The 144,179-nt window shown below is 45.4% G+C and overlaps 1 protein-coding gene across 2 annotated transcripts; it reads left to right on the top strand.

Moving 5' to 3' along the window:
* Positions 1–21,457: 21,457 nt before the first annotated feature.
* LOC142317166 (serine/threonine-protein kinase PLK2-like) lies at positions 21,458–117,323 on the top strand. 2 transcript variants are annotated; one of them, XM_075353228.1, is made up of 15 exons: positions 21,458–21,624; positions 22,289–22,396; positions 22,667–22,783; positions 40,055–40,184; positions 62,386–62,473; positions 62,557–62,652; positions 66,814–67,012; positions 67,099–67,237; positions 69,703–69,788; positions 70,765–70,861; positions 86,545–86,625; positions 88,966–89,125; positions 89,207–89,336; positions 115,588–115,698; positions 115,799–117,323. In XM_075353228.1, exons 1-15 carry the CDS (start codon positions 21,484–21,486, stop codon positions 115,979–115,981), a joined length of 1,866 nt encoding a protein of 621 aa, XP_075209343.1. In that variant the 5' UTR covers positions 21,458–21,483; the 3' UTR covers positions 115,982–117,323. The 2 variants fall into 2 exon arrangements, with proteins under 2 accessions (XP_075209343.1, XP_075209351.1); XM_075353236.1 differs by having other exon boundaries at positions 21,576–21,814; positions 115,799–117,319.
* Positions 117,324–144,179: the final 26,856 nt, after the last annotated feature.

A 144,179-nucleotide genomic window follows, 5' to 3' on the forward strand; every position in this document is an offset into this window, starting at 1 on the left:
GGACCTGAGTGCACCCTACAAGGGCAGCCGGCCACTGACAACTTGGTTTACTATTGGACTTGTGTGAAATTTTTGAACTGTGAGTACACCACTGTTCCCGGTGGTCAGGCGTGCCACCTCCAGCAGTAATCACTCCCGTGTTCGACCCATGGGCCCCGGGACTACACCTCCCCTACCCGTGGAGGGGATCCCATCTTGCTGCCCCCCTGCTCCATCAGCCCCGGGCGACCCATCAAAAGGCAGCGGTGGTGCCAACATCCTTCACCACAACCCACAGGTGGCGTCACAGACAACCCGTAGCAGCAACCCGGATCCGACCAGGCCCCCCGAGAGAGAGAGAAGTGGCGGCGGCCCCCGCCCGCAACACAAAGATGGTCGAAAGACGAGAACGGAGCCAACCCTTTGACCAGGCTGCACCGTACCGATCGTTTATGTAAGTATTACAAAGTCATTTTTATGTTCTACACAGCGGCCTGGGCTCTTATATACAGCATGTTAGAATGCTGTATATAAGAGCCCACTGGTGGTGGCCGCAGCTTATAGTCACCGAATCTGGTGACGGGTTCCTTTTAATGTTTGATTTGTGAGGACGGTTTGCAGAAGTGGAGTTTTTCCAAGAACGGCAGTGAGACTGTGGAAGGTTTGAGGGGTGAAGGCGGAGCTGGGGCGGAACTTGGGCAGAGTCTCAAGGGGCCTGAAAATGTTGCCAGTATGGGGCCCTGAAATTCCTGGTGGCAGTCCTGCGTCATGCAGCGCACTGCCTGCCTACCGAAGAAGAGCGTCAAACAAGTCTGTGGGCCACACAGGAGGCAAGAAAAGTGTTGTCCTCTATCATCAAAAGTAAAAGCCCCCCCCAGTATGTGTGCATGTCTGTGTGTATAGGATTGTGGATGTCTATTTATGTATGTGTATGTTTATAGGTTTGTGATTATCTTCAAATATGTATATGCTTAATGTGAATAACTCTGTGAACCTGTCTGTACGCTGTGTAGGTGTACGTGTCTGACGCGGGCGGGGAGGGGACGCTGCGCTCACCACGCTCGGGTCCGGCGCTGCTGCTTCGCTTGCTCCTCGGTGGCTCGAGCGGTGGGCTGGATCCCGGGGACTCGAGCGGCGCTCCTCGCCCGTGAGTGAAAAGGGGAATGGTTTTGGGGATTTATTGTCCGTGACGCCACCCACGGTTGTGGTGAGGTTGTGACACCACCGCTGCTCTGGACGGGCATCCCGGGAGCGATGACAGGGAGCAGCTTGGGTGTTGTTCTTTCCCTCCGTGGGTAGGGGGGTTGGTTGTCCCGGGGCCCGGTGAGGGAGGGATGGCAGGCGGGTTACGAGGCCTGGTGAGGTGCAGGGTCGTGGGGGCAGCGCGGTGCCGCACGGCACGGTGGTAATCACTCAGCCAATGACGAATGCAAAGTCTCCGGTAAAACAAACGGCTGGATGGACGGGTCCCACGGACGGCTGCGTTTGTTCTTCTCCCGGTAGGTTGGTGGTGACTGCCTTTCCCTGCACCTGTGTTATGTTCTCGGTTCTGGTGGCTTCCCACCGGTAACCCGCTCCCCAGCTTGGATAGATGCTGAGGGAGCCCCTTTTGCCCGCAGGCTCTGGCCCTGGGAACTGTAGCCTTGGCGGTGACTGTATTTCCCTTCACGGTTTGAGCTGTTGCCTTCAATTGGGTCTTGACTGCTGGGAAACCCCGGAGGTTCCCTTCGCTAATGGATTTGACTGGTTTTACGGCGACTCCTAGCCTGGTCGGGGTCCGTAGGCCCTGCCGAATGGTGCTGGCTTCTCTTCGCTCCCCGATCCGGTACCGGCGGGCCACCGCCCGTCCCCGGTCCTTACGGTTCACGTCAATCAGCCCCTCCTGCAGATGGTCACCACCGTCTGCCAACCTTGCTGTATGTGCCCGGGCCACGCACCCGGACACGGTCAGTCTCCTCTACTACCACTTCACTTCACAACTCCTCACTTCAACTCTCCACTCAACTTCCTTTTCCCGCCTCCAGGACTGTGAACTCCTCAGTGGGTGGGGCCAACCGCCTGGCTCCACCCCCTGGTGTGGACATCAGCCCCTGGAGGGAGGCAACAAGGATTTTTGTTTGACCTAGATGTGCCTAGCCGGGGTGTGGGGTGTGTTGTTGCAGTACCTGTGACGTCCTGGCTTGCCCAGGGCGCCACATGTCCGTACTGTATGTTTCCATGTCCGTGTTTGTTGGGTTCTATGTATGTGTGTGTATGATGCGTGTATGTAAGGATACGTGACTATGATCAGGGTTCACAACATTTTGGATGCAGAGTGTTTTCACTCACAGCCCACAGCGAAAACTGACCTGTGGTGTGGATCCCCAAGCCACAGCATGTCAATTTATTGCTGCAGAGATGCGAGTGTTCTCCGCAGGGAGAACATTAAAAACAACCGCAGTGGACTGAACCCTGACTGTGGGCTCAGGCAGCTGTAGTCCCTTTGGAGAGCACTCATGGCCCCACAGGAGAGGACACACTGCCTCCAGGACACAGCATGTCTGGACCGTGGCCACATACCCTTATAGTGTTGTGGTGCAGGGCCGGACTGGCCATAGGGCAATTCTGGCAAATGCCAGAAGGGCCGGTGCCTGTAGTGGGCTGGTGCCTGTAGTGGCCGCTCAATCTTCAGTCACCGCCGCTCTCCTCCACGCTGTGCTGTTTCGACCCTGCTGTGCGATTCTGCGCCCGGCATACACACTGCTGAGGAGAGTGTTGGTGACCGCAGCTCTCTCCTTCCTGATCAAATGTATTTGCGTCTCTCAGCTGTAAATACATTTGAACAGTGTAGTGCGGCGCTCAGGTCTGGGCTCCGACATGCATCAGCGTGATGAGATCAGCACCTTGCTGACGTCATCACACTGCTGCGGACGCCACAGAGACACATTGGGCAGTGGTGAGCGCTCCATGGAGGAACGGAAGATGAACTGTACTGGAGAAGGGGGGAACAATCGTGAAAGGGACACAGCTTTCTGAGAGGTAGTGGGGTGAGTACTTTATTCAGAGTGGGCAGTGTGTGTGTGTGTGTGTGTGTGTGTGTGTGTGTGTGTGTATGGAGGATATTTTACAAAAGGGCACTGTGGGGGGGAATATTTTGCAGAGGCAGTGTGGGAGGGGTATATTAATGAGACTGGCAGCATAGGAGTATATTAATGTGAGTGGCAGCTTGGGAGGATATTAAGGAGAGCGGCGTGGGGGGTATATTAATGAGAGTGGCAGCGTGGGGTATATTAAGGAGAGTAGCACTGTGGGGGTATATTAAGGAGAGTGGCAGTGTGGGGGTATATTATGGAGGGTGGCAGTGTGGGGGTATATTAAGGAGAGCAGCAGTGTGGGAGTATATTAAGGGGAGCAGCAGTGTAGGGGTATATTAAGGAGAGCAGCAGCATGAGGGTATATTAAGGACATTGGCACTCTGGGTATATTAAGTGGGGGGTATATTAAGGAGAGTGGCAGCGTGGGGGTATATTAAGGAGAGTGGCAGCGTGAGGGTATATTAAAGAGAGTGGCAGCATGGGGGGTATATTGAGGAGAGTGGCAGCGTGGGGGGTATATTAAGGAGGTGGAGCGTGGAACCAAAACCTGCTGCCGCGAGGAGGAGCAACATGCGATCCCAAAACTGCCGCCGCGAGGAGGTGCAGCGTGCGATTCAAAAACTGCCGCCGCGAGGAGGTGCAGCATGCGATCCAAAAACTGCCGCCGCGAGGAGTGCAGCGTGCCTTTTAGAGATCATTTCATCTTCAACTTGTTTAACTGTTCTCAATAATAATTTTGACCAGGGGTGTCCAAACTTTTACATGCCACTGTATATTCTTATACATAGGGGCAGTAATATAGTAGTTATATTCTTGTACATAGGGGCAGTAATATAGTAGTTATATTCTTGTACATAGGGGGGCAGTATTATAGTAGTTATATTCATGTACATAGGAGCAGTATTATAGCAGTTATATGCTTGTACATAGGAGCAGTATTATAGTAGTTATATTTTTGTGCATAGGGGCAGTAATATAGTAGTTATATTCTTGTACATAGGAGCAGTATAATAGCAGTTATATGCTCGTACATAGGGGCAGTATTACAGCAGTTATATTCTTGTACATAGGGGCAGTATTATAGTAGTTACATTCTTGTACATAGGGGCAGTATTATAGTAGATATATTCTTGTACATAGGGGCAGTATATTTGTATATGGGGAGCAGTATTATTTTAATTATTGTCTTGTGCACTTATGCAGTAAAACAGAAGTATTTTGACTGTCCCTATGACGGCAGCCATAATGTCACCATTAATAGTGCCAGTGCACCCCCCCCACACCCCGGAACCTCGCTCGCTGAGTAAATAATGGAGCTCGCTGAGTAAATAATGAAGCTCGCTGAGTAAATAATGGAGCCTCTCTGAGTAAATAATGATGCTCGCTGAGTAAATAATGGAGCCTCTCTGAGTAAATAATGATGCTCGCTGAGTAAATAATGGAGCCTCTCTGAGTAAATAATGGAACCTCGCTGAGTAAATAATGGAACCTCGCTCGCTGAGTAAACTCGCTCGCTGAGTATGTTACAGTCACCTAGAGTCATATCACAAGGAGCTCAGATAATCTCCCCATTATACCCCAGGAGCTGAAAGAAAAATGGGATACAAACACCCCTGCAAATTACTGCAAAATAGAAAAGGTTGCTCCAATCATATTCTATATAATATAGTATAACAGGGAGAAAAGATGAGTTACTTCCCTGAGAAGCAGGAATCCAGGCCTGCCAGGCCTCAACGCGTTTCTCCTCTCCCTTCAGAGGTTCATCAGGAGGCTAAGGGGAGACGGCAGCGGGTCCTGTTCAGTAACAATCCATGGCTGTTATACTATATTATATGGAATATGATTGGAGCAACCTTTTCTATTTTGCAGTAATTTGCAGGGGTGTTTGTATCCCATTTTTCTTTCAGCTCCTGGGGTATAATGGGGAGATTATCTGAGCTCCTTGTGATATGACTCTAGGTGACTGTAATATACTTGTGGGGTATACCACCCTGTAACATATGTGGTTGTAAATAACTCTTATGGATCACTACCTTGCATAATGATAATTTATTAGGAATAGAAGTCTATACATCTTGTACACTGCTAGTATCATGAATAGGAATTCCTGGTTATAGATCAGTAAATTGATACCTTCTTGATCTAAGGAAAACAATACAGGGAGGAGTATTACCATTTGGGAACTCATATATATTGTACTGTGCAAGCACCACTATAAGGCTTTCCATCCCATCCCTATATCAGGGTAAGGGAGAGGGAGAGCCAACGTGGAACGGGGGCGCCCGGTAACTTATGGTGTCATACCCTCCATTGTCAGGTAGGGATACACTACCCTTATAGGGCTATATTAGTTTCCCTTCCCTTTCCTAAAGTGAGTGTGTATATAAAACTCCTTGGTTATTTACAAGGATAACGTGATCCATTCTCATTTATATGTTTGTGTGTCTGTTTGTGGGTACAATTTAATGAATATTAATAAAAATTGCACATTTTAAAATAGGGTTGAGATTACATGTTAGTCCCATATCTGTAAATACAAAGTGACAAATATTAAAACCACATTGTTAAACTTTTTATTAAAAAAAAAAAAACCAAATCTCCACAAAGTTGGATGGAAATATATGATTAGTGATGGGTGGGACCACAAACACCCGGAATCAGTGCATCCAACAGGGTTTGAAGAAAAAAAACCAAACAGAAACAAAAAACAAATAATTAAAGAAGTAAGAATTATAATAAAAACATCACATTCAAAAATAAGTGAATCCAACCAGGTTTAAAAAAAAACCAAACAAAAAAAACAACCCAAGAAACAAAATACAATTAAAGAGAATAAACAGAAAATAAAACAAAAACCTCACATGCACAAATATCCTGGATCAGTGAATGCAACCCAGTTTTAACGAAAAGAAAACAAACCTAAAAATTAAAAATTAAAATTTTTTTAAAAAAATAAATAAAAACCTCACTCACATGCACAAATATCTGGCATGAGTGGATCCAACTGGGTTTAAAAAAAAAAACAAAAAAAAAACAAATAGAAAGTTAAAAATAAAAAAACCAGAGACTGCACATGCACAAATATCTAAGATCAGTGGATCCAACCGGGTTTAAAGAACAAAAAAAAACCTTATAAACAAAATACAATCACAGAAAATAAACTGAACATTTAAAAAATAATAAAATCATCACATGCAAAAATACCTGGGATCAGTGAATACAACTGGGTTTAAAAAAACCAAAAGATAAAAACAGAAAATTAACAAAATTAAAAAAAATAAATAAAAACCTCACAGTATATCCAGGATGATTGGATTCAACTGGGTTTAAAAAAAAACAAAACAATTTTTGCTTTCATTACCACTTTGCACACTCTTGGCATTCTCTTGAGCTTCAAGAGGTAGTCACGGGAAATGGTTTTCCAACAGTCTTGAAGGAGTTCCTAGAGATCCTTAGCACTTGTTGGCCCTTTTGCCTTCACTCTGCGGTCCAGCTCACCCCAAACCATCTTGATTGGGTTCAGGTCTGGTGACTGTGAAGACCAGGTCATTTGGCGTAGCACCCCATCACTCTCCTTCTTAGTCAAATAGCCCTTACACAGCCTGGAGGTGTGTTTGGGGTCATTGTCCTGTTGAAAAATAAGTGATGGTCTAACTAAACGCAAACCGGATGGAATAGCACGCCGCTGCAAGATGCTGTGGTAGCCATGGTGGTTCTGTATGCCTTCAATTTTGAATAAATTACCAACAGTGTCACCAGCAAAGCACCCCCACACCATCACACCTCCTCCTCCATGCTTCACGGTGGGAACCAGCCATGTAGAGTCCATCCGTTCATCTTTTCTACAAAGACAGGGTGGTTGGATCCAAAGATCTCAAATTTGGACTCCTCAGACCAAAGCACAGATTTTCACTGGTATAATGTCCATTCCTTGTGTTCTTTAACCGGAACAAGTCTCTTCTGTTTGTTGCCTGTCCTTAGAAGGGGTTTCCTAGCAGCTATTTTACCATGAAGGCCTGCTGCACAAAGTCTTCACTTAACAGTTGTTCTAGAGATGAGAAGGTGTGTCCAAACTTTTGGTCTGAACCGTATGTCTCATTGTAGATAACAAGAGAAGAAAGGGAGATGCGCTGGGTGATACCCGGTGATAAGGGAGATTAGTAATGCCCGGAGGCTGCTTACCTTGGAGGGTTGCGCACCCGTGCACAACCCTGGTTGATGCAGTCAGAGGAAAAACAAAGTCCCGCTGGAGGCTGGAGCTGTGTGTGATCACAGGGAGCAGCGTGGACTGACTCCTTCCGGGTGGATCATGTGACCGCGGGCACCTCAGTGTGTGTGAACATAGGTCTCCGCAGTCAGGACAACCCGGTAACCGCAACAGCCAAGGAGCGAGTAGCTGGCAGCAATTAAAGGGGATTCACTGCTCCCAGAGCTACTCCTGCCGTAGATCCCTCAGGGGGATAAGGTGAGTGGGAGTAACGAATTAGCGGTCAAATTAGGAGCGCTAGGAGGCAGGAATAAGGGATGACAAAAGAGGGTTTTTTTTAAATAAACTTTTTATTGAACTAAAATACCCTCTAATGGCCACAACGCGTTTCGACAGCTATTTTGCTGTCTTCATCAGGTGATTAGAGGGAATGGACTATGGGGGTAACATATATAGCTAAAAAACAAAGACGATTGGGTGGTATAACTAATCATGATTAAAGCCAAAATTTAACCATTAAGGTCCTGGTCAGCATTTCATAAAAAAACACAATTAAAACAAGCTGAGATGACAAAACACAAGGCGAAAAGATTTTGCCGCCCCAGAAAAGTCATCCAAGAATTATTAAACAAATTCTGGTTCATTTTGAGAGGTGACCCCATACTCTCGAAAAGTTTACCAGATAAACCCCTGATCATCTTTAGAAAGAATAAATGTTTACGTGACATGTTGGCCCCTAGCAACATATCAAGAAGTAATATTTACAATAAAGAAGGGGATAAAGCTATCCCTGACGATTGCAATCGCGACAGAGACAGTTTGGGCTGCTACCCTTGCGGCGTGTCGAAGTGCCTCTGCTGTGATGTCATCGCTAAGGGTGAAAAATCCTTTTCCTCCCACACAACGGGCATGACTTACTCCATCAACCATAAATTGAATTGTCAATCCATGTATGTAATCTACCTATTGGAGTGCATGTGCGGCCTTCAATATGTGGGCCGCACGGTGCAGACAATGCATGCCCGACTCAATAAACATAGGCATAATATTCGGACAGGCTACCAGCTTCATTGCCTGTCCAAACATTATAGCAACTTCCATGGTAGAGACCCTAAATTGATGAAACTCATTGTTATAGATAGGGTAACTGATACTGACCCCGATCGGTTTAATAGTTTAATAAAAAAAGAGAGCTACTGGATCTTCAATTTGGGGACGTTGTCCCCTGAGGGGCATAACCTCACCATTGACAATGTCGTAAAACATTAGTTCAAGATCTTTGATGAATTAAATTTGACCAGATTAAATTCTAGTAATTTTGGCTCCCTCTCTCCAATTGCTTTTATGGCACTATTGGGATACCGTGTTAATAAGGTGTTTGTTAGCGGGGTGCCAATTGTATGGAATCAAATTTCACAGTAAAGCTATCTGGGCGATACGTGCTCATCCGTGTGCGGTAACCATGCGCACGCGTGGGCACGTTTTCGCCTTGTGTTTTGTCATCTCTGCTTGTTTTAATTGTGCTTTTTTTATGAAATGCTGACCAGGACCTTAATGGTTAAATTTTGGCTTTAATCATGATTAGTTATACCATCCAATCGTCTTTGCTTTTTAGATGCCGGGTATACTCTGCAGCATACGCCCCTCGACTAGTCAGGGCGTCACAGGGTACTGCACGCTGTTGATCTCTTAGTGCAGCTTTTTCCACAAAGAGAAAATGGCAGCACTCTGCGGTTGTCAAACAAATTTATTTGTTTTTTCTTGCAGACAGGTGAAACAGACATTAGGGTGCAGGGGGAGTGTAGCACAAGGACGACGGTACCGTTTCGCACCACAGGGGGTGCTTTCACGGGTCCATACCATGCTGCCATTTTCTCTTTGTGGCAAAAGAAGTATTTATCCTGGCACTTTGGCAACAGCACCACGGTCAGTCACTTCATCCTATGCACTCAGCTGTTTTGTCTGCAGCAAGTCCATGTGAGTATTAGCAGCTGAGGCTGCCTCTCAGAACACCCACGTGGCTGGCTCTAAACAGAACAGAGCCGAAAAGGAGTTTGCTACAACAGCCTTACAGAGCGGTAAGGCCGGTTTCACACATCCGGCTTTTTGCCGTTTTGCCGGATGCGGCGCTCTCCCGTACAGTTAATACAGTACAATGACAGCGCAACAAGCGCCGGTCACATGCTGTCATGTGACCGGCGCATGTGACCCGGAAGTTACAGCGCTGTCATTGTACTGTATTAACTGTACAGGAGAGCGCCACATCCGGCAAAACGGCAAAAAGCCGGATGTGTGAAACCGGCCTAAGGGGTGCAGTGCACCTTTTTCCTTTCTATCTCTTAGTGCAGAACTCAACCCCCCATGGTTCTGCATTCACAACCTATTGTACTGCCTCTATCAGCATCCAAATCCCAACCACACCTCACACCACACCCTGCCAGACACACCAGTGGGCTGCTAAGCTGGAATAGGGCCGCCCACCTAGGTGTCAGGTAGACTGATGGAAGGGAGTAGAGGAGAGGAGTCTGCTCCAGGGGAGCGAATGGAGAGGAAGCAAGAGTTGAGTGTACCCCTCGAATGGTGAGGAGCTAGGGGAGCGTGTGGCTCCCGGGGAGTTACAGGTTGGGTCGCAGACGGTGGTCTGGGACCGGAGGAGTCGGAGACCCGGTCGCAGGGTATTGAGGCTGGGTGCCTGGACCCGGTCTTGGAGGACGGGAGGCATATGAGTCTAATAACCGGTCTGGGACCAAAAGCACGGCGGGGTACTGGACCCTAGGTCGGGGAGTAGCTTCAAGCAAACCCGGCAATTAACCTGCGGAGGATAACTACTTTATGGACTGTCCCCAAGAAGCTCAGAGATCAGGGGCACTAGCGCAACTGTGACGCCCTGCCGCCGCCAGGTGGTCACAGAGAAACAATATACCCGACATAACACCATCCCACATCAGGTACCATCTGCCACAAAATCCTAGCCACCCCCCTCAGGGTAGGAAGGACACACCAGTGGGCGGGACCAGGCGGATTGGGAGCGCCCACCTAGGGGTCTGGAGGATCCGGGGGAGGGAACCAGTCAGTGAAAGTCAGAGTCTTGAAGTGACAGTTGGAGGAGAGAGTGGAAGTTGAAGTGGAAGTCGGAGCCTACTGAAGGGTAGCCAGGGTAGTGGCCCTGATCTACTGGCTAGGTGGCAAGCAGTGGACCGTGTCTAAAGGCGACGGGAGTCCGGTCACGGGAAATCCAAAGTGGACCGGGGAAGGGTTGGAGCCTGCCCGTGGAGATCCAGTCCGGAAACCGTGCACAGGCGGGGTACCTGGACCCTAGTTAGGAGACGGTTGCAAGCCCCTTCTCTAATTAATCAGGCCGGGGACAAGGTTCCAGACGTTGTTCCAAAGTGTGAGCCCAGATAGAGCGAAACGGCAGCCCACCGCGGGGGATAGGGTATCCGCAAGCACCCACTGAGATCCCAAGGGTCAGTTTTCGCGGGCACGTCTCCCAACCAGAACAGACCGGGAGTGGACTTCCCCGTTCCATACAAGGTTGTCCAGAATAGACAAAGTACAGAGTGCCGGAGGAAGGGTCATTGGTACACTAGCCGGGTGTGGGAACCAAGTACACCCGGACGCGGTGGCCGGCCACTGACACCTTGGTTTACCAGCAGATTTGTGTGCAATTATTCAACCGTGAGTATACCAAAACCCTCCGGTCTGGCCCAGCACGCCACCTCCGGCAGCCATCGTCTCCCGTGTTCTGGACACCGAGCCCCGGGGCATCCACCCCTACCCACAGAGGGGTTAAACAACCAGCTGCCACTCCATCGCCCCTGGGTGCTCTCCAACCGCAGCGGTGGTACTCCATCTTACCACACACCGTGGGTGGCGTCACGAAGAAATCACAACAATCCCCTGTACAAGCCACGACCCCTTTTTATTTGAGTATCCGCGCGACCCCTGGGTCTGGAGATCCCTCGAGCCACTGCAGGTCCGGATCCGAGTGGCTCGGCTGCTAACGTGGGGGTGGCACACAACGAGGGAGATAGGGCTTTCCAACCCAAGCAGCCCACTGAAATCCCAAGCGTGAGCCCTTGAGAGCACAGCTCCACTACAAATAGTAGGGAGCAGGACCTGGACAGCTTTATGCCAATGGGCCACCAGAACACTTCAAATTTGTGCACGGAGGCAGGCTCCGGACCACCCGGCAGTACTATAGGGGATGGATACCCAGACGGGCTCCCCCAAGAGGGCAGCGGCACCCAGAGACTTGGTTCACCTTGTCGGTCGAATCATCACCAACACTGCCTGAGTGAGTACATGGTCCTCCCCTGCTTCCAATCCGCACCCCGATCCCCAACACCACCATCCAGAGTCCCGTGGTCTCCCCTACCCGTGGAGGGAAACGTCATCTGGCTGCCCCCACTCCATCTCCCCCAGGTACTCCCATCGAAAGCGGCGGTACTCCCCTTACCGTGAACCACGGGTGGCGTCACAAACTCTTATCCCCTGTAAATACCCCCTTTACATTTGAGTGGCCGCAAGCCCCCGGGTCCGGAGACTCTTGAGCCACAGCAGACCCTGGATCCGAGCGGTTCGACTGCTGCAGGGGTAGCACAATGCCTCACAGATCCTCAACTGGCAGCTTCATAAAATAGTACCCACAAAACGCCAGTGTCAACGTCTACAGTGAAGAGGCGACTCTGGGATGCTGACCTTCAGGGCAGAGTGGCAAAGAAAAAGCCATATCTGAAACTGGCTAATAAAAGGAAAAGATTAATATGGGCAAAATAACACAGACATTGGTCAGAGGAAGATTGGAAAAAAGTGTTATGAACAGACAACTTGAAGTTTGACGTGCTTGGATCACACAGAAGAACATTTATGAGATGCAGAACAACTGAAAAGATACTGGAAGAGTGCCTGACGCCATCTGTCAGGCCCCTGCCACACTTCCGCAAAAAACACGTACGTGTCTCACGTTCCATTTTTCAGGTCCATGTTCTGTTTTTTATGGGCGTTTCTTCGGTACGTGTGACATCCGTGTGATGGCGTATGCTCGCCGTGTGTGCGTATGTAATGTCTGTGTATGTGTGAGATACGTACGTGTAATGTCCGTGTGGTGTCCATTTGAAATGATTCGTGTGTGTGGCAAAATGTCGTTGACAGCCGACACAGACAGAGATGCGCGATGAGAATGAACTCGGATGAACTTCACCCGACTTCATTGTCATACCACGGCTCTGTCTGTGTGTGGCGTCCTGAATAGCAGTCACCCATGAAGGACTCACCGGTGACCGATAATCCCCTGAGTGACTGAAGTTAGTGGCGTGATTATCGCTGCCGTCACTCAGGTTACCCACGGCTAGCTGGAGTCCTCTACCTGAGACTGCAACTCACCTGTGACTTTTTTGCAGATCGTTCAGCCCACTTCAGTCACTTGGGAGACTTGCTGTCACAGTTGGAGGATCCAGCGGTGGCCGCGAGTAACCTGAGTGATGTAATCGCTAATTGCGCGGCTTACCTCAGTTGCTGCGTGGAGCTGACAGAGAGCGGTCATGGTATGTGGCTGACATCGGCATGTGCGCTATCTCACATGCAGGGCTGGACTGGTCATAGGGCAATTCTGGCAAATCCCAGAAGGGCCGGTGCCTGTAGTGGGCTGGTGTCTGTAGTGGCCGCTCTCCTCCGCAGTGTGCGCTGTGCTGTGTCGGCCCTGCTGTGCGATTCTGCGCCCGGCATACACACTGCTGAGGAGAGTGATGGTGACCGCATCTCTCTCCTTCCTGATCAAATGTATTTGCGCCTCTCAGCCGTAAATACATTTGAACAGTGTAGCGAGCGCGGCGCTCGGGTCTGGGCTCCGACGTGCAACAGCGTGATGAGATCAGCATCTTGCTGACGTCATCACACTGCTGTGGGCGCCACAGAGACACGTCGGGAAGAGGAGAGCGCTCCATGGAGGAGCGGAAGATGAACTGTACTGGAGAAGGGGAGAACAATCGTGAAAGGGACACAGCTTTCTGAGAGGTAGTGGGGGAAGTACTTTATTCAGAGTGGGCAGTGTGTGTGTGTGTGTGGGGAGGATATTTTACAAAAAGGCACTGTGGGGGGGAAATATTTTGCAGAGGCAGTGTGGGAGGGGTATATTAATGAGACTCGCAGCATAGGGGTATATTAATGAGAGTGGCAGCTTGGGAGAATATTAAGGAGAGCGGCATGGGGGGTATATTAATGAGAGTAACACTGTGGGGGTATATTAAGGAGAGTAGCACTGTGGGGTATATTAAGGAGAGGGGCAGTCTGGGGGTTTATTAAGGAGAGTAGCACTGTGGGGGTATAATAAGGAGGGTGGTAGTGTGGGGGTATATTAAGGAGGGTGGCAGTGTGGGGGTATATTAAGGAGAGTGGCAGTGTGGGGGTATATTAAGAAGAGCGGCAGTGTAGGGGTATATTAAGGAGGGTGGTAGTGTGGGGGTATATTAAGGAGGGTGGCAGTGTGGGGGTATATTAAGGAGAGCGGCAGCATGAGGGTTTATTAATTAGAGTGACAGCATGGAGGTATATTAAGGATATTCGCAGTGTGGGTATATTAAGGAGAGCAGCAGCATGGGGGTATATTAAGGAGAGTGGCAGCGTTGGGGTATATTAAGGAGAGTGGCAGCATGGGGTTATATTAAGGAGAATGGCAGCGTGTGGGTATATTATGAAGAGGGGTAGTGTGAGGGGATATTTTGGATAAGGGCAGTGTGTATATGGGTAGAGAAGTTTTGTGAATAAAGTACAGCAATTAATTATTTAGGGTTGCAGCATGGGAAATATTCATATTAATGGATCAGAATAATGATACTTTCATATTTAAAGGCACTGTGTCAGGAAGTGCTGCTGAAAAACAAAGAGGGAGGTCTTCAGAGACGTGTTAAGGCCATGAAATCTCATGATGGTTGTGGAAACACGGGGCTCAGTGGGTGCTCTCGTCCACTAAAACCCGCCGCCTTTAGAAAGACAGCGTGGCTCAGGGCTCATCCCAACTGAACGCCGGCCTCCTTAACCGTGGGCGTAACACTACTCAGACAACGCAGGGTGAGGGAACCACAATAATTAGACTTTATTGGATCCCCAAACAATTAACGGCACATAACACATAACCAGCAAAACACACAAATGTAACAGGCAACAGAGTCTCACCCTTGCAAAAATGTATATACTAAGTACCCTGTTATTAAGCACTTGCAATTTATTTATTTATAGTCAGGGTATTTTTCCTACAATTTTTCTCCTTGGTTTTTTTCTAGTCTTGAGGCTGCAATTCACATGCTTGTAATGTTGCATGTTTATTGAACTTTTGTTACAGCTCAGTTTTTTTGTGTTTTTTGTCTGTTATCTTGCGTTAATGCAAGTTGGGGGTGCAGCCCTCCTGATACTGAGGCTGAACAATTACCTGCGTCTCACTTTTTGCTGTGTATTTAATCTGGGACCCAGCTGACCACTTTACCATTCATATTGAAGTTTGGACATGACACAAGTCAGGTACAGAATATGTTTTTAACTTTAGTAGGTTAGGGACTGTCTCAGATGGGTACACCGTGACGAGGTGAGACAGCTTCTTACCTTTTTGCAAAAATGTATATACTAAGTACCCTGTTATTAAGCACTTGCAATTTATTTATTTATAGTCAGGGTATTTTTCCTACAATTTTTCTCCTTGGTTTTTTTCTAGTCTTGAGGCTGCAATTCACATGCTTGTAATGTTGCATGTTTATTGAACTTTTGTTACAGCTCAGTTTTTTTTTGTGTTTTTTGTCTGTTATCTTGCGTTAATGCAAGTTGGGGGTGCAGCCCTCCTGATACTGAGGCTGAACAATTACCTGCGTCTCACTTTTTGCTGTGTATTTAATCTGGGACCCAGCTGACCACTTTACCATTCATATTGAAGTTTGGACATGACACAAGTCAGGTACAGAATATGTTTTTAACTTTAGTAGGTTAGGGACTGTCTCAGATGGGTACACCGTGACGAGGTGAGACAGCTTCTTACCTTTTTGCAAAAATGTATATACTAAGTACCCTGTTATTAAGCACTTGCAATTTATTTATTTATAGTCAGGGTATTTTTCCTACAATTTTTCTCCTTGGTTTTTTTTTAGAGTCTCACCCTTCCGCTGGCTCACCAGGGATTTGGAATGTCCATGCCTCAGAGCTTCCAGGGCCACTTACTCCAGTCCAGCAGCACCCCGCTTTTGGCGGGCACCCACCGAGAAAGGAATAACGCCAGATTTAGGAAGCTGTGTGAGGTCTGCAAAGTCTGTAACAGGTGACTGAACTGTCCCAACCAGAATGTCCTCCTTAGGTAGTCCTGGTATGATGTTACAATCCTGGCAGCCGGAGTCGAAATCCCTAGGCTGTGGATATGGTCGCCAACCGGATCCGGAGTCCCTAGATTGAAGCCATAAGATATCCTGATCCTCTAGTCAGCTCCAAAGAGCTTAGACTGGATCCATCAGCATCCATCAACCTTCATCCACCCTGATGGCTTAAAGAAGTCCCTTTTCTAGCCATAACCTTCCCTTAGGATACACTGCGTCCTCATCAATTGGTTGGACAAGATTGCTTCTCCCATTGGATGAATTTCAAGCTGCATGGATAATGTTAATTTAAATGATGTGCATAGAAAGACTCAGTATATCTACATGGAGTCGGCAAGTCACCGACTAGACAATGGCTACTAAGGTAATTACATTATCAATACACAACTACAATACAATGGTTACTGGAAAAGTCTGGAGAGCAATAGCTAAGCAAACATGACTTAGCACACATAAGAACAATAGTCTGGCTGAATGTTAAGAAGCTTTAACCCATGAGAGTCCATGTCGTCACAATGGTGTCTGTACTACATGGAAACAAAAGGGATGGGAACGACTCTGATCAGAGATGATGTCACTTATAAGGTACCTGGATGTAAATGTTTATTTGTGATGCTGCCTGCGTCTTATCAGTACTGTGGTTCTTGTATGGCCCGCAGTCTGATAATTGATACCAACTCTCAGCATCTCCTTACCATTGTTAAGGACAAATTGAGAGTTGTAGGTTCATACAATCCAATTGTACATGGGGCTAAGCATGATTAATGTACTGACGTTAGTTTTGACGCTGCAGTCATGTGCTGACTGTGGCTTTGGTGCTGCATTCCTGTGCTGATTATGGTTCTGGCGCTGCATTCATGTGCTGATGGTGGTTCTGATGCTGCATTCATGTGTTGATGGTGGTTCTGGTGCTGCATTCATGTTCTGGTGGTGGTTCTGGTGCTGTATTCATGTGCTGATGATGGTTCTGGTGCAACATTCATATACTGATTGTGGCCCTGGCGCTGCATTCATGTGCTGGTGGTGGTTCTGAAACTACATTCATGTGCTGATGGTGGTTCTGGTGCTGCATTCATGTGCTGATGGTGGTTCTGGTGCTGCATTCATGTGCTGATGGTGGTTCTGCTGCTGTATTCATGTGCTGATGGTGGGTCTGGTGCTGCATTCATGTGCTGATGGTGGTTCTGGTGCTGCATTCATGTGCTGATGGTGGTTCTGGTGCAGCATTCAAGTACTGATGGTGGTTCTGAAGTTTCATTGATGTGCTGATGGTGGTTCTGATGCTACACTCATGTGCTGATGGTGGTTCTGAAGCTACATTCATGTGCTGATGGTGGTTCTACACTTTAAAGCTTAAAAGTAAAAAAAAAATGTTTTGAGATTATGAGAATTTGGCAAGATTCTGCTCAGTTTCTGCTCCAAAAACAGTGTAAATTAGCATATGTTTGCACATATTTTTTTAAGCAGAATGTCTCCAAATCCTCCTTAAATCTTTGGTTCTAGTGATATATTTTTGTAAGTACCCCTTACATGAGGCTGACTGTTCACATCCTCTTGATGTCTGATGCGTCCGTTTTGTTATAAAAAGTACAAACTGCTGTTGCATCTGTGGTCTATAATTGTCTGCATCTCTGACATCACATCAGCAGCGCTGTAGCCAATCAGTTAGCTGCTGAGCTCCTTGATTGGTTGCAGCGCTGTCATTGTGATGTGACATCAGTGCTGCAGACAATAGCAGACCTGGGGAGAGTGAATAAAATAAACAAACCATGCAGGGAATGGGTTTCCAAAACCGGAAAACCTAAGGTTATGTGCACACAAGGGATTTTAAACTCAAGCAAAACCGCCATATTTCTCAAGCAGAAGATGCTGAAAACTGTTGCGTTTTTTTTCCTGACCCATCTTCTGTGTAGTTTTACAGTCGTTTCCTAGCATCTATGGTTTTCACCATCTTTGGTTTTTCTTTTAGTGTTTTCTCATTGTTTTTGTTACATATTTTTTACTGCACTTTTAAGAAAAAGCGATGGTAAACACAACAAAAAACGTCTGGGCATCATCCGAGCCTTCCCGTTGATCTGCATTGTAAAGCACAGAGTGTTTTCTAAGTGGAAAACACCAAAAGAATGGAGCGGCCACTTCTTTTAACCACTGGGTGGTTTTAGAAACCCAAAGTGGGTAAAAAATGCTGAAAAGCCTGAACCTCTGCACAGCAATAGATGCATATGGTCATTCGAGTATTTTTCATAGTAGTTTCCATGGTGGGATCTGCCCCCAAAAATGTCATTACACATTCCCTAAGTGGTATGTGTCCAAAATTATCACCAGTGATAACAACAGCTTCCCTGATCACCTATCTGTAGAATAGGTCATCAATATTAGTTCAGGGGGAGCTGATTTTGTATCCCTGCCCATCAGCTACATGACCGCAGCATTATGTGGAGAGCAGCATCCTCTTCATTATCTGCGAGACCCAGCTCTGTAGACAAAATAGCGGCTTTGCCAGGTCCTGCTACTAAGAGCAATAAATAGGCCTGAGCTGTAATACTGGATGCAGCTGTGACTACATGTTATATGGTCGTGTTACACAATCTACAAGTGCACAAAGATATTACACATTCACCACGCGAAAAGTGGGCCTGTGTACCGCCCCAGCGCCAGCAGCCGGGCTGCTGCTCGGACCCGTATCCGCGGTGGCTCGAGGGGGTCTCCGGATCCGAGAGGGGTCGCGCGGACACCCGGAATAAAAAGGGGGGGTATTTACAGGGGATTTTGTGATTAGAGTTTGTGACCCCACCCACGGTGTGTGGTAAGGTGGAGTACCACCGCTGCTGTTGGAAGCTCCCGATGGCGATGGTATGGCAGCCAGGTGTTTAACCCCTCCATGGGTAGGGGGAAGTGCCCCGGGGCTTGGTGATGGGAAGAGGGGAGTACCGTTGGGGAGGAAAGGGTCACTGCGTACTCACTCAGTCCAATAACGCTGACACCGACAACTTGTAAACCGGAATTCTTAGCACCACTGTAGCAGGGAGGGAGTACACTGAGTTCCGTACCCGATGGTGTTGATTGTTAGCCTGTGACCTTTTCCTTGGCACTGCCTCTACTTGTTGGCCCCTGTAGTTTGAAACTAGTCGGGTCCCGCTCACCCGTATGGCTAACAGAATGAGCTTGCTCTTAGGGTTCACGCTTGGGATTTTCTGGACTGTGTATTGGGAAAGTCCTATCCCCCTCGTTGCGCTAGTACCCCGATTTTGGAGCGGGTAGAGAACGAATCATGAAGTCTTCGCCCTCGTCAGGTAAATTACCAGGACGCGTGAAACTACTTACCGGCCTAGGGTCCACGTACCCCGTCGTGCCCTGGCCCCTGCTCGGAAATGGCTCAAGGCCGCTGGCTGCCCTCCTGGGCAGTTCCGTGCCCCTTGACACGATCCCCTGCGACCGGGGTTCCAGCTCCTATCAGGCCCAGACCAACATCTGCCACCTAGTACTGAGGAGCCAGCTCCCAACCTGTGACCTCTCCTCTCAAGAGTCACTCCACAACTGAGTGTCTCCTACATTCCTGACTCTCCCAAACCAACCCCCCAAGTGGGCAGCCCTATTCCCTTCAGGCTACCCATTGGTGTGTCTGGTGGGTGTGGTGCAGAGTGTTTCTAGGATTTTTGATTGGCTTGGTTCTTAGCAACACCAAAAGGTCAGGGACCCGTAACCAAGGAGGTGGACACCGTGCATAAGGGCAGACTGCACAATACCCTGTGACAACCTGATAGGTCAGGGCATCACACCTGTGTACCCCCAAATGCCAGGGCTGAATTTTAGTCCCAGTCCGGCCCTGTTGTGGTGTATGTGTAAAACATTTGTATCTTATATCTTATCTTTAAGGGTGAGTGCCCAGCATCAGGCTTCCTCACAGTCTGGACCCAGCATACTTTCTCTAGCGGAGACACGCTGTCTGTGTACATGATCAGGGTCACTGGCACAGTGGATTTTCGCTGTATTCTCCCACTCAGAGCACTAGCATCTCTTAGAATAAATTCACAAGCTGCAGCTCAGAAACTCGCGCCACAGGTCAATTTATGGAGAGTTTAAAAGAAGCCCAGGGGTCGGAGATTTCTATAAATCCATCCACTTTGTCTGTACTGTATAACACAGCATTTTGGATGAAGCGAAAACACTCTGCGTCCAAAACGCTGCTGTCACTGATTGTGCGCACGGGCCCTAAGCGCTTGTTCACATATGTGTTAGAGACTTTCATTTGTATTTCTGTGTTTATGAAAAGACAAGTCAAATTAAGTCCTTCCTACACTATGATCTAACTATGTCACCTTAAGGCCTCCTTCACATGTCCTTGTTTCTGGTACGTGTTGTATCCGGTTTTTTTTTAAGCACATATACCCATTATAACCTATGGTGCTGCTAGCATGTCTGTGTATTTACACAGACTGTGTGTCCATGTGGTCCACATGGAGACGTGTTTTTTTTTCCTGCAGCACAGATGACAATAGTCAATAGAAGACTATGGGGCCGTGAAAAACAGCACATGGATAGCATCAGTGTATAGTCCGTCAGTTTGCTGTACGTGTTTAACATTGAAAATATAGGAGAAGCTTTTTATTTGTTGTATATGTAGTTAGCTAGGTTATGGTACTGTATCTATGTAGTAAGCGTGGTTTTTCTCACATATCTATATAGTAAGCTCAGTTATGGTACCATGTTTAAGTAGCAAGCTTAATTATGGTACCATATTTGAGCAGTAAGCTTAGTTATGGTACTATGTGTATGCAGTAAGATTGTTCTGTTCCCGAATGTATGTAGGAGGCTTGGTTCTGTTGCTGTGTCTATGTAGATGACTGAGTAAGTACGATTTTGTTCCTGAATTGTACACTAAACTCGGTTCTGTTCCCGTATCTACTGTATGTAGTAAACTTGATTCTGCTCCCATACCTCCATAGTAAGCTCAGTTTTGATCACATATCTCTGTAGTAAGCACGGTTTTGCTCCCTTATCTCTGCAGTAAGCTCAGTTATGCTCCCATATCTCTGCAGTATGCTCAGTTTTGCTCTAATATCTATGTAGTATGTTCAATTCTGCTCCAATATCTCTGTAGTATGCTCGTCTCTGGTCCCATATCTCTGTAGTAAGCTCGGTTTTGCTTCCATATCTCTGTAGTAAGCTTGGTTCTCCTCCAATATCTCTGTAGTAACCTTGGTTCTGCTCCCATATCTCTGTAGTAAGCTTTGCTCTGCTCCCATATCTCTGTAGTAAGCTTGGTTCTGCTTTCATATCTCTGTAGTAAGCTCGGTTCTCCTTCAATATCTCTGTAGTAAGCTTAGTTCTGCTCCCATATCTCTATAGTAAGCTTGGTTCTGCTCTCTTATCTCTGTAGTAAGGTCGGTTCTGTTCCCATATCTCTGTAGTAAGGTCGGTTCTGTTCTCATATCGCTGTAGTAAGCTCGGTTCTGCTCCCATATCTCTGTAGTAGTTCGGTTCTCCTCCCATATCTCTGTAGTAAGCTCGGTTCTGCTCCCATATCTCTGTATTAAGCTTGGTTCTGTATTCATATCACTGTAGTAAGCTCGGTTCTGCTCCCATTCTGTTCCCGTATCTATGTAGTCATCTTGGTTCTGTTGCAGTATTTATGTACGCAGTAAGCTTTGCTCTGTTCCCATATATAAGCAGTGAGCTAGACTCTGTTTCCATATATATGCACCAGCCTGTTCATAAAGCCTGTTACCACAGCTGCTTTAATGCAGCGGCCAGAGATGAACAGTCCAATGGTGCACTGCCGCAACTTGAGGGCCACTGCTTTGTGATTTCCCCCCAGGCTAAATTGTGCTAGCCAGCCCCTGGCTCCTAATGTGTATATGCACAGCAGCACATGTACACAACTCAGGCGGTGCTGGTGCTGCTGCATTGTGTATCCAGTGCTTGCCCTCCCTCCTGTCCTCTGTCACCTCCTCCCTCTGCTCTTCTCCTCCCATCTCTAGAGTACTGTGTCCCAGCTGAGCTCCTCCAATGGGTAAGCTCTAGTGTTTTGGTGCTGGTTGATTGTCCTTTGCCTGTGATTTGGGAATCTGCTAGAGGATTTCTTGACTGGAAATGATCAGGACATGGAGGTACCAGGTAATGATCACCCAGAGAGATCACTCTATGTTATTGAAGATCCAGAATCTGGGAGACTGTACAAGAGAGGGAATCTATTGGGAAAGGTAAGTGTCCCTATAGTCGATCCGATAAAGATGCATACCGTCATAAGTACAATTATTGTGGATTATAAAGTTGCTGTTTTATAAATACTTATTGGAAAAGGCTCCATCTGCTGGTTTGGATGTTTGTATTGCAGGGGAATTACCGATGTATTTTTCTTTCTGTGCACAGATCTTCTCCTATCCCCCTGTGCTTCCATATAAAATTGGAACATATCTTGTGATGGTTCAGAATTATGTTGTGCATACGGTTATATTACATTACTGGGGGGGCCTGAAGGGTTAATGTGTTATAAGGTGACAGGTTGCCATAAAATGTTAATTACAGCTTTGTAAGAGCGGCTCAGCTGACAATCAGGTTCTGGAAGGAGGTTAATGGCTGGATGAGATTCCCCTGTTGTGTGTCACTTGGCTAATGTCAGGTATGAGTTGGCATGCGTCATTAATGACCACACTAATAATGTTTTGTCTTTTTAGGGTGCTTTTGGCAGGTGCTACAAATGCACAGACGTGTCCAGCAGGCAGGTCTATGCAGTGAAGATGATCTCCCACAGCAGAAAAATAGTGATACAGCAAAGAGGAGGGGTGAGGACTAATGTTTGCAGGCATTGCCTACTTTATACCCACTGATGTCTGCAGGGCATTGCAGACGTCTTGTGCTATGCTTTGCTGGCCATTGCATCCAGTCATCTACACTGCATTGTACAAGATAAGCTTACACTGTACATTTTTTACTGCTAGCTATATTTAAAAGCACAGTAAGGAGATCTCCTTGGGCAGCGTCACATGCTGTCTGCTCCATGTCTGTACGTATGTCTGCTCCTCACCACCCTTTCTTTGCATTATACTTTTCAGGTGGAAAAAGAGATTGAACTCCACAGCCAACTGAAACATAGAAACATTGTGCGATTTCACCATCATTTTCAAGACCAAAAGTATATGTACTTGATGATGGAGTACTGCCGGCACAAGGTTTGCTAGCTCATATTTGTTAGAAAAGGGTGCTGGGTGATATCATGTCAGTATATGAGGAAAACATCTACTCCAACTCATAGTAATGCTCACATTTTCGTTAAATGACTAAAGGCCCCGTTACACGCAACGACATCGATAACGAGATGTCGTTGGGAGTCACGGAATTCGTGACGCACATCTGGCCTCGTTAGCGACGTCGTTGCGTGTGACACGTATGAGCGACCGCTAACGATGTAAAATACTCACCAAATCGTTGATTGTTGACACGTCGTCCATTTCCCAAATGTCGTTGCTCGTGTAAAACGCAGGTTGTTCGTCGTTCCTGAGGCAGCACACATCGCTACGTGTGACACCCCAGGAATGACAAACAACACCGAACCTGCATCCTGCCGGCAACGAGGTGGGCGTGACTTTCTGCGGCTGCTCTCCGCCCATCCGCTTCTATTGGACGCCTGCCGTGTGACGTCGCTGTGATGCCGCACGAACCGCCCCCTTAGAAAGAAGGCTGTTCGCCGACCAGCAAACAGCCTGTTTTCTAAGGGGGCGGTTCGTGCGGTGTCACAGCGACGTCGCTAGGAAGGTAAGTCCGTTTGACGGCTCCCAGCGATATTGTGCGCCACGGGCAACAATTTGCCCGTGAATCACAAACGACGGGGGCGGGTGCTTTCATTAGCGACATCGCTAGCGATGTCGCTGCGTGTAAAGCCCCCTTTATTCTTATAAAAGAAAAAGCAATTCTGTGAGTTCTGTCTGGCTATTAGATCAAATGAAAGTCTCAGGCCCTGTGCGCACGCTGTGGATTTCCCGCGGATTTGCTGCAGAAAATGTGTCTAACATTGCTGCAGTCATTCCCCAGCAAAACCTATGGGTATAAAAAAATGCTGTGCGCAGACTGCGTTTTTTTATACCTGCGGATTTACCCGCGGAAATTATGAGCATGTCACTTCTGTTCTACAGGTACCTGCGGTTTTTGCCATAGATAATGGTAAAAATCCACAGGGACTAACCTGTGGAAAATCCGTGGCAAATCCCCGCCTAATCCGCACCAAACTGCAACAAAACTGCATGCAGATTTCGTTACGGTTTTGGGGCGGTTTTTACCACAGGTGCGGGATTCTTTCAGAGGGTCCGGATTTTCCTTACGAAAAAGTCAATTTCTAGTGCTCACATGGGCTTAAAGGTGTTTTCCACTACTAGGACAACCTCTTCTCATGACTCCGGAATGTCTGACTGAAGGCCTTTGACCTTCCCCAACAACCCCCTACCCCCTAGGGTTCTTATCTAAAATAAACACAAACACTGCGTGACGTTGGATATAAAGGCCACAGCAGCCCCATTTATTCGTAACAGAAACATAAGCCATGTAACAATACAATTCTTCATTGAAGAACCCCCCGAAAAGGAAGGGGGGGGGTACCTGAAGGTTAACCAAAATGTTCTTTGCAACATCAGCCCATCTCCTGACCCTCAGCCGCAACACACCGACTCGAGAGCCCAAGCCAGATGTTGCCCACACTATGTCCCGCTGAGACTCAACCCAGCAAGGACCCGTTTACCAAACAATTGCACCGCTAGAGGTAACCCGCTCCGGCACTGGGTTCCGTCCTCTCCTCTGTGCAAACCCCCACCTTCAGACACCCCCCTCCTTTTCGCCGCTGCGACAAATACGATCTTCCTTCTTTTCTTCATTGATGTCGAATCCACAATCAGGGCGGGCGGGCGGGAACGATTACAGTCACCGTCCAGGTAGGAATGGCCCACCCCCCCTCTGACCTGCCCTATATACTACCCCCTATAGCACCACCCCCTGACCAATCACACTGACCCCTGATCCTAACTGCCCCTTAGCACCACCCCCAAATTTCGCGCCCAAACTGACTTCTCCATTAACCCCTTATTAACCCTATGGCCTGGCATCCCTCCTAGTCATGTAGCCCTCCCTTGAGCCCCTTCGGGTCAGCAGTCCGGGCTCTTCCTTTCTCTATGTTGCCCCCATTAAAATATAAAAGCTTATACTCACTTCCGCTGCTGGTGCGATTCCAGCAGTGCCGGCACTCGCTGTTCCGGGGCTCAGCAGAGGTTGTGACATCACACGAGACCCGCACCCATTCACCACCGGCTTCTCGCTCCCCGCTTTCGACCAGCCCCTGAGCTAAACAATTTGTGGGTGCTTATTTTGGAAGAAAGAACAATTTTGAGCTTTATACTGTATAGTACCATGCTTTCTTAGAATAATAATGCCATACAGTGTTCTATAAATAGATAATGCCTAAAAAACAATATCCATATGACATTGCATGAAACACGGTACAAACATGGACTCCAATGCACAAACTGGCCAGAGGCTATAAGAGAGCTGTCCCTGGGTAGAAGGGCTTTACAAAATTTGTCCCTTGGTAGTAGAGATATATGAGAGCTGAGCCTGAGTAAAAGGGCTGTATGAGAGTTGTCCCTGGGTAGTAGAGCTATACGAGAGCTGTCCCTGGGTAGTAGGGCTATGTAAAAGCTTGTCCTTGATAGTAGGACTATACAAGAGCTATCCCTGGGTATTAGGGCTATACGAGAGATGTCCCTGGGTAGTAGGGTTATAAGAGAGCTATCCCTGGATAGTAGGGCTGTATGAGAGTTGTCCCAAGTTAGTAGGGATTAACGAAAGCTATCTTAGGGTAGTAGGGCTATAAGAGAGCTGTCCCTGAGTAGAACGGCTATTGTAAAATAGATTGTACTGCAAGATAGAAAAGGACAGGGGGCTCTTATACTGTCCCTCATGTTAGGGGACCTTAGGCTATCCCTAAACTCAGGGTTACCCCTAATGGTGGACATGCCTGAGTCTCAAGCATGGCTATAATCCTGACCAAAGATAATCTGTCCCCCCCCCTCCTCCTCCCCCCTCTCCTAAAGAAAGGAAGGGGCAGTAGTGTGATGGCAATACAGACAAAGACAGACAGGGAAAAGCTAAAACTCAGACACACTGCACGCTCACAGGAACAAACACTAAGAGAGAAAAGCAAGCAGCAACAAAAGATCAACAAGGGTTAACACCACAACCACTCACAACAATAAACTAGACTAGCTATAGCTGGCATTAAAGGAATTGTCCAGCCAGCATGTGATCAAAGAAGATTAACAAGCAGCCCATCAGAGCTTAACTCTTGCTAGTCTGCCTATGAGCTACAAGTCTGTGGGTCAACACCCGAGTCTCCCTGTGCAGCGTTCCCTGACCCGCATTGCACACACAACAAATCCCACCACAGGCATCATAGACCCCCCAAATTTAACCAAATGTCCTCCAGCATCGCACCCTCCCCCCAAATTCTGCAGCAGGCATCCCTATAACATTGCACCTCAAAAAATCCCACCACATGATACCTAACAATTGCATACACCGAAAACCCCATAGCAGACATCCCTACAGCATTCCACACACACACCCAAATCCCAACACAGGTATCTTCACAGCATTATCCTACCACCCTTTTCCCTTTTTCAACTGCAGCTTCTCATTGAATGAGGGCTAAAGATGGGGAGCGTGCATCACATCTCTCCTCAGTCTCAGCCAATACTTCGAATGGCGCACTGCGCTCCAGACTGGGAGTCACGCTAACAATACGTGAGGGAAATTACGTCGCACCTACCAGAAGCCCATACATTCTAACATTAACTGCTTGTATAGTGCATTACAGCCCCTTTAGCACATGCGTAGTACAAACTGGCAGAAAATGTAAAACATCATGGACAGTGCTCTTTTCTACTGGATGCTATGGACGGCAGAGAAAAGCACCTGGCTATTATTGGCAATCCAGCTAGCGGGCCACATAAATTATGTGGTGGGCCAAATTTGGCCCATGGGCCTTGAGATTGACACCCCTGACTTAATATAATGAAAACAACTTCGCCTCCATGGCTGGTCCTATCATAAACTCCTCATTAGTGAAATCACATGTCTCAGTAGTACTGCCCTATAATTAGCTCCAGCATACTTCCCCCACAGTAGAACTGTGAAGCCCCACAGGTGCGGTGTAGCGGTGCATTACCTTCAGGGACTGTACGTGGCGGGAACAGTCTGGTCACAGGTAGGGAACCTTCTTTTAGGATTTTCGTGACGCCACACTCGGTATTGCGGTCAGTGGAGACCGCCACTGCAGATTAAGGGGTGTCTGGGGCTGATGGTGGGTGCAGTCAGTTGTTGTGGCATCCCGAGAGTGAGGCGAGCCCCACGGCCCTGTGTAAGTGTGTGGCACCACAAGTCACAGAATGACTCACACGCACAAGCAGAATGTCTTTCAGGGTTTTTACTCACTGTTGATGGTAGGGTGAGTAACCCGGGCGTAGCTGGGATGAACCAGGCTGGAACCAGGTATCCTTCCGGCTGGCTGATGAGGGTGACTACCAACTCGCCTTCCTTAGCCCTTTGTGTTTTTGTGGTGACCCCGACTTGAAGTCCCTACGGGGGTCACCCAGGGAAGTTGCTGCTGCCTGTTCTCCCCTCGTTTCGGCCCGTTTGCTTGTAGCCTGGACTAGGTCACTCCGGCTGCTTGCCTCCTGTGAACTATGGGCCCTCTCTTTGCTATGTGGCTGCGGACTCTGTGGTGTTGTCTTGAGGGTCTGAAGTGCCCCCTCAGGCAGGTTTGGCAGAAGAAAGGTGAATCTATCTCTGCACTGGAACCTGTTACCCTTGCGGGCCTGGTACCTCCCTGGCAGTCCCCTTACTCTGCCACCCCTTTACTCTCTCTAGCCTTGGGTGGATTTCGGGCGGCTCTACCAGGTGACCGATCTCCCCCATCGGTAGTCACTGCGCGTATGCTGTCAGCTTGTGACATACTCCAAGGTCTGCTGCATGCGACTGCTCTCCCTGAGCTGCACTTACTAACTGGCTCACTTGTGGGTTCTGCACGTCCGCTCTGTCTGAGCTCCACTTCCAGACTCCTCTCTCCTCAACACTCTACTTCAGACTGCCTGTTCCTCCTTCTTCCTCTTTCCCCACTGTGCCTGCCTACGCCACCTAGCAACCAGGCTCTCCACCACACCCCTTGAGTGGACATGGAGGCCACGCCCCCTCCTGGAAGCTCTCAGGAGTCCTCCCAAAGGTACATGTATGAGACCTAATTACTATGCGCCTGGGTAGTCACACCTCAGTCAGCCTTCTGGATTACCTGTATTGTACTGCCCCCAGCATGGGTGCAGTACTCCGTGGTGCCTGACCAGGTCAGGGGCGCCACAGAACCACAAGTCCTAACAGTAGCTACTCACTCCCTGATGAAGCAGCTCTGTAGTCACACAGGGTTCCAATCTGGAGCTTCTGGTTTCAAGAGCTTTGCAATGCTGGGAATAGTTGTCATTATTCTTTTTAATGAGAAGGCAGGTGGAGTGGGCAGCTTATGATAACCTGGCTGTTCTGTGGTTATGGTATAGCTGCAGGGCTCACTGTCCTATCATATATAACTGCAAAATAGAGATGAGCAGACTCGCAGATAAATAGGACTGGTGGGTCCCTGTTAATTTTTTAAAAAATCCAGTTCCGTTCCAGAATACGGTTTCTATATAAGTCTATGGGGACCAGAACCCAGCGATTAAAAGTGGTGGAAGGGATGGGGGGATGGCAGTGCGCGCTGTACTCACCGAGGCTTCGTTACATGGCTGTATACCCTAGCCATTGTATCTGGAAATCATAGCATGAAAGAAATGTATCCTTTGTAAGGGTCATTATTTCCACTCAATCCCCAGACCACAATTCCAGATAGGGGTTGCAGGGGCACGTTAGACAAGTAATTTCAGTACCAGTTCTCAAAAAATATTGACACTTGAGATCCACTATGCAGCAATACAGTGCAAGACTGACCATTGAAACAGGCTGGTACATATGGTGCTGATCCCATGAGACCCTTACAAAATCACCCTAACTGGGCAATATTAGATGGAGCTGTGGCATACACCTTTGATTTTGAAGGGGGGCCAGTGTGGGACTGTACATCCCTGTTTTCCACCTCCCTTTTCTTAGGAAAGGAGTGTTCCGAGCGATCTTCAAACTCTACCTCTACCTCTTTGGACACTGCGAGCCATATGATGGGTGCTTCTACAGACATAACTTTTCTCTTACTGTGTATCTTCCACTTGACTCTGGTCATCGCTTGTCAATTTCAAAGACTATTTTTGCTTCTTGAAAGCTGTCTCAACAAATTCCTTTAGCTGGTCCACCTGTAATTCCTGGGCAGATAGAAGTTTGGCAGTTTGTTTCCCCTTGCTTCTCAATGACCTTCAAGAGTTCTCTCTCTCTGTGACTCAGCTAGAGATTTCCAGGGACAGCATCCACTCACTTGGTCACTTCTTCTCTGGCTGCCAGGAGGGCTTCCTCTCATCACAATTACTTAAGCAACTGAGGGAAAGAAGAGGGGATTTGCTCTTTATAACAGCACCTCAATCGTTGAGCAATGGGAGCTCAAGAGTCAGAGCTCCTCGTAGCTCTTGTTCCAGATGATATTGTTCAACTTGTCTAGGCCTAGGTCTGCCCTTGGATTCAATTCTATGCTCTAGTTTAGCTAGCCAATAAAGATAATCTGACATCTTTTCACGAGAGTCCTGGTAAGTGGTGTGGAGTCTACAAAGGAAATTGTGGCAGCCTGCATCACTTCCATAGCAGGACCCTTCAGACTATTCACAATTCTCTGTTTCTTCTCAGCATCAGTGCACTGCTAAACTTCTAGATACTGCAGAGCAACATCCCTCCTTTGTGTTATAGACTTCTTCACCACCTGGGATGGAATTGACACCCGAAAAGGTTCTCAGACGACGGATGGAGCCTTCAGGCTGTAGTTTGTCAACCTGGATGACTAACTTGTCCATGGCTGCCTCCACCACGTCAACCGTAGTGGTTGTTTCCTCAGGCTTGTCCAGTGCAAGAGTGGGAAGTAATTGTCTACTAGACCTCCTAGGCTGTGTATTTGCTTCTGGACATGATGTCCTTGCTTTAATCCTCACAGGACAGATGATCTTGCAATCCTGCCAATGTTTTAATGACGCAGCTATGACAGATGAAAGTACCCCTTTTCCAGTGTCCCTTCAGTAGTGATCAGGGCAGCTGATTGACCCTCTTCATTACTCCTTCTGTCATCCACTCTGGGACTTACAACTCCATGGACTTGGTTCATGATCTGCAGTATGTCTTCAACAGATACATTGGTGAGTTCACCACACATTGTGAAACTGTGTTCCTGAAGTATACTTCTTTCCCCACACCACAGACACTTGTGCTTTGGTTAAAGACTCCATATTAGCGATAATGTTTTGATTTATATCAGCAGTAATCTATCCATTCAGAACAACCTTGATGGGATTAGGTAGACTTGGTTAATAATGTATAATTGAGACTTTTTTTGCTCACTGAAGGGGGGATTCCAAGATCTCCTCCTAGTCCTCCCTATTAATAGTGGAAATAAGCAGCTCCCACGTGTTTTTCACCTTCAGAGAAGTAAAACCAAAATCTGTTGAGAGCATGTGTGTGAACAGGGCTGATATAAGACCTTCATAAACCGATTGCAATATCAAGGTAAAAGATATTAAATTCATTAACCGAGAGAAGCTATTTTACCTAAAAAATTCTTTTTATTTACATATATGCCACAAACAAGGTACACAAATAGAATTATTAAAAATTACTGAGAAGGAAAGGTGGGAAACAGTACACCCTACTCCTCACCCTTCCTGTCATATAGGGGTCGACGTCCTAAGGTTTATTGACGCCCCTATTCCTCGTCGACTGAGGCCCTATAACAACCCTCCACTCACACTAGTAAAGTACCGTGTGCCCTAGTTTAAAGTGGGTAAGGTGAAACACCCAAGGTCAGACCCATATAGATAGTATGTGACATCAATTTAGTCCAGATAATAATTCACTGTCAGTAAATGTCATAAATCATCTATAGGGGGATTATTTACTCAGTCGACTATCAGTCAAGAGTATCAGATCATAAGAACTGCTGTTGCATATGTCCAGGATGCACCCTACGCGTTTCGCCCTCTTATCAAAACACCAGGGCTCATCAGGGGTATAGAACATAGATCCTTGACAATTAAATCACAGCTTCAACCTAGAACAAAAAACATAAATATAATAATCAATACACTGTTACCAACTTGGAAGTCAATAGTTATGTCAAAAAATATATATAATGTAATCAAAGAGAGGAACAAGGACAGTACTGACCGGTGATAGTGAGTTACACCAGAACAGTTATAAATACTGTTAATAATTTGTCCTCCAGAATTACAGACCAGGAAAATGCATCTATCAATACAAACAATACATGATATATATACAAATACGGATACAGATATGAGGTATCTATTCACTCCAACCCTCCTAGACAAAAGAGGGCTTACATATTAGATAAAAGAAATATATACCTGTTAAAGCAGTCCCGGGTTATAGACATATCCCTCAGCCAATCTGGGAGATCTCCCGAGGTTCAGAACACACCCATATATGCACGTACTGGTCTATGAGAGATCAAGTCAGGACACACAAATCAAATCCCCTCTGTCTGCTTCAACAGTGTGAGTAAACCATACATCTCAGTACATGAATCCGTACATCCATTAGGGACGTTTTGATAGAAAAATCACCTCAAATGGCTGTCCCTGCCGATTTCACAGGACATAAACAATGTACGTACATGTATACAGGGCCAATACCCAGACAGTACCTGGTCTAGTTAAGGATAGATGTCAGCACTTTTAAAGATTCATCCCGTGCCACAGGCTCAATCACGTAATAATGGTACAAATGTCCTCAGGAAAAGCCAGTCTTCCCTTCAAAAACATATATATATACATGGCGTAAGAATGAACAGATAAACACGCCCCACAAAAGGCTATATGGACCTTAGGAGGTGCCGCACATACCTCAAAAAATCCGGGTCCCGGTCTAGGCAACACCTCTATTAGTGCCTAAATAGAAGGGGATATAACCCAACTCAGTCCCATTATACAACCACTAAAGATCATATACACCATAAGCTCACAGCATAGCAAAGAATTGTTTCAGACAAGGCAAAATGGAATTACCTGGACGAGCAGTGTCATCTGGGTAGCGATGTGTATCCAGTACGGGTGTGCTAAAACATAGCAATCTTAGCCGACTTTTAAACCCCATATTCCGCGCCAAAACACAGCTGATCCGCCGCTCCCGTAACGTCACTTCCGGGATGTGCAGCATAAAACATCATCCCACCGGGTCTGGGACTGCAGTGAATAGTTCCGTATACCCGGACGTTCCTAGCACATCGCGCATGCGCAAAAGACCCGCGCATGCGCACATTATCAACATTACCACTTAGAAAGAAGGAGCTTCGCCGCAATCGCGCATGCGTGGATTAATCACCGCACGAGCTTATTATACTCCCGAAGGTGAGACCGTCAGGTGGATCTCACACAACCGCCACAATTTTGTAATAACCAAAAGCACGAATACCCGAAATGGGGAAAATATTTGTATCCCAAAAGGACCCGATAGGTCCCGCCATGTCAAAAACAATAATGTACTGATGATACATATATGATTTAGAGAAGTTAAAAAGAAGGGGGGGGGGTGGGGGGGGTATGTCCATTCAAAACCATCCCTCACGAAAGTAACAGTGTTCACAATTAAAAGCAACATAAGGCAGTCACAGATAAAACACTGGCTACCTGATTGTGTCATATCCTAAAGCAACAATAATAATGCCCAATATCCAGGATTAATAGGTGGGCATAAATTCATGTCAGGCCCACTACAGGCCAAATTTATTTAAAGGTATGGTCGAATTCACTTTTATCAAGTCAAATAAAGCTAGTATAGCTTACGTGCTCATTTAAGCCATCCGGATACACGGACCCTAGCCAGAAAATCCACCTCGCCTCTCTTTGTAACAAAATTTTATCCCAGTCCCCTTTTCTCTCCGGTTCTGGGACAGATTCTATGGATTTGAAACTTACATCCTCATAGCGACCATTATGTTCCTCATTTATGTGCCTAGCTATTGGCGTATCCCTTTTATTCCGAATGTCACCCAGATGTTCTCCTATTCTGACTCGCAGTTGTCGTTTTGTTTTACCAACATAATTTTTAGGGCAGCTACATGTAAAGAGGTATATGACCCCTTGAGTCCGGCAGTTCGCAAAAGTACGGTTTCTATATATCCTGCCAGTCGTCACACTCTTAAACTCTTTAGATGGATCAATGTAGTTGCAAAATTTACATGCATGGCATTTAAAGGTGCCAGACTCTCTTTTCGTCAGCCAACTAGCCCCACTGGTTTCAGGAGGGACATAATGGCTTTTAACCAATCGATCCCGTATATTGCACCCCCTCCTAAAAGTAACCGATGGAAAAGAGTGAATTGATTCCTCTATGTCTTTATCCTGTCTGAGGATACCCCAATGATTCTTCAAGATCCTCATCACCTGAGAATGCTGATCATCATATGTTGCAATAAGACGAGTCTTATTCTCAGCCTCCTTACTTTTAGTTGTATTTAAGAGACTATGTCTCTCAACCTGGGCCGCCTGGGAGAAAGCCATCTCAATGGTTTTTCTGGGATAACCCCGATCAGAGAACCGTTTTCCAAGTTGCACCGCTTGTCTGTTGAATTCCTCCTCATTGGAACAATTCCTGCGTATACGCAAAAATTGTCCCTTCGGAATTCCTCTTTTTAAATTTGGGGGGTGATGGCTTTCCCATCTCAGAAAACTATTAGTGGCGCTCGGTTTCCTAAAGAGTGTAGTCTCCAATACGCCATTCGCCTCTTTCTTGACAAAAATGTCCAAAAATGACATTTTATCAATTCCAACCTCATATGTAAATTTTAATCCCAGATTGTTTAGGTTGAGTTGTCTCACAAAGCCTTCAAAGGATTGAACACTTCCAGACCAAATGATAAATACATCGTCGATGTATCTCCCCCAGAAAACTATCTGGGGGGACCACTCGGTTAATTCATCTCCAAATACTACTGTGTCCTCCCACCAGCCCAGGAGCAAGTTAGCGTATGTGGGGGCACAGGGGCTCCCCATTGCTATGCCCCTGAGCTGGTGGTAGAACTTGGATTTGAAAAGAAAGATGTTCCTAGTAAGAATAAATTCCATAAGCTCCAGTATGAACTTATTATGGGCCTCAAATTGATTCCCTCGTGTTTTCAAGAAGTATTCAATAGCGTGCAAACCAGCAGAATGAGGAATACTGGTGTATAGGGATTCAACGTCAATGGACGTAAGAATCATATCTTTATCCAATACAATCCCTTCCAATTTGGTTAGGAGATCCAAAGTGTCCCTAATATATGAGGGAAGAGAGGTTACAAATGATCTAAGTACCCGATCCACATACATACTGCAATTCTGGGTGAGAGAGTCGATGCCCGACACAATTGGTCTACCCTTAATCGGGTTCGTCCCGTTCTGGTGTAACTCACTATCACCGGTCAGTACTGTCCTTGTTCCTCTCTTTGATTACATTATATATATTTTTTGACATAACTATTGACTTCCAAGTTGGTAACAGTGTATTGATTATTATATTTATGTTTTTTGTTCTAGGTTGAAGCTGTGATTTAATTGTCAAGGATCTATGTTCTATACCCCTGATGAGCCCTGGTGTTTTGATAAGAGGGCGAAACGCGTAGGGTGCATCCTGGACATATGCAACAGCAGTTCTTATGATCTGATACTCTTGACTGATAGTCGACTGAGTAAATAATCCCCTTATAGATGATTTATGACATTTACTGACAGTGAATTATTATCTGGACTAAATTGATGTCACATACTATCTATATGGGTCTGACCTTGGGTGTTTCACCTTACCCACTTTAAACTAGGGCACACGGTACTTTACTAGTGTGAGTGGAGGGTTGTTATAGGGCCTCAGTCGACGAGGAATAGGGGCGTCAATAAACCTTAGGACGTCGACCCCTATATGACAGGAAGGGTGAGGAGTAGGGTGTACTGTTTCCCACCTTTCCTTCTCAGTAATTTTTAATAATTCTATTTGTGTACCTTGTTTGTGGCATATATGTAAATAAAAAGAATTTTTTAGGTAAAATAGCTTCTCTCGGTTACTGATATAAGACCTGGCAAGCCTGGTGACTTAAGAATACCTATCAATAGGAAGGTGGATATGGTTACTATTGCATTTTGTGAATATGATTGTGATTGGAGAGCGGACCTTAATTGAAGTTATCTAAAAAAAATTGGGATCATACTTATTTCTTAACTGATCGAAATATAACTGATCATAAAGGTCGCCAAGTAAAAGGAAATTTTAAGTGCTCCAAAATTGAGAGGATGGGTGAGATACTGGGGCTTGAAAATAAGGGTTCTGCCATTTAGGCATGTCCTTTAAAATATGAGCAAAATTTGACCCTCATCTCGCCTGTCTCCAGACTAACCATGCCATCTAGAGTATATGCAACATTTTGTGAATATCATTTTTATCAATCCTAGTAGAAACTAGTGTTTGCACCTCCTCCTAGTGACTGTCCGAATTTGTCAGTTGAGCACCTGGCACCCAACCCATTAGTGCCTTAAGCTGGCCTGCTGTATAATAAAGATAAAATCTGGCAGAGCTGTACTGAGTTTTTTAGGTGTTTAAAGAGTAGATAATTTAAATTTGGGCTGAGAACTACCAAACACAAATGATGACATTAGCACTTTAAAGGGAACCAAACATCAGGATTTTGGTATATAAAGGTAAAGCCAATGCAGTACTGGCACTATCAGGCACAGGCTGTACATACCATTAGTTGTCAGCTTGGATGTTTAGGCTGTGAAATCCAAGTTTATGAAGTTCCCCGATTAGCTGCAGCTACGATATCGTCTCCTGCAGCTAATCGGTAAGATCAGCTGTTCTCCAGTCCTGTTGTGACCGCGCGTGCTCCCGCGGTCATAATGAGATCTGAAGAAGCGAGGGCGCATGCGCTGCCCTCTCAGGCACAAAACTGGGTAATGCGGGCTTCAAAAACATGGCGCCGGAGATAAGCGCTATGTGTAGGTGCCAACTCCGGCGCCATGTTTCTGAATAGAGAAATGTGCATACAACCAGAGAGAGGGAGGAATAGGCGGCGGGGGGCGGGAATCATGTGCATAACCCGCCCGGATATTATCTGGAGAAGTGCACACGTCAATGAAAAAGTGGATGAATTTTCAAACTTCATAAACTTGGATTTCACAGCCTAAACATCCGAGCTGCCCACTAATGGTATGTACAGCCTGCGCCTGATAGTGCCAGTACTGCACTGGCTGCACCTTTTATATACCAAAATCCTGATGTTTTGTTCCCTTTAAGTGTTGTGAAAAAAGATTTAGGGATAGGCACCAGACTGTCTTGCAAAGTATAACTGAATTTCGGCAATAATGTCATCTTAATTAGGTTTATGCCTCCTGGCACTGATAAAGGTAATTTCCCCCAGAGATTCAATTTCAGTTTAGCATAGTCTAATGAAAGCAGAATGTTAGAAGAGAGATCCCTTTTGCTGTCTTGATGAATGTTCTTCCCTAAATATTTACTGTAAAATTGGTAAAAGTGACAAATAATCTAGAAGGCCTTAATGCCGATTTGCTCGTTTATAGAAAGGTCAGAAAATCTACCAAATTTATCTATAGTAGAAATAACATAAGGTAAAATGTCATAAAATGATTATATTAGTAGCATATAACCCAATGGTATCCATCCGATCAGCTATAGATATGTCTTTCATTAGTGGTGTAGAGCAAATTCTAATGTAATGCATGTAAGGAGATGTTCCTCCTCTCATTCTCGTATACAGTGCCATCCAGTCTCCAAACGTCACGTGTGTGGTTGGCACCAAAGATCTCGATCTTGGTCTCATCACACCAGAGAACCTTGAACCAGTCTGTCTCAGAGTCCTCCAAGTGATCATGAGCAAACTGTAGACGAGCCTTGACATGACACTTTGAAAGTAAAGGTACCTTACGGGCTCGTCTGGAACGGAGACCATTGCGGTGGAGTACGTTACTTATGGTATTGACTGAAACCAATGTCCCCACTGCCATGAGATCTTCCCGGAGCTCCTTCCTTGTTGTCCTTGGGTTAGCCTTGACTCTTCGGACAAGCCTGGCCTCGGCACGGGTGGAAACTTTCAAAGGCTGTCCAGGCCGTGGAAGGCTAACAGTAGTTCCATAAGCCTTCCACTTCCGGATGATGCTGTCAACAGTGGAGACAGGTAGGCCCAACTCCTTGGAAAGGGTTTTGTACCCCTTGCCAGCCTTGTGACCCTCCACGATCTTGTCTCTGATGGCCTTGGAATGCTCCTTTGTCTTTCCCATGTTGACCAAGTATGAGTGCTGTTCACAAGTTTGGGGAGGGTCTTAATTAGTCAGAAAAGGCTGGAAAAAGAGATAATTAATCCAAACATGTGAAGCTCATTGTTCTTTGTGCCTGAAATACTTCTTAATACTTTAGGGGAACCAAACAGAATTCTGGTGGATTGAGGGGTTGAATAATAAATGACCCTCTGAATAAACTTTTCACAATTTTAAAAAAAAGAACTAACATTCTTTTTTGCTGCAGTGCATTTCACACTTCCAAGCTGATCTACAGTCCAAATGTCACAATGCCAAGTTAATTCCGAATGTGTAAACCTGCTAAATCTGCAGGGGGTTGAATACTACTTGTAGGCACTGTAGTTACAGCAGTAAACATATAGGTATAATTATTGCCTTTTGCTTATTATATCCGGTTCATTAATACATCATGCAATTGTACATAAGAAATGGATTGGTCTCACCCAGTTGTAGGTACAGGTCAGTTGTTAGAAGGGGGTCATCAGGATAGATAGATCGGGTGGCTGTCCATGGCCGGGCAGGAGCTCTCTCCCTGGCAGGAACTAGCTAAACCCTCAAACCCCATTAGTTCCAGCCCTTACAAGGGCCGTCCCAAACTGAACCTGAATAGATTGGCCCTAAAAATTCATCACCATGGAACCTCCCGACGCGTTTCTTCCACCAGAATTCATCAGGGGAGATGCTGTAGGTGAAGGGCTAAAGATGCAAGTATAGAGACCCCAAAATACAAGTGGTCAGGCTCTAGGCTCTTGGATGGTTTTTTGTCAGGTTACGGCTGGCAATTTTTGTGTGTACATGTATGGTCAAAAGCCTGTTTCTTGGAGGATATATTAACCCCACATTGTATATTACATTGGTGAGTCATTTTTGGAGGTTTTGGTTCCCACTGGAATATATCCTCCTATGACCCTAACCTAACTAGCAGATAGGATTATAGGTTTATGCTCTGCTTACCCGGCTCATAGCAGTCATCATTTTACAGTGTCTATGAATTTTGGACACTAATTTGGTGTTGAAGCCCCTCGATGTCCATCTGGTGAAAACAAAATATTACTGACGGACACCATTGGGGGGGCTCCAACACTATATATGTTGGTCCTTTTGGACTTGAATGTTGTTTCATTTGTTTGCACAAAAAATTCTTTTATAAATTGCAGCACTACGCAATTTTTTTAAACGATAATTCTATTAAAAGTTATGTATTATCCCCTTTCTCACTGCTGATATTTAGATGTAATAATATTAGCAAATACCTCCAATTACAAATGTAGTATAGTTCTTCTGATTCACTATGCCGCATACCTCATGTGCAGGGCATTGCACAACTCTGCATTGTGACCACTGCTACATCTACAACAGATGAAACAGGGATTCTATGAAACTAAAGGGTGCTTTACACGCTGCGACATCGCTACCAATATATCGTCGGGGTCACGTCGTTAGTGATGCACATCCGGCGCCGGTAGCGACATCGCAGCGTGTGACACCCAGTAGCGACGATCAACGATCGCAAAATTGTGCAAAAACAGTGATCGTTGACACATCGCTCCTTTCCTTAATATCGTTGCTGCTGCAGGTACGAGGTTGTTTGTCGTTCCTGCGGCAGCACCAGACATCGCTATGTGTGACACCGCAGGAACGACGAACATCTCCTTACCTGCGTCCACCGGCAATGCGGAAGGAAGAAGGGGGGCGGGATGTTACATCCCGCTCTTCTCCGCCCATCCGCTTCTATTGGACGGCTGCTTAGTGACGTCACGGTGACATCGCTGTGACGCCGAACGCACCTCCCCCTTGAAAGAGGGATTGTTCGGTGGTCACAGCGACGTCGCTAAGCAGGTATGTGTGTGTGACACTGCTGTAGCGACAATGTTCGCTACGGCAGCGATCACCAAATGTCGCACGTTCGACGGGGGCGGGTGCTATCGCGCTCGACATCGCTAGCAATCGCTAGCGATGTCGCAGCGTGTAAAGTACCCTTAAGTGATAACTCATTGGAATAAGGCTTTCTTGCCTTATATTATGCTGCTCTCAGATTATATAGCTAAAGCCTGCTAACAATTTCCTTTTAATGGAAACCCATTACCCCCTTCCAAGAAATTGAAATAACTGTGCATCCAAATTTTAAGTGATTTTCTGAATCTCAATGTTATGTTGCATGAATAGATTGAGCTCAAAAGCTGAGTCCATGCAATTTTGAGCTGATATCAGCTCCAACAGCTGGAGTTGAAAGTAATTTTTTTAACCCTATAGATCCCTCAATCACATGGTGGCTGGGGTCATGACTTTCGGCTTACTGTGGCATTAAAATCTGCCATCCGTCTATACCTATTATGCTAAAGTTCATGACCCTGTTTCCCCATTAAAAAGATTTATCATATTAAAAATTAAAAAAGTACTGTACACATAATTGGTATCTCTGGGTTCATAACCACACTTACTATACAATTATCATTAATTATCATGTTATTTAACCTGCATAGTGTTCGCCATGAAAAATGCTGTTTTTTATCAATACTGCCTCCCTAAAAATATAATGAAAATGTAAAATTAGCATACATCCCAAAATGGAAATTTCAACTCAACATTTGATATTGACATACGGTAATAGTATTGGCATAATCATAATTATAAAAATAAAAAAAGAATATATCAGAATTTCTATTTGTTGCAGGAGTGGACACAAACAGAAGAGGTCAACTGTGCAAAAACAATATGCGGGCCCTTAGCAATCCAATAGCTCCTCAAATGCACAATTTCACCTCGTTTGGAGGTAGATGTGGACCCCTTAATTTGTAGGTCCCTGTGCAGCTGCACCAATAATATATCTGGTTTGCTGTGTATCATGTAGTATGATATCCTAGTTATCTGCTTACTATCTAATTTAATATTTTGTATTATTATGGGTAAATGATCTTTGTTCTTCTTCTGTAGTCACTTGCTCACATCTTAAGGGTACGGAAACTGTTGACAGAGCCGGAGGTGCGATACTATATGAAGCAGATCTTACAAGGGGTTCAATTCTTACATCAGCAAGGTATTATCCATCGGGACCTAAAGCTGAGTAAGTAGAGTATTACTTTAAATCACTGGTGGGACCTGTGGCCTTGTCTCCCATCTTTGTGGACAGTAGATGTTTTCAGTTCAGTGAGATTTGCATTTATTTTGTAACAGCCAAAAGGTCACAAATAATCTCTCAAGAATATTCAGTCAGTCTGGCTCCAGAAATAAGACATTCCACACCGACATAAGCCTGGCACTTCTTAACATACTTTACAAGTAATAAAACTTAAACCTGCTCACATAATCTTCATCTTTCTTCATCTTAGTGTGTACAATTGGTATGTCATACTTGTAACTGTTTTTACGTCAGCTGTGCTCACTCTCAGATTCATTCATTACTAGCTTGGCCTGATGCTTGACGCCAAGTCTAGCTCTTCCAAGATCCCTACACTACCCAAAGCTTATCACTTATATACAAATCATTGTATTATACCTCACATAATGACAAAAGTGAAAAGTAGCATGTAACTGTATATACTAAATATATACATATATATATATATATATATATATATATATAATATATATATATATATATATATGCACAAACATTATCATGTGGAAGCGAACAGTAGTCGTCACTTCTGTCTAAAGCTTGAAGGGGATTTTCCAAATAATTCCCATTTTAGACTATATTATTACTTGCTAAAAATGCACCTGCGACTAGGGAGATTCCAAAACTAGAGTCCCTCCCTTAGTGTTTCCCTACACAGTAATACTTCAAAACACTGGCAAGGAATTATAATTTAGCTCCAGTAACATGAAGATGGCATTTGCATTTTGAAAGCTGTTGTTGTGAATACACAACATGCAGTCAAAAGAGCTCTCGATGGAAGAGAAACAGAACATCATTGGGCTGAAAAAATAGAAATCTATCAGAGAGAGAGGAAAAATGTTAGGGGTGGCCAAATCAACAGTTTGGTATATTCTGAAAAAAAAAGAGGTACACTAGAGAACATGGGAACTCAAACAAGCCTGGATGTCCAAGGAAGACAATAGTGGTGGATGGACACAGAATGCTTTCCTTAGTGAAGGAAAACCCCTTCACAACATCCACCCAAGTGAAAAACACTCTAAAGAAAGTAGATGTTTTAGTATCTAAGTCTACCATAAAGAGATGACTTCCTGAGTGCAAATTCAGAAGGTTCACCTCGGGGTGCAAACCATTAATTAGCCTTAAAAATAAAAAGGCCACATTAGACTTTGTCAAAAAGCAACTAAAGAAGCCAGCCCAGTTCTGGAAAGTATTGTATGGACAGATAAAACAAAGATCAACCTATACCAGAATGATGGGAAGCAGGAAGTATGGAGAAGGCTTAGAAAGGCTCATGATCGAAGCACACCACATCCACTGTAAAACATGGTGGAGGAAGTGTGATGGCCGGGCATGCATGGCTTCCAATGACACTGGGTCACTAGTATTTATTGATGATGTGACTGAAGACAGAAGCAGCCGGATGAATTCAGAAGTGTACAGGGATATACTTTCTGCTCAGATTCAACCAAATGCAGCAAGCTTGATTGGATGGCACTTCACAGTACAGATTGACAATGACCCAAAACATACTGCGAAAGCAACCCAGGAGTTGTTTAAGGCAAAGAAGTGGAATATTCTTCAATGGCCAAGTCATCACCAGATCTCAAGTACATTGACCATGTATTTCACAGACTTAACACAAAACTTAAGGCAGAAAGTCCGACAAACAAGCAACAACTGAAATCAGCTGCAGTAAAGGCCTGGCAAAGTATCACAAAGGAGGAAACCCATCACAAAGGAGGAAACCCAGCATTTGGTGACTTCCATGGCTTCCAGACTTCAGGCAGCAATTACCTATAATTGATTCACTATGAAGAATTAAAAATGAGCATTTTATTTATGGTAAAGTTGTCTAATTACTTTTGAGTATCTGAAATGAGGAGGTTTTGTAGAAAAATGGTTTCAATTGCTAAACATTTCACAGGATATTTTTGTTCAACCCCTTTAATTAAACCTGAAAGTCTCCACATGAATTGCATCTCAGTTGTTTCATTTTAAACCAAAAATAGCGGCAAAGGACAAATCACGAAGAATCAGTCACTGTCCAAATATTTCTAGACCTAACTTTATATATACTCTGGAGATCAAAATTAGAGAACAATGTATGATCACTTGCTTTTTTTCAGAAATAATGTAATCTACATTGATCAAAATTTTGAATGTTTTTTGTAAGGGGTACACCATGCCACTAGAACAGTGTTTTACAAAAGATCCAATATTTATCAACATAAAACCTTTAGTTTGCCCAAAAGGTGAAAATTATAGAACAACAGTGACTGTAGCACATAGAAAGATAACTAAATTTTCTGAAGGTAACAGCAACCACCAATTAGTGAGAAGTGTGCAGTCTCTCACACTGTCCTGTTCTGATTTTGGTCCACTCTTCTATTAGTCTCTTCCAGAGTTCTTTGACTATTGTGGGTTTCTTCGCCATAACTTTGTCACCAAGGATTTTCCAGAGGTTTTCTATTGGGTTTAGATCAGGACTCCGGGGTGGCCATTTCATTGTTTCAATGTTTGCTGTTTCAAGGAACTGCTTTACCCATTTTGCTGTGTGACAGGGGGCATTGTCCTGCATGAAAATTGCTGGCTGATTGAGTGATGAATGTAAGTAAGGAACCACGTATTGTTGAAGAAGGTTCTGATACACACTTACATTCACTCTGCCGTGTAGTTGTATAAGAGGTCCAACTTCTGCTGCAGAAAATATTCCTCAAACCATGACACTTCCTCCACCACCTTTCACTGACTTCTTAACATATTTCGGGTTCAGTCTTTGCCCAGATTGTCGTCGAACATAATGTTTCTCATCAGACCCAGATAAATGAAACTTGCTTTCATCACTAAAATGAACTGTGGACCACTTCTATGTCCACACAACATGCTCCTCACCAAAGGTGAGTCTAGCCTTTTGATTCTTTCTTTTTATGAGAGGTTTGGTTACTGCACAGTGGGCTTTCAGTCTAAATGCTCTTAAACATTGTGACACTGTATGACGAGACAGATACTTACCCTGTTAGGTGCTGAACTGGAGAGAAATTCCAGCTGCAGTGTTGAAACAATTACCCATGGAGATTCTCCACACTATCTTGTCCTTTCTAGCATTTGTCTTTCAAGGGCGACTAGCCTTCTTGGGGGAAAAAAACAAACAAAAGGATATGCTGACGTTCCAGAATCATGGGGATTGTTGTTAATCATTTGTCGGAGTGCTCAGATGAAGTCCACCAAGGAAGACATAAATTACCTAACAGATCCGGCATATCCTATATGTTTAAAATCCTTTCTTCTTTATTCAAGACATGGACAGATTAAAACATAGTGCGAGGCACACACCACACGTGACCCTGACACGTTTCCAGCGCACACTGCATCCTTAATAATGGGATAACAAAAATATAACAGATCCGGCACATCCTACACGTATTAAATCCTTCCTTCTTTATTCAACACATGGACAGATTAAAACATAGTGCGAGGCACACACCAGACGTGACCCTAACACATTTCCAGCTCACCCTTGCGTCCTTAATCATAGGATAACACAAGATGTTACAGGTGAGTATTTAAATCTATGAACCATCAATCAATTTGGCACATTCATATAAAATAGAAAAAAATAAAAAAAATAAAGCCAATGAACGAAGAAAGAAACTTTTTTTAACCCTTCCAAATCACTTTTATGTCACACGGTTCAGACTAGAAACTAAACTGGAGTTTTGGAAGGACCCATGTGCATTGCAGAGATTGTTCTAATAGATGTAATAAGACTGAGGCCACTCGGGGATTAGTGCGAGTGCTCGCATGACACTCAGCTCACACTTGCAGCACAGTGTGAGCCGTGTGTCATGCGACTGTGGTCTGGTCCTGCGATCAGACCACAGTTGCGGAGAGGAGGGCCGGCGCTGCGGAGGAGAGGAAAGGATTTATCTCCCCATCTCCTCCGTTGCTGGCTGATGCGAGAATCGCATTGCACTCTGCTGTAATGCAGGTGCAATACGATGTTTCTCTCGTACCTATAGACTTCAATGGGTGCGAGTGAAACAGAATCGCATTCCACCCACAGCATGCTGTGATTGTTTTCTTGGTCCGATTAGGGGTGAGAAGTGATGCCCGGACTGCCGGGTATGACATTTCACTTTCAGAAGGTCACAAACCCTTAAAAATATCATATCGCCCAGTAGATTAAGGGACCTACTGTACATACTACCAGTCTCCTCACAAATAGCATTTCCCCAGGGAGTTTCAAATGCTTTTTTTTTTGTTTTTCCCACATACATTAGGGAAAACAATATGTCTTTTCCCATTCCGACATATATGACTTGTCAATCAGACTATGTAATCTATCTAGTGGAATATCCTTGTGAAAAAAGATATGTGGAACGTACAACCCAACCATTACATAAACGTCTCAATTCCCCCAGATACAACAACAGGAAGGGTTTCATGCTTCATGGGCTATTGAAGCATTTTCTCATGGCACATGACAAAAATCCAGATCTCCTTAAGGTTACTCCTGTTGAACATATACAACACGCCACTGCTAATCGTTTGAATATTTTGAGTACAAAGGAAACATACTGGATTTATAACCTAAATACATAAAAACTAAAAGGTCTAAATGAAATTACAGATTTTTTTTATGTTAAAAAGATTTTTTAAATCAACAAATAGTGCTATAGTTTTTTATTTTTGTTAATATAGCAATATATATATATTCCCATGGAATAATACACTTTACATATAATTAATGATAGATGTTCCCATTTTTAATCAGATAGGTTTTACATAAACATGCTACACTAATATATATATACTAGAAGGTGGCCCGATTCTACGCATCTGGTATTCTAGAATTTACGTATTGTGTAGTTAATGTCTGATTTTTGTTATATATATATATATATATATATATAGATGTTGTTGTGTGTAGTTGCCAAGTGTTTGTGTAGGGCGCTGTACATATTCTGGGTGTTGTCTGGGTGTGGCGGGGGGTGAGAGCGGTGTTGTTTGTGTGTTGCGTTGTTTGTAGAGCGCTGTGTGTCTGTAGCGTTGTGTGTGTGTTGCGCGGTTTGTGTGGGTGTGGGGTGTGTGTGTGTGTTTTGGGGGGAGGTATGTTTTGTGCAATGTGTGTGTTGTGCAGTATGTGCGTATATTTGTGTGTGCCGCGGTGTTTGTGTGTTGGGTGTTGTGTGTGTGCGGCGTTTTCTGTGTGTGTGGGTGTCTGTGTAGGGCAGTGTTTGTGGTTCCCAGTGTGTGGTGTGTTGTGCAGTGCGTGTGGCGGTGTGTGTGTGTTTGTGTGTGTGTGTGTGTATTTTGGAGGGAGGTGTGCACCCCACATCGTGCTCCATCCCCCATGCTGCGCACCCCCCATCGTGCTCCATCCCCCATGCTGCGCACCCCCCATCGTGCTCCATCCCCCATGCTGCGCACCCCCCATCGTGCTCCATCCACCATGCTGCGCACCCCCCATCGTGCTCCATCCCCCATGCTGCGCACCCCCCATCGTGCTCCATCCCCCATGCTGCGCACTCCCCATCGTGCTCCATCTCCCATGCTGCGCACCCCCCATCGTGCTCCATCCCCCATGCTGCGCACTCCCCATCGTGCTCCATCCCCAATGCTGCGCACTCCCCATCGTGCTCTATCCCCCATGCTGCGCACTCCCAAACGTGCTCCATCCCCCATGCTGCGCACCCCCCATCGTGCTCCATCCCCCATGCTGCGCACCCCCCATCGTGCTCCATCCCCCATGCTGCGAACTCCCCATTGTGCTCCATCCCCCATGCTGCGCACTCCCCATCGTGCTCCATCCCGCATGCTGCGCATTCCCGATCGTGCTCCATCCCCCATGCTGCGCAATCCCCATCGTGCTCTATCCCCCATGCTGCGCACTCCCCATCGTGCTCCATCCCCCATGCTGCGCACTCCCCATCGTGCTCCATCCCCCATGCTGCGCACCCCCCATCGTGCTCCATCCCCCATGCTGCGCACTCCCCATCATGCTCCATCCCCCATGTTGCGCACTCCCCATCGTGCTCCATCCCCCATGCTGCGCACTCCCCATCGTGCTCCATCCCCCATGCTGCGCACTCCCCATCGTGCTCCATCCCCCATGCTGTGCACCCCCCATCGTGCTCCACAGTCACACATCAGACAGTATACACACACACATCTGATTGCATACACTCACACACACACCCCACTTCTCCCTGTGCCCACCGGTGGGCGGTCCCAGCAGCTGTGCTGCTCGCCGTGCTCCTCTGCCGACACTCACAGATCCGATCGCATACACTCACACACACACACTCACACATCAGAACACACTCACACACATCCGATCGCATACACGCACACACACACTGACGATATCGCACATACGCGCTCACACAATCACAACATCCGGAGATACCACATGCTTCCGGCCATGTGATCCTCCGGCACGTCCTGGAAGGTCACTGCACAGTATCGCCGCCGAGAAGCAAGCGATATCACGGGATGTTGTGAGTGTGTGGATGCAATCTGATGTGTGTGTGAGGTGTGTGTGAGAGTGAGTGTGATCTGATGTGTGTGTCTGTTCTTATGTGTGTGCGTGTGTGTGTGTTCCGCCGCTGCAGGACCTTGATGCGCTCACCTGGGAGCCGGTGTACGCTGGTAACCATGCTACACTATTACATGGTTACCAGCGTACCCCGCCCCCCGCTCGCACGGGAGCCCACACCAGCGTACGCTGATGTGGGCTCCCGGGGGTACAGCACTCACCTGGGAGTCGGTTCGGGGAATGCGTGCGGGGGGCGGGGCCAGAGCGAGCGTGCAATGCGTGAGGGGGCGGGGCGTGGCCGAGTTGCCAATGCGTGCAGGGGGCCGGGGCGAGAGGCCAATCCATGCGAGGGGGCGGAGCCGAGGCAAGGCGAGCAGCCAATCCATGCGGGGGGGCGGGGCCATGGCGAGCTCAGCGGCCAATCCGCTGTTTGTCACCGTAAGGACACAATTTTGGAGCAAGACAGACAGACAGACAGACAGAATAAGGCAATTATATATATATATATATATATATATATATATATACATATACATATATATACACACACACACACTACAGACCAAACGTTTTCTTTATTTTCATGACTCTGAAAATTGTAGATTCACATTGAAGGCATCAAAGCTATGAATTAAAACACGTGGAATGAATTACTTAAAAAAGTGTGAAACAACTGAAAATATGTCTTATATTCTAGGTTCTTCAAAGTAGCCACCTTTTTGCTTTCATTACTGCTTTGCACTCTTTTGGCATTCTCTTGATGAGCTTCAAGAGGTAGTCACCGGAAATGGTCTTCCAAAAGTCTTGAAGGAGTTCCCAGAGATGCTTAGCACTTGTTGGCCCTTTTGCCTTCACTCTGCTGTCCAGCTCATCCCAAACCATCTCGATTGGGTTCAGGTCTGGTGACTGTGGAAGCCAGGTCATCTGGCGTAGCACCCCATCACTCTCCTTCTTAGTCAAATAGCCCTTATACAGCCTGGAGGTGTGTTTGGGGTCATTGTCCTGTTGAAAAATAAATGATGGTCCAACTAAACGCAAACCGGATGGAATAGCACGCCGCTGCAAGATGCTGTGGTAGCCATGCTGGTTCTGTATGCCTTCAATTTTGAATAAATCCCCAACAGTGTCACCAGCAAAGCACCCCCACACCATCACACCTCCTCCTCCATGCTTCACGGTGGGAACCAGGCATGTAGAGTCCATCCGTTCACCTTTTCTACAAAGACACGGTGGTTGGATCCAAAGATCTCAAATTTGGACTCATCAGACCAAAGCACAGATTTCCACTGGTCTAATGTCCATTCCTTGGGTTCTTTAGCCCAAACAAGTCTCTTCTGCTTGTTGCCTGTCCTTAGCAGTAGTTTCCTAGCAGCTATTTTACCATGAAGGCCTGCTGCACAAAGTCTCCTCTTTATAGTTGTTCTAGAGATGAGAAGGTGTGTCCAAACGTTTGGTCTGTACTGTATATAAATTTGATATACTTTTTAGGAGAAGAAAAAAAAAATCTGACACCCATTTTTAAATATATATAGCTTTTAAAATAAATGAATTTAAATAAAATATTTGTATACTGGTCATAGGGTTTCTAAAGCCATCATCCTTACTGTTTCTGCGTCCCTTATTGTAATAAATAGAAATCACAATGGGCTAATTATGTATTTGTTTATTTTTTTTTGCTCATTTTTAGAATTTCACTTCGACACTGCCAGTTACAGATCTCTGTTTTTTTTTCTCAGAGACACCCCCAAGTAGCTTAGTTGGTTATACTGATACACAAAAAACCCCTTCCATGTAACAGTGGGGTTCTAGACTATAGACATACATTTTAAAAATGCTTTTTTTTAGCTCCATTCTTGTTCTTTACCTTTTAGAATTTCCCTTCCACACTGCAAGTTGCAGATCTTTGGGGTTTTTTTCACAGGGAACCCCTAATCCGAGTAGCTCAGTCGGCTAATACTTGTATACTGATAAAAAAAAACCTTCCATAACACAGTGGGGTTCTATAGGCCATAGACATACATTTTGGAAAATGTGTTTTTTCTTTGTATTTTTTTGTGGTTTGTTTGTTTCTTGTAGTTTCCATATGCATAAAATTGTCCAGATGCAATTTTTCATTTGCGTGCTTTACATATTTATTGTTTGTATCATACCAACTATCCATGTATAACATGGTGATGTTTTGTGTTTTCTCTCTGTTTTGTCTCAGAGTACACCCTTTTTTTTCAAAATTGAAGGGGCTGTGCTTTAAGATACCTGCTCCCTATATATATACAGCTATGTATACCTCCTTGTATATGTGATTTTCCTGAGGAAAGGGTTCTATAAATCACTATTGATCTACTCCTGAATGTTTCTCTGACTACGGCAGCGCAGCAATCATACCCATTATTCTTCTCCTGGTGTTTGCTGTTACAGTATATTTGTGGGGCTGCTGCACATGTCATTTTGGTAATTTCCAGTTGGTTGTGACTCACACAACTTGCCAAGGTGAGTATTTCCAACATTTTTTAATCATCTTTCTCGGATAAAACCCCAGATTGCGCTTTTCTTCCTCCAGCTCACTGCATCTCGTAATAGTGAGATGACAGATGTTCATGCAAGCACCATGCAATACACCTTACACAAGTCTGGAATAGTGGCCCAAAAAAAGATAACAAAACCTCAACTTCAATATCATCATAAGAAGTGTTGGCTTGAATTTGCAAAGAAGTATGAAATGTGGACTATAGAAGATTGGAAACGGATGATTTGCAGTGATGAGACGAAAGTGAATAGACTAGGCTTTGATGGGCGCAAATAGGTCAGGAAGAAACAAGGGAGAAAGAGGTTAAAGGATCGAGAAATTGATGGAACTGTCAACTTCGGTGGAGGAAGCCTGAAGATATGGGGTTGTTTCCCAGCCACAGGCATTGGATACTTGACGAAGATCAATGGTGGTCTCAATACTGAGCTATATGTAAGTATCCTACAAGACGAGTTACTTCAAACACTCTAGTACTATGGGTATGAAAAGGACGACATAGTGTTCCAGCAGGACAACGACCCAAAGCATAAGTCAAGATTGGAGAAGAAATGGATCAATGACAATGAAGTTGAGGTACTAGTTTGGCCCCCACAGTCTCCACACCTCAACCTAATCAAGCACTTATGGGTAGAGATGAAGAATAAGCTGTACATACATAAGTGAGTAGACTAATTATGCACCAAGATTGGGACTGTGTAGAATAGACCGGGGATCAGATTTTGGTTGAGACATGCTTGAATCTGATAGAGAACATACCCAGAAGGATTCTGGCACTATTGAAATCCAAAAGTGGATTTACAAAATAATAACAATTAAAGTTTAGATTTTTAGGAGCAAAACAGTAACAATACAGTGACATTACAAGAATCTGCATAACTAATTTTATGCTAAATAGTTGCAAGTCATATTTATGCATGAGATAGCCAAGATGATTGTCTATAAAATAAAGGTAGTCGCATGTTCAAAGCTGTAGTGGATGAGGAGATACAAATCCTCAAAGTCAAAGGTTCAAAACATTGTTACCCTTCTGCTTGTCACTGTATAATGGTAAATCTCAATTTATTCTAAAACATTATTTTTAATAATATTATGATTATAATACTAACATAATACTAATAAACAATAGATCTTCAAAAGTAGATGTGATATTCACGCAGAAATAATGTATAATACTGTACCATTATAAACAACAGATGCAGTGTTATTAGTTACCGTACCATTACCCGTTCATGCAATACCTATCTCACATCTGCCACCAACCTGCTATTCAATTGATTGCCTTGACCTCCTTTGATTATGTGTGGGGTGTCGGAAGAAAATGATGCAAGGACAGGTGAAATGCTTCTGTTGCTCTAATAATATTTTGACATAATGCCATGGATGTGATCTATTGTTGTTTATAGTGGTACAGTATGATATACCACACTGCATGTGTTTCTTTGTTTATTCATGATCTACAGATTGTTCTCTAGTTGGATGGTTAGTATTGTAATTGCTACCATTTGTGGTGTTACCCTCTTGGATTTTACGCCTGGGCTCTACACTCTTTGCTCTCTATTATATCCATGTACAGTTAGGCGCAGAAATATTTAGACAGTGACACATGTTTTGGCATTTTAGTTGTTGACCAAAACATATTCAAGACACAGTTACCATATATAAAAGAAAAAGCTGAGGCTCAACGTGATATAAATTGGGAAAAACCCATAATCCATGGGGTTGGAGATTCATCCAGGTCCGGGCTGTTGGTCCAAAATTTGCAAAGAAACGGAGGTCCAATAAAATAAAATTGAATTTATTGCACAAATATTAAAATCAATTTTAGATTTTAATATTTTTGCAATATATTGAATTTTATTTTATTGGAGACCTCCGTTTCTTTGCATACAGTTATCATATATACTCGAGTGTAAGCCGAGCTTTTCAGCACATTTCTTTATGCTGGAAATGCCCCCCTCGGCTTATTTTTTTTTTCACAAAAAATTATTCTCACCTGTCCTCCTTTCTCGCAGTGTCCTTTTACATGCTTCTTGCAGATAGCAGGCACATAGACCCCTCGACGATCACGGCTGGCACACGGGGCCACCGGCTGCTGTCAGTGCTTTATATCAGTTGTAACGCCGGCGTTATAGTGGAGTATGTTGGCGTCTCTGCCGGTAAGTGCAGGGAATACCAGCATTACAATACCTCCCTCCTTATGCCACCTCAAACTAGGCCCTAAAAAAGTATCTGAAGCCAAAAGAGCAGAAAGCCACATCAAAATAAGGTACTGACAACAGTAACTGAAAAATTCTGCCAGGCTCATACATATGGCTTAAGTACCGGGACCCATAGGTGTAACAAAAACAGAAAACGTCAAGAGTAACAGGCATGTCTGAGGGGTCCACAGTTCGACCTCACTACAATGGACTTAGGGCGGCTTTGTGCACTACGACATCGCAGGTGCGATGTCGGTGGGGTCAAATCGAAAGTGACGCACATCTGGCGTCACTTGCGATGTCGTAGTGTGTAAATCCTAGAGGATACGATTAACGAGCGCAACAGCGTCGTTATCGTATCATCGGTGCATTCTCCGACATTTCCATAATGCCGGTGCAGAGACAGGTACGATGTTGTTCCTCGTTCCTGCGGCAGCACACATCGCTGTATGTAAAGCCGCAGGAGCGAGGAACATCTCCTACCTGCCTCCCGGCTGCAATGAGGAAGGAAGGAGGTGGGCGGGATGTTTACATCCTGCTCATCTCCGCCCCTCCACTTTGATTGGCCGTCTGCCGTGTGACGTCGCTATGACGCCGAACGACCCGCCCCCTTAGGAAGGAGGCGGGTCGCCGGCCAGAGCGACGGTCGCAGGGCAGGTGAGCGCATGTGAAGCTGGCATAGCGATAATGTTCGCTACGCCAGCTATCACAAGATATCGTACCTGCGACGGGGACGGGGACTATCGCGTGCGACATCGCAGCATCGGCTTGCGATGTCGCAACGAGCAAAGCCCGCCTTAGTGAAAATAACGCAAAAAAGAGAGTGCACCCATCTCTCTGACTGCTTGTAAACTCGGCCTTGTCAGACCCTATTAACCTTCTCAGTATTTAAAATGCTGGATCCTGCTCCCACGCTTACATCACCAAGGCTATCAACCTCGATGATGCATATCATCCTTCCTGGACACTTCCGGTGACCTTACACTGTATACTGAAGTCTATGTTGTTCTGTATGGATGTGTGTGAATACCAGGCCATGTTCATACTGCTGGGAAACTGAATGAAAATACAGAACTTTTAGCTCTGAGTTAAATCAACATTACAACAACCCATAAAAATATTTGGTACTTGCACATTGTCAATAGCTTTGTTCTTCAGGTGCACATACATCAACATCATATCAAATATAGATGACTCTGTAACAAAGCTGTTAAGGTTAAATATTCAACATAATTGTGTGATGTAAAATAAACCCTAGAAATTACTATATCATTAAGTATAGATGAATTCAGTTGAAATGTAAGTAGAAATAGCAGACAAGTTGAATATGTCCTCCTGGATCATGTTGGCATATCTGATCATACTATATTTACCCATCAGTATAAATTATACACAATGTTGATGATAGGGCTACTAGAAATAAAAGTAACTGAGAGCATGTGCTGAAAATAAATGGTTCTTAATATTAGAAATAGACTGAGTCGTCGTGCTTGTACCCCTTCAGTGAACCTCTGCCCCTTTGTGATCTCCACCAGACATGTCAGAAATGCTACTACATTCAAAAATATAACTCATACACAGTTGCAGAGCTGATTATAGCAGGGGCTTCGGAGAAACACATGCCATCTTTTCTAATAATATCCAGGTCCTCTGTCTGCAGAGCAAGCTGTCTGAACAGTATTAGTCTACTTGTCCAAAAGAAAATAAAGAATATAGATCTCTATTGCTAGCTATGGAAAGTAGCTACTGTATCTCTAAGCTCAAAAGTATTATTATTATTATATATTTAGACACTAAGTGGCGATGTGTATTAGAAGTATATATGTGCAGGTAAAATATATCTTTGTACCATGTTAGCCCGTAGAGATAAAAAATTGTTTAAAAGAACTGAAATCCTCAGTTGTTGATACCTTTTAATGGCTAACTGAAAAGATGGTAATAATTGCAAGCTTTCGAGACTACTCAGGTCTCTTCATCAGGCTCAGTATAACACAGAATCTGAAGAGTCACATATTTCTACACAACAGGACATAGAACGGGTCAGTAAATAAAACAAGTTATATGAAGCAGAACTATCACTATGGCAAGAGGACAAACTGTTGTAGCCATAAATATTGCTGCAGTTCAGTGTGAAAGTTTTATTGTCCTCTGATTGAGGTCTGGTCCAGAGCCCCGGATGATCTGAGGAGCACATCTCTTAATTGATGTAAAAAGACATGAATCCATGAGACACATTCATTCCTGCTCTGAATGTGTCAAAGGTCATCATAAGTTTGTATTCCCATAGTCTCCTGTCTCTCTGGGACTTGAAATTTCCATTCAATACCAGCAATTTCATGTCCATGATGCTGTGGTCTGGGTTAGAAAAATGTTTGGCCACAGGTAGATCTATTGTTTTTTACTTAATTGTGTGGCGGTGAGAATTCATCCTTGTCCTGAGCTCTTGTTGGGGCACCACCGCTGCTCTGTACGGGGATCCCGGGAGCGATGGCAGGGAGCAGCTGAGATGTTTCTCTCCCCTCCGTGGTTAGGGGGATTTTGGTAGTCCCGGGGCCCGGAGTTGTTATCTGTTTGGTGGATTGCGGGGCCTGGCCAGGTGCAGGATCGCGGGGCAGCGCAGTGCAAGACGGCACGGTGGTACTTACTCAGCCAGTAACGCACACGGAGTCTCTGGTAAAACAAACAGCTGGATGGACGAGTCCCACAGACGGCTGCGACTGTCACTCCCGGTAGGTTGGCGGTTACTGTCTCTCCCTGCACCGGTGCTATGTTCTCGGCCCCGATGGCTTCCCACCGGTGACCCGCTCCCCAGCGGTAGGTTGGCTAAGGAAGCCCCTGTTTACCCGCAGGCTCTGGCCCTGGGAGCTCTAGCTCTGGCGGTAGCTTTCTCTCCCTCACGGTTTGGATGGTTGCCTTCAGTCGGGTGTTTACTGCTGGGAAACCCCGGAGGTTCCCGTCGCTGACGGATTTGACCGGTTCAATGGCGACTCCTAGCCTGGTCGGGGTCCGTAGGCCCTGCCGGATGGTGCTGGCTTCTCTTCGCTCCCCGATCCGGTAGCGGCGGGCCACCGCCCATCCCCGGTCCTTACGGTTGTGCGTCAATTGGCCTCTCCTGCAGACGGTCACCACCGTCTGCCAACCTTGCTGTCATTTGCCCGGGCCACGTACCCGGACACGGCCAGTCAGTTCCTCCACTACCACTTCCCTAACTCACACTCTAAACTCAACTCGACTCCTAACTGTTCTGCCTTCCTTTTCCCGCCTCCAGGACTGTGAACTCCTCGGTGGTAGGAGCCAACCGCCTGGCTCCGCCCCACCTGGTGTGGACATCAGCCCCTGGAGGCAGGCAACAAGGATTTGTGTCTGACTTTGATGTTCCTAACCGGGGTGTGGGGTGTGTTGTTGCAGTACCTGTGATGTCCTGGCTTGTCCAGGGCGCCACATTCCTACTTGGTTAAACGCAGACCGTCCATGGGCTGCTCGTCCATCACCGATTTTATTTTCACAACTGAAAAAGGTAGAAAACAGTAAAACATGTAAAATCACAAACATTTTATACCGGTATGGCTTCCGCTCTCCCCCCGCCCAAACAACCTGGCCCTGATGCTGCCCCTTAGACGTGGGCAGCACCCCTGTCCAGAACCAATTGCCCGAGCGGGTACGGTGTCTTTCAGGGGACCCACGTCCATGGGGAACCCCTGACCCCCGGAGGATTGACACCGGTTATGGTAGTGGCGGACTTGGGCCATCCCTTTCCTCCAGGCCCATCCTCCCAAATCAGCCTCTCCGGAGGCGGTCACGGTAACAAGCCAACAATTTTATTTACACGCCATAAGTTTTTGGTTGCCCTGCGAGTTCTCGGGCTTGTCCGTAAGTAGTTCCTTACGCACGGTGCAGAAAGTCCCAACGGGGACTAGTTGCCGGCAACGGCCGGTTCAATCACGGTGCTAATCTGGTCACAGTTCGGTTGATTGCTTCTTCTTATCATTCGGTTACATTCAACAACATACAAGAACATCACACCCCTAAATGTTAGTCTCCCTGTACCTAAGCGGGGGTCGACCTAGGTTGGGACGTGTGGACCTACGGGGGCCAAGGTTGGTGGTGGTAGGCAGTGGAGTAGAGGGCACAGCTAGTCCCTCCCCCCGGCTATCATGTGGGGCAGGCAGAGGCATAGGGGAGCTGGGTACAGGCACATCCCTGGGCGCTGGGGCATTAACGGCCACTTCCATCTCTTTTTCCTCCACGGGTTGTGGGAACAGTATTACAGGAAGGATCACTGCGCCATTCTGTGTTGGCCAATCGGCCGGGAAATCGCCCATCATGGTGTGGATTACCCCTTTCTCCTTCTCCTCCGCCGGTTCGGTGGCCGGGGCTTCAGCTGCCGTCTTCAATGGTGGGGGACACCTCTTCAGGTGGTCTCGGGAAACCGTGGCCGAAGTCTTCCCCTGGACACGGCTGATCTGGTAGGCCTTTCCATTCTCCCAATTGGTGGGTTGTATTACATACGGGGCCTCCTCCCACTGGTCGTCTAGCTTGTGGGTCCTTCACTTTCGCTTCAAGACGACATCTCCGGGCAGGAAGGGACCTGCAGCCGCCTTTTTGTTGAAGCACTGCTCTTGCTGCTTCCGACTTTGGCACAAATTCTTTTCTACATAGTCCTGGACCTGTTGGTACTGTGCTCTTCATTGAATGTCCCACCCCGCGGTCGAAGGGAGCTCTTCCGGGGCCTCCAACCCCATCTCTAGGTCCACTGGCAGTCGACTGGGCCGAGCTCTCATCAGGTACGCCGGTGTGCACTTTGTAGAGCTAGAAGGAATAATATTGTTGTACATATCGACCAGGTCAGGTAGTTTCTCTGGCCATAGGTTCCGCTCCTCCAGCGGCAACGTCTTGAGGAGGTTCAGGACCAAGTGGTTCATCTTTTCGCACATGCCATTGGTTTGGGCGTGATAAGACGTGGTCCGAATTTTCTTGCAACCGTACAGCTGGCAGAATTCTTGGAACACCTCCGCTTCAAAGGCCGAGCCCTGGTCGGTAAGTACCTTCTCCGGGTATCCATGTGGCCGACAGAAATAGGCCTGGAATGCTCTAGCGGCGGTACGGCCGGTCAGGTCCTTGACTGGGACAACCACCATAAATCTTGAATAGTGGTCCACAATGGTCAGGGCATAAGTATACCCACTTCAGCTAGGGGTGAGCTTCACATGGTCGAGGGCCACCAGCTCCAGCGGTTGATGTGTAACAATTGGGCGTAGCGGGGCCTTCTGGCTGGCCTCATCCCTTCTCCTCAGTGTGCAGGGGCCGCATTCTCGGCACCAGGCCTCCACAGATTCCCGCATCCCGCTCCAATAGAACCGCTCTCTTAACAGCATTTCCAGCTTTTTCCACCCGAAGTGTCCGGCACTGTCATGGTATGCCTGGAGGACAGAGTGCACGTTAGCTTGAGGAATCCCCAGCTGGCGAATCTTCTCGTGGGTCTTCAGATTGATTAACTCCCAATACAGCTTCCCTTGATGCAGGTATAACCGGGTTCGTTCCCGCCACAAGCGTTGGGCCTCGGTAGGGGCAGTAGGGTCCATTCCAGCCGAGCCCTGTTCCACCAGGGTTTTGACCAAACGGACAGCGAGTGCTTGGTCCTGGGCTTCTTGCCACCCCTTACTGGGCAGCGGGTCCAGGTTCACCTGTTGTTGATGGACCCGCAACGTCTCGACTGGCGGCCGGTGAAACGCAGGCAACTCGATCTCTTCGAGGTCATTATCGTCCAGCCCCTCTTCCAACAGGTGGGGCATCCGGGAGAGGGCATCGGCGTTGGCATTTGTACGGCCGGCCCGGTATTTGATGGTGAAGTCGTAATTGGCCAGCCTGGCCACCCACCGCTGCTCCAATGCACCCAGCTTGGCTGTATCCAGATGGGTTAGTGGGTTATTGTCCGTGTAAGCGGTGAACTTGGCCGATGCTAGGTAATGGCGGAACCGCTCGGTGATAGCCCACACCAGTGCTAGAAGCTCGAGCTTGAAGGAGCTGTAATTCTCAGGATTCCTTTCGGTGGGTCGGAGTTTTCGGCTGGCATGAGCGATCACCCTTTCTCTTCCGTCTTGATTCTGGGCCAATACCGCTCCCAAGCCCACATTGCTGGCATCAGTGTAAAGGATGAATGGGAGGCTGTAGTCGGGGTACGCTAGGATCTCTTCCCCGGTCAATGCCGCCTTCAGCTGGCGGAAGGACTCGTCGTGCTTTTCCTCCCACACTAACGGAGTCCCAGTAGGCCTACCACCCTTGGTCTGTCCCACGAGGAGGTCTTGCATGGGGGCAGCCATCTTCGTGTACCCTTTTATGAAGCGGCGGTAGTAGCCCACTAGGCCCAGGAACTGTCTCACCTCCCTCACCGTAGTCGGCCTCGGCCAGTCCTTTATGGCAGTGATCTTTTCCGGGTCTGGGGCGACGCCTTCCGCGCCCACCACGTGTCCGAGGTACTGTACCCTGGGCTTCAACAGGTGACACTTGGAGGGTTTCAGTTTCATCCCATACTTGGCAAGGGACGCGAACACCTCAGCTAGGTGCTCCAGGTGAGCTTCATACGTCTGTGAATACACGATTACATCGTCTCCAGGTACAGCAAGACAGTCTCAAAATTCAGGTGTCCCAGACAGCATTCCATTAGCCGTTGGAATGTTCCAGGGGCGTTGCACAGCCCAAACGGCATGCTGTTGAACTCAGAGTCCCATGGGGGTAGCGAAGGCAGTCTTTTCACGGTCTTCAGGGGCTACGGCCACCTGCCAGTATCCGCTGGTGAGGTCGAGGGTAGAGAAGTAGTTAGCGGTCCTCAGCGCGGCTAGAGATTCTTCAATACAGGGCAGAGGATAGGCATCTTTATGGGTTATCTGGTTGATCTTCCGGTAATCCACACACATCCTCATTGTGCCATCCTTTTTCTTGACCAACACCAACGGAGCTGCCCAGGGACTGCAGCTATCCCGAATAACCCCTGCCTCTTTCATGTTTTTCAACATATCTTTGGCGCATTGGTAATGTGCAAGCGGAATAGGCCTATACCTCTCTTTAATAGGGGGGTGCCTGCCGGTGGGTATGTAGTGTTGGACCCCTTTAATCTGCCCAAAGTCTAGTGGGTGTTTGCTGAAAACCTGCTCGTATTCCTGTACTACCCGGTTTACCCCGTCCCTGTGATGTGTGGGGGTATCGTCAGTGCCTACATGCAGCTCTCGACACCACTCTCCCAACTGGGCAGGGGGCGTGTGGCGACTGGCGGAGGGTGAGGAGGATGGGGAGACTGCCTCTTGGATGGTGTGGGGGTCCAGGGTTAGTAGCTTGGCGAGGGTGGCGTACCGTGGGAGCCTAACCTCTTCCTCCCCACAATTTAGCACTCTCACGAGCACCCTTCCCTTCTTAATGTCCACCACTCCCCTGGCGGCCATTACGGTGGGCCAGTGTTCTGAGGGCATGGGCTCTACCATGGCCGGGTAATCACGTCCCTGGGGACCTACCGCTGCCCTACACCAGATCATCATTTCGCTCCGGGGAGGCACAGTTAAAGGGGCCACATCCATCACTCTCACTCCCCCAATCTCTCCTCCCGCAGAGTTCACTTGCTGCCGGTACATCAAAGCCCGAATCTCTCGCTGCCCCGCCCTTTGTCGACCTCCCATTGCGGTGGCAGCCAGCTGTTGTAGTAGGATCAGCTTCTCACTCATGCAATGCTCCATTACATTCGTTCCTAGCACCACCTTTGGATCATGATCGCTGGGGTCATTCCTTATCACGACCATCCCTTGGTGTTGTAGCTCGGTTCGCCCCTCAGTCATAGCCACATGTTTGTACCCCACTTGGGTCAAAGGGAGGCCATCAGCGGCCATCAATGTCATGCTGCTATCTGGAGGGGCAAGTTCATCCTCCCCCCAATAACGTTGATACAGTGTATACGGCATCGTGGTTACCTGAGATCCAATGTCCAGGAGCGCCATCAGCGGGACGCCGTCCACAGCCAGAGGGATGATGGGGCGGGCCCCGATGAACCGGTCCCGCCAGTCGGGGGGGCCACTGGGTTCTACTCCTGAGGATTGGCCCTTGGCCCCAGGGGTTGTTCGTTTAACGGACACCGTCGGGAGTAGTGACCGGGCTTGCTGCACTTGTAGCAGATTGGAGGTCCATACCGCGGGTCAGTAGCCCTTCTCCGCTACATCCAGGGAACATCTTCGGGGCGATCGGCGAGCTGTAACCCCCCCAGGGGCCTGGGCTGCAGTGCGGCGAGGATCTTGGCGAGGTCTCCATCCATACGACGGACCTAGGCAGCCAGCTCCTCCATCATTCCGCCAGAATTCACAGGCGCTGCGGCGTTGGGGGAGAAGGAGCTACCACGATGGGAGCCGTCTCAGCCGGCCACGGGGCCGCTTCCGGGACTTCGGATGCCAGGGGCTGCAGAGCCTTAATGGCCCGTTCTTTCAACACGGCAAAGTCCACATCAGGGTGCTCTAAGGCCCACAGACGCAGCTGTTTGCGGTCCTCCGGGGATCTCATCCCCTGCACGAATTGCTCTACCAGCATTTTGTTACTGTCAGCATCATTGATGGGGTCCACCCGCTTCAACGTCCGGAGAGAAGTTTGTAGACGCAGGGCATAGTCTCTGATACTGTCGGTAGGCCGCTGTCGGCATTGGTAAAACTGCATTCGCAGCTCAGCCCCGGTGCGGATTTCAAAGGCAACCTGTAGCTTCTTGAAGATAGTGGCCACAGAGGACTGGTCCCCCTCGGCCCAGGTCTCCGTCTCCTGCTCAGCTGTGCCGGTTAGCTGCCCCAGCACCACCGCTGCACGCTGCTTCTCAGTCAGGGGGTACAGTTCTAAAAGCGGGCTAAGCTTTTTTCGGAAGACCTGCAAGGTATCAGGTTTCCCGTCGTACTGCGGCAGCCAGGTAGCTCCGGTCACATAGGGCAAGGAGAATGGCATCACCTGAGCAAGGGCGGGGGCCGCAGCCCCCCCCCGCTCCTGCGGCCAGAGCACGGCCGGGCCCATTTCCATCTGCCGGCACGTCTGCGGCTACGTCCACCGCTCCCCCAGCGCCGACATCTTGTTTCCGTCCCCCCTTGGTGTCTCTCTGGCACCTCCTTTTTTAGGGGCGGAGCTTCGGCTTTCGCGCCTCCACTGCTCGGGAAGACGCTCAAGCGGGGACTTCTCGCGCCCAATATGGCTGCTCTCGAAAATTTTCGGCCGGACACAAGGCGCACTTCCACCAGGCGGTAGAACGGTGGGATCCTGTTCATGACGCCAAGTTGTCGCGTGCGGCGGGGCGCTGCGCTCACCACGCTCGGGTCCGGCGCTGCTGCTGCTTGGTGGCTCGAGCGGTGGGCCGGATCCGGGGACTCGAGCGGCGCTCCTCGCCCGTCAGTGAAAGGGGTGGTTTGTTGGTGTTTGGGATGTCGGTTTGTGACGCCACCCACGGTGTGTGGTGAGGTTGGGGCACCACCGCTGCTCTGTACGGGGATCACAGGAGTGATGGCAGGGAGCAGCTGAGATGTTTCTCTCCCCTCCGTGGGTAGGGGGATTTTGGTAGTCCCGGGGCCCGGAGTTGTTATCTGTTTGGTGGATTGCGGGGCCTGGCCAGGTGCAGGATCGCGGGGCAGCGCAGTGCCAGACGGCACGGTGGTACTTACTCAGCCAGTAACGCACACTGAGTCTCTGGTAAAACAAACGGCTGGATGGACGAGTCCCACAGACGGCTGTGATGATCACTCCCGGTAGGTTGGCGGTAACTGTCTCTCCCTGCACCGGTGCTATGTTCTCGGCCCCGATGGCTTCCCACCGGTGACCCGCTCCCCAGCGGTAGGTTGGCTAAGGGAGCCCCTGTTTGCCCGCAGGCTCTGGCCCTGGGAGCTCTAGCTCTGGCGGTAGCTTTGTCTCCCTCACGGTTTGGACGGTTGCCTTCAGTCGGGTCTTTACTGCTGGGAAACCCCGGAGGTTCCCGTCGCTGACAGATTTGACCAGTTTAACGGCGACTCCTAGCCTGGTCGGGGTCCGTAGGCCCTGCCGGGTGGTGCTGGCTTCTCTTCGCTCCCCGATCCGGTACCGGCGGTACCGATCCGTCCCCGGTCCTTACGGTTGTGCGTCAATCGACCTCTCCTGCAGACGGTCACCACCGTCTGCCAACCTTGCTGTCAGGTGCCCGGGCCACGTACCCGGACACGGCCAGTCAGTTCCTCCACTACCACTTCCCTAACTCACACTCTAAACTCAACTCGACTCCTAACTGTTCTGCCTTCCTTTTCCCGCCTCCAGGACTGTGAACGCCTCGGTGGGAGGAGCCAACCGCCTGGCTCTGCCCCACCTGGTGTGGACATCAGCCCCTGGAGGGAGGCAACAAGGATTTGTGTCTGACTTTGATGTTCCTAACCAGGGTGTGGGGTGTGTTGTTGCAGTACTTGTGACGTCCTGGCTTGTCCAGGGCGCCACATAGAAATATGTGACTCTTCAGATTTTGTGTTATATTGAGCCTGAAGAAGAGACCTGAGCAGTCTCGAAAGCTTGCTATTAATACCATCTTTTCAGTTAGCCATTAAAAGGTATCAACCACTGAGGACTTCAGTTCTTTTAAACAATTAAGTATATAGGTGATTTTTTTTTCCTGTTGTTTCATTAGAAGCAGAATGAGATCAATGTAGAATGTAGTGCAGACAAACAGTGTGGTTTCCTATGGCATTTAACCTTATTCTTGTATAATTCATGGATGTACGCTCCTCGGAGCATTCATTTCCATAAACACTTTAAACTTTTTTTTTTTGATCTTATGGCTGTCACATTTAATGCTCACATACATCGCATTGATTTATTAATCAACATATTTGCAGATTTGAGGCATTGAGTCTTATTAATACACATTATATTATGTCTTTTTAGGTAATTTTTTCATTGCTAAGAACATGGTTGTAAAAATTGGGGACCTTGGATTGGCAACAACTGTGGAGCAGTGTGGAAAACTTCAAGGGTGAGGACAGATTTCATAAATCGGGACTGCTGTTCAAGCTTGTGAACTTCCCAATTGTCTGACTGGTGTACTTTTCATGACAGCATCATATGTGGCACACCAAACTACCTATCTCCCGAGGTTCTGGCCAAGGATGGCCACTCCTTTAAATCGGACATCTGGGCTCTTGGATGTATAATGTAAGAGAAGTTTGATAAATGCTATTTATTTTTTTTTTAGAATTTCCATATTGCTCTCAGTTGTGCGCAGCTTATGGCTGTACATTTATTGTTAGAGATAAGAAAATAAATGTGTACTACTCTTGTTCACTGTCCACTTTGGTACTCCATGGCAATCAAACCAGGGCAATGCTGCTCGCGATTTCTATCCCCCTGCAACATTGTGATGTGCCTTGTGCCATGTCGTTTTTTGGATCTATTAGTCACAGGGGGCTCCCAGGATGCTGGCATTGGAGTGCCAGCTGAGGACGTTTGCACTGTCCTGGTCTGGGTTCCATTGAGTATGGAAGGGGAGAGTAGACCATGGTAGAGCAAATCTATTTGCTTGTTATTATTACCTACTGGCTCACATGGCATGATGGGAATGTTAGTTTCACAATTGGAGAACCATAGTTTGCAGACCACTACTCTAAACTATTCTACACGTTATTTACCATGCATGTACACATATTATTACAATGCATATGGTTATTTGTATATCTCTTCTGCCTTATGATGTTACATCGAGTAATTCACGGAATCTGTCACCCTGGTTAGGTTGCCCTTTCTCAAGGCAAATTAGTGACAAACATGCTGTTTTGGGCAGCCTCTGACTATGGTGCAAGCATTGTTGACCTTAGGGAGATCAACACGTGGTTGTTCCTTCCCGGTGAAAGACCTGGCTAGTTTCCTGGCAGCGTTGAGAAACACGTGATGGTGTCTCCGCGGCTTTCTTATTTTCTGACTATGGTGCCACTGCCATTCTGCCACTGATTAGGCTTAATAATAGGTTGAAGCTATCAATCAGTGGCAGGAGGACACACTTCATGAATAGACTGCCCAGACCCACCACCAAACCGTCCCCTTCAAAAAGAAAACACCACAAGTCTTTTTCTTTTAAATCCAACTTTTTTATTAAATATCATTTTATTATATAAAGGAGAGACTGATAATTAGAAGCTCTCATCTTTTTCTCCAGTGGCAAAAATTTAAAAGTCACAGCTTATAAACTCAACAGGAGGCCTTAACAAGGCCAACACACAAAAAATGGGGTTTTTGGGATATTTACCGCCTAAACCGGCCGTCCGGTGCGGGTGTCTCCAGCCACCTCTAACAACCCCTTCCGCTGCTGCAACTTGTCAAAGAAAAACAACCGAACAAAATAAAACATTTTTATAACCAGGGAGGGAGGGCGGGAGACAGGTCCGGGTCCTTCAGAGAGAGGCCGCCCCCGGGACGTGCTGAGGTATATATACTACAGGGGGCGGGGCCAGTGACATCACCTGCGCATCACTAATGAGATGTTTCCTTCTTAAAGGGGACATCACTTTATTGACCATATTAGGGCCGGCAGTCAGGGGGCAGCATCACAAACATGGCTGCGATGCCCCACACACGGCACTTCTAGTTCTCATCACTTCCACTGTGCTGCAAAAAATACCTAAGTTTTAGAAAAACTACATCTTAGTCAGTCAGGCATAACCAACATAGTGCTGCAATCAGTCACTACTGCATGTTGCCCTGAAATAGAGCACAATAAACGTATAGAAATAGACCCAAGCACAGGTAGGCAGCCACATAAACTTACCACATAAACTTACACCACACTCCTTCTCCCTTTGTCGCACTGGGAAAGCTAAGGTGTTTGTGATAATACATCATGCCTGGATCCATTACTTTATTCCCACATTTCCGTTTTGACGTTTAATTTGTTTGTTCCGTTTTGAGGAACAAATGCAGTTAGTGTCTAGAACAGATTTGTTGCATAACTGAGGCAAACTGCAGCAAAGGTGCCCCTATGGCTATTACTGGGGTCACTCTGGGTTCTGTTATGTCAGTATTTAAAGTCGAAAAAAGTTCTGCATGACGCACATTTCCTTCCGTTCTAAAGACAGACACTTAGTGGAACCCAGACTGACCGGTAATGTAAGGGGCGCCTCTGCTTCCCCTATGTAACATAACTGTGTAAGTCAATCATTCCATTTGTCTGTTCTTCAAAACAGTGTTCAAACAGAAGTGTGAACACAGCCTAAAGGGTGCTTTACACGCTGCGACATCGATATCGATTGCTAGCGATGTCGAGCGCGATAGCACCCGCCCCCGTCGTTCGTGCGACATTTAGTGCTCGCTGCCGTAGCGAACATTATCGCTACAGCAGCGTCACACGAACATACCTTGTCAGCGACGTCGCTGTGACCGCCGAACAATCCCTCCCTCAAGGGGGAGATGCGTTCGGCGTCATAGCGACGTCAAAGCGGCGTCACTAAGCGGCCGGCCAATAGAAGCAGAGGGGCGGCGGAGATGAACGGGACGTAACATCCCACCCACCCCCTTCCTTCCGCATTGCCGGTGGACGCAGGTAAGGAGATGTTCGTCGTTCCTGCGGTGCCACACATAGTGATGTATGCTGCCGCAGTGACGACAAACAACATTGTACCTATGACAGCAGCGATATTAAGGAAAGGAGCGACATGTCAACGATCACCGTTTTTGAACGATTTTGCGATCATTGATCGTCGCTCATTGGTGTCACACGCTGCGATGTCGCTACCGGCGCCGGATGTGCGTCACTAACGACGTGACCCCGATGATATATCGGTAGCGATGTCGCAGCGTGTAAAGCACTCTTTAGTCTGTAAGTGCTTATACAATCTTGTTTTAACACTTGATATGCCACTCGTTGCTTTAAAATTGTGTAACACGGTGACTGTGAAGTTTGCTTGTGCCCCTAGAAGCAAAATTGAAGCAAGCTTTGTGGTCACAGTCAGCACATTGATCTGAACAGATTCTTCTTTCACTAGGTATTTTTGATTGTGCAGTTGTATTTTTGCCTGTGTTAATCTGTATCAGCGCTTTCTCTTATTACACTTTGCAATTTCAGCTTTTATATAGATATCAGAAACATGAATGATATGCTGAATTACATTATATGTATTTTTTGAACTAACCCGATGACTGCCTTTTTTCTGTCCAACACTCCATTTTTCTTAATGTATTCTATTTTGATTGTTCAGACAACGGTGATTCCGACTAATATTTTTAGATATATAGTTGCGAGTCTGTTTCTTTGTAGTATGATACCTTGGATTAGGTGACCTATTCCATTTAACTTGACTGTACCCTCAATTAATAGAAAAGGAGAAACCGTGGAACTTCTATTACGAGCATAATTGGTTCCGGCAGTGTGCTCTTAAACCAAGTTACTCTTATATCAATGCAAATTTTCCCAAAGGAAATAATTGGAATGCAGACAATTCGTTCCACAACCCAAAAATATTTACTGTATTTATACAAACTTATTACACTACAAAATAATGTACTGTAATCATATAAAATTATTACACTACACTACCGTAATACAAAATACTGTACAGCATAAAGCAAATTAAACTGCACGTTAGCTTACAATAGGATTGTTGGTGTGTGGGAGGTACTATAGAGAGAAAAAATTATGTATAACTATGACAACCTTTATTGTAGTACAATACACAAAAAAACGCACCCCAAATCTATTCTCCCCAAAATAAGAGAAGAACTAAGCCAAATGTGAGGTAGGAATACTGCCCAGGCAATTACATTACAAGCAATGTGCTGTACTGGTTAGATGAAAGAAAGTACAGTACTGTATCCACAAATGCAAATTGAAAGACATGCTATATAGTGTATACCCTACAATGGTATAATGGTATACTGTATACAGTATACAATACATATGTACAGAAAGTAACCTCCAGAGTGTGGTGAAAGGACAGAACCGGAAGTATGTGCAGTGATTATTTCCTCTTATTGCAAAGCATTGCTCTTAAACCAAGTTACAAATTTGTAAAAAGCTTTGCTTGTCTTGCAAAACGCTCTCAAACCAAGTTACTCTTAATCCAAGGTTTCACTGTATATTTATCAAACACATGGGTGCAGCTTTACTAGGCTGTAAATACATCAAGTTTCATATGCCTCTCATCATGAGCAATGTTTCATAAATTGGGTATTTCCATTTTGTTCAAAGGGCACCCATGATAACAATGACGAAATACCATCCTGTTGATGATGGTATTAGAAATATATGTAATGACGTGTTATTTTTTAGCTTTGGTATTAGAATTACAGGAATTATATTTTATAATCTCAGTTTTTTTTCATATTCAGGTACACTATGCTTTGCGGATACTCACCTTTCAGAGCTCGCTCACAAAAAGAGATGTATTACTTCATCCGTGAGGGCTTCTTCCCTGTGCCAGCCTACATATCATTCAGTGGCAGGAGACTGATTATTTCTTTACTTGCAAGCTGCCCCAGTAGTAGGCCTTGCATTGAGGACATCCTCACTCATGAATTTTTCACCCAGGTACGGAACAAAGTTCTATAGTGACTGAAATATTTTGAATGCATTATGTGAAGCTGAGGCTATAATGTTTTTTTTAATATTTTCAGGGATTCACACCTGAAAAGCTATCTTCTGCCACGTGTCACGCAGCTCCGACTTTCTCTTTTTCCCTCCAACTCACTAAGTTCTTTAGAAAAGCAGCCAAAGTGCTATACAAAGGGGTCTTCCAAAAGTCCTTCTGCTCAGGTATTGAGCTATTATAATTTATTAGATTGTAAAAAAAATCCTAGACACTTTAAAATATAACTGGAATTAAGTCCTTTTAGATGATAATGCCACTGTATACCTCAAAACACATTATGGTGTACAATTGTATTTTAACACCATAATGCAATGATCATCCACAAAGCAGGATCTTTACCCCCCTCAAGGGGCCACAAACCACAAAGGGATTGAAGGAATCAGAGATATGATGAAAACAATGTCAATCTTATCACGTCTGCTGAATCCTGTCCAAAATTTGTCCTAGTCCTGAAGTTAGTTTGATGTCTTGCTTGAACATACCATAATACTTCAGGGAGCGGCTCCTCTCACTGGTGTGGAGCTAGTTATTTATGGGTCCCTAACATTGGTTACACCTAACTTCTGGAGATGGCCTTGATCAAAATCTTGTCCTAATAATCAAAACCCTGGTCAGCCGCTAAAGCAAATAAAAAAAAGAAGTAAATGGAAATCATAGTCAAAGCAGAGCACAGCAAACTTTACTGATTCCATAATTCCAGTGTTTGGGAAACGGCATATTCTGTGTGCTGGACTATTTCTGCAACACCTATTCACTTCTATGTAATGTAGTCCACTCTATTGTCTATGTAATCCCTGCCACCTCAGGCTGCCACACAGAGACAGGTATGTTGGCTGAGATAGAAATTGCTGTGTAAGTTCCATGTACAGGGATCTAAGCAGGAACGATTCTCCTTGTTGAGAGTTACATGCTTGGCATGTCAGTGGAAGGAGGCTTATATGACGAGCAATGTGTCTCTTGGAAATGAAATATGCAAATCTCCTCTTCAGAGAGGAAGAGGACTTGAACTCTAGTGCCACCTACTAGAAATATCAATCCTAAAAGTCAATATGAACCCTTTAACGAGCCTTGCTATATAACTTAGTAAAAAAGCCAAATTCAATAAATTAAAAAAGATTAGGATGATTTCCTCAGTACACACAACATTGTTCGTTATAAGTGACTTAGGGACAAAATATAGAATTGGTGGAGGAAGGTTGAACTAGATGGACCTAGGTCTTTTTTCAACCTATGTAACTGTAAAAAATATAGACCTTCTAACGAGCCTTGAAATATGATGTAAGATAGAAGGCAAGTCTCTTTCCACAAAGAGAAACATTACCCCTTTGATACCAGTCTTAACTGCCTCATACAGCCACATCAGATCTCATCCTTTGAACTGACGAGGGCGGCACCCCAAAACTTAGTGTCAGCAAATTGAGATTCTGGTTTGGCTCTTACCCTAAGACATTAGAAAAGGAGATCCAGCACGGTCCAATCAATAAAACTCCACTTTATTTAGGTTTTCTTAAAATCCAGCATATACAGCTCATGATACAGAGGTCAGTGAGAACTACGCGTTTCGATACTAGGTCTTAATCATGTTCTGATCATGAATCATTAAGACCTAGCATCGAAACGCGTAGTTCTCACTGACCTCTGTATCATGAGCTGTATATGCTGGATTTTAAGAAAACCTAAATAAAGTGACATTTTATTGATTGGTCTGCGCTGGATCTTCTTTTCTAATCCTATTAGCTGGTGGCCAGACCATTCCATGCGCGGAACATTTTCATTACCAGCCTTCAGCTGATCGGTGAGCTGGATTCTCTCTTTGTTTTTATCCTAAAGGCCCCTTTACACACTGAGACTTTCTAGCGATCCCACCAGCGATCCCAACCTGGCCGGGATCGCTACAAAGTCTCTGGTGAGTCGCTGCTGAGCTGTCAAACAGGCAGACCTGGCCAAAGACGCAACAGCGATATGGACCTGCAGAATGACTTAGCTGGTTTTTGGGGACGTGTCAAAGCAGCTATTTGAAAGGGAAGTCGCTAACAAAGTTGTTGTAACAGTGTCAAAGACACCGATGCATGCTGCGCAGCAGGAAACAATGGACCAAAAAGTGGTCCTGAAAGATTTGTAGCGATCAGCTATCTCACAGCAGGGGCCAGGACAGCAGGGGCTAGGTCGCTGATGCGTTTCACACACTGCAATGTCGCTGGGGAGGTCACTATTACGTCACAAAACCGGTGACGTTACAGCGATGTTGTTAGCGATGTTGCAGTGTGTAAATGGGCCTTATGACATGTTACAAGGCTCGTTAAAGGGTCTATATGACTTTTAGGATTGCTACTTCCAATAGGTGGCACTACAGTTCAAGTCCTCTTTTTCTGAGAAGGGGCAACTTGCATAGTTGCATGTACAGATATATAATAATTATACATTGCATACAATTGGCCAGATAATGTAACCATACTAGATGGAGATTTATCCTATTAGGGTATATTTATAGAAATTTGTTACAGAAATTTGTAAAGTTGCTAATTAAGATGGTTTATTTTTCAATGCAATTCATTCTGAAATGGGAATGACGCCTAAAACTACAGAACATGCATAATATAAATCCATCTGTATTTTTATATTTCTCTAGACTTTTCAGAACCAGAAGACAACAAGAGTTCCATGGTTATGCCTACCGAGAGCCTAGTGTCACTTAGTACAGATAAAATGTGTGAAGTATGCTGCAACGGCTGACTCTGTTACACTTTGAAGCATGATAAGAGGCTGGGAACTATATGCAATGGCTATATAACAGGGTGGGAAATGAATTAAGCTGAGTAGCCACATGCTGCTACCAATAATACATGTTACTATAGGGCTTATTGTAACATGTGTTCTTACCTGTAGCAGCTAATTAAAACCTATAATTTACTGTTTTTTATAATGTTTACCTGCAATCCAGCTCTTGTGCCCTGATCAACAGCTCCTAACACAATAGTCCTCACACACAGCATGATGTCCTCACAGCCCACCACACAGTATAATGGCCCGATAACCCACCCAATCACTACGATCCCCCATACTGTAGGATGCTCTCACAGCTTCCTACATAGTATTACACCCTCCCAGCCCCTCACACAGTATGCATCCCCCTCACAGAGCATCATGTCCCCACAGCTCCCCAAACAGTATGATCCCCTACACGCAGTATGGTACCTCTAAAGTTTCCCACACAGTAAGATGTAAACGGCCAGACACAAAAAATGATGCCCCACAATTTCACCGCACAAGTACTGACTGACAATAAAATAAACAGAAGTCCTACTCACCCAGCCCTGTCGATGTGCTGCTCTGGTCTGTGCTGGGTGCGGACTGAGGGTCTGTGCAGAAGGCGCTATCTAGTGATGCCATCATGCCTCTGCGCTGAAGCTCGTACATATTGGCTGAATAGTGGAACAGAAAGCCAGTGGCTCCCTACTCCACAATAGCTAAAATCCAGATGGTGGGAGGGAAGATCACGGTACTAAGTTACCCTAAGTCACGTGTAGTATTCTAGTTTCCAGTCTTTTGGCTGTTCTGGGCCGCAGGCTGGACAGCAGCAGACAAACAGCTAGATTTAGCCAGAGGGCTGCAGTTTGCCCCAGTGTATATAAGGACCTGAATTATATAATGTAAAGCAAAAAGGAAAAACTCTTGATTTCTTTTTTGACAGGATGAAAAAGTGGAAGAGACCATAAGAGCCTGTGATGAATCTTTGAACATTCTAATGAAAGGAAGAATGAGTCACAGGAGCAGGTCGGCCTCCCAGAGTGAGCCTCAATTTTAATAGTTAAATAATTTTAACATGGATTAAGTTTACAATTTGCAGGCAATCACACCAGATTCATCAAGACCAGGGTAAGAGATGCCTAATTTTTTAAAGGTGCACCCCTTTTAATGAAGAGGGCAATGTGCGAAGTGACATGCGCATCCTTGGGCACCTTACCACACACCTTAATCCAGGTTAGAGACTGGTGTAAGATTTGTGGCTTGAAGAATGCCACCATCCATCATGAATTTAAAGAGCAGGGGTCACCACACCCCTGTCCCACCCCAGTTCCAACCGCTTTGTAGCTAAGTGAAAATAGAGTGAAAACACTAAAAGTCGCAAAATGTTTGTGCAACCTAATGTTGCACAAAATTTATTTGACTTTTCAAAGCTTTTTGTGCCAGATTTCTGGTGTAAAAGCCCATTGCCTATTACTGTATATTACTGGGAGCCCTCTTCACAGTCACAGTGTACTTTAAATAAATATATATTGTGTGAGTGTATATGTATATATACATATGTGTATATATGGTGCAAAGGGCCATTAAAGGGATTTTCTCATTTGTTATCATGTCTAGAATATGCCAGTTCTCAGTCACTTCATTAGGGAGACAGAAATCTTGGGATAGTTTGCTGTGACCTTGTGACTGACACTATTACATTCTAAATGAATATTGGCTTCTCCCCAATAGACTATACCTTGCCTGCTAGTATCAGGCCTCCTCAATTTTTTTGCAGTGTCGGTTGGAACCATTTATCTTTTTTATTTTCAGGGGGATTGCTTGGAGGGTAACAGGATGTAATTGTGCTCTCTGTTTCCCCCCACATAGCAACGGAGAGCCTGTACTGTTCAGCCTGTGTCCACTCTTGTCGAAAAGGATCATGTACCTTGTCGCAGTCGGCAATTAGGTATTTGTTTTGTTTGGTCCTTTTGCCCTTTGTTAATTCCTGCCCACCATAGAATGGTGCATTTGCATTGAGCAGAAGATGAAGACCAGACTCCACAACTTCTACCCAAGAGGATCAAGCTTCTTCAAGATAAAAGAGTTAACTATTTTTCTTGCTGCAGACCTGGGTTGCTCTGGCTTCCTGGTGCTTGATTTTTAGGCAAAGTGGCATCTCCTTTTGCTTCATCGGAGTCCTAACAATTACTTGGTTCCCCTAGTTTTAGCCCTGCGCGTCTCCCGGTGTTTTTTTTTCAGTGTCTCCTGCTTCCCTCTCCTCTCACTTCCTCCCATCCTCTCCTCCTATCCTCCGGGCTCTCCCTCACATCTTCAGGTATCAGCCTCTAGGTCGGGGTAGGGACTCCTTTCCATCTTTCAAGGGTGTGCGCGCCTGTTTGGGTGGAGGTAGAGATCATGTATGGTGGTGGTGATGTGTGTTTGTCACATTAGGTGTTTAATCCCGTAGCCTGTGTATGCTCAAGCTACACGAAGTAGGGGCGATATCAAACTTTTGTGTAACCTTGTGCTATTCATACTATATTATTTTTTATGATCAGCGCATTCAGTATTCTCAGTGCAGGTATGCGTCTGTCCACAGGCCAATCAGCCCTGTCAGTATGCACACTCCTCCAGCCAATCAGCGTAGCCGGTGGGCCCTGCCCACTGGCCAATCAATGGGGTTAGCATGTGGCCGGCATATGTCCACTCTCTTACATTTCTTCTTTCTGCGATATGGGCAGTGCCATTTTCTCTGGGTATTCATGCAGGATGGTGTTTCTACCTTCGCTCCTCTGATTGCATCAGCTTGATTCTATGCAACAGCACTGGCCAGTCTAGGAGCACTCAGTCACAATCCTGTCGGATTCTCAGACCTTACGACCCTAGGACTGGGTAGGCTGTTTGTTGTTGGGGAACCCAACACTTACAGTGTCGCAGAGGTCCCCTTCTATCATTTTTTATCTTTCCTAGCATTCCCTTTGCCTTCTATCTCTGATAAGGTCGGAATCCAGAGAAAACCACGCACTGTTGACTATCCAACCTGCCTTGGTTACCTAGTATGCGTGCATCTCTTGCAAGGTTGGGTTTCTCTGGAACCAAGCCATAGAATATTGCGCTGCTAGTACTTCCCGCCTCCTCATCAAATTGCTGGCCAGGGGACCCCCATGACCTGGGTATAAGGATGCAGCCCCCTACCTGTATTGGCTCCTAGCTCTTCTGTATCTTAGATCCTGGTTGTGGAACTATTGTCTAGGGCATCTACTACCTTTAGTACTGTACCCTGTGTTTCCAACCGTTCAGAACTTCAATGATAGTCCCTAAATATAGGGCACTTTTTGCCTTGTCTGTAATAAAAAAAACCTTATACAGACTATTTTTATATTTTTACTGTAATTATCATCAGTTTACAAATTACAGTGAATGCAGCTGATGTCTACATATTATTAATATTAATATTTATTATATCAGAGCTCTTTACTCTTTGTTATGGTTTCCCAATGTATTCATAAAAAATATTGTCTGTCCTTGGTTTTTCAAGAAGCTGTCCAGGAAAATATAAAGTCAAGTTGGCAACCCTGACTGTGACCACTGCCCAGTGTCACACCCGCCAACTAGACGGCATCTGTACTATCGATCAGGTCAGAACCTTAGGCCCCTTTCACACGTCAGTGATTCTGGTACGTTTGTGCTTTTTTTAAAACATACCAGAATCACTGACATACGCAGACCCATTATAATGAATGGGTCTGCTCACACGTCAGTGATTTTTCATTGCATGTGTCTCCGTGCGGCGTACCCGCGTGTGCGTGATTGCCGCACGGAGACATGTCCATTTTTTTCTGGCATCACTGATGTTCCACGGACCACGCAGTGGTGTGATCCGTGAAACACGTGCCAGAGAAAAACGTGCTTTTAAAATAAAAAACATTTTAACTCACCCGGCGTCCAGCGATGTCCTCTGCAGCCCGTTCTCCCTGCTGCTTCTGAGCCGGCTCATTATTGTCGCGCATATTCATTATGCGCGACACAGCCGACCCGGAAGCAGCTGCTGCGGGGGTCACCGCCGGCCGGATACTGCACCGCGGGAGCGATCAGCACCATGAACAGCGGGAGCGCGCACAGGTGAGTTGTTTTCTAAGTGCAATCACGGGCCACGGAGAACGGAGCCCGGATTGCACTTAGACAACCCACGTGTGCCGTGAATCACGGCACACGCAGGGACATGTGCGTGTTTTACACGCCAGTGAAAAAGTCACTGTTTTTCACTGACGTGTGAAACGGGCCTTAGAGAGATTGTGCTCGCCAGACTGCCCTGATTATCCCTAGGCAAGTGCGTATTTTCAGAAAATCAGTCTGTAGTGATTACACTTTTGGCACAGCCTGCACTTTGACATTGCTTGTGCACTCCACGCTTAAATGGGTCATAGCCTTGTCTCAGCAAGGGCAGAGTTTGCCAAGATGATATTGTCCTGGTTTGCGATCATGACGCATTTCAGTTTCCTCCTGGTTTTTGGTACGCTGAACACCTTATGAAATGAGTCAGACCTACCAACTGAGTCTGTGCAGTTGGGCAAAGCTTTGCGGCCTGGTGCTCTGTTTAAAGTCCTGAGTAGGACAGACCCTCCAGCTGAGACCTCCCAATTGGACGAATCATGCAGGTAACCCTGCAACCCAGAGGTTAGTCTCACCACCTTCCAGAGTGAGTCAGACCCACCAGCTGAGACCTTACAGCTGGGCAAGTCCCACAGAGTCACCTACAACCCAGAGGTTATTATCCACTGTCTAGAGGGAATCAAACCCTCCGTATGAGACATCACAGGTGAACTTGCAACCCAGACACTATGTGGATCACCTCCCACAGCAGGTAAGGTGATGCATTGTAGAAGCGATCTAGATAGCACTCTACCTCTTTCGTGAGTGAGTCAAACCAGCTGTGGTTTCTCATCGCATATTTAGTGATCTACAGGCACTCCAACCACCTTCATCAGTGGCTTTGAACCACCAGCAGAGACGTCTTTAAAGATGGTTGCTGGAGGGCGACCCAGACAGCACAAGTGTAACCTTACAGTGCTCTAGCTACTTTCCACAGATGGTCGGACCAACAAACATATTGTCCTCAGAGGGATGGATTGTGCTGGCAAACAGTACTCTGACTATGCTCCCATACTTGAGTCTACAGATACTCGAGTTTTCTTAGCAGTACATATTGTGAGGGCGGCTATGCTGTATTTTCCCTTAAGGGTAGATTTGAGCAGCACACCAGATGATAGCTTGAGTGCTGCACTAGGGGTTGGACGCTTATGTGGGCGTCAAACGAGACGATCTATTGTGCGATATGTCGTCAGGGTCACGTTTTTCGTGACGCACATCCGGCATCGTTCACGACGTCGTCTCGTGTGACACCTAAGAGCGACTCTTAATGTTCGCAAATCGGTTGTAAATCGTGTATCGTGTACCCGTTGCTCATTTTTATAAAATCGTTTAATCTTATTTGCACAGATTGTTCATTGTACCCGGGGCAGCACAGATCGCTCCGTGTGACACCCTGGGAACGATGAACACAGCTTACCTGCGTCCCGCCAGCAATGCTGAAGGAAGGAGGTGGGTGGGATGTTTTTGTCCCGCTCATCTCCGCCCCTCCGCTTCTATTGGGCAGCCGCTGTGTGACGTCAGAGTGACGCCGAACAAACCACCCCCTTCAGGAAGTGGATGTTCGCCGCCCACAGCGATGTCGCTCAGCAGGTAAGTACGTGTGACGGCGGTTTAACGACTTTGTGCGACACAGGCAGCGATTTGCCAGTGACGCACAAACGACGGAGGCGGGTACGATCGCTCATCCGATCGCACGATAGATCGTATCATGTGACGCCCGCATTAGTTTTGTTTTTGGCCTGTCAGATCACTCATGGTTCTCTATTTGTTTGCTCCTTGAGGATTTGTATTATCAGGCTGATCTCACTCAGTAGGATGTGACCGTGCAACCAAACATGACTGTACTCAGTGAGTGTGACCTTTTAACCAGTGACTTCTCTCATTTTTAGGTCATATCACACAGGTGAGCCACGTAGCATTAAAGCAGACCAGATCAGTTCAACTTATCGAGTGCCCTTGCAGGGTGTATCATAATATCTGATCAATCAGTACTCTGATCTCTTTCCTAGACGAGTGTAACACCTGCCTGGATTAACAGACTCAGATGGGTTGTAATGGACAGGCTAGAGGGAAGCCACTCACTAAGCAGGATCCCCAGAACCCTGAAACCCTTTAACCCCTATACAGGGATTTGGAATTACACAGGGCCCTGGAGATCACTACCTGTGGAAGGCTGCAGTCCGATGAGAGTAGTCGTCAGGCAGGGTCAAACCAGGAATAGCAGAACAGGGACAGAATCGGCAGGCAAAGACATAATCAGAAAACGTAGCAGAGGTAAAATCCGGATCGGGCAGTGAGGTACAAAAACAGCAGGCAGAAGGGTAGTCAGAAAACACGCAGACGTCAGCACACAAGAATCACAAAACAGAATAGGGCAGACCAGGAGCCAGGAAATCAGAACTATCTCTGGCAGAGGTCAGCAGACAGGAGGGTAACTAAGAAGGGTGTGGTGTCTTCCCATTTTCTGTAGCTGAACACTGGCAACTTCAGCTGGAAGACACACGCCACCCACAGTCAGCCAGTGGTACTGCAGATCCCAAGATAACCCAGCCCAGTGGATGATCGGAGCCTGCGCCCACCGGTGCCGCTGGCATCGACTCCTCTCCCATCACCAGCACCATCCACGGCAGGAACACTGCGTCGCCTGGCGATCGGAGCAGACGTCGCTGGGGCAGACGCCGGTGGTGACGTAACAACGAGTCAGACCATGGTGCACAGACTCATCAGTAGGGTAGCATGTAGGGACCCTGACCACTTTGCATGGCAGATGACTCTTCAGAGATAAGTCAGTTAGGTTATTTGACAACATCAGTTTTGCAGATTACACAGGCATTATTCTGACCATTTGATTTTTCTCAGTAGGCCAGCGCCACAAGTGAGGCATTTTGTATGGCTGATCATGCAGGCAATCCAATTGGCACCGGACCACGATCCAGGGCGAGTCACCGTCTAGTGAATACCGCTTTGTAGGTCAGTTTGCACACAAGGATCAGTGGGTACTTTGGCCTTGTGCTAAGTAAGTCAGTATAGTTAATTCAGACCCTTTGGTAGGGTGTATTTCGGGTGAACAACAGATCTCTGATCTCATCCTAGGTGGCTCAGACCTATCGATAAAGTCCTTTGGTATGGCGGAGTTGCAGGACTTTTGTGCACTTTTTCAACTTCCAGCCAGAATTTTTGTCTCAGGAAGAGAACCGTCAGCTCAGTGCATCCCTGAAGCAGTCCAGGTGGCCCTTTAGTGGGAACATTTCCTCTAATTTTAGAGAAAGGGGTTACTAATTTTACTTTCGGGTGGCTCATGCTCATTTAGACTTTATTCTTCAGCCAACAGGAGACCATTTATCAGATGCACCAGAATTGATGCCTCCTGAGTGGGGCAGCACCTTTTAGATGCACTTTCTATGGGGGTGCTGGTCAGGTCAGCCTCATTTGGGTGTTAATGCAGGTTGTTCTGACAATCAAGTTCTGTTATGTTGCCTGGACAACCAGGGTGTTTGGACATCTTAGCCTCTGGGTGTCTCCCAAAAAGCCTACCGTCACTAGAGTTTCCATCAGTAGATGATTAATCTGGGCAGACATCTGGGCTCTTCCACATTCCAGAGGAATCTTATTCTTACCTTACATATACAGGATTCTTGGAATGAAGAGTTTGAAGATCAGTTTGGCTTAGGGTTCCTACGTTTGAGCACAGGACTCCTGTGGCAGATGCCCCCTGGTACCACCCATATCATCCAGACTGACCTTTCTCAAGGTTGTCCTCCTTTATCCAATTTTTGTTCATTTAGTTTACTGGCAGGACTCTTAGGTCCGCACTTTGGAAGGCTCTTAGCCTTTTGGATTAGGTTTGTATGACTAGGATTAGGGAATAAGGATCTAAAGGGTATTTTTTCTGCCATTTAATCTAGCACGTTTTTCATAGGTGAGAACCTAGAGACAGCGCTCTTGAGACAATATCCTCCTTTTTTTGCAGGCCTAGATTTAGCTAGAATAGACTCCCAAGAGCCAGGTTCCAGCCTTGGCTATCCTGATTCAGCAGAATTTAACCAGTAGGCTATGAGTCAGGACTGCCCGTCTGCAAAAGGTGAACTTGAGGCCACCATATTATCCCCTGAGATCTAAGAGACCTCTGTTGGATCCTGTCACACTTTGGTCCTCCCCTTTACACCGATCAGAGAGATCTCTCTATTTCGTCTTACTTGTGATTTTTCTCTTCTCTACCAATTTCTTCCATCAGGCAAGACTCCAGGAGAGGGTCTTCGTGGCCTCTTTCCTTCTTTTCGTTTTAAGGTACCGTCACACTTAGCGACGCTCCAGCGATCCTACCAGCGATCTGACCTGGCAGGGTTCGCTGGAGCGTCGCTACATAGTCGCTGGTGAGCTGTCAATCAGGCAGATCTCCACAGCGATTAGAGATCAGCCACCAGCGACCCGTGTAACGGCGCTGTGCTTGGTAACCATAGTACACATCGGGTTACTAAGCAAAGCGCTTTGCTTATAGTTACCCGATGTGTACCTTTGCTACGTGTGCAGGGAGCTGGCTTCTAGAAGCTGCGGAAGCTGGTAACCAAGGTAAATATCGGGTAACCAAGCAAAGCGCTTTGCTTGGTTACCCAATGTGTACCTTGGTTACCAGCGTCTGCAGAAGCCGGCTCCCTGCCCCCTGCACATTCAGATCGTTGGCTCCCGCTGTCAAACACAGCGACGTGTGCTTCACAGCTGGAGAGCAACAACCAAAAAATGGTCCAGGACATTCAGCAACGACCGGCGACCTCACAGCAGGGGCCAGGTCGTTGCTGGATGTCACACACAACGACATCAGTAGCAAGATCGCTGTTGCGTCACAAAAAACGTGACTCAGCAGCGATGTTGCTAGCGATGTCGCTTAGTGAGACCTGGCCTTTAGGCTACTTTCACACTTGCGTTGAACGGCATCCATTGCATTGCATTGTGTGACGGATGCAATGGATACGTTACATATAGTGGCACAACGGATGCTACGGATCATACAAAATAACGCAATCCATCATAGTTTTTTTTCTTGACTTTACACATCTGGGCATGCGCAGTTGTGTAAAGACGGATGCGTTAATGGAATCCGTCAAGTAACGGATTCTAACGGAATCCGCCACCATAGGCGTCCATTATAAAAACAACGGACGCCAACGGAATCCTGCAGGTTGCGTTTTTTTGACAGTCTGCCAAGCGCAGAAAAACGCTACATGCAGCGTTCCATCTGCCAGGGGGCAATGTAGTCAGAGCAGTGCAGCTCTACTTTTTCTCACAGCTCCACTATGATGTCTTGTGGGTCATCCTGGTATGCTCTGGTAGAGGTCCAACTGTCTCTAGGGTGACCATTTCTCACTGGAGTAGATCAGCCATTATTAAGGCTTATAAGGGCAAAGCCAGTGTTTCCCCATTCAAGGTTCGGGCACACCTTGTGTGGGCTGTAAGAGCTTCCTGGCCTCTTCTAAACCAGGCATAAGTCCAGCAACTTTATAAGGCCTCTTTCACACGCATGTGCCTCTGGTACGTGTTTGGCAGTTTTCTCACGTACCGGAGACACGTACACACGTGGACCTATGTATTCCTAATGTATTGGACATATGTAAGTATTTTTGAACGGAACGTGTGTCCGTTCCGTACTTATGTGTGTCCGTGTGCTCCACACGCTGACATGTCCGTTTTTCTCAGGCATCACGGGTGTCACGCGGCCCGCACCCGTACCACACGGATGTAGTGTGGATGAGGTCCCGTGTGACATGCCCCGGAGAAATATGTGTCATTATTTTAAAATAAAAAAACCTACTCACCTCCACCAGCCCTGCAGAATCTTCCGCTGCAAACAGTTGCTGGCGGCCGACGCTCATTATGAGCGTGTTAAGGAGGTGGGCGTAATATCACAGGCGCTAATCTCCGCCCCTCCGCTCGGCCGGAAGCAGCATCAGCGAGGAGTGGGCGGGGCTGGAGCTGAAGATCAGTAGCCTGGACAGCAGCGAGGACCACGTGAGTATTAAAATTACCGGTTCTCCGTGTGTTATCGCGGATAGCACACGGAGAACACACGTGGACCGCACGTACCCAAGACGCGTACTTACCAAATCGCAACACACAAGGAAAATACGTGTCTCGCGGCACGTGCGTGTGAAAGAGGCCTAAGGCAGCTAATTGGTCATTGGTGCATAATATTCTACGTTTTACAGGGTCCACACCTTTGCTTCTGCAGATGCAAGTCTTGGTAAGAAGATACAGCAGTGCCCAGGGGGCAGCTTGAGCAGGACTGGAAAACATCTGTTGTAAAAGAATATTTGTTTCTATTGACCATCCCAGAGACAGCTTTGGGATGTCCTATGGTTTCTGTGTCCCCCAATGAAGCAACCGAGAAATAAAGATTTGTTACTCACAGTAAAATCTCTTTCTCGTAGTCTTTTTTGGTGGACACAGAACTCCCCCTTTCAGACATGCATTTCCATTGTTTTTCTCTCAGGGTGTAATTAGATTATTTTCCTTTCATGCGTTAATTCTTTTTGCTTCTCCTATTGCTTTCTCAGTAAACTGAGAAGGCCTGATGCTAGCAGAAGTACAGACTGCTGGGGAGGAGGCAATGTGCATTTAGGATGTAATAATAGTGTCAGCCTCCAGGTGGCAGCAGACTATGGTTTCAGTGTCCCTAATGAAGACTGCGAGAAAGGTTTTATGGGAAACATCTTTATTTTATGATCGTGTGTGATCCAAACGATGTAACACTTAGCTGCTCCAAGAATGAAGAATATGCAGTGGCTGCTATTCCGCTGAATCTTTTTATTGTTGTTGTTCTCACATTGTCTATAGCAATCTGGCTATGGAGGGAAATGCAGCTCTGGTCTATTAAAGCAAATGATACTGGCAGCAATACCAGTACCGGAGGTCCAGTGCTACATCTGGATCGCCTTTGATCATTAAGTAATGGTATCTATATGCTAACAATTTAGAAAGTGAGAATGCACTTTAGTGCACATGCTTTGCTTTTATTATAATAGTTTTCTGTAAAAATTAACACTGCACAATTGTCCAACTGTAACAGATAAATGTGTAAAAAATGTTGTTTTTTTACGGTTCTCATATACATGAATGATAAAACATACTTCTACTTGTTCCACACATAGTCTGTGTTCTAGATTTGTGTATGACTGGAATAGTAGTGATGTAAATTTCCTGCCAAAGTCCCCAGCAAATACCCCTCAACTGTCATGTATTTAAAGGGAATCTGTCACCGGGTTTTTGCTGCCCCATCTGAGAGCAGCATAATACGGAGACGGAGACCCTGATTCCAGCAATGTGTCACTTACTGAGCTGTTTGCTCTCACTTTGATAAAATCAATGTTTTCTCTGCTGCAGATCTAGCAGTTATACCGAGCTCATGAATATGCTGGACTACCTAGCAGTACCCCAAGTAGTCCTCTAATGATAAAATCACTGATTAATCAGCAGTAGATTATTCAAACTACAGTAAGCAGGGCCGTCACTAGGAATTTCAAGGCCCCATATTGGCAAATTTCTCGGGCCTCCTTGAGACTCCCATTTCCACCCCAAATTTTCCTCCGCCCTTCAAATCTTCCACAGTTTCCCTGCCACTCTGGCAAAACGTTATATATATATATATATATATACATATATAATATATGATATATATATATATATATGAAATTATATGATATAGATATATACATATACAGCTCTGACAAAAATTAAGAGATCACTGCATAATTGTCAGTTTTTCAGATTTTTCTCTTTATAGGTATACTTTTGAGTAACATGTAAATTGTTGTTTTATTCTATAAACTACTGACAACATCTCCGAGTTTCCACACAAAAAAATTTGTATTTATTTTCTGAAAATGAGAAATGGTCAAATAACAAAAAAATGCCATGCTTTCAGACCTCAAATAATGCAAAGAAAACAAGTTCATAATCATTTAGAAACAAAAATACTAATATTTTAACTCAGGAAGAGTTCAGAAATCAATATTTTGTGGAATAAACATGATTTTATTCACAGCTTTATGAACCAAGCCACATACAAGGTTATCCTGGAAAAAGAAAAAGAAATGTTCAGCTCACCTGTAGCCTGGGCTGTGGAATCCAGCAAGTGCACGGTATCCACCGGCAGGCAGACTTATGACTAAGGACTTTTTTGTTTTTATTCAAGTCCGAAACGCGTAAAGCTCCCCCGTTATAGATACAATCTTGGGTCTCCACTACATGTTGGTTTTTAACGTTTAAAATAAAGGCTACGATGTTTTTACTATAAGGAGTTTTTTGTGCCAGATCCTTCCTTCAACTTCTTACCTCGTTATCCTGGAAAAACAGTTGCTTCTTCTGCTTAGGCAATGTTCCCCAACTCTGAGGACTGGTTTTTCCAGCAGGACAATGTGTCATGCCACACAGCTAGGTCAATCAATGTGTGGATGAAGGACCATCACATCAAAACCCTGTCATGGCCAGCCCAATCTCCAGACCTGAACCTCATTGAAAACCTCTAGAATGTAATCAAGAGGAAGATGGATACTCACAAGCCATCAAACAAAGAAGAACTGCTTAAATTTTTGCACCAGTGAATAAACTGTGGAAAAAAGAAGCGCAAATAGGGTCTTACCCCGGTAGCAAAGGGGGAAAAGAAAGAGATGGTGTTACTCACCTATAGGGGTTGTGACAGTCACAACTCCTATAACCGCATGTATGTTATTAAATCCACGTCCCGGCAGCAGTCCCTCGGTAGGCAGATAACAGAGAGCAGTAGATGGAGGGTTTTCCAGCCGCGCCAAGGACCAGCCAATAAAGGTAGTAGATTAATGTTGCTTTTTATTCCATATACAGGTCAACGCGTTTCGGAAGGTACCCCTTCCTTCTTCAGGACCAACAGGCAAGAAAACATCAAATCTGCTGTACAAGGAATCGTTACAGCACTATATACCCCACTGATGACGTCATGATCCACCCACTTTTCAAAAAAATCGGCGGGAATCTATACATTTAAACTTCTAATGACGCAGTATTTCATAAACATCAAATATCATGATTAAAACGTTCCTAACCATTTCTTTATATCCCAAAAGGAAGGAAGTGAACATAACAATTAAAAACTAAAAAAACAAAACATTAAAAACGTGCAATGTTTGTGTTAAGGAAGTCTCTTTTTTGCTTTTTTTTATTTTATTTCTACCTGTCTCTCTAACGAAAAAACCTTTCTAGATGTCTGTATACATGCCTCTCTATATACAGTGATGGAGTGTAAACGTGTCACAACCTATGTTTTTTACTTAGTACTTATTCTCATCTCCTCGGGTTAAGGGGGATCTTTTTCCTGGACTCAAATGAACAAGGCACATTTTTAAAAAAAGCCGGTTATAGCTTCAGACATGCAATGGTATTGTATGGTGGCGTCCACCGCTAATAGATTAGTTACCGGAGAACCTTGATGGAATGTCGGAACACTACATAGTGTTCGGATCGAGGTTGTGACACGTTTACACTCCATCACTGTATATAGAGAGGCATGTATACAGACATCTAGAAAGGTTTTTTTCGTTAGAGAGACAGGTAGAAATAAAATTAAAAAAAAGCAAAAAAGAGACTTCCTTAACACAAACATTGCACGTTTTTTAATGTTTTGTTTTTTTAGTTTTTAATTGTTATGTTCACTTCCTTCCTTTTGGGATATAAAGAAATGGTTAGAAACGTTTTAATCATGATATTTGATGTTTATGAAATACTGCGTCATTAGAAGTTTAAATGTATAGATTCCCGCCGATTTTTTTTGAAAAGTGGGTGGATCATGACGTCATCAGTGGGGTATATAGTGCTGTAACGATTCCTTGTACAGCAGATTTGATGTTTTCTTGCCTGTTGGTCCTGAAGAAGGAAGGGGTACCTTCCGAAACGCGTTGACCTGTATATGGAATAAAAAGCAACATTAATCTACTACCTTTATTGGCTGGTCCTTGGCGCGGCTGGAAAACCCTCCATCTACTGCTCTCTGTTAAATTTTTGCACCAGGAGTGGCATAAGATCACCCAAAAGCAGTGTGAAAGACTAGTGGAAAGCATGCCAAGACGCATGAACGCTGTGATTAAAAATTATGGTTATTCCACAAAATATTGATTTCTGAACTCTTCCTGAGGTAAAACATTAGCATTGTTGTTTCTAAATGATTATAAACTTGTTTTCTTTGCATTATTTAAGGTCTGAAAGCAATGCATTGTTTTTTGTTATTTTGACCATTTCTTATTTTCAGAAAATAAATACAAAATGTATTGCTTGGAGATTCGGAGACATGTTGCCAGTAGTTTACAGAATAAAAGAACAAAATATACCTATAAAGATAAAAATCAGAAAAACTGAATTTTGCAGTTGTCTGTTAATTTTTGCCAGAGCTGTATATATCTATACGCACACTGATGGCCAACAGTATTAGCACCCTTGAAGTTGTTCCAGAAAATGAAGTATTTCCTTCAGAAAATTAAGAATACTCCGCCTACATCGCCCCTATCCATAATACAACCCTACTCCGCCCTCTCCATAATACACGCACTACACCGCTTCTCCCCATAATACACCCCCTACACCGCCCCTCTACATAATATCTCTCCCACACTGCCCCTGGGATACCACACACACACTGCTCCTCTGTATAATATCCTCCACACACACTGCCCCTCTGTATAATATCCCCCACTCACATTGCCCTTCTGTATAATATCCCCCCACACATACTGCTCCTTTGTATAATATCCACCATACACTGTTCCTCTGTATAATAACCCCTCACACACACACTGTCCCTCTGTATAATATCCCCACACACACTATCCCTCTGTATAATATCCACACACACTGCTCCTTGCAACACTTTGATAAGAAAGAAGTAGTGGGCACCACAGTGAAATAAATATAAATAAAGGGAGGGGTGCTAACAAAAACTATGCAAAACAAAATGAATTGTAACATGAAAGGAAAAAAGGTGCATAGTAAAAAATGTGCACACCCAGCTATTTATATATAACCATGGCTTTTATTGATACAAAACATATAAGGCTGACAAAAACAAAGGTTAAAACATGATTGACAAGAGAAAAAGAATGGATGAAATAAGAGGGATGGACATAATAATCCAGTACTTCTCCACAAGGAAGTATCAGGGCACTGATAGAATGCACAATAAGTTTAAAAACTTATGCCCACAGATAGATAATATAATTTCAAAACGCACAATGCCTGGCTGTAGCCTCATTTTAAAGGTAATGTGTCAGTAAGTCAATAGAGGGTAGGTTTTCAACTATTGTTTTTGTCAGTCTTATGTTTTGTATCAATAAAATCCATATTATATATATATATATATATATATATATATATATATATATTATATATATATATATATATATATATATAATATGTATATATATATATATGCCCCCCTTCTGGTATATATATTCCCATCCTGGTATATATGTCCCCAACTTGGTTTATTTGTCCCCTTCCTAGCATATATGTCCTCCTCCTGGTATATATGTCCCCAGCCTGGTTTATTTATCCCCATCCTGGTATACATGTCCCATTTTGGGCCCCTCCTGGTATATATGTCCCCCTCCGGGGAACATTCTGGTATATATGTCCTCCTCCTGGTATATATGTCCCCATCCTGGTTTATTTGTCCCCATCCTGGTATATATGTCCCATTTTGGGCCCCTCCTGGTATTTATGTCCCCTTCCAGGGACCCTTCTGGTATATTTGTCTGCCGCAAAAAGAAAAAAAACAAACATTTTACTCACCCTCCCCAGCTCCCATGTTGCGGGGCGTCCTCTCTGAGCCATGATGCATTTCAGCTGGAAGTGTGCCCTCCAACGCACATCCAGCTGAAGCAAGGCAGGGGCTGGGGTTGGCGAGCCACTCACTACCCCCAGCGATTGTCCCACTTCTGTGTTCAGCTCACGGAGCGCCTACCTCTCCTTCTTAGCTGCTGTGTCCTCGTCACCTCCGCGGCTCTGCGTTGCTGGCAGAAGTGTGATGAGGTCGCAGAGTAATGACCTCATCCCGCTGCTGCATGCTGGGCCGCTGGATGATGTGCCCTGCTCTGCTCCACTGACCTTGCCTTCAGCACATGGCTAATTTGCATGCAAATTAGCCAGTGCAGTGACAGAAGCGACACGACCAGGCCCCTCTGCTGTGGCTGTGATTGGGCGTCAGCAAAGGGGGGCCCCGGCCCGGGGCTTAATAAAGCTATGTAATTACCCCGGGCCCTACTGGGCCCCCCTCTTCGCCGTGCCCCATACACCAGTCATGGTTGTCATGCCCTGATGGTGGCCCTGCTAGTAAGTGACAAAACACTGGAATCAGGATCTCTACCCCTATCTTATGCTGCTCTCAGATTAGGTGGAAAAAACCTGGTGACATATTTCCTTTAATAGAATAGACAAATGTGGTGAAAGTCAGTACATGTTTTATGTAGGTGGAAGGGAATCACCTATTCAACAAGGATCTTCTCATTCTAGCAAGTTAGCTGTGACCTCCTACAAGAGAAACTCAATTTTTTTCGGTTTTCTGATTATTTTGCAGAAAGAAGAGAGGTTTCAGGGGAGCGAGTGGTGGAGGAACTTGCATCTATCTTAGAGGATTGTCTTCACAACATTGTGCCAGGTGAAAAACAATGTTATGATTAATATTAACTTTAGAAGGGTAAAGTAACAGGAAAGAAAAATTAAATATTCTAATTAATTGTAAAATATTACTCAGGGCAAACTTGAGGCCACCATATTATTCACTGGAATTCAAGAGACCTTTGTTGGGTCCGGACGGATTTTAAAAAAACCTTGAACCTGAATTGGAGAAAGAAGGGTTGTTTTTGTTTTAAATAAAGTATTTTTCTCTGTGTTTTGTATTTATTTCTTTTTACAGACACAATAAGTAAAAAGGAGGGTCTCGTAGACCCCTACCAATTACTAACATCGGGCTTGGTGACAGCTGGAATTTTTTGACAAATCACTGCTGTCATTAACCCCATATATCACCCCGGTTGCCATCACACAATCGGGATTAGCCGGGTAAAGTGCCAAGATTGGTACATTTAATGGATGCCCAATTCTGGGGCAGCGGCAGGTTGCTATTTTTAGGCTGAGGAGGGCCCAATAACCATGGGCCTCCCCAGCTTGAGAGTAGCAGCCCATAGCTGCCTGCTTTATCTTGGCTGGGTATCAAAATTGGGGGGTATTGCATGCTTTTTTTTTTTTTAAAATGATTTATTTAAATAATTTAAAAAAAGCCACATGAGGTCACGCATATTTTGATACACAGCCAAGATAACACAGGTGGGGAATGCAGCCTCCAGCTGTCTGCTTTATCTGTGCTGTATGTCAAAATATGGGGGACCCTATGCATTTTTTCCAGTTATTTATATATTTTTACACTCCACTTCGGGGACCCAGACAGATATTGTGAGGGCAACCAATCACAGACGCCAGCATGCAGGTAGTCTGACTGCAACCAATCACAGACATTGTCATAGAGGGTGGGAAGGGAAGCAGTGAATATTAATGAGCGAACGCGGTAGCAATGTGACAGAGACTCTAAGGGGTACTTTGCTCACTACGACATCGCAAGCCGATGCTGCGATGCCGAGCGCGATAGTCCCCGCCCCCGTCACAGCTGCGATATCATTGTGATAGCTGCCGTAGCGAATATGCTTCACATGCACTCACCTGCCGTGCGACGTCGCTCTGGCCGGCGAACCGCCTCCTTATTAAGGGGGCGGGTCGTGCGGCGTCACTGCGACATCCCAGGCAGGCGACCAATAGTAGCGGAGGGGCGGAGATGAGCGGGATGTAAACATCCCGCCCACCTCCTTCCTTCCGCATAGCCGACGGGAGCCGTGGTGATGCAGGTAGGATGTTCCTCGCTCCTGCGACTTCACACACAGCGATGTGTGCTGCCGCAGGAGCGAGGAACGACATCGGATCGTCGCGTCAGCGTAATTATGGAATTCGCCGGCGCTACATCGATGATATGATTACGACGATTTTCTGCTCGTTAATCGTATCATCTAGGATTTACACACTACGATGTCGAGAGCGACGCAGGAAGTGCGTAACTTTCGACATGACCCCACCGACATCGCACCTGCGATGTCGTAGTGTGCAAAGTACCCCTAAGTATAACTGTCCTGCTTTAATCCTCATTTTTCTTAATTTTTTTAAAATTTATTTTTATACTGGTGGCTGAATTGAGATGCCTGTTTTCGGGGTCTGTGCACGAACACTAGGCCTTTGGTACGGACCACAGACATTACAGTTACGGTTCACCCATCACTATTCAAGAACAATTTCCGATATTTTTACAAGACTGAGCTTCATAGAACATTTTTTAACTCATAACCTGAAAGTAAGGTTAATAATACAACTTTAATTACAAAATCTTAATTTTTACTCAAATTAGTTGATGCCAAAATTAATACATCTCACATCAAAAACTACTACATTTAGTATTTTGTATGACCTCCATGATTTTTAAAGGACAGAACCAAGTCTTTTAGTCATGGAAAGAGTGTACTGCTCTGTGTTGCAAGAGATGATACTTCCATTACTCTGTACCCTTTGTAGACATGCTACATTTGTGAAGAACAGGGTGAAAGTGATTCAGTGGTTAGAATGGTCTCCTGATCTGATCTCAACCAAAACACCTATGGGGAATTCTGAAGAGACAAGTTGAGCATCACTTTCTATCCTGTACTGAGGCTCTAACAGAGGTCATTCTTGAAGAATAGAAAAAGATTGATTGTTTATACCATGCATAGATGACTTGGTGCTGTCCTTAAAAATCATGGAAGTCATAGAAAATGCTAAGTGTAGTAGTTTTTGATGTGGCGTGTATTCATTTTTGCATCAACTATCGTAGTTTGTGTAAAACCGAAGATGTGCATGCATTTTTACTGAGCTCTATATCTTTTACTAGACTCATCTTGAAATAATCTTTTTGATCCATCAGGTGAATTGGATTCCAAAGTTCAGATCACTTGCCCCATTTTGTGGGTGACTAAATGGGTGGATTATTCTAATAAGTACGGCTTTGGTTACCAACTATCAGACAACTGTATTGGAGTGCTGCTGAGTGATGGAACTCACACGATACTCTCCCCACATTTGCAGTAAGTGAATGCAATAGAATGGCATTATAATTTTAGCATAACAACAATGTTATTCATGTTCTTTTCAATTCTGTATTTCAGAAAAGTCTGTTATTCAACAAGCTCACAAGAGCACATTACATTCCCAGAATGGAGCCCACCATGCAAGCTTGATATAAAAATGAGGATACTAAAATTCTTTTCTCAGTACATGAAAGAAAACATTCTGGAGGTAAGGAAATATACTAAAATAATGGTTGTGTGCAATGAACAAAATTGTACCAATCACTGTGCAAATCAGTTTTGTAATAACGCTTCAGTGAATGGGACTAGACTGCATTACCAATCATAGCAACTTCGTAAAGTATGGCAAAGTGCCTAGTAAACCATGAAGTGGTAGCTGGAGCACTGTGACCCCTTTAGTTAGCTGATTGGTTAAGCATACACTCAATATTATGGTCCCGGAAAATCCTTTAACGCATTTTGTGCTTACAACATTGTAGGTCAGGCTATAAAACAAATGTCATATCTACAATGGAGGCAACAAATGAAACAGTTATCTTGCTTGTGGCAGGAGAGGACACAGTACTGAATTGCTTCACCATGCTTTCTGATGTATGCCAAACATGTACCCTTTTTCTCAGGGGTCTCAAACACGCGGGCCGCATGTGGCCCCTCAGGTTGCTTCTTGTAACCGGCAGGCTACATGCCCCCCTTAACGATTGCAGAAGCCTCAGCCGTCCCAATTTATTTGAGATAAATGTTTTCCTAGCACTGCGCAGAGTCAAGCTCACCGCACAATATTCCAAGGGCAGCCCCTATCCAATTAGAGGCCAACAACTGAAGTAATTTACATTATCTGTTGGCCTCTGAGTGACCGGTGGTCCCTATTGACTCTGCGCAGCGCCGCAAAAACATTCATCTCAAATAAAGAGCTGACGGCTGCGGCTCCTGCACCTTCCACAATCGTTAATGGGGCACGTGCCTGTGGGCTGCAAGAAGTAGGGAAGAGGATGCCGAGGGAATGGAGAACAGATGATAAAAATGTTTTGGTTTTGTGTGTGTCTGCATGTGTGTATTTGAAAAATAGACATTGCTACAAAAAGAGGACCAGTAAAGGAGACATTACTACAAACAGAAGACCGGCCTTGGCACACTAGTAAAAGGGAATAAGGATAGGCACATTACTACAAGGGACAAGATGGTCACATTACTACAGGATGGACACATTACTACAGGATGGGCGCATTACTATAGGATGGGCACAAGGATGGGGCAGATTATTACAGGATGGGGACTAGGTTAGGCATATTTCTTCAGATTGGGGAGAGGGATTGGAACATTATTACAGTATGGGGACCAGGATGGGCACACTACTACAGGATGGGCACAAGGATAGGCACATTACTACAAGATGAGGACCAGGATAGGCACATTACTACAAGGGGACAAGGATGGGCACATTACAATAGAATGGAGACAAGGTTGGTGACATTATTACAGTGATGGGGACAAAGATGTGCTCATTACTACAGGATGAGAACAAGGATGGGCACATTACTACAAGATAGGGACAAAGATGGGCACATTACTACAGATTGGGGACAAGGATTGGGACATTAGTACAGTATGGGGACCAGCATAGACACATTACTACAAGGGGACAAGGATGGGCACATTACTGCAGAATAGGGACCAGGTTGGTGCACATTACTACAAGAAGGATAACAGGATAGGGGACATTACTAAAAGATGAGGACCAGGATGGGCACTTTACTACAAAATGTTGGCCAACATTACTATATGGTGCTAATTGTAAAAACAATATTACCTACAAAAAGGGGATAAAAAAAAAAATCAAAATAAAACTTTTTTTACCATCAAAAATGTTTCTTTTTATATTTAAACAAAAAAAGTGCATGTTTGTTATAATAAAAAACAAAAAATGTTCAAAAACAGTGATCTATAGGTGTATAGAAAAAAAAATGGTACCACTAAAAATGTCCCTTTGTCCTGAAAAGAATGCGGCCCCCCAAAAATTATTTTTTTTCTATGTGCGGCCCTTATACCCAGCCGAGTTTGAGACCCCTGCTTTATCTAATGGTACCTATGTCACTAATTATCATTTGCAAGTCCAGGAGAAAATGTGGCACTCAATGGTGTATGAAGAATATGTGATTTAATAGATAGTTGCAATGCAAAAAATAAAGGTAACATTTCTGTAGGTAACTTAGACCTTCATCAAACTGAAAATACAATAGGAAGACAAAAGGAAAACAAGATATACAGTACATATTGATATATACACATACTGTATATCTAGATATATACTGAGAAAAAGCATATACAAGTACATCTCAATATATGAGAATATCATCAAAAAGTTAATTTATTTCTGTAATTCAATATGAAAAGGTAAACACATATGTTATATAGAGTCATTACAGACAGAGTGATCTATTTCAAGTGTTTTTTTCTGTTAATGTTGATGATTATGGCTTACAGCCAATAAAAACCCAAAAGTCATTATCTCAGAAAATTAGAATAATTATCACAAAACACTTGTCAAGGTTTCCTAAGCATTTAAAATGGTCCCTTAGTCTGGTTCAGTATGCTACACAATCATGGGGAAGAATGCTGACTTGACAGACATCCAGAAGGCAGTCATTGAGACACTCCACAAGGAGGGTAAGACACAAAACGTCATTGCAAAAGAAGCTGGCTGTTCACAGTGCTGTATCCAAGCATATTAATGGAAAGTTGAGTGGAAGGAATAAGTGTGGTAGCAACCGGGATAATAACAGCCTTGATAGGATTGTTAAGAGAAGGCCATTCAACAATTTGGGGGAGATTCACAAGCGGTGGACTGTTGCTGGAGTCAGTGCTTCAAGAGCCACCACACACAGAGCCAGGACATGGGCTACAACTGTCACATTCTTTGTGTCAAGCTACCCATGACCAATAGACAACACCAGAAGCATCTACTTTGGCCAAGGAGAAAAAGAACTGGACTGTTTTCAGTGGTCCAAGGTGTTGTTTTGCAGATGAAAGTAAATTTTGCATTTCATTTGGAAATCGCGGTCCCAGAGTCTGGAGGACGAGTGGAGAGGCCACAATCCAAGCTGCTTGAGGTCTAGTGTGAAGTTTCCTCAATCACTGATGGTTTGGGGAGCTGTGTCATCTGCTGGTGTAGGTCCACTGTGTTTTATCAAGTCCAAAGTCAGCGTAGCCATCTACCAGGAATTTTTAGAGCACTTCATGCTTACATCTGCCAACAAGCTTTTTGAAGATGGAAATTTCATTTTCCAGCAGGACTTGGCACCTGCTCACACTGCCAAAAGTACCAATACCTAGTTTAATAACCGCAGTGTCATTGTGCTTGATTGGCCAGCAAACTCTCCTGATCTAAACCCCATAGACAATCTATGGGGTATTGTCAAAAGAAAGATGAGAGGCACCTGACCCAACAATGCAGACGAGCTGAAGGCTGCTATCAAAGTAACCTGGGCTTCCATAACAGCTCAGAAGTGCCACAGGCTGATCTCCTCCATGCCACGCCGCATTGATGCAGTAATTCATGCAAAAGGAGCCCCGGCTATGTATTGAGAGCATTTACTGTACAGACTTTTCAGTAGTTGTCTGAGTTTAAAATCATTTTTTCAGTTGGTCTTATATAATATTCTAATTTTTTGAGATAATGACTTTTGGGTTTTCATTGGCTGTAAGCCATAATCATCAACATTAACATAAATAAACACGTGACGTAGATCCCTCTGTGTGTAATGACTCTATATAATATATAGGAATAGATCGCTCTGTGTGTAATGACTCTATATAATATATAGTAAACATGTGAAATAGATCCCTCTGTGTGTAATGACTCTATATAATATATAATAAACACGTGAAATAGATCCCTCTGTGTGTAATGACTCTATATAATATATAGGAATAGATCCCTCTGTGTGTAATGACTCTATACAATATATAATAAACACGTGAAATAGATCACTCTGTGTAATGACTCTATATAATATATAGGAATAGATCCCTCTGTGTGTAATGACTCTACATAATATATGAGTTTCCCTTTTTGTATTGAATTATTAAAATAATTACCTTTTTGATGATATTCTAATTTAATGAGATGCACTTGAACTTATGGGCAACAAATTTTTATAGAGATAGATAAATCAGGCAAAATGTCACATAAGAAATAGCACATAAAAAGAAACCTTTATTTATAGGATATATGTAAATATATATCTTAGAAATACGTATGCGATACTTGTAATGTTTAATAGATGTACATGTTGAGCAAATCAGTATCATGATATGTGGAATAATTAGGTGATATACCTTTAAAGGATACCAGAGGAAGGAAGAGGTCTCTGGAATGAAAAATAGAGTATGGTTATGGCTCTGAAATAGGAAATGGATTGTATATACGGTAATTGTAGAGATAGTTAAGGGCAAACAGAACGAACAGAAGTGAAAGTTAGAAAAGTGAAATGTATGAAAAGCTTACATGATTACCAAGGAAATAATGGAGATAGTTTACAGCACCTTGAGAAAAGGGAACAGCCTCAGGCATGTGTGTGTCTAAATAGCCCCTAAATGAAGGGCTTTAAAGGGGATGTCCACTACTTGGACAATGCCTTCTCATTCCCCTTGTTCAGCCTCATAAAAATAAATAACCCTATACTCCCCTCCGGTACAGCCGCGGTTCCATCACTGTCTAAAGCAGTGTTCCTGGGGCCCACATGTCATTGTTATTACATGCTGGCCCCAAGACCAATCAGCGCCCGACGTCTGTCTCCCCGCCTTCGGACATTTGAGCAGGATGTGAGTGCTGCACTAACTTAACATTCACACGTCCGAAGGTGGAAAGAAGGAAGCCAGCACTGATTGGTCACGGGGCTCGTGTGTCATAACAATAATATTTGAGCCCCGGGAATGTGGCTTCAGACATCTCTGGAACCGCGGCTGCATTGGAGATGAATATAGGCTTATTTATTTTTACGACGGCGAACAAGGGGAATGATAAGGGGTTGTCCAAGTTAATGGACAACCCCTTAAAATAGCCATGGGAAATGAATTTCTAGAATGGGAGTGTACATTTGAGCATCTAGGGTTGTCTAGGTGATAAAACGCTGGAGAACTCGTGGAGCAGATGTAACTTCGCTGCAGTTGAAAGGGACATCCTATAGTATGGATTGCAGCCATGAAACGCACAAGCTGTGAGGCTGCGTAGCGGTGATCAGACAAGGCAGGACTGAAATGATGTATTGCTGGGTACGGTGTCTATTCCGGAAGTAGTGCAAGGGGGACCACACCTGTGGAACTCACACGTTGTACGTGTCTTGTAGTAGGAGGGAGCCTTATGAATAGAGGTTACGGTCATCAAAGGTGTGCTGAAAGATAAGGGAATATAATAAATACAGGAGAAATAGTCCTTATACCAGTAAATATTCACAGCACATCCATTTTCCAAGTAAAATTCACTATTTTTTTGAAGAAATATGTTAAAACCATATCTCCACGTCAGTGTGCTTGATGCATTATACAGTACAAAAATATACCCTTAGTTAAAGTATGAATCAGACTCATGGGTAAACACATTTAAAACACTCTCCCTCATTCACATGGACATACTTCATAAAAAATGCATCACATTGCACCCTAAAACAGTACAACAATGCAGAAATGAGCAGTGTTGTATTCTATTCTTAATATACAATAAATCATTTGTGAAATTCAATCGATTGCACATCCGACCTAAGTTGAGGCATTTTTTATGTTAAAATTAGACAAAAAGACATCTAATACAATGAATTTCAAAATTTCAAAAATGATTTATTTTCTATTTATTAGGAATAGAATATATTTATTAGGAATAGAATATAATGTTGCTCACCTCTGATTTGCTATACTGTATTAAAGAGGATCTTTCACCAATTTGAGCATGTTAAACTGGCCACATCATGGAATAGTGGCTGCAGAGCTAAGCAAAACATATTTTTGTTTATTTCAATTGCAAAAATATTAGCTTGTAAGCCTTAGGTTATAATTTCTGATAATGGAACATTAGCAGAGATTATTCTCTATGGAAATGTACTTCTTCCCATGTATGACACTGACTAATCATAAGCAGGAGTCATCATGCAGGGTAAAAAAAAAAGAATATGCTAGAGGACAGAATAACTGTCATAGGGTGTACGGATGGAACAGGGGCTCCTAGGCTGACTCTTAGACTGGGGCCCCTGTGCTGTCCCTTATCTTGATGGTAGACTTGATGTCAGGCTCGAGCCTCGAATATGGCCCTGTCTTCTGTCCAAACACAAAGGAGGGACAATATTTGAACTCGGGACTCACACACCACACTGAACCGCAACTTGAAGATCACCATACAATTGGATAGCAACAGGAACCAGGACGCAAAAGAGCTATATCCGGCAAACAGCCCCAGAATGCAGAACCTTATAAAGGCTGGATATGGTGATCAGCAACCTGAGCTCCCAGTAGCTGATCACAGGCCACCAGAAATTAACTCCCGCTGTACTGGAGAGCAGTGAAATCTGAACCAACCGACGCCCATGACAGACTGTGCAATAAAAGAATTCCAGGCAGTTTGTCAGACTCTCTAGTGTGAACAGAGTCCAACACCGTCAGGACACCCAGCGAGTACAACGCAAAACACCGCACGACAGTACCTCTCCTTCTACGAGGGGCCTCAGGACTCTCGGAGACTGCCAACCCTGGCTTCTCAGAATGGCGGTGATGAAAGGCCCTTACCAAGCGCTCTGTGTGAATATCTGACGCTGGTACCCAAGTCCTCTCCTCTGGTCCATAACCCCACCAGTGCAACAGATATCGCAGAGAATGACGAACCCACCAAGAATCAGTGATTGTAGAAACCTCAAACTCCAAAGAATCATTAACCAAAACTGGAGATGGAGGAGCGAAAAAAGAGGTCACCAAACCCACAAACCTCTTTAAAAGAGATTTTTGGAATACATTACGGATCTTGTAGACAGCCGGTAACGCCAACTGGAAAACCAGCAGATTGATGACTGTGGAAACCTAAAACGGACCGATGAAACGCAGTCCCAACTTCAGCGATAGTAACTTAAGCTTTGTGTTTCTAGTGGAAAGCCATACCCAATCACCAACACACAGGTCTGGACCTGGCACATGTCCACAGTCAGCCAAATGCTTATGTTTGGTCCCCATGCTAAGCAAATGTCATTGAACATTACTCCAAGTGGAAGCCAATACAGATCCTTGCTGATCCTCAACTGGTACCCTGGAAGAGTGACCCTTATGTAAAGTACAAAACTGCCTGTTGACCATAAACACAGAAAAATAGCGATATACCGGAGGACTCATGACGATAGTTGTTAATGGTAAACTCAGTCACAGGAAGGATTGCCGACCACTCCTCCTGATTGTCTGAGACAAAGCAGTGTAGATATTGTTCCAGATTCTGATTCATACATTCCGTCTGGTCATTAGATTATGGGTGGAAAGCAGATGAATGAGACAATTTAATGCCCAAGCAAGAGCAAAATGCCTTCCAAAAATTTGCAATGAATTGTGTATTCCTATCAGAGACAATATCATATGGAACCTGACAACCTTTCGTGTTAATACCTGGGTTAACGTTTTGGCATTAGGCAAAGAGGAGAAAGCAACAAAATGGGTCATTTTGGAAAATCTGTCAACCATCACTAAAAATCATCGTATTACCAGCGGAGGAGGGCAGATAAGTGATGAAAGTTATCGAGATATCCATCTAAGGTTTGCTAGGAATGGACAAAAGTAGCAAACACCCAGACGGACAGGAGTGCGATGTCTTTGCTCGTGCACAGATGGTACATGCGGGCACTTAAAAGGCAACATCCCTATGTATCTTAGACCACCAAAAACAACGCAACAGGAGGTCCAGAGTACCCTTCACCCCTGGATGTCCAGCCAGAACTGAATCCAAAACCTTAAGTCAAAGGGTCAAAGGGACGAATCACTTGTTAGCAGGAACCCCAGATGGAGCCTCACCCTGAGCCTCAGAAATCACAGACTCTACCTCAGTACTGAGAGCTGAAACCACTACACCTTTCTGCAGGATGGGTACCGGTTCCTCCTTGGGGTCTCCACCTGGAAAACATCTGGTTAAAGCATTTGCCTTTGTGTTTTTAAACCGGCGTCGGTAAGTGACGATAAAGTTAAATGTATTGACAAACAAGGACCACCGAGCTTGTCTCAGAGAAAGACACTTGGCTGACTCGAGATACAATAAGTTGATATGGTCGGTGATGACAACAACTGGGTGGACAGCCCTCTCCAGTAAGTGCAGCCATTCTTCAAATGCCAGCTTGATGGCAAGTAGCTCCCTTTTCTCAATATCGTAGCTACGCTTGGCTAGCGACAGCTTCCTAGAAAAGAAGGCACCACAAGGACGGAGTTTACAGGTGAAGATCCCTGAGACAATATAGCCCCAACCCCTATCTCAGACACGTCTACCTCCACAGTAAAAAGAAGAGACACATCGAGCTGTATAACTACTGGAGCTGACGCAAAGCATTTATTGACAATCAAATGCGCACAAAGCACTGTCAGACCAGTCAGAGAAGTCCGCCCCATTTTTTGGTAATTTCAGTCAGGGGTCTTGCAATGGCCGAAAAATTCCTAATGAACTTCATAGAATAATTCGCAAAGCCCAAGAATCGCTACAGCGCCTTCATGTTCTCAGGACGGTCCCAATTTAACACAGGCTGCACTTTAGAGGGATTCATCCTGAAAGCAGTCGCGGAAATTATGTAACCCAAAAAATGTAGCTACTGAACTGCAAATACACACTTTTCAAGCTTTGCATAAAGCGGAGTAATGCAGCCTGTGCTTAACGCGCTCCATGTGAGACCTTAGGTCATTGGAGTAAATAAGGAGATAGTCCATGAAAATAACAAATTTACTTAAAAGATGAGAGACCAGCTCATTTACAAAATGTTGGAACACAGCAGGTGTGACGCCCTGGACTAGTCAGGTCGTCCCAGGTAGTCACACACAACACCACACCCCCTTGACGATTAGGTGACATCAGTCAAACTAAAAACCTTGTCACCACCCTCCAGGTTTGATGTCCACACCAGGGGGGCGGAGCCAGGCAGTTGGCTCCGCCCACCGAGAAGTATACAGGCCTGGAGGCGGAAAAACACACGGAAGAAGTTCAAGTCTGGAGTAGAGTAGTCTAGAGGAGGTGGAGAGCAGTCAAGTTCACGAGCAGTCCTGTGTCCAGACCTGCCAAGAGACTACCAGGTGGCTGGGTCGAAGCCCAGTCACAATTGGCAAGGAGGCAGACGGTGGTGGCCGCCTGCAGGAGCTGGGATTATAGCCGATGGAACCGTAGGGACCGGGGTCGGGCGGTGGCCCGGCGGTACCGAACCAGGGAACCGATTAGAAACCGGAGCACCAGGAGGGGTACTCAGACCCAGTACAAAGCCCTGAACCGACAGGGCCGAGTCAAATAAACTGATTGCGGACTGGACTTTAGGACCTATCCCACACAAGTCCCGTTAGAAGACAACAGCCCAACCATACAGGGTAACGCCACCGCCAAGACATACAGACCCAAAGGGCTAGCGTCTGCGGGCAAACAGGCTCCTACTGCATATACAAGTCGGGGAGCGGACTACCGGTATCTAGGCATAGGAGTCAAACATTTACACACAGAGGTGCAGGAGAAAGGCGGAAACCACCAACCTATTCTGGGAGAAGCTGCAGCCGGCTGCGGGCCCCTTTATCACTCCGTTTGGTTTACCAGAGACTCCGGTGTGTTGTGTCAGAGTGAGTACACCAGTGCCATCAGGCACCGCACCGCACCACTTCACCCTGCACCCCGGCCCTCGCCAACTGGGCCCCGGGACCAACATCCCCTACCCACGGAGGGGTCAACACCTAGCTGCGCCATTACACCACTCCCGAGAGCCCCCATACCTTCACCGCAGCGGTGGTGTCTACAATCACCACAACCCATGGGTGGCGTCACGAACTTACAATCCAAACCAAACCACCGCGGCTCCGGCCGTGGAACCCCTCACCCAATTCCCCGCGTGTAGCGACAACTCCCTTGCAGAGCGACGTGACCCCCGGGTCCGTGAGAGGCTCGAGCCACTACTCGCAGTACGAGCACGGATCCGAGCGGCTCGGCGGTCGCATCCGAGCCCGCGGGGCGGTACACATGCACGTTGGTTAAACCAAACGGCATCACCAGGTTTTCATAATGACTCTCCAGAGTATCGAACGCTATCTTAAACTCATCCCCCTCTCTGCAATGGAGATTCAGCTCTGCAGCAAATATTCCATGATAAATACCAAAATCTGACCACAAGGGGAAATAAATGGTGACCCGCCCAAAATTAAGCAGAACATACAAATAAAGGCCACATAATAATAACAAAAATCTTTATTCATCAATTGCAAATAAAACTTTTAAAAATGAGACATACATAGAAAACTATTCAGCGGATTAACCCCACTGCCATGATAGGAATAATATATAGAAATCTTATGTGCTTGTGAAGTCCACTGAGGGTAGTGATTTTTCACATTCAAAATATATGGCAAAGTGAAAAGAAACACCTGATTGTCAGGTACAGTAAAAAAATGGTACATAAACAGCTGAAAAGATGCACATTAAATGATATGGAGAGTGTAAACCAAAGTAACAAAAAGAAATGTCAGTGCACTAAAGGGTACTTTACACGCTGCGATATCGGTATCGATATCTCTAGCGAGCGTACCCGCCCACGTCGGTTGTGCGTGACAGGCAAATCGCTGCCCGTGGCGCATAACATCGCTAACACCCGTGACATGGACTTACCTTCCCTGCGATGTCGCTGTTGCCGGCGAACCGCCTCCTTTCTAAGGGGGCGGTTCGTGCGGCGTCACAGCGACGTCACACTGCAGCCGTCCAATAGCAGAGGAGGGACGGAGATGAGTGGCTGGAACATTCCGCCCACCTCCTTCCTTCCTCATTGCCGGTGGACAGAGGTAAGGAGATGTTCGTCGCTCCTGCGGTGTCACACATAGCGATGCCGCAGGAACAAGGAACAACATCGCTACTGACCAGACGATTTTTCATAAATAAACGACCTCTCTCAAACGATTTTTGCCTCTTTTGCGATCGTTTAAGGTCGCTCCAGCCTGTCACACGCTGCGATGTCGCTAACGACGCTGGATGTGCGTCACAAACACTGTGACCCCGACGATATATCGTTAGCGATGTCGCAGCGTGTAAATGGCCCTTTAGAGTCAAGTGACAACAATGATCTCCAACCTACAAATTAACAGGTGTGAAAGACCTAATCGTCAGGCACAATGCGAAATAGCAAGTGAATATCTGCCAAAAAATTGAACATAAGGCCTCCTTCACACATCCGTGTCGCCAGTACGTGTGACGTTTGTTTTCACACGTACCAGAGACGCAGACTCACATAGACCCATTAACATCAATGGCCTTGGTTACACATCCGTGTTTTACAGGGACCCTGTGTCTTTGTGGAGTACATGCATGTACGTGTGTGCCACACGTCGACATCCATTTTCTGCCAGCAGCATGGCTGTCACACGGACCACACACTGATGTGATCTGTGTGACATCATTGTGACATGTCCCTGAGAAAACACAGGTCACATAGAAATAAAGATCTTTTATACTTACCAGTCTTCTGCATTGCTGTCTCTGCCTCTGCTCTTACTTCCAGGCCTGCTCATTATGCTCCTGCATATTCACTGCACTCACCGCGGACCCGGAAGTAACAGCAGCGCCACGGACAGGTAAGTTTACCAGCTCATGCTGTCCGTGTGCTATCCGGATGTCACACGGATAGCACAGTTACAGCACACACATACACACCTTCACCACAGACTTTCATACACATGTGTTTAATGCACGGATGTACTGTATGAAAGAAACATAAGGTAGTAAAAAAGATGTAGGGCAGGATGAAAAAAAAATCCAGACAAACATAAGTAATCATCAGCTGGCCCAGTGACTATCTGGATACATTGCATTCCAGAAGCAGCGTCTTTCCTCTTGCGGAGGCGCTAGTGCTCATAATCAGGATTGTGGGAGCAGCGTATTTTCACTGTGTACTCCCACTGTAACACTAGCACCTCTGCAAGGATGAATGAACATGCAGCGGCTCAGGAAGTCATGCCACAGGTCAGTTTACGCTGCGTAGAAAAGAAGCACAGTGGATATGGGATTTCTATAAATCCCATCCACTGCGCTTGTACTGTACAACACTTGTAAAAGGATAAGGCACAGCCAATATGGTGGAGGTATATCGAGGTGCACTTGTTGGTTTCCAAACCATAAGTCAATCAAATAGGTACAAGGCACTCTCAAGGGTTAATTTTCATATAATTTATTCCAAAATAGTCTTAAACATGTGACGTTTCAGCCACTAGGTGGCTTTCATCAGACAACTGGTATCATAAACTGGCCAAAATTGGAGTGTCAAGGCAACGGTGTCCACCACAACATAGCGGTGGACACCGTTGCCTTGACACTCCAATTTTGGCCAGTTTATGATACCAGTTGTCTGATGAAAGCCACCTAGTGGCTGAAACGTCACATGTTTAAGACTATTTTGGAATAAATTATATGAAAATTAACCCTTGAGAGTGCCTTGTACCTATTTGATGTACTGTACAACACAGCATCCTGGATGCAGTGAAAATACGCTGCTTACAAAATACTGCTAATCCAGATGGTGTGAATGTACCCTAAAATAGCTATAAATTAATACCTGGCATGAAATAGATAGGCAGTGGGGAAGGGGGCAGAAATGCTGCAAGAGAATAGTGAGTAGGCCCCTCAATACACATTTTGCATTTAGACTGTTCAAAAGAGGGTGATTTAGGGTAGAAGCACTGACCTGTTATTGAAAATGTCCACTAATGAGGTAGTGAAGCGGTTAGATAGGGGTGCTTGCGCCAACAGCACAGAACCCGAAAGTCGAGGTGCGGCGTGTGACGCCACATCCGCCTGCCCACACTAGATGCGTCAAGGTTTGAGCCAGGAGAAGCGAGTTGCCAAGGTAACCCGGGGCGTATTGGACAGTGTGAGCACACGCCACTGTGAGAGGCGCACAAAGTACATTGGTAGGACAACTGGGAGTGGACACAATAAGGGTATATCACTTTATGATTAATATGGAATCACTTAGCCATAGTGACCAAGGGCCCGGTAAACAACAAGTGAATTCTATTTTACAGACTGTGAACGTGTTACCTAGCAGTACCAATGAATGTTAATCCTGGTCTTCATCTGTGGGATTCTTCTTGGCCAATTCTTATAGATATATTTGTGTTTAACCTATTTGATGTTTGGGTCGAGTTTTGTTGTATTTATAGTGTCTGCCATAGTGACCATGGGCAAGACAAAGTAATTCCATATTAATCTTCCTAGCAACGTGCCTTGTGAGCTTTACACAGCGGCGAGCGCTTGCGCTGTCCAACACGCCCTGGTTGCCTTGGCAACTTGCTTCTCCTCACTCACACATTGATCTGTCTGGTGTGGGCACGCAGATGTGACGTCAGACGCTGCACCTCAAACTATGGGTTCTGTGCGGTCTACCTAATCGCTTCACTGCCTCATTAGTGGACATTTTCAATAAGTGGTCAGTGCTTCTAACCTAAATTACCGCCTTTTGAAGAGGCTAAAGACAAAAGGCTTGTTAGGGTGCTTCCTCACTATTCTCTTGCTTCATTTTTGCCGCCTTCCCCACTGCTTAGCTATTTCATACCAGGTATTCATTTATAGACATTTCTCTTATGCCTGTTTACTGCCAGCTTGCATGTTCCGTAGTTAGCCACTGGGTCAGCTTGTGATTACTTATGTCTGTCTGAATAGTCTCTTTTTGTCATCCTGGTCTATATTTTTTTTTCTTGCTACCGTCCTACGTCATGCACCGGCACACTACAATACTTTGATCTGCCCCACCCAGGGCAGATCAAAGTGCGCCTGCGCAGGACCTCAATGCCGGCCTATGTGAATGATGTAGTACGCGTCATGCACCCAGGCTTCAGAAGAAGGAGGACAAAGATGGCCGAAAGAGGAGGCGCCACACCCGGACAACTGAGACACCCATCTGACCATTCTGGACCGAACAGACCGTTTATAATATTCACCTAAAGTGTTTTTTATGTTATACCCAGCGGCCTGGGATCTTATATACAGCATGTTAGAATGCGGTATATAAGAGCCCACTGGTGGTGGCTGCAGCTTAAAGTCACCAAATCTGGTGACAGATTCCCTTTAACTCTTTCTGCTGTCTGTCATAGAGATTCCTAGTGAAGTCACAAATTATTTACCTGTAACAATTCCCCTTTTACTGGCCACATACTTTTTTCCTCCCCTTCAATGTATGTTTGGATAATGTGTATTTCTGATGATGGATCATCACCACGTTACACACAGGAGAACTTCATGAGGTGTTGGTATCGGGAGGTATTGATGATGACCGGGAGAATTTCCAAATCGGGATACCAAAGGTGTCAACTATTTTTCTGGGAGACTTCTAGAGGAGAGTTGGAAAATATTTGATGGACACAGTGTCCAGATGTTGGTCATTCACCCCCTGAATCAGTGCCAAATAAGAACCACTACTCTAGAGGACATGACATGTCTGTGCATTACATTTAACCTGTTTCAGTCACCCAGTGAATTTGTTTTCTATTAGCCTTAATCTGTTTGATGCAGGCTAGACTGGTTTGTAGAGTTAAAAACATCTTCCACAGGAGAATTATTATGCTGGAACAGAAAATGGCCTACCCTAAACTGTTCCCAAAAACTTTGAAGCAAACAATTGTCTAAAATGCCAGAATCCAGTCAGTCAGACAAGTAATATTCTTCTGGCATAGAGAAGTGTGATTCTCTATGCCAAGAACAAGGAATGACTTTCCATTGCTCCAGAATCCACTGGTGGTGTGCTTTACACCACTCCATCTAACGCTTGGCATTGTGCTTGGTGATGTAAAGCTTGCATCCAGCTTCTCGGCCATTAATCCCATGCCATGAAGCTCCTGGCACCCAGGTTTGTGATTGTGTTAATGCTAGTTGAGGTTGCAGTTATTGAGCCAGCAGAGCACTGGCAACTTTATGCACTAAGTGCTTCAGCGCCCGGTGACCCCACTCTGTAAAGGCTTTCACCTTTCAGACTGCTGTCATGACCACCACCAACCTCCTAACTTATTAATCCCTCCCTTATTTCCAATCGACGCAAAAAAGGCACACACACCACACGATCTCTTTAGTGGACGGGGTCGGCCACAGCTTTATTTATTATATTTCCTTTCACTTCTCTTTATAAAAACGTCTCCTTTAAAACTTCAACTTCTCAGAATACTTGAAACGATTGTTTCACCATCTTTTTAACTCCAACACGGTGTGGCCCTCCGGACTCCCAGAGGCCAAGTTCACACTCGGTCTCATTAACATTGATTGAATTTACCGCCAGCTGTGACTTGAGCATCAACTCTGTAATAAGAAAGACCATATCACCATCTTTTTAACTCCGACACGGTGTGGCCCTCCGGACTCCCAGAGGCCAAGTTCGCACTCGGTCTCATTAACATTGATTGAATTTAAGACCATATCATACACCAGAAAGGAAAATACCATTTAAGGGAGGGACGCTTGTCAGCCGATGCTGGAAAAGAGGCCGATCCCCCTTGCTTCAAGCCTCATAAACACCAGGAAGGTACCATCAGGAAAAGTAAGGGTGGGGGAATCCAGCCAGGTCCCATATACCATATAAGGGGAGGGGAAGACACAGCCACTGGCCTGTATAAGCACTGTGGGAAAAGCCTGAGCCAGGCACCCCCACTAAATGAAATGGGTATTGAACTGTTCTTAATTAACCACACAATTCCTGTCCCAGTCTTAAGGGAGGTAAAAGGAAGGTGTAAGCCCAAGCCTGACGCCCTGCAGACAGCAGTCAGTGACCACTTCCTTATGCAGTTTGTAGTCCTCCATTAATGCTAGAGATGAGCGATCTTGATCGGTGAAGATTGGAAAATTTTAATATCATACAATCCTTTCCGGGATGGATTTGTGATCGGAAATTCAAACATTTGTCCGAAAAGTCGTAACTGTTAGTTTTGGATCGGTACATGTTCGAGGCTTAATATTTTAATATTACTTTGGCTACTGTAGTTGTGCTGTATGATGAATGGGGGGACGTGTTAGATGAGAGGATGCGGGAGAGGTCAGAGGAGCGGCAGATTTTTTTTTTTCTTAACTTTTTGTGTGGATGTTCCCTGCAGCCAGTCAGGGTGAAGAAAACATCCACAAGATTCAGATACAATGGCTTGTATCATTGACTGCCTAAAATGTCCCTCTGCACATAAAATGCGGACCTGTGGCATTGGCACCATTTTCTGATTGATAAAGCTTAGGTGCTGCTGTTAGACAGCTTAGCTAGGGGTTTAATCACAGGTGGTTGAGATAGATAGGAGAGTGATATTGTAGCATAGGGAAATGTACTGTAGGGAACGTAGTTATCTGTGCCACAAAACAGCATTTCATCATCTAGTGCTAGCTAATTGTGTGCACTGCTGCTCACGCTCCAAAGTGCTAGTTGTGCTTTGAAATACTGGACAATTAGTACTCCTACTAGAAAGTGCTAGTTGTGCCACCCTAATTGCACTTGTTTCCGCCCACCACACAAATCACTAACCGGCAAACTGACTGTGGTGAGCCACACATGGGCGAGTCTGCAAAGCTGTTCACACATTCTATCCCATGGGCATCAGAGGTCTGCTCCAAAGAGTCCCAGACTCAAGAGGAGGAAAACATCTGCACTGATGACAAAAATGTTTGTGAGTTGAATCCGAGGTCTGACGAAGTAGGGTCTGAGCAGAATCCAGAGCCTCCTCACCAAATGTTAAGCCCCAGGGGTGGAGGCAGTAGTGTAGCTACCGGAGGGGGGGGGGGGGGGAGAAGGTGCGTGCACAGCTCGCCAACATAGTTAACCTCTGCAGCAGTGCTGAGGAGACACGATCTCCCTTCACTACTGCTGATGACAGCGCAGGATGTCAGAATCCCAGCGTGGTGACGTCATCACAGAGCGCCAGGACTCTGATGTCTTGTGCGCATGATGTCCTGCCTGCGCTGCACCGCTGAAGACCTGCTGGAGTGTATGATTTTTTTTATTTTTTTTTTAAGTGCAGAACGGGGACATATATACTATATATATACCAAGGCTGGGTGCCCATATATACCAGCATGGGGTCCAGGCTGGGAACCCATATATACCAGCTGCAGGCCCATATATACCAGCACAGGGAAGGCTGGAGGCCCATATAAACCAGGATGGAACCCAGGCTGGGGGCTCATATATATCAGCATGAGGGCCCATATATACCAGCATGGGGCTCAGGGTGGGGGCCCATATATACCAGCATGGGGACACATATATACTAGCATGGGTCCAAGGCTCGGGGTCCATATACATCAGAATGGGGCCCATTTTGGGGGTCCATATACACCAGACTGTTGGTCCATATTCACCAGGCTGGGGGCCCATATACACCAGGATGGGAACATACTATATATACCAGGATGGGGGACATTACTACATAATGAAGTGGGTGCAGTTAGTGTGTCGGCTACTGTGGTGGCCATTATACAGTGTGTGGACCATTGTTTTGGGGGAGCTGTAGGCCCATCATACTGTGTATAGGGAGCTATGGGTACATCATACTGTGTATAGGGGAGGTGGAGAGGTATCATACTGTGTATAGGGGAGGTGTAGAGGCATCATACTGTAGCTATGGGAAAATCATACTGTGTATAGGGGCTTCATACCGTGTATAGACGAGCTGTACATAGGGGGACATTATTAACTGTTAAGTGGTCACTTAAGAACCATTATTATTATTATAGGGGCACTCAGGATATTGTGGCCATCACAGGCACACTGGGGCATTATTACTTTCTAGGAGAAAAATGTGGGCACTTTTCTAGGGCACTTATACAGGGCATTAATATTTTCTAGAGGCAATTCTACCATCTAAAGCGCACAAAGGAGGCATTTTACCATGTAAAGGGCACACTGGTGGCATTAGTATGTGGGGGGCATAGTGGTGGCATTACTATGTGGGGCAGTAAGAGGAGCAAAGTTTTTGTGCCACACAGCAGGTGCAGTAATAGGGACACATAGATGAGCAGCGGCTTAGTATTGGGGTGACGGCAGGACGAGGAGGTTTATGCAGGTTGGGAATAGATGAGGACGGAGCTAGAAATATGAGAAGTCAGCTGTCTTTCTTGTAATTTCTGTAGACAAGTTGTGGCTGGAAGAAGTTGTCATGTCTGTCTGGGCCAGTGTCATCTGCTGAGGTTACACTATACCCACGATTAGTCTGTTCCACTGGTTAGGGGCCCACTCTGATGTTTCGCTCCCTCCCCAAGCTGAACCCTTAGCTACACCACTTGGTGGAGGTGATGAAGATGAGACGCAAGTAACTGAGGCGCACGCATACTGTACTGTAGTGTCAGGGCAGGAACAGGATGGTGACTGTCAGGGTTATGAGTGGGATGGCAGAGAGGATGACTATGAGGTTGGAGATTCCACTTGGTGTGAACCCAAAGGCACGCAGCTGAGTCGCTCAGCAGACGAGGAGGAGGAAGAAGACAAAAAGATTACTATGGTGATTCTCGCACAATCACATACTGATGCAAACACGACAAGCACTGCATCCTCAGCTACAACTCTGGCTGTGGCCAGCAGCTGTCGTGGGTCGGAATTTTGCAGGAAGCATTGCCTAGCCTGGGCCTTTTTTGATCCTGCAAATGATGACCCAACTTTCATTATTTGCCAACTTTGTAAACAGCGACTCAGTAGAAGCAAAAATTCCAAGAATTTGAATTTGCGCTAAAACACAGCCTAGTGAGCATCACTAACCAACAGCCATCCCGCCAAACGTATATGCTGCTTCCTCCTACGTCACCGTCGAAAGTGTTCTGAAACAGGTCTCCAGCTGCAGAACCTCCACTTGTTTACATGCTATAGTCGGGGTGAGTGAGAGACCATCAGCTCTTACGGAAGTGGACAAGCCTGGTGCTTTTGACCCATCCGAGACACCGAGCACACCAAGTTTCTCAATCCACCATAACATCTACGCCTATGTACCGCCCCGCGCTCGGCTGCAGCCGAGCCGCTCGGATCCGGGCTCATTGGTGGGTGGCTCGAGCACCTCCGGACCGGGGGTCACTTCGCTCTGAAAGGGGGCTGGCGATACTTAGGGGGTAGGTAGGTAGGTGTACGGCCGGAGCCGTGTTTGAGTTCATGACGCCACCCACCGGACGTGGTGAAGGTGTAGACACCACCGCTGCAGTTACGGGCAGCAAGATGTTAACCCCTCCGTGGGCAGGGATGATGGCTCGGGGCCCGTTGGGGAGAGTAGCCGGGCGGTGCAGGGCAGCGTGCTGCTGGATGGCACTGTTGTACTCACAGTTACTGACACACACACGTCTATGGTAAACAAAGTTGATGGTGCTCGGTGCCCACAGCCGGCTGCGTCTGGTCCCCCACCCGGTTTGGTGGTTTTTGCCTTTCTCCTACACCGTGTTGTAAATGTATTGACTGCCTATGCTTCAGCAACGGGAGTCCGCTCCCCGGCTTGGTGTATGTCGGAGGAGTCCGTTTGCCCACAGACGCTGGCCCGTGCGATCTCTCTGCCTGTGCGATGGCTTTCTATCCCCCTCGGTGGGCTGTTGTCTTCAGTCGGGACTTGTGTGGGAAAGGACCTGTAGTCCAGACCGCAATCAGTAGATTTGACTCTGCCCAGTGGCTTCTGGACCTCGTTCAGGGTCTGAGTACCCCCCTTGTGCTCCGGTTTCCGAGTCGGTTCCCCGGATCGGTACCGGCGGGCCACTACCTTGTCCCGGTCCACCACGGTTCCACCGAGCCGTCTTCCCGGCTCCTGCAGGCTAGGCCACCGTCTGCCTCTTAGCCAAGGTGTGCGGGCTACGACCCTCACACCTGTCAGTCTCGCTGCAGACCGGTGACCACAGGCCTGCTGCACTTGAACTCCAACTTGAACTACCCTCACTGACTGACTACTCAGACTTCAACTACTCTCTTTTCCTGCCTCAGGCCCTCTGAACTCCTCGGTGGGCGTGGTCAACCGTCTGGCCCCGCCCCTGGTGTGTCCATCAAGCTCTGCGGGAGGTGACTAGGTTTTTAATGTGGTTGGCTGCTGTTACCTTATTGGGGGAAGGTGTTGTGCGGGGGACTATCTGTGACTACCTGGCTAGTCCAGGGCGTCGCACCTACACCTCCCTCCCAGTCCACCAGTTTGTCGTGTACACCCTACTCTAGCCTCTTTCTGCACAGCAGCCAGCTCTCGGTCTCACAGCTGTTGTCATATAAAAGATAATTTCCTCCAACACATGCCAAAGCTAAGAGGTTGAACTTCACCATATCTAAACTCTTGGCCACAGAAATACTGCCTTTCCACCTGGTGGATACAGACTGATTCCGAAACCTGATGGCTGTGGCCGTCCCCCAGTACCAGTTCCTTAGTCGATATTACTTTTGTAATAAAGCTGTGCCTGTGCCACCAGCATGTCCAGACAACATCACCCGTTCCTTGAAAAACTCTGTGTTTCGCAGGGTGCATTTCCCCACTGATACCTGGATGAGCAAGCATGGCCAGGGGGGTGGTAAATCTCGCTCACTGGGTGACTCTGGTGGCTGTGGGAGAAGGCGGTCAAGGGGCTGCTTCACAAGTCTTGGAATCTCCAAGGCTTGCACAACAAACCTCTCTATATACCACTTCCTCCACCTCCTCTAGGGCCTCCACCTGTGCCCTCAACCTCTCTTAGTGCGAACCTGGTGGTGGACTTAAGGCCCAGTCACACTAAACAACTTACCAGCGATCCCAACAACGATACAACCTGATAGGGATCGCTGGTAAGTTGCTAGGAGGTCGCTGGTGAGATGTCACACTAAGCGACACTCCAGTGATCCCACCAGCAACCTGATCTGGCAGGGATCGCTGGAGCGTCGCTACACGTGGAAGCATGCTGCGCTTGGTAACTAAGGTAAATATCGGGTAACCAACCCGATATTTACCTTGGTTACCAGCGCACACCGCTTAGCGCTGGCTCCCTGCACACCTAGCCACAGTACACATCGGGTTAATTACCCGATGTGTACTCTGCTACGTGTGCAGGCAGCAGGGAGCCGGCTTCTGCGGACGCTGGTAACCACGGTAAACATCGGGTAACCAAGAAGCCCTTCCCTTCAGGGAGCCGGCACTGACAGCTGAGAGCGGCGGACGCTGGTAGCGAAGGTAAATATCGGGTAACCAAGGAAAGGGCTTCTTGGTTACCCGATATTTACATTGGTTACCAGCCTCCGCAGAAGCCGGCTCCCTGCTCACTGCACATTTAGTTGTTGCTCTGTCGCTGTCACACACAATGATGTGTGCTTCACAGCAGGAGAGCAACAACTAAAAAATGGTCCAGGACATTCAGCAACAACCAACGACCTCACAGCAGGGGCCAGGTTGTTGCTGGATGTCACACACAGCAACATCGCTAGCAAGTTGTGCCTCAGCAGCGATGTTGCTAGCGATGTTGCTTAGTGTGACGGTACCTTTACGCCGGGGCAACCTCACACACGTGCCTTGCATGGCTCATGTCTTTAACCTGGTTGTACAGCAATTTCTAGACCACTCTCCCGGCCTGGAAGACCTGCTGCAAAAGGCACGGTCGGTGTGGGGTGTGTGCTCACTTCAATCGTTCACACCCCGCAGCTCATTTACTTGCATTGCTAAAGAGGTTTTTCAGCTTAACGGTTAACCAGTTGATATGTGATGTGCCAACACGGCGGAATTCCACTTTGCACATGTTGCAGCAACTGGAGCAACAGTGACCAGCCATGGTGCAGTATGTCATGAGGCATAGCCCTGGACACCACAGTGCAGTTGTGGGGGAAATCACGTTTGTAGAGTGGGCACAGATGAAGGACCTCTGCACCCTTCTGGAGTTTCAAAATGGCTACTAAGATGGTTAGCGGTGACGATACCATCATCAGATAACTATTCCGGTCATCTCCCTGCTGGAGCAGACTTTGAATAGTCTGTAGGACGAGGTGGTGGTCCCGCAGGAAGAGGAGGAAGCAGAGGAGGATGCAGAAGGGATACCAATATCTGTAAGGTCCAACTCCAGACGGACGTTGCACAGGCGGGTGGCAAGGGAGGCTAGACTACAGCGATCGAAGTGGGCTCATGGTACCAGACAAACTTAGTGGAAGTGTGTACCAGACAAACTTAGTGGAAGTGTAGAAGACCAGAAAGAAATGGAAGAGGATGATAAGAAAGATGTGATTAGCATACAAAAGTCAGGGGATAAAGAAGATATTTATGCTCTCTCTGTTGACCACGGTTGCCGGGAGGGGATGGAGGAAACCAGTTTGAGTGTTAACTCGCCACCAACAAAGCATGGACTTGAACCTCACCGAAACGCCAGGCACATGAGTGATTTTTTTGCTGCTCTATCTGCAACATGATTCGGGAGTTTTCTGGATTAGAAATAGTGCTGACTACTGTGTTGCCAGCCTGTTAGATCCATGGTACAAGAGTACATTTTGCCAGATGCTCCCCCGAGAAAGGGATGTGCACATACTGGAGTATGTACACAAGCTTGTACATGATCTTAAGAGTGCTTTTCCCCCAAGAAAGCAGTGAGGTACCCAGTGTGTATCGCAGTTCTTCACATCAAACCCCAGAATGTACATTCGTCATCGCAAAAACATTAGCAGCAGCAACAGTTTAAGTGGCAGAATCTATTTCTGCAACTTGTGGGCCATATTTTTTACACCAACCTGTGCATCAGCAGAACAGAATCCAACCCTGATACAGTAAACAACTGGAGAAAATGGCGCAGGAGTATCTCCAGCTCAATATTGATATTATGAGGGGCAGGGGAGGACTCTGACAGCTTGGGTACCCTGTGCAAGAAATTTTGCCTGGGCCCTCCCTTGCTTTTATGGCGACAAAGCTGCAGATATAAATGTATTTACATATATATTACATGTACAGCACCATCCCTTACATAGTATATTCTCTTGTTATTTTTGCTATTTATTGCGCACTCTCTTAATTTTATAGTTTTCTCTCTTGTTAGATTTAAAATGACTTGACTGCTGATGGAACATGGCAAGAAAGACATTTTCTAACAGAGAAGCTGATGGACTGGTCTTCTGGTCAGATGCTTCTTCATCAGCAGTCCTTTATATCTAACAAGAGACAGAGAGGGCACTGTGAATAACAAAATAATGAAAATATGCAATGTAAGAGATGGTGCTATATATAACAAGAGAGGACACTATATAATAAAAGACAGCGTCATACATAACTAGCGAAGATGCTATAAGGGACAGTGTTATACATAATAAAAGAGGAAACTATGTAATTAGGGACGGCGATTTACATAGTGAGTACACTTATTAATGGACGGTGCTGTACATAATAAGGCTACATTCCTGCATCCGTGTGCAGTGACAGTGTGCTGCCTGACTTTTTTTCTAGGACAGTTCACAGACCCATGGAATATGTCCACAGCACATGCTCCGAGTCTCGCAGATCTCAATCTCGGATCTGTAATTTTCACAGATATGGGAATGAATGTATGAAACTCTAGGAGTCCGTTTGCCATCCGATAAAAAAAAAAGTCTGGCGACACACGGACATATCACACGAATGTGACAATGGGGCCTAAGGGATTTAACAAGTAACAACATTACTCCAAGTCATACAGAATAAAGATTTTCAGAAAGTTGCTTACCACTGACATCTCATTTGCTTAGTTATTTTCTCTTGTTTCTCCTACATCTGGTTGGACCTTCATGTCGCCATTTTCAAGCCACGACTCGTCTTGTCACTAATCATCGCAGCCCTGAAAATAGCAAGGTCACATACAGTACAGACCAAAAGTTTGGACACACCTCCTCATTCAAAGAGTTCTCTTTATTTTCATTACTCTAAAAATTGTAGATTCACATTGAAGGCATCAAAACTATGAATTAACACATGTGGAATGAAATAATTAACAACAAAGTGTGAAACAACTGAAAATAAGTCTTACATTCTAGGTTCTTCAAAGTAGCCACCTTTTACTTTTATTACTACTTTGCACACTCTTGGCATTCTCTTGATGAGCTTCAAGAGGTAGTCACCGGAAATGGTTTTCCAACAGTCTTGAAGGAGCTCCCAGAGATGTTTAGCACTTGTTGGCCCTTTTGCCTTCACTCTGCGGTCCAGCTCACCCCCAAACCATCTCAATTGGGTTCAGGTCTGGTGACTGTGGAGGCCAGGTCATCTGGCGTAGCACCCCATTACTCTCCTTCTTAGTCAAATAGCCCTTACACAGCCTGGAGGTGTGTTTGGGGTCAATGTCCTGTTGAAAAATAAATGATGGTCCAACTAAACGCAAACCGGATGGAATAGCACACCGCTGCAAGATGCTGTGGTAGCCATGCTGGTTTAGTATGCCTTCAATTTTGAATAAATCCCCAACAGTGTCAGCAACAAAGCACCCCCACACCATCACACCTCCTCCTCCATGCTTTACGGTGGGAACCAGGCATATAGAGTCCATCCGTTCACCTTTTCTACAAAGACACAGTGGTCGGATCCAAAGATCTCAAATTTGGACTCATCAGACCAAAGCACAGATTTCCACTGGTCTAATGTCCATTCCTTGTGTTCTTTAGCCCAAACAAGTCTCTTCTGCTTGTTGTCTGTCCTTAGCAGTGGTTTCCTAGCAGCTATTTTAGCATGAAGGCCTGCTGCATAAAGTCTCCTCTTAATAGTTGTTCTAGAGATGAGAAGGTGTGTCCAAACTTTTGGTCTGTACTGTATATTGTATATATACATTTGCCTCCTTAATAAAAAAAATGCCCCTGACTGCGCCCCTGAATATAAATATGCTCCAGACTATAGACCAGACACAACCAGGGCCATATAATGAATTGTGGGATGGGGAGGACACTAAGGGCTATATAATGAATTGTGAGGATGCCATGAGGGCCATATAATGAATTGTTGGGTGGGAAGGATGCTATGAGGGCTATATAAGGAATTTTAGTGTGGATAGGAGGTTATCAGGGCCATATCATGAATTGTGGGGTGGGGGGAAAGCTATGAGGGCCATATAATGAATTGTGGAGTGGGGGAATGCTATGAGGTTCATATAATAAATTGTGGGGTGGGGGAACGCTATGAGGGACATATAGTGAATTGTAGGGTGGGTAGGAGGTTATCAAGGCCATATCATGAATTGTGGGGTGGGGAAGACACTATGAGGGCCATGTAATGAATTGTGGGGTTCAAGAGGATGCTATCAGAGCTACCTAATGTATTGAGGGGTGCGGCTGTGGCTATGAGGCCATATAATGAACTGTGGAGAGGAAGCTATGAGGGACTTAGCATGCACCCCCACCATCCAAATCTTTTTAAAGGGAACCAGTCAGGTCAAAATGTCCCAATCAGTTTTGTGTAAAGTTATTCACTAAAATCAATGTTTTAAAAAAAGGATTTATAAAGTGCGCTGTTTCTATGCTAATTTGAGCCTTGAGTAGTCGATACCGCCAGCCCCAGCGATCGTTATTGGCAGCGCAATACAAAGCTGTGTGTGTGCATGTCTTTGTACCCCTCAGCATTGGGCTTTTCTGACACGGGGTGAGTGCGTCCTGGCTTCAGAAATTTTCACTGGGCATGGTCTAAAGTCATCCGCACTTCCGGTCATGTACACTATGCCTCTCTGAAGCAGGGACGCATACACCCGGATTCAGAGTAGTGCGCATGACCGGAAGTGCGGACAACTTACAATCATGTCCAGTGAACCTCTCTGAAACCGGGACGCATACACCCGGCATCATAGAAGCTCAATGTTGAGTAATATAAAGCTGTGCTCATGCATGGCTTTGTATCGTGCTGCCAGTGACGTTAGCTGTTGTAAAGCATGTTATCACTCACACAGGCAGACTAGTCAGGGGAACAATCGCAACACCCCTGCGATTAGTCACAGGTCTAATTAGAATCTCGTAAGCAGTCTTTAGAAATACTTTTTCTAAAGATCATTTTATATATGTTACTATATGAAGGGACTGCTAGGGTCCAGAACATAACTTCTTCTAAAGTCCGGCTGAAGACACAGAATTCAAACTTACACTGGTCTGGTCATGTCTAGTGCTAACTATATGACACTATCGCAGCAGCCAAAACTAGAGACTGAGAGAGAGTACCATCTGGTATTATTTATACAGTTCCTGCAAGTGTTTGCGGTCCACTTTGCAGAGAGTGGAAAGCTCAATCAATCATTATGACTAATTGGTGGCTAAATATGTCCCAATTATTAGTCAATGACATAATATGTAATAAACCAGAAACTTTCCTTCCATTTACAGGGTGGAGATCTCCGAGCAGCACCCAGCCGCTCTGTCAGGACCTTGTGTCTCCTGCACTTTGTAAAGACAGACCAGGCTCTGCTAATGTTATTCAGTAATGGGACTTTACAGGTAATTCCATAGATAACTTAAAACCTTTTAATAAAAGTATAATTTTATTTTCTCCATAAAGTAATAGTGATTTCATCGTCTTCCTTATTTACTTTGACAGGTGAATTTTTATCATGATCGTACCAAGGTAATTCTAAGCAAAGGACTGCAGGGCTATCTCCTGAGCTTTATTGACCAAGACAGACAGAGCTGTACCTTGCCTCTATCAGTGCTGCAGAACAGTTGTCCGCCTTTTATAATCCAGCGCTTGGAATATGCTCTCATGATGCTGCAGCACCTGTGATGGCATTATCCAGTCCACTGTACAGCAGTGCGGTATTCAACACATTTTTATGAGGATCTCCATTGCACATTTCAGTTACAATTGTGTGATAACACCTGCTGAACACGTACAGAGAAGACATATTGTAACTTGTGGGTGGACGAGAGTTTAGGTATTAGTGGTGCAGGGGATGTACATGATTCGTCAGTATGAGAAGGTTATGCCAGGCTTGAAAAATAGCAACATGCTAGGTTGTCTGAGTTTGTGAAAAATTCTGGTTGTTTAGAATGTGATAAAGAAGCAGTATAGACCATTGGAGGGAGGTCGTCATCTACATATGAGGACCACATAAAGTACTGCAGTAATGAGGCGGCCAGAGAAAATCTGGAAATGGTTATTAATGAAGGTGCAATGGTGCTAATCGTAGTTGTATTTGGGATACATGCATTCAGTCGTTCATCTCTTGCATTTTCAGGCGCACATAAACTTTGCAGTTCAGAAGCTGTCCCCTGAAAAATGTACATAAACTGTATAAACTGTAAAATGCATTGCCATCCAATGATCTAAGTTCATTCCTTAAGTTCTCTTCAATAAATATTTCTCCACTTCTTTGACCACATTTCCATACTTTTATATCTACATGTGATATGTTTGGTAAATATACAGTATATTCCTTACTAAACTATTCCCATCAAGGATTTGTCACCAAAAAAAAAAATATTCCACTACAATGTGTACATGCAAAGCTATAACAGTCCAACCTGCAAGTACAACTTGCATGAAAACTTTTTTTTTACTACTAAGAGCTCCAGATTGTGGTCTCCACCTGAGTGTGTTTAAGAGTGAACAGTGCCACAAAAAAAGTATACAAGTGTGTAGTCTACCCACTCCAAAAGGAGGTGGACCCTGTCATGGTTGTGTCAGACAGTCCTGTAGTTTCCAGCTGTAGAAGGTTGCAGCGTTTGGCTACACAAGCTGCTCTCTGACTTTCCCCTTTTCACTGCTTGAGGTTTATCCCTTTCTTTTCAGGACTCTGCGGATTTCCTCACCTTTTCAGCTGTTAATGTTCAGCACTCCCCTTTGTGTCTTTAAATACCCTCATTCCCTCTTAAGGTGGCTTTACACACTGCAACATCGCAAACAACATCGCTGTAACGTCACCGGTTTTGTGACGTAATAGCGACCTCCCCAGCGACATTGCAGTGTGTGAAACACATCAGCGACCTGGCCCCTGCTGTGAAGTTGCTGATCACTACAAATCGTTCAGGACCATTCTTTGGTCCTTTGTTTCCCGCTGTGCAGCATGATCGCTAGAAAGTCTGTGTGTAAAGGGGACTTAAATGTGCAGGCAGCAGGAGCTGGCTTCTGCGGACACTGGTAACCACGGTAAACATCGGGTAACCAAGAAGCCCTGTCCTTGGTTACCTGATATTTACCTTTGTTACCAGCCTCCGCTGCTCTCACTGTCAGTGCCGGCTCCTGCTCTGTGCACGTGTAGCAGAGTACACATCGGGTAATTAACCCCATGTGTGCTATAACTAGGAGAGCAGGGAGCCAGCGCTAAGCAGTGTGCGCTGCTCCCTGCTCTCTGCACGTGTAGCTACAGCACACATCAGGTAATTAACCCGATGTGTACTGTAGCTAGGAGAGCAGGGAGCCAGCGCTAAGCAGTGTGCGCGGCTCCTGCTCTGTGCACATGTAGCTGCAGCACACATCGGATAATTAACCCGATGTGTACTGTAGCTAGGAGAGCAGGGAGCAAGCGCTAAGCAGTGTGCGCTGCTCCCTGCTCTCTGCACGTGTAGCTGCGTGCGCTGGTAACCAAGGTAAATATCGGGTTGGTTACCCGATATTTACCTTAGTTACTAAGCGCAGCATCGCTTCAGTACGTCGCTGCTGGCTGGGGGCTGGTCACTGGTTGCTGGTGACAGCTCACCAGCTACCCGTGTAGCGATGCTCCAGCGATCCCTGCCAGGTCAGGTTACTGGTGGGATCGCTGGAGCATCTGACTGTGTGACCTCTCACCAGCAACCTCCTAGGGATCGCTGGTAAGTTGCTATCAGGTTGTATCGTTGTTGGGATCGCTGGTAAGTTGTTTAGTGTAAAGGGGCCTTTAGGGGTACTTCACACACAGCGAGATCGCTACTGAGATCGCTGCTGAGTCACGTTTTTTGTGACCTCATTAGCGATCTTGCTGTGTGTGACACTGAGCAGCGATCTGGCCCCTGCTGTGAGATCGCTGCTCGTTACACACAGCCCTGGTTCGTTTTTTTAATTGTTGCTCTCCCGCTGATACGCACACATCGCTGTGTGTGACAGTGAGAGAGCAACAATCCTGAATGTGCAGGGAGCAGGAGCCGGCATCTGACAGCCTGCGGTAAGCTGTAACTAAGGTAAACATCGGGTAACCAAGGTGGTTACCCGATATTTACCTTCGTTACCAGCCTCCGCAGCTCTCACGCTGCCAGTCCCGGTTCCTGCTCCCTGCACACACAGCTAAGTGGTGTGCGCTGGTAACTAATGTAAACATCGGGTAACTATACCCGATGTTTACCTTAGTTACCAGTGTCCGCAGCTTCCAGACGCCGGCTCCGTGCAAGCGCAGCGTCGCTTGCACGTCGCTGCTGGCTGGGGGCTGGTCACTGGTCGCTGGTGAGATCTGCCTGTTTGACAGCTCACCAGCGACCATGTAGCGATGCAGCAGCGATCCTGACCAGGTCAGATCGCTGGTCGGATCGCTGCTGCATCGCTAAAGTGTGAAGGCACCCTAAGCGCTCATCCCATACGTTCCCTACCTAGGGCCTATTTCAGGGTCAGCCAGGGTCAGGTATCCGGCTCTGTGCATAGGTGCAGAACCTATCTAGGGTGGTGAGGAAAGCCAGGGGCCAACGGTAGGTTTGGTCCAGGGCCACCATCTCCTTCCCTAGATACAGGGTTCCTCTTCCCTCTTGCCGTTCGCTTGGTACTTCCCTGTACCTAGCATGACAGACCCCCAACAAAGACTTTCCTGACCTTTTCGAGTAGGACACGTTGAGAGTCAGGTATTGGTGACCTTCCATTACAAAAAGCATTTCATGCTTCTAGGGGTACTAGGAGTTCAGTCTAAATTGATGTTCACTTGTCCTAGAGAACATACGGGTTTTGTGGGAGGGAGTGGAACCTGATGCCCATACACTTTCCACTGATCAGGAAGTAACCCATAAATAAATTGCACCATGAAAAGTCCTTAAGGAAACTGATAAAATGGGTGACACACAGTGAAACAATCAACATAAATGATAAAAGGTGTAATATTGTCCAGAACTTTATAGCTAAGGAGACATGGTGTGATCATTGTCATAGAGGAAAATGGCTTACAGGTCAGTATAAGGCCGGTTTCAGACGTCCGTGTTTAATCAGGTACCAGTCACATGCATGGTTATGGTCACACGTGTGTCATACGTGTGTCACACGTGTTTCACACGTGTGTCACATGTGTGACATCCGTTTTTGCATACGTGTGACACGTACCGGGTAAAAGACGTGTCTCTGCAATGAAAAGATGTTCTATATTCACCTGTATCCAGCGATGCTGTCTTCGGCTATGCTGCCTCCCGCTTCCAACCCCTGCTCATTATTTTCATTGATTATTCACTGCCCGAGGATTTAAAAGCCGGAGCATCATGAGGACAGCGCCGAACAGCACAGCATCGCCGGGGACAGGTGAGTATACAGCAGTTTGTGCAGTGACATGCTGGGGGCCATTGGCATTCCAAATGAACTCTCATGAATCCCTGGAAGTCACCATCGTGACACTCGCTGTAGCGCAGTTGTCGCAGGGTTGTCATCAGGAGGTCATCAGAGTTCATTGGGAAATCCGATGACCTCCTGGTCGTCCCTGAACACACTGCTGGCAAGATACTCACCTGTCACTAGCGATGTCCCCAGCGATGCTGTCCTTGGCGATGCTGTCCTCGGCGGTGCTGTCTCCAGCGCTGTCACCGCGATGCTCCTGCTCCCAGCTGCTTACTGCGGTGATTAATCAATGAAAATAATGAGTGGGGGTCAGGAGCATGAGGCAGCAGAGCCGGAGACAGCATCGCTGGGGAGAGATAAATATAGAAAATCTTTTTATTTAAAAACCCGTGTTTTCTCCGATCCGTGTCACACTGATGTCACACGGGTCACATCAGTGTGCGGTTCGTGTGACACCCCTGCTGCCGGAGAAGAAACAGGCACATCTCCGTGTGAAATAGCGAGGCCACACGGTCCGTGTGAAAACACGGCCGTGTGAGTACACAATAGGGTAACATGGGTATGTGTGACATCCGTGTTAAAAACGGATGTCACACGTACCTAAAACACGGACGTCTGAAACCAGCCTAATGATAATCACAGCTCCAGCAGCTATAATAGAGCCCAAAAGCATACACAAACTGAAGGCAAACCTAGGGTAGTCACAAGAGGACTTATAGAATAACAGTATGTGTGCTCTTTTTCCCCTGTCAAAAGTGATAACGTGTGCCTCTGATAAATCTAGCAAATCCATAATCTGCTACTGTTGTGGGCGGTGGGGCGCTGCGCTCGTTAACGCTCGGGTCCGGCGCTGCTGCTGCTCGTTGGCTCAAGCGGTGGGCCGGATCCGGGGACTCGAGCGGCGCTCCTCGCCTGTGAGTGAAAAGGGGGTGGTTGGTTTGGGGGATTTAGTCCGTGACGCCACCCACGGGTTGTGGTGAAGATGGGCACCACCGCTGCTAGTGACGGGGATCCGATCCCGGGAGCGATGGTAGGGAGCAGCTGGAATGTTGTTTTCCCCCTCCGTGGGTAGGGCTTGGTGGTCCCGGGGCCCGGTGGTGTGACAGGGAGGCAGGGTAGGTGAGGTGCAGGGTTGTAGGGACAGCGCGGCGCGGTGCTGGATGGCACGGGTGTACTCACTCAGCAAGAGATGCACAAAGTCTCCGGTAAACCAAACGGCTGGATGGACGGGTCCTGCAGCCGGCTACAGTGTCTCTCCCCGGACAGGTGATGGCTGCTGTCTTTCCCTGCACCTTTGTGTACTGTCTTGACTACGATGGGTCCCCAACGGTAGTCCGCTCCCTGTGTATGGATGCCGGAGGAGCCCGTTTGCCCGCAGGCGCTGGCCCTTGGGTCTCTAGCCTTTAGCGGTAGCTGTATACCCTCACGGTGCGGACGGTTGCCTTCTAACGGGTTTTTGGTTGTTAGGAAACCCCTGGGGTTCCTGTCACACTCGGATTTGACTGTTGACGGCGACTCCAAGCCTAGTCGGGGTCCGAAGGCCCTGCCTGTGTGTGCTGGCTTCACTTCGCTCCCCTGTCGGTACCGGTCCTACGGTTCCGCGTTGATCCACCACTTCTGCAGACGTCCACCACCGTCTGCCAACCTTGTTGTCAGTGCCTGGGCCACAAACCCAGACACTCTCCACTTTACTCCTCTCACTTCAACCTCCTGAACTGCACTGGTCCTTTTCCCGCCTCCAGGCCTGTGAACTCCTCGGTGGGTGGGGCCAACCGCTTGGCTCCGCCCCACCTGGTGTGGACATCAGACCCTGGAGGGAGGCAACAAGGGTTTTGTGTTTGGCTAATGTTGCTGTCTAGTGGGGGTGGGTGTGTGTGTGTGTTACCTGTGACGATCTGGCTAGTCCAGGGCGCCACACTACTACAATCAGAATTCATATGGAGCCCTTAAAAAACAATGTTTCTTTCATGGATAACAATGAAGGACAGCCATTTATTGGATCCAGATCAATATTCTTTAAATTACGGGTCAATCCTCAAAGTGGTTGTGAGAATTATGCATAGTCAGCAGGTGCTCTGTAACGAAGGTTTGTACAATAATTGTGTCTGTACATAGCAGCGTATAACGCAATTATTAAAAATAATCCGTTTTCAATGGTTGGGCATTTCCTTTTTAATAACTTTCCAATATATCTGCTGCTCTAGATGCTACATAACTGGAATCTGTGACACAAACTGTTTCTTCTGAATGTCTTTGTGCCAGGATAACCCTGCTCCGCAAAAGACATGGATGTAAATCCAACTACAGGTCCCGTCCCACCTTACCCAGAAAGCTCTATTTATCCTGGCCTTCTGACTTCCAATGTGGCCATTTTTATATATGCACAGACTGCTTAAAGCTGCAGCGCTCCATCAGTTATGTAAATATAAGACAACACATTTAGCTGTTCATTTCCATACTCCAACACTGATAAAAAAAGACATTTTAAGCCAATTAGAGGAAGTCAATAAAAAATATTTCTGCTTGAAAATATGCCGATGGTTTAGCCTCCTGTCCTCAACAACAGTTCGGCCCACAATGTAAAGAAGGTACATGGGCACACATACTTCACCTGATATACTTAGTAGGCCCTGTTTTAATAGAAGGCAAAATGTTTTGATGTCATCTCATTCCATTTTCAGACCTGACTGCAGAATCAGTTTTTATTACGGTATTAAATGCAGAGACCTCCTTTAGCATGGAAATCTTTCTTCAGTGTAGCCAAAGTCACTCTGAGAATGCGACATGTCTTGTCAAAGATTAATCCTCTGCTCCGTGAATGCTACCAGCTGAGTAACGTTCCTATCTAAAACATGCTGGGATATACAAGTTCTAGGAATTCAGGCCCGTCTCATTCATCTGAAAATAAGCATACTGTCACTAGAATGACATGTGCCTGCGCCCTGTCTTTATATAAACTCAAGAGAGCGAGGCGACTGTTCGGTGCCCTTACCCATAAACATTTTTGCCAGGTACAAATACTGCTGGATTTTCACCCTTGGATGATGCATAGTTATCAGGACATTTAGAGCATATTGCATTATTTATGATTTTGTTTTGTAAATCCCTTTACTTTTATGCGGTATTTGCTGACGATTTTGCACCAAATTCTTCAAAATAAAGGCCGCTTTACACGCAGCGATTTATCGTGCGATCGCATGTGTGATCGCACCCGCACACGTACTTACCTCCCGAACGACCTCACTGTGGGCGGTGAACATCCTCTTCCTGAAGGGGGAGGTGCGTTCGGCGTCACAGCGGCGTCACACAGCAGCCGGCCATTAGAAGCGGAGGGGCGGTATGAGCGGACCGTAACATGCCGCCCACCTCCTTCCTTCCGCATTGCCGGCGGGACGCAGATGAGCTGTGTTCATCGTTCACGAGGTGTCACACGGAGCGATTTGTGCTGCCTCGGGAACAATGAACAACCGGAGCACAGAAGGACGTTCGATTGTTTGAAAATGAGCAACGTGTCAACGAGCAACGATAAGGTGAGTATTTTTGCTCGTTCACAGTCGCTCATAGCTGTCACACGCTACAATATGTCAAACGATGCCGGATGTGCGTCACTAACGACATGACCCCGACGACATATCGTTTGATATATATCGTAGCATGTAACGGGCCCTTAACACACACGATTCATAAACATGGCACAAAATCAAAATTGCTCTTTCTTTTGTTTTAACGAATTTGAGACTTCACACTTTAAGAAGAGAGAAAAAAAATCACAATAAAAAAATGATTAAAAATGTCACAGTGTAGTCTTAGTTACATAGTTACTAAGGTTGAAAAAAGACCTAGGTCCATCTAGTTCAACCTTCCTCCATCAGTTCTACATTTGGTCACAAAGTCATTTATAACCAACAATGTTTTGTGTACTGAGGAAATCATCCAGCCCTTTTTTAAAAGCTGTTTTAGTGTCTGCCATTACTACCTCTTGTGGTAGGGCATTCCACAGTCTGACTGCTCTAACTATAAAGAACCCTTTCCTATTCAGCTGTCGGAATAGCTTTTCTTCCACTCGCAGTGAGTGCCCCCTGGTCCTTAGTACTGTCTTTGGAAGAAATAAGTCATGTGCCAGTCCTTTATATTGACTACACATCTGTTACAAAATAATAACTCTGCCATCAATCTTACTATAGGCTGGGATCAAAAAATGTGATATTTGGAAAAAAAAGCTATATTTTATTAATCCCTTCATCACGCAGACTGTTTTCACCTTCCTGAACAGACCAAATTTTACAATTCTGACCTGTGTCACTTTATGTGATAAACGAAAAACTGCAGGGGGAAAAAGCGCAATAGGGTCTTATTCACCAAAATGCAAAATGATAAGGGAATGTGGTCACCTTATTGGATTGTGTGTCACACAACCTGATTCAAAGCATGTAGTCAGCTGCTGCAGCATCCACACGTTTATCAAGCCAAAGCAGATGAGGAACAAAGGAGATGTGGAGCTACCACTGCGCTGCTGAAGATATGACATAAATTCAAGGATGATCAAAAGAAGGTGGTTTTATTTAATGCATTTCGAAGCATCTCCCCACTGATAATAATTCTGGAACGCTTTAACATATCCCTGTGATTTTGAGATTGTTTTTTCTTTTGTGACACATCATACTTTAATGTTAGTGATAAAGTTAGGACCATATTTTTTGCATTTATTTGTAAAAAAAAGAAAGTGGAAATTTGACGAAGATTTTTAAAATTTTGCAATTTTCAAACTTTGAATTTTTATGCTCTAACAGTAGAGTTATATCACACAAAATTAATGAATAACATTTCCCACATGTCTACTTAACATAATGTGAAGGTTCGATGATTAAATGTTTAACAGCAATTTATCATTTTTCCAACTAACTTTTACAAAAACATTTTTTTAATGACCATATCGCATTTCAAGTGACTTTGAGGGGTCTAGGTGACAGAAAATACCCAAAAGTGACAATTTTAAAAACCGCACCTCTCAAAGTAGTCAAATACACATTCAACAAGTTTATTAACCCTTTAGATCAGAGGTCTCAAACTTGGCTGGGTATATGGGTTGCACATAGAAAAAAATTAATTGGGGGCACCCGCATTCTTTGCAGGGCAAAGTGACATTTATAGTGATACCATTTTTTTTTATACATCTTTTGATCACTTTTTTCGCTCATTTATTTTATATTTTTTACATGGCATTCATCGTATGGGTTATGGTACTGGTTTATAGCTTGAGTCGTTATGGATGTAGCGATAACAAATATGGACTTTGTTTATTTTAGTTGGAAGATAGAAAAAGCATTTTTAAAAATGGGAAAACAAATTTTCCTTCTTTATTTTTTTTCATTTTATCCCCTTCTTCTATGTAATGTCATCTTTCAAATAGCACCATATAGTAATTTTGGCCAACATGTAATAATTTTCTCATCCTGGTCCCCATCATGTAGTAATGTGCCCCATTCTAGTCCCCCATCCTGTAGTAATGTGCCCATCCTGGTCCCCATCCTGTAGTAATGTGCCCACCCTTGTCCCCTTGTAGTAATATGCTTATCCGTGTCCCCATCCTGTAGTAATGTGGCCACCCTTGTCCCCATCTCGTAGTAATGTGCCCCATCCTTGTCCTCATCCTGTAGTAATGTTTCCATCCTGGTGTTCATCTTGTAGTAATGTCCCCATCCTGTAATAATGTGCCAATCCTTGTCTCCATCCTGTAGCAATGTGCCCATCCCTGTCACCTTGTAGTAATGTGTCCCATCCTTGTGCCCATCATGCAGTAATGTGCACATCCATTGTCCCCATCCTGTAGTAATATGCCCACCTTGTCCCTATCCTGTAGTAATGTCCCAATCCTGTAGTAATGTGCCCATCCTTTTCCCCGTCCTGTAGTAAAATGCCCATCCTTGATCCCATCCTGTAGTAATATGCCCATCTTTGTCCTCATCCTGTAGTAATGTGCCCACCTTGTCCCTATCCTGTAGGAATGTGCCCATCCTTGTCCAAATCCTGTAGTAATGTGACAATCTTTTTCCTCATCCTGTAGTAATGCCTATCATTGTTCTCATTCTGTAATAATTTATCCGTCCTTGTCTCCTTGTAGTAATGTGCCCATCCTGGTACCCACCCTGTAGTAATGTGCCCATCCTGGTCCCCATCCTGTAGTAATGTGCCCATCTTTGTCCCCTTATAGTAATGTGCCCATCCAGGTTTCTATCTTGTAGTAAGGTACCCATCTTAGTCCTCTTCTTGTAGTAATGTCCCCTTTCCTAGTCCCCTTTTTGTAGCAATGTCCCATCCTCTACTAATGGTTCCTATTGTGGCATTGTTCACATACACATTAAAAGAAAGAGATTAAAATAATGAAGGAAGAGATCTTGCCCACATTACTAGAACTGTATTATTAGAGAATATATTAGAGATTAAGAGTCTTTCTAAAATAATAATTGCGCATATATAGAATTGATCCCAAAACAGGGGAGGGACCCGCAGGCTCCTGGATCCTATAGGCCTATATCACTTATTAAACTAGACATGAAGATACTGTCAAAGATAATGGCAAATCATCTAGCTACAATTCTACCACAATTAATCTCCCCGACACAGGCTGGCTTCTTTCAGAAAAGATCAGGGACACTTAATATTAGAAAAGTTCTTCTGGTCCTAGATAGGGTAACCTCAGGCCTTTGGAGGGAAAATCTCCTGCTTTGCTCACGATAGATGCTGAGAAAGCCTTTGTAAAGCCATGTCCACTCAATGTTATCAAAGTACTAGATGAAATGCTTTTCTCGGGGGCAGTTTATACTTATATAAGAGAAATCTACACAAATCCAAAGGCTCAGTTTTATATCCCCGGATATCTGCCCTTCCCTTTCCCGTTACTGTAAGGATATAGACAAGGCTGCCCCCTTTACCCATTGCTTTTCAATCTGGCATTGGAACCATTGGTAAAATTGCTGTCGGACCATAACACCTTTCAGGGTATTTCCATAAACAAAAAAACAAATCTAAACAGCATTTTTCGCTGATAATATTTTGCTTTTCCTCTCTGATCCAGAAAGGCAGGACCCTCAGATTTTAAATATTGTGCGAGATTTTGGAGCGTACTCAGGTTTAAAGATCAACACGTCGAAATGTAAGCTGTATCTGGGAAAGACAAATGTTCATGCGCATAAGCAAACCGCTTTCGAGGGCATCTTTCTAAGTCACATATCACATACTTGGGAGTGAAAATAGGAAGGGTCCCCCTGCGACCCTCTATAGTTTGAATTTCCCACTCCTTCTAAACCGTATAAAGCAGGATCTTAAAAGATGGCAGGACCTTCCATTGAAACTAATTGGTAGAGTTCACCTAATTAAGATGATGTCAGTGTCAAAATTAATGTATCATCTTCAAACTCTCCCCTTGCTTCTCAAACATAAAGACGTTGCCCATCTGAACAGAGCTTTCTCGCACTTTATCTGGAGGGGGAGGCGCCCTCGCATTTGGCTAAAGAAGTTGATGGCTTCTAAAGTTCACGGAGGCCTGAGCTTACGGAATATTAATGGTTACAATATCACCTGTTTCACTAGATATATACTAGATTGTATCAAAGGCTCAAAACATTATTCGGCGTTAGAACTGGAAAAGGAGACCTTGGGACCTTGCGGCATTACTCTATACTAACCAGGCCAATGTTCCTTTGAAAATCAAACATTCTTCTTTATTCAAAGACACGATTGCAACGTGGAAGGCAGTGAGAAAAAACTACAATCTTTCCCATAAAATATCAAAATACCTATTTGGGGGAATCCAAATGTTTTACAGGGAACCAGTAACAAGTTGTTTGAAGAGTGGAGGTCGAGGGGTATAGGGAATGTTGCCCATCTCTTGCACACCTTGGAACCTAGATGGCTGGGTAGAGACGAAATTAATGCTCAAAATGACCTAAATCCTAACCAATTAATCCAATACGATTAGGTGAGGTCTAATATGACTCATCTACAGGATGTGACTCAGGAGGTAACCTTCAATTCCTTTGACTGTCTGGTAAAAAATTAGATATCATCATCATCTATTTCCTCACTTTATGGTGGCATGCATGATTTACTTATAGGGCAACACCCATAAGCTTTTTTTAAATCCTGGGAGAAGCAGTTAGAGGACCCGAATTTGGGGTCAAAGATTAGAGGGGGGTGGACTGTTCTCCGCAAAGCGATTTTAAGTGAACAATGGCGGGAGACTCAATTTAGAATAATGCATTAAGCAATTTATGCTTTTAATCTTACTCCCTCAGTAGCGAAACCGGACAGGCTTACCTTTTGTCCAAAATGTAAAATGGGTGCAACCGATCTCCTCCATGGTTTGTGGTCCTGTTCCCATCTGAGTCCTTTATGGTGACAAATCACAAATTAAATTGTATATGGAGGATCTGGGGGTTTGGAATTCATCTCTCTCCTACTTTCGTTCTTTTTCACCATTGGGAGGAGGGGAATGAAAATGAGGGCAAGAGGACTACTCCGCTTCTACTCGTGTATGTGATACTATTGGCAGTTGAGAGAGCGCTACTTAACAAATGATTGGAATCTAAATTCCCCACGTTCGAGGAAATCTTAGGTCAACTTATGCATCTCTTTGAGATAGAAGGACTGGATGCAGAGAGGAAGGGAGATAGAATGTGACATCATTTTAAAGAATGGAAAAAAATCATAACGGCCTACTGTAGTCGGGAGAAAATTGATAGGATTATGTTGCCTTTTAAGGACACAGTCTGGTATCACACTGAAAAGCTGAAGGTTACACTGGAAGGCTTGGAGGTAGGGTTGGGAAAACATGAAGGCGACCATGCTGGATCAGACCTGTTGTGAATAGGAAGTAACTGGAGTCTGGTGTGGGTTTCTCCTTTTTCTTTTTTGCAGGGTTCAAGTAAGGGGGAATGCTAGGGTTAAAGGGTCGCTGCCTTACTTTGCTTTGCTATGAAATATAGAAATAAAGATTTGTTACGGATTATGAGCTGACCAAATGGGACATTTGTAATGTTTATGATTTGAATATTTCAAGACTGAATCCGCTTATGTCATTATTTGTTGTTTAAAAAATAAATAAAAATATATTTATAAAAAAAAAGATTATTCTCATCTGTCCTCCATTCCCTTGGTGTCCTCTTTTCTGCTTCTTGCGGCCCGCAGGCACATAGACCCCTTGTTGTGGAGTTTACATGTCGTCTTATTGTTTCCCCTGTGCTCTTGTTTTCCTCCTAATCTCTTATTCCTCTGTGTATGCATTCTGTGTGACAGAAATTTGGTTTCCTCTGTTTGTCTATTTCTGTGGGTTAAATCACACTCCTGTCCTGGCTCCCCTGGGATAGGTGGAATGGGTATAACATCAGGTGTGTTCAGGAGCAGGAAGAAGACTCAGACATCCCTACCATTAGGGGTATCTCAGAGTATAGAGATAGCAGAGGGCCCCCCAGTCTGAGGTTCAGCTTAGGGGCCCTGGTTTCCTGCTATCCCCATACTCCCTCTTGACAATCAGTTGGGTTAGAGAGCAAGGGAAGCCCTCCATTATTTATTTTACCCACTTATATAGTGCTATTAACTCCACAGCGCTTTACAGATGCATGGGCTCGCAATCTAAAAAAAACAAACCATCACAGTGTGGGGACCGTGGATTACGTTCATGGAGTCTCCTGAGTTCACGGTGAGTCTGGCAGGTTATTTGGGATGAGAAATGGTGACATACCTTGTCTTCCCCTCTCCCCACACACTTTTTTCCCCCACCCCCTCTTTACCCTACTTTCTTCACTCTATTTGATTCCTTCTTTTCTAAGCTTATATCTGTTCTTTTTTTTTTTCTAGTTGTCTACTTTTTCTTAAATGTTTATTCAATAACTTAAAAGGGGATTGTTTTATGCTGAGAGTGGTCTTGTCAATTATCAGGAAGACATGTTTAGCTGGAACTCTGATTTCTAGTGTATGGTTTGTCATGGAGTGTTAGCATAAGGATAGCTTATAGAGTTCCAATGAAATCTACAATGTGATGTTATTTTTGTCATTCCGAAACTGAGAGATCACTGTTTATGTTTTATAATCTTTATAAATGTTCAAGATGTATGCTTGATTTATAAACTTAATAATAAAACAGATTTGAAATAAAAAAAACAAACCGCAAACACGGTGTTACGGTATGACTAGCTGATAGACTAATAGATGGAGAAATACGCCTATCAGAAGCCAGGGTCCACCGTGCAGTGATGTCATGGCTGCTGCTGGTAGATAGGGGCCTGAACTGCAACTAGGCAAATGCTACTAAATATCAGAGTCCCCTGAGTTAAAGAACCCACAGGGAGGAAAGTAAAGGTAAGACCATGAACTCTATTACAACACAGAGAGGTATGGGGTATAGCTATAGTAATGGCAATGTGGGTGCCCAAGGCTTATATAACCTAAGGACAGATCACAAGATGGAGATCCCTATGGCCCGCCCAAACCATAACCAATGAGCTGTCTTCCATGTGACCACACGTCACTGTGGCCAATGGGATCACGCCATGTCATCTGTGATATCACTAGGCCAATGGGATTGCGCCACGTCATCTGGACACCTGATGCACTAAGTGCCTAAGCATGCTCAGAAGCCTGAACCACTGACTAAGGGGTACTTTGCACGCTGCAACATCGCTAGCCAATGATAGCGATGCCGAGCGCGTTAGTACCCGCCCCCGTTGCACATGCGATATCTTGTGATAGCTGCCGTAGCGAACATTATCGCTACGGCAGCTTCACACGCACTTACCTGCCCTGCGACGTCACTCTGGCCGGTGACCCGCCTCCTTCCTAAGGGGGCGGGTCGTGCGACGTCACATGGCAGGCGGCCAATAGAAGCGGAGGGGCGGAGATGAGCGGGACGTAAACATCCCGCCCACCTCCTTCCGCATAGCCGGTGGAGGCAGGTAAGGAGATGTTCCTCGCTCCTGCGGCTTCCCACACAGCGATATGTGCTGCCGCAGGAACGAGGAACAATATCGTATCTCCTATTAGTGCGTCATTATGAAAATGACCGACGCTACACAGATCACCGATTTTCGACGCTTTTGCAATCGTTTATCGGCACATCTATGCTTTACACATTGCGACGTCGTTACTGGCACTGGATGTGCGTCACTTTCGATTTGACCCCGATGATATCGCAGTAGCGATGTTGCAACGTGCAAAGTACCCCTTAGACTCAGAATTGAGACTATCAGGCTGAGCATGCTCAGAAGGCACAACCCAGGACTTAGGCTGAAAATGCCTAGCTGTTCGGGTCATTACCCGAGACTCAAGGAAGCGAACTGAACAAGGATGAGCATAGGGGAAAATTGTCCCGGGAGGCATCCGAGAAGACGCCGCAGCTCGGTTTGTGATGCATGGGAATAACATACAAGCACCTTGCAGATGTTGTCCTTGGTGAGATTTGAATTCAGAACCCCAGCGCTGCAAGACTGAAGAGCTAATCACTGAGCCACCGTGCTGCTCCCTTAACAACGATATTCAAAATTGAATACATGACCAACCATGTTAAATACAATTAAGGCGGAAAATGTTGGCACCCTTGCAATTGTTCCAGAAAATGAAGTATTTCTCCCAAAAAATTATTGCAATTACACATGTTTTGCTATACACATGTTTATTTCCTTTGTGTGTATGGGAACAGCACAAAACACATTGAGAAAAAACAGGCAAATTGGACATATTTTCACACAAAATCCCAAAAATGGGCCAGGCAAAATTGTTGGCACCTTTCCAAAATTGTGGGTACACAACTTTATTTCAAACTCACATGTGGCAAGTAACAGGTGTGGGCAATATGAAAATCACAAATAAATGTACTAAATTTTACCGTACTATTAATGCATGTAAAAATAAATGTAAAAATACACCTCTTGGTCCAAGATGGTGTATAGTAAAAACCTGAAGGGTATAAAGATCAGAAAAAGGTGTAAGACTTGATTGGACTTGATGCAGGTGTCAGCTGTCCCACCTAGCTTGAGTAGGAATCTTTTAAGTCAAATAGGGACCCAGGCTCCTAAACAGTCAAGCATATTACACAGTGTAAACCATTTTGATAAATACTTTGTCCTTATGGTTATTCCCAATTAGCAAGCTCAAAGACTGACCTGTCTGTTTAATTGATCAAGTGTGTTGTGTGGGAACAATCTTAATCAGATTCTCCTAAGTGTAAGGCACTGGACCAGGTCTAATTGAGGAAAGAATGAGAGAAATATTTAAGAGCAATATCAATATCAATACTGCTGGAACCTGTAACTACAATACAATAGGTGCTCCCATAGGCGCCCCTACACAGAGTCTAAAATGTGGGTTACTTGCCTTAAACTTTCATGCAAGTGAAGAGCTCTGTTGGGTGCAGCCAAGAGGGATAGAAGCTTAGCTGAAAGAGCCAAGAGCCAGAAGCTTCGAGCAGCGTGTCTCTCAGCAGTGTGGGCAGGCAAATATCTTGGACCAAGAGGTGTACTTTTACATGCACTGATAGCGCGGTAGAATTTAATATATTTGTTTTTTTCTGTTTGATAGATCCTGACGCCGTCCCTGTCCTCTACCGACTTTATATATGCTTTTATATTTTTATATATTTGAGCAAAATAAAATAAGTATCCCTTTGGATTGGAGCGCTAGTGGTTTCTTATTAGTATGAAAATCACACCTGAAACCAAATCAAAAAGGGGAGAAATTGACATAATCTTTGCATTGTGTGCCTGTGTGTGTCAAATTAATCATGGCAAACAGAGGACAAAATAACTGACTGAGAGGACTTAAGAACCAAAATTGTTAAAAAAAATCAACACTCTCAAGGTTATAAGTCCATCTCCAGAGATCTTGATTTTTCTTTGTCCATGGTGCGCAACATAATCAAGATGTTTACAACCCAATGCACTATAGTTAATTTCGCTGGACATTGACAGCAGAGAAAAATGAATGAAAGGTTACAAAACAGGATAATCCGGATGGTGGATAAGCAGCCAAAATCAAGTTTCAAAGAAATTCAAGCTGTCCTGCAGGCTCAGGGTGCATCAGTGTCACTGTGAACTATCCAACCACATTTGAATTACATGAAACGATATTGCAGGAGACCCAAGAGGACCCCACTACTAACACCGACATAAAAAAGCTAGACTGCAGTTAACCAAAATGTTCATTGTTCATAAGTAAGTCAAAATCCTTCTGGAAAAATGTCTGGTGGACAGATGAGACAAAAATAGATAATTTTAGTAAAGCACATCTTTCTACTGTTTACTGAAAATGGAATAAAGCATACAAAGAAAAGAACATAGTACTTTACAGTCAAATATGGTGCAGGTTCAAAGCTGTTTTGGTGTTGCTATGCCTCTGCCACTGGGTGCCTTGACTATGTTCAAAGCATCATGAAATTTGAAGACTGACGTAGAATTTTGGATCGCAATGTAGTGCACTGTGTCAGAAAGCTGGGTTTGCATCCTAGGACATGTGTTATGAACCGGAACCATGGAAGACCACCACATATCATTGGCAAAAGGTGACAAGAGCATTGGCAACTAATCTGGCCGCCATCCCCTTACTAACCATCACAACTAGAAGTAGCCGAGGGGTGAACTAACATCCTGTGCACCGCGAACCCAGCCGGAGAACTAACTATCCTAAAAGGTAGGAAAGATGAATAACTCTCTGCCTCAGAAAATAGACAAGAATAGCTAGCCTGCGGTGATATAGGAAAAACACAATACACAGGTAGATGACAGGATTAGCAAAAGGTGAGGCCTCCGCTGACTAAAATAGGAAAGGACAGGAAAGGGACTGATGGTGGCCAGAGAAAAACCCTGCAAAATACCAACTTCCTGATAGTACAAAAAGGCCCTCAGATCGCACGATCTGAACTCCGTCCTATACCAGGTGCCCTTGTGATACCAATGAACAGAAAACAAGAATCATAACAAAGTCAACAAACCACAAACACATGGACCCAAAGGAGATATACTCCACACAGAACTGCAGGGAGTTCCTCAACAATCCACTGAGGGGGAAAATCCCTGCAAGCAAATACACTGAAACCAACCACAGCAAATGACAAACCCAGATAAACAAAAGAACCAGACAATAAATAAAGAGCAAGCACTTATCTGGGGAAGATGTGGTGTAGAGCAGGATTAAGCAGGCTGGAGATACAAAGAACAACTGACATTCGGCAACAGCCTGCAATCAGACCAGGATTTAAATAAGCAGAGAGTTAGCAAAGGAAACACCCACTGCACAACACACCTGGTCCAAGTCCAAACCATTCCTGGCCATCAGAGGGAGCCTCCCAGCAGCCAAAACATAACTAACATTCACAACAGTACCCCCCCCCTTGAGGAGGGGTCACCGAACCCTCACCCACGCCACCGGGTCGCTCGGGATGAGCATGATGGAAGGCACGAACCAACCTGTCCGCATTGAATGTCAGAATCCACAACCCAAGAGTTATCCTTCTGCCCATAACCCTTCCATTTCACAAGGTACTGAAGCTGACGCCTACTGCGACGGGAATCCAGAATTTTTTCAACTTCATACTCCAGATCCCCTTGTACCAAAACAGGGTCAGGAGGCGCTGCTGCAGGAACTGCTGGCTCCACATGTTTCTTCAACAAGGACTTATGGAAGACATTGTGAATCTTAAATGACGCAGGCAGAGTCAAACGGAAAGATACAGGGTTAATAATCTCCGAAATCTTATAAGGTGTGCCGGATGTACTGTTATGATCTGGAACCATGGAAGACCACCACAAATCATTGGCAAAAGGTGACAAGAGCATTGGCAACTAATCTGGCCGCCATCCCCTTACTAACCATCACAACTAGAAGTAGCCGAGGGGTGAACTAACATCCTGTGCACCGTGAACCCAGCCGGAGAACTAACTATCCTAAAAGGTAGGAAAGTTGAATAACTCTCTGCCTCAGAAAATAGACAAGAATAGCTAGCCCCCCACATTCAAAGACTGCGGTGATATAGGAAAAACACAATACACAGGTAGATGACAGGATTAGCAAAAGGTGAGGCCCCCGCTGACTAAAATAGGAAAGGACAGGAAAGGGACTGATGGTGGCCAGAGAAAAACCCTGCAAAATACCAACTTCCTGATAGTACAAAAAGGCCCTCAGATCGCACGATCTGAACTCCGTCCTAGACCAGGTACCCTTGTCATACCAATGAACAGAAAACAAGAATCATAACAAAGTCAACAAGCCACAAACACATGGACCCAAAGGAGCTATACTTCACACAGAACTGCAGGGAGTTCCTCAACAAACCACTGAGGGGGAAAATCCCTGCATGCAAATAAACTGAAAACAACCACAGCAAATGACAAACCCAGATAAACAAAAGAACCAGACAATAAATAAAGAGCAAGCACTTATCTGGGGAAGATGTGGTGTAGAGCAGGATTAAGCAGGCTGGAGATACAAAGAACAACTGACATCCGACAACAGCCTGCAATCAGACCAGGATTTAAATAAGCAGAGAGTTAGCAAAGGAAACGCCCATTGCACAACACACCTGGTCCAAGTCCAAACCATTCCTGGCCACCAGAGGGAGCCTCCCAGCAGCCAAAACATAACTAACATTCACAACAACCAAGTCAGTCAGTAATAAAAAAAATAGACAACAAAAAGTTTTATTTGAAAAAACACTCCCCAAAACATTCCCTCTTTCACCAATTTATTGTAATCCAATAAGGGGGACACATGACTATCCATACCATAGTCAATGTCCCAGTCAATGAAGAACAGAATGTTCCCCATATGCTGGGAGAGCAATGCAGTGACCTGAGCTAACATCAATATTCCAGGTCACTGCAGGGCATGACGAGCGCTGCTGCCAGGAGGCAGATGAGATCATTACCTGCTGTGACGATCTCCCCTTCACCCCTGTCAGCGATGTCACTGCCGCCTATGCCTGCCGCGTTCTCAGCAGTATCGCCCGTGACGTCACCGCTAGTGACGTGAGAACGCAGAGGGCATAGAAGGCAGTGACAGCGCGACAGGAGTGAAGAGGAGATCGTCACAGCAGGTAATGATCTCATCTGCCTCCTGACAGCAGCGCTCGTTATCCCCGCAGCTGCCTGCACTGCAGGGTGAGAAGCTGCTGAGCCTGCAGTGCGAGCAGCCGCGGGGCTGGAGCGGGACACAGACTGCACGGGCACTCCTGCTATCCTGAGCAGGGGGCCTCCTGAGCAGGGGGCCCGATGCTGGCGATGACACCGTGGGCGGGGAGAGTACGGGGTGCGGGGGAATGTGTGGGAGGGTGCAGGGAAGGGGGGCGGGGACTCCACGCACTGTAGCCGCCCAGCAGGGTGGCAACAAGCTGTTCCAGATTTGCATGTCAACATGGTACTGCCCATGTTGACATGAAATGACTGGAAGCAGCAAAATCGCGGCAGGAGCGGACACATGACCACTCTGAGTCGGGGAGAGGGGCTGACAGCAGCGAAGGTAAGTGGTCTCTATCTACTTACCTGCCCCAATGTAGCCCAATAGGGTAATAATAAAAAAAAGTCAAAATAAGCCGGATAACCCCTTTAAGGAATAGGCTAACTTTATGAAGTCTCCAATCCACCTACCTAAAGTACTACTTGAGGCTTTTAGACCTTTCCTAGAGCTCTGGAAGGAAACAAGAAATGACTGGTTTACCTCCAAGGCTTTGTAGCCAAGATATATTTTATCAGGCATCTCCTGTTCAGGGTCTTTTAGGCCAGAATGACGCTTTCAGAATCACTCGAGCCTGATCCTTTGATCTTCCTCAGCACTGCCAGACTGAAGTACCATCAGATTTCAAAGGCCTATGCCATGTACGGATATTCCCCGGATCTAGCAAACAAACATTTTTAACTGCTGTGTTCTGCTTGCTTGCAAAAAGGTCTATATCTGGGAGAACCCATAACCAAACTATATGCTGGAAAACTGCTGGATTTACAGCTCATTCTCCTTTTCTCTGCTGATTGCGGCGTAGAAAGTCTGCTTTGTTGTTCTGTTTTTTCTTTTATACTTTTATATGCTGTGCAGGGCTATTATCCAAGAGGGATGGATTTCCACTAACTGAAAGATTTGATCAGTTATTGCTCTTAGAAAACCAGATTAATTTTCTCCCTGGTGATTGCTATACACTACTGTCACCTTTTTATCTGACAGGATATGAATATGCCGGAACTATATAGATGAGAAGTTTCTACATCACATATTTCATTGCCAGCAGCTCATTCAGGATGGCGGACATAACCTTTCTTCACTTGTTCAACAGTCTTTGATCAGGTGGTCTTACGAATGCGCTCCTCATCTATTTGGATTTGCATTTTTAGTTATGACACTTGGAACCAGATTCTCCCAAAGGACTCCCCTTGACAGATTTTCTATGTTAGGTGGCATATTTTTTAACAATATACACCCTCTCTTGTATTTTGTCATTTGTCTTACTCACTCTGAGATCACTTTTTACTTAAGCACACCTTCCTTTCTGTAGGTAATTTGCAATCTTCTCTGCACTCCGGTTCTTTAGGAGGAACTTAAAGCACTCAAAGACCGATCAGGCAGAATAGGTCCAAGTTGTCATTGTTTACTTTAGTGTGTGGTCAGGGATATTCCAATTTATGCAGAAACCGCTAGGGATGGCGTGGTTGGGATTTCTAGTTTGCACAGAAACCGGCAGAGTCAGTTGCAGTTTTTAGTGTGTTACCTATATCCCTTGTGATTTGCTAGATGACCGTAACACTCATCATTCTGACATTTGCTGACTGGGAGTTGCAACGTTCGACTGATTTGCTCACAATTAGAAAATCATCAAAATATATTATTACAGGGCTGTTTTAATCCTGACGGTGAAATGTCATGTATGCTATGATTTCATAAAGAACCCCGAAATCATTGGCAATATGAAAGGAAGGGCCCCTGAATTGAACATGCCCGATTCTCCCATCTATGACTAGTGCCACATTCAGGAATATCTGATCCTCCATATGAATCAGAACATAATTTATGATTATTGTAGACCTAAAAAATGCATAACAATAGCTTGGAAACAGAAGCTTTGTAGTCAATTTTATGGACACGGATCTTGAAAGGCCAGATCTTTAAGAACCTGTTGAGATTCTTCAGATTGACGAAAGTCCTGAAGTAGGCGTCTGATTTCTTTATCAAGAAAAACTGGAGCTTCTATAAAAATAACTTTCTGTACCCGTTTCAGGACTATGGTTATCAGAGCTAGTGTAACTGTTCCTTCAAAGCCAGAAACTCCAATCTCAAGCCAGACTCCACTATACTAGGAATCCAGCTGCTCCATGAGATTCCTGCACAGGCAGGAAGTGGGATAGCCTTCCCCCTTCCTGCAGAATGGTGTCATCGGGATGATTTTATTTTTAATCTCCGAAGAGGTAGCCCCAAGCATGAACCCTCTGCTCTTCGGTGATGGCACAGTAGCTAAGTGGTTAGCACTGCAGTCTTGCAGTGCTGGAGTCCTGGGTTCTTACCCCACCAAGGACAACATCTGCAAAGGCGTTTGTATGTTTTCCCCGTGTTCGTGTGGGTTTCCTCCCACTCTCCAAAAACATACTGCTAGGGAATTTAGATTGTAAGCCCCTATGGGAACAGTGTTACTTATATATGTAAATCGCTATGGAATTAATGGCACTATAAAAGTGAATAAATATTATTATTCCCTCGCCAGTTTTGTAGGATCTTGTTCTGTAGGAGGTCTTCTTTGGCCATAACTCCTGCTCTGAAAGGACTTTTTGTTTACAGGTATGGACAATTTAGGAAATCCCTACTTGTTATCTCTGGCTTTGTTGAGGATGTCATCTAGTACAGGTCCAAAGAGATACTCCCCATCGCATGAGATGGAAAGCAGTTTGGTCCTTGACTGAATGTCACCCAGCCAGCATTTCAGCTAAGAATGCCGCTGCTCCCTGCATTAACAACATAGTGGCCTTTTGGTTTTCTCTTACCACATTATCCCTAAGCGGAGTATTCAGTTGGTCTAGCCAGACCATCATGGACCTGACTGTACAGGTCGATAAGATAGCCAACTTTAGAGCCCTGCTGAGGATTCCCAGGCATTCCTCAAGTAGCCATCTGCTTTCCTATCCAAGGGGACTTTAAGTATCCCCATATCCTCAAAAAGCAGGGTAGATTTTTGAATGACCTGGCTACAATATCTATTTTTGTTCTTTATCCCACATGGCTGTCTTCTATTTCTCAAAGGGGTACTTTCACTTGGATGATGAGGACAGAGAAGCTTTCTTCTCCAGTTTCTAATCTTCTAAACATGATGTCCTGTCCTGACTTTTGGGCCTTCAAGTCTATTATGCACAAGGTGGACCTTACTGCCTTGACCAACCAAACGGTGTCCCCACTTCCCCCCATCAGATGATAAAACTCTAGACCTTTTCCCCTTCCGGTATCTGTCACCTTCATGATGGACCAATGATTTAAGGACATTTTTTACTTCCTCAATCACTGACCTCAGATCCACAGTGCAGTTAGAGGACTCCCTGTTATTTTAATGCAGACATGGAAGAGAGCCTCTTTTGCCACACGCTGTGTAACCCTTCTCCACAAAACATACAGTCTCTCTGTTTAAAGGGAATCTGTCAGGTGCAATATGCACCCAGAACCAAAAACAGTTCAGGTTGCATATTGCTAATTCCTGCCTAAGTGTCCCTGGATCTAGTAGCAAACATAAAGAGATCTTTAGAAAAATTATTTCTAAAGATCTTTATGATATGCTAATAAGAGCAGGGAGTAGTCGCAAGGGTGGTAGTTCCTGTGCTCATTACGCCGTCTCAGTATGTTTACACGCCCAAAGGGGCATGCTATTCAATGCAGCATCATCAGCGGTGACGCGCGTACCTTTGTCTGCTGATGAAGTCCGCGGCACTTCAGGTCATGCCCACTAGACCTCTCTGAAGCCGGGACGCATATACCCTGCTTCATAGTGCGCATGACTGAAAGTGCCCGGCATTCTGATCAGTGATGACAGCAGACACAGGTACGCGCCTCACTGCTGATGATGCTGCATTTAATAGCATGTTAGCACGCCCATGCTAAGAGGTTGGAATGAATGCAGGAAAAAAACGCTTTTGCGACTAGTCCCTGGGCTAATTAGCATATCATAAAAGATCTTTACAAATACTTTTTTCTAAAGATCACTTTATGTTTGGTACTAGATACAGGGACACAAAACTTTTATCAAGAAAGAACTCCATAACAAATCTAAAAATTTTAAATTCTTTATTATATCAATAATAAAAAACTTTATATACAATAGAGGAGAAAAATTACAGAAAAAACCCTATACAGTAATAGATATCACAACATATAATGTACAAAAATATATGTCCTAGTATACAATTAGATCTCACCTAGGTATACACTTTTATTAATTTAGATATAAAACATGTATAAATGAGCACAAAAAAACCCTTAAATTGATCATTAGCATAGAAAAAGGCTTCACACCAAAGTGGAGAATGTTAACCACTATACAATTTGCTCAATAGTATATATAGAATATAATGTAGTACTTACAAATAGCAAAACAGATTGTTTACATCCTTACTAGGTAGTAGGAAAAAAAATGTGGATTATATATTCCATGAGTGGTCAGTAGGTGGCACTAAAATCAACCATTCCACAGCATGTAGCCTAAAACAATAGTAGTGCTGAATAGACAAAGAAATGTGTCATTATCCAAAGATCTCACAGTACCTGAGAGCATTAGTAAACAAAGGTGCCTATCAGCCTCACTGTGTATAAGAAGTATAGTAGATAGAGAGATAAAGATAATTACAGTAGGGATCCCCTTGACGTGCGTTTCACCGCTATAGTGTCCTCAGAGGGGCGCCCCTTCAGCAGCTAGCAAGGGTACCAAATTTGGAGGCAGTATCACATCACCCAAGTGATCTCTTCTGGAAGCTGTGGATCCATTCCGTTCTTTCCAGCACAACCTGCACGACATCGTGGCTGGCTGTGGTGCTTCCAGGACATTGCCTCGGCGCTGCAGTACACACAACCACTCTTCGAGGGGAACGACCAGGCCAGGCTAAACTTCTCTTTGTTCCACAACCGGAGACTCCATATGTAGGTTCCACCTCAAGGACAGGAAACCAACTGATGTGGGTGAGAGGTACCACCCTTTTATTCTGTAGGTTTCCTGTCCTTGATGGCTGGATCACCTCTCTCGTGCTGCTGTCATGGGTGAATGGAAAATTCATCACTGCTCAGGTGTCACACTAGGAGGAATAATAATAACATTTATTCACTTATATAGCATCATTAATTCCTTAGTACTTTACACACATCAGCAACAAGCAAACGGCGAAAGGGAAATCCTGCGTCTAGGGAAAGGGGAGATGGTGACCCTTGACCAAACCTACTGCTGGCCCCTGGGGTTCCTCACCACCCTAGATAGGTTCCGTACCTATGCGCCAAGCCAGATACCTGACACTAGAATGCCCCTAGAACTGGGCCTTAAATAGGAAATGGGTGGGATGAGTTCTTTGTCAACCCAACTAAACACTAAAGAAGATACAGAGAGCACACACATGGGGAAAGCGTATGAACAACTTATCTCCATATGCCTCAGGAAGAGGTTCAGCAAAGAGCAGTAATGATCCTACAGATGAGTGCAAGCCATCTGCTTGCACGCAGCGCTTGTAAAGGAACTGAATATCAAAATTACAAGTCCAGGAAAAATGAGAGTATTTAAACCCAAGGGAAAATACAGATGAAAGGAAGAGGAGCTCTGCAGGGTCCTAGAGGGAAAGGAATGAAAACCCAGGAGAGGAGATACTTAGTACACTGAATATTACCAGCAGGAATAATAGAAAGTGAGGGAGCATTTTGTGCAGGCAAACGCTGTGACCTTTTATTGCTAGACACCACAGGACTGTCTGTCACCTGTGAGATGCCTGTGACAGTACCCCCCCTTCTACCAGTGGTCTCCAGACACTGAGGACCAGGTGTATCCAGATGGGCAACATGAAATGAACCAATCTTGTGGCATTCACATCCGACACTGGGACCCACATCTTCTCCTCCAGTCTGTAACTCCTCCAGTGCACCAAGTATTGAAGGGATTGATGTAGAAAACGAAAATCAACAATCTTAGCTATTTCAAACTACAGATTACCATCAACCATGATTTGGACCGGCAGCAAGGGGGATGGATCCAAAGGTACCACATACGTTTTGAGCAGTGCCCTGTGGAACACATTATGGATCCTAAGAACCTGAGGTAACTCTACTAAGTTAATGATGGCAGTTATTTTATAAGGACCAAAAAACCTAGGTCCCAGCTTCCAGAAAGGAATCTTCAACTTTATGTTCCTGGTAGACAACCACACTTACAGTGCCTTGTGAAAGTATTCGGCCCCCTTGAACTTTTCAACCTCTTCCCACATTGCAGGCTTCACCAAAAAATTAAAATATTTTATCTTTATGTTTGAAGTATCAACAACAAGTGGGACACAAGTAGAACAAAATTTATTGCTTGTGTTAAACTTTTGTAAAAAATAAAAAAGTGAAAAGTGGGGCATGCAATATTATTCGGCCCCCTTAAGTTAATACTTTGTAGCGCCACCTTTTGCTGCGATTACAGCTGCATGTCACTTGGGGTATGTCTCTATCAATTTTGCACATTGAGAGACTGAAATTCTTGCCCATTCTTCTATGTGAACAGCTGGAGCTGAGTGAGGTTGGATGGAGAGCGTTTGTGAACAGCACTTTTCAGCTCTTTCCACAGATTCTTGATTGGAATCAGGTCTGGACTTTGACTTGGCCATTCTAACACCTGTATACGTTTATTTGTGAATCATTCCATTGTAGATTTTGCTTTATGTTTTGGATCATTGTCTTGTTGGAAGACAAATCTCTGTCCCAGTCTCAGGTCTTTTGCAGACTTCCAACAGGTTTTCTTCAAGAATGGACCACCTACAATGAATATCCAGGAATCCAATAAATATTTTCAAAAGTGAAAAAATATTTTATTTTTTAATTTTTTTACTTAGTGCATAGCAGTATCATATAATTACATAACAAACAGGACAACAACTTGGTGATAACAAGGGGGGGAAAGGTAGTATAGCCGCACCAATAGAAAAAGGAGTGATCCCCATCCAATTGGTGACCAGCCTTATATGTCATCTATCATGATTCAGGTACTCTATTCCCAGCAGTAATTACAAGGGAGTTAGCATCAGATGGTAGGCATTCATGTGTTTATCTGCAACCATAGGTAAATATATAATAACAATCATGTGTCCTCTTAGATGAAACATGAAAATAGTATAATGGTACTTTAATAATTTTAGGCAACAGACTCACAAATGAATGTCCTTGACACAATGTGTCCAACACTTAAGAAAACTTCCATGCACTCAATGATCAAATAGTTAATATTAAGTATATACCTGAAGTCATGTTATAAGTAACGAAATTGGTCACCCAGTGGACAGGGGTCGCAGCCAAGAACCTCTACGCTCTTTTCACCGCTCTGGTTTCATCAGGAGGCATACATCTAGTGCAAACGCTGCACCTTTTAAAGGTTCCATAATCCTGCTCAGCTGCGCGCGCCGCCTGGCATCCAGGGCGCGCCCACCCCGTGATGCACACTCCGTGAGCCCGTCGCCCGTCGAGCGCGTCATCGGTCACATGACCGCACTAGTGCGGCCCGCGATCACATGACACGGACCCGGCAGGGAGACCGGATGTATCATCCGGTCACCATGCCAACTCTCTCAGTCGGCCACCAACCCACAGAGATGCGCAGTGCACAGGGCGAGCGCGCCCATCCGGCGGCGCGCGCGCACTGAGCCAAGTCCCTGGAGATGATGTAAGTTTCCTAATAGGGGGTAATATTAGTCCATACTCAAGCATCAGCAGCCCATATTACATATGTAACAAATTACTTTACAAGTTCGGCCCCTAAAAGCCGACTCTTGCCATACAGAATCACATATACATCATATAGCACATAAATATCAAGAGATTTAGCCCTTTCTATAGATTCATGACATGAAAGTATGATTCCTAATGAGCAAAAAAATGACATTGATCCTGCATGAAGAACATGTTCAAGATGTTTTCTGTTGGGTATGCGATATGCTTGATTTCTTCAAAAATACATCTCACAGGGAATCCATCATTCCTTATGTAGTAATATCAGTGAGGCAATACTAATCATGGAAAACTAAAAGGGAAACAAATATTTAAAGTTAAAAAACACATAAGTGACGGAGTGCACTATAAAATTCGCGCTAACCTGACAAAAAAAGATTTAAAACTTAAGGATTCATTTAATCCTTTTGGTGTCAATGTTTCTAGGACTACCATCCATTTCGTTTCTCTCTTTAACAGTTCATTTTTGTAATCTCCACCCCTAGCCTCCAAGCTTACATGGTCAATGCCTTTCACCATAAAGTCATTTGGA

Source organism: Anomaloglossus baeobatrachus, chromosome 1, assembly GCF_048569485.1.
Source record: "Anomaloglossus baeobatrachus isolate aAnoBae1 chromosome 1, aAnoBae1.hap1, whole genome shotgun sequence".
NCBI lineage: Eukaryota > Metazoa > Chordata > Amphibia > Anura > Aromobatidae > Anomaloglossus > Anomaloglossus baeobatrachus.

Coding starts and splice junctions, on each gene's coding strand:
- LOC142317166 (XM_075353228.1), top strand. CDS start 21,484: ATGTACACAACTCAGGCGGTGCTGGTGCTGCTGCATTGTGTATCCAGT. Junction 62,653..66,813: donor TGGGCTCTTGGATGTATAAT/GTAAGAGAAGTT, acceptor TTTCATATTCAG/GTACACTATGCTTTGCGGAT. Junction 89,126..89,206: donor ATACTCTCCCCACATTTGCA/GTAAGTGAATGC, acceptor TCTGTATTTCAG/AAAAGTCTGTTATTCAACAA.